Raw genomic sequence first — 144179 nt, forward strand, 5'->3', positions numbered from 1 at the left:
CATATTCCTCCCAGTAGTACAGCTAGCACTAGTATAATGACTGTACGAAGGTAGTTAAGAAGAATCGGGTACAATGATCGACCACCTCCTCAGAAGCCGCACATCTCTGTACTTAGTGCTAAGCGACGCCTGAGATGGCGTAAGGAATGAAGCCATTTCAGAGTGGTGATTCACGCTACCGAAGCAAGGCTAAGGCTCTTGGGTGTATTTGGAGATATTGTTTAGCAGCAACAAGCGAGGATGTGGTGGTGACGTTACAGTATGGGGCTGTTTAACGTGGCTTAAAAAATATTATGGGCGGAAGGATGTGCAAATATCTGACAGCACTGTGTACTGCACACAGTAGAGAAGCAGCTCGTGGACCATCATTGTTTTCAGAAGCATGACAACGCACATTGTTATAAAGCAGCATCTTTGGGGCAATGGTTTGTGGACAATAAGATTCCTGAAACGTACTGGGCTGCCAAGAGTCCCCACTTGTACCCAATGGAACACCTTTGCGATGCTTTAGAACGTCGACTTGGCTGCAAACCCACGATTCCGACACCACTCTCTCTTCTGGTTTCGACTCCTGACGAAGAATGACGTTCACAATTGTTAAGGTGTTCATGGCCACTTGTTGATGGTGAAACCCTGGGACACATCGTGTATTGAAAACCTACAGACACAGACCGATAATTGCAGAGTTCCAAGTCACCACTCGAGCCAGAAAAGAGGCACGACTAATACGCCAGTAACGCGAGCAAGACGAATAGACGAGCCGCAGCGTCTCTGACGCGAGTTGCATTACCTGGGAAGCGTTCTGAGGAGTGATGAGTACATGGATTCTCCACCAATTACGAGTACATAAGAAGTGTCACAGAATCAACACTCAGCGAAGCGACACATTGGAGAAAGAAAAGTCGAGTATGGCCTTTCTGCCACATATTTGCAGAGTGACGGACATAATAGGGTGAATACTGCGGAAACACGGCGTAAAGTCTATTTATAAACCGACAAAGAAAAGTAAAGAGTTTCTCATATCGTCAAAGGAGGAAAGGGACACATTTAAATTGTAGGGAATATACCGCATAGAGCGGAAAAGTCTGTGTTTATACGACTGGTCGATCAATCAACGGCATAATCACAGAACATAAGAGGCACTGCAGGTTGCGGAAGATGGAGAAATAGGCCGTGGCCGATCACTCGCTGTAGAGGACGGAATACATAGTAAAATTCGCCGACACGGAAGTAGAGAAGATCTGTCACACTCGCTTGTTGAGAGAAGTTATAAAAATACACAAACATGACAATAGGTTCAAGAAGAGAGGAGGAAGCCTCAAGGTAAACGGATCCTGAATTTCCATGCTGCAGCGAACGACCGTTGCAGGTAGTAAGGTGAGAACTGCAGCTGAAATGACCACGGAAAAGCCCTTCGGCGTTGGCGAGCCAATTACACATAATCTGCTGCCGCAAACTCGACTGTAGTCCAATACCGGCAGTGAAGGGTGTAGCTTTGACAGTGCCAGTCACCGGTGCTGGCGAAAAGTCAAAAAAATCATCAAACAAACGTTGGCCGAAGAGCTCGCGGCAAAAGCCTGCAAGGTACTCGTAGTTTGTCAAGAATGGAGTTCGACTCGTCCACAGATACTCAAACGCATCACCGAAAGTGTCCCCAGCTGATTTCAAGCAGCAATAAAGGGCAAGAGTGAGAGTGTATTCTGTCGTTGATTGATGGACCAGTCATTGAAACACAGACTTTTCCGCATGTACATGCTATGCGGTGTGTACCATATTAATTGACCACTAATAGATGTCCGCATATTTTGCATGAGGTAGTGCATTCCTTGGTACACCAGGATGTATCCTAACAACCAATCCCTCCTTTAATGCAAGTTGTACCATAAATTTGTTTCATCTCTCTGAAAAGGTGAAACGGTGTTCCCACCTGTGTAACTTGGATAGAGGCACCTTACTCCCTGCCATGAAGATGAGTGAAGCGTCTCCTACTACAGAGGTGACGTGACATTGTCTTCACAAGTCACAGAGAAGTAGATTATGTGTGATGATAGCTTAAGGACAGGGATGGATAGCCGGCCTAGGTGGCCGAGCGGTTCTAGGCGCTACAGTCTGGAACAGAGCGACCGCTACGGTCGCAGGTTCGAATCCTGCCTCGTGCATGGATCTATGTGATGTCCTTAGGTTAGTTAGGTTTAAGTAGTTCTAAGTTCTAGGGGACTGATGACCTCAGAAATTAAGTCCCATAGTGCTCAGAGCCATTTGAAAAATTTGAACCAATGTGGATAGCACAACTCTACCTAAATAAAGGTCGACAACATACTCTATCAAATATGTATGATTTGATAAAGACCCAAAGAAATTTAATTAACAATGAAGGTCGCACGACTGAACAAGACAAAAACGTACTGAAATAACTGGCAGAACTACCTTGACAGGATATATTCTTTTGTGGACTGGGAGACAAATCTAAGTCAATCAAGAATCAGTAATCAGAGGACACAAACTGAAGAATGAAAATGAGAAATTGGGAGTGAGCGAGAGACGTACTGCTTATTGATGGCACGTGGCCAGAGAAGTGACAGATTAGCTTAGCGGAATCGTAGAGACGCCGGTGATCCGGCTGCAATCGTTAATTACTATTTCTTATCGTGTTTACGAAAGATCTGATTGTCACAACTAGCGAGCAACAAGATCTTATAACTTTTCTTCCCACTAAATGGCCATCTCTTACCGATCTTCTGGTGCCTGCAGCACAGTAAAGGTGTCTCAACATGGAACCTTGACGGTAGACCATGTTGTCTGGATATAATCCGTACCAGCCACGGAAATACATCTTGACAGTCGAAGAACTCGGATCTCAGTGAGACAGAGCTGTTGCTGTAGTAGTTATATTATACCTCTCGTACTCATGCGTGAAGCAATGGTTAAGCATTCAAGCTTGGCAAGAAGGTATCTTTTAGAACGGTAAATGACACCTGACGAAGATTAATAACTTCTTAAGTAATTGCAATTACGAACAGCAAACGTTATGGACAACATCTCTATACCAATACATTGTTAACGTCTATTTGGTATCTGTCCTTGACTTTCGCAATACAAATTAAAACGAATGCTAAGTTTCAGCCAAAATGAATTAATATAATTGCTGTCCTCAAAGGTTTGTTAATCTTCAGTTAACCTGATTCTGATGTTTCTATAACATTTTACCACCCATAGATAGTATGGCATCAAATCTGTAACTCATTCGGTACCTTCTCATTAGCGTTCATATCTACCGACCTGATATTCAGAACTGTGTTGTAGCACCATATTTGATAAGGTTTTATTTTTTATTATCTGATCTGTTTATCGTTCACTCTTCACTGCCATACAAGGCCACAGTCCACACAAATGCCTTCCGGTAAAATTGCAGGAAATTGCAGATAGCAGAAAATATACTTTAACTGATAAGCAGAAGAAGGTAATATGAACATATCTGATAAAAGAAAGGATTACAGCAACACGAATCAGATGTGTAACCAAGAAGAAGTGCGATGAGTTAAATGGACGCACGAAAAACGTAAACAAATCGAAAAGCAAATGATTGTGAAAGAGGCTTGTCTTCTGTCTGTCTGTCTGTCTCTCTCTCTCTCTCTCTCTCTCTCACTCACTCTATCTATCTATCTGTCCCTCTCTAATTTGAAGTCACTTGTTCACGTCTATTTGTAAATACCGGCTAACCTCTGGAGCTGTTGTATGGACTTCCATCCGTTTTTGACTAATTCATACCACTGATTCACGAGGAAGGTTTTTGTACGCAAGTAATACACATTTCGTACAAGTCGTCTGAATTATGACTAGTTTAAGTTAAGCTGTGGAAACAATGCCATTGGCGTCTAGCAAACTGTCGCCGTAGCCTGAGAGAGCAGCAGCGCCTCGAGAATGCAGCAAGGATTCACATGTAGTGTGGTGGTCTAGGGGAAGAGTGTCTGAGAACATAGCATAGCGAAAAAAGTTGCAAATGCAAACATCTTGTGTTTTACTTTTTATTCTACGCGTAAAATGTTTTCCGAAAAGCTCTCCGGTTACTTTGCTTCGTTTACACACGGTACGTTCGTTCAGCAGACCAGCAAGTCAGCAGCATGGACTATCAGCTCGGAGACCATGGCTGCGTTTGCCCTTGACGCTGCATCACAGACAGGAGCGCCTGCGATGGTATACTCAACGACGAACTTGGGTGCAAGAATGGCAAAACATTTTTTCCGATGAATCCAGGTTCTGTTTACAGCATCATGATGGTCGCATCCGTGTTTGGCGGCGTCTCTGTGAAAGCACATTGGAAGCGTGTATTCGTCATCGCCATACTGGCGTATCACCCGGCGTGATGGTATGGGAGTGCCATTGGTTACACGTCTCGGTCACCTCTTGTTCGCATTGACGGCATTTTGAACAGTGGACGTTACATATCACATGTGTTACGACCCGTGGCTCTACCCTTCACTTGCCGGCCGGAGTGGCCGTGCGGTTCTAGGCGCTGCAGTCTAGAGCCGACCGACTGCTACAGTCGCAGGTTCGAATCCTGCCTCGGTCATGGATGTATGTGATGTCCTTAGGTTAGTTAGGTTTAATTACTTCTAAGTTCTAGGTGACTGATGACTTCAGAAGTTAAGTCGCACAGCGCTCAGAGCCATTTGAACCATTTATTTCTAACCCTTCATTCGATCCCTGCGAATCCCTACATTTCAGCAGAATAATGCACGAACGCATGTTGCAGGGCCTGTACGGGCCTTTCTGAATACAGAAAATGTTCGACTGCTCCCATGGCCAGGACATTCTCCAGATCTCTCACCAATTGAAAACGTCTGGTCAATGGTGGCCGAGCAACTGGCTCGTCACAATACGCCAATCACTACTCTTGATGAACTGTGGTATTGTGTTGAAGCTGCATGGGCAGCTGTACATGTACACGCCATCCAAGCTCTGTTTGACTCAATGCACAGGCGTATTAACGCCGTTATTACGGCCAGAGGTGGTTGTTATGGGTACTGATTTCTGAGGACATATGCATCCAAATTGCGTGAAAATGTAATCACATGTCAATTATAGTATAATATATTTGTCCAATGAATACCCATTTATCATCTGCATTTCTTCTTGGTGTAGCAATTTTAAATGCCAGTAGTGTAACTCGACACCGTGTTGTCTCCAGTGCATTGGAGCTAGCGCACGCGTAACAAGGATGCCACAGTAAATGAGCCAAGGAAATCAAATACTCTTTTGGCAGTGGCGGGGCCTGAGGATGGCTGTAATGAGCCGCCGAAACTAGTCATGTAATGGAATAAAGACATTCTCAGGATACAGCTATGGTGGTTCTTTTTATCATAAACATTTACATTGATTGTGAACATGTAATCACATCACGATATGCTCCCAACATCCCCACGAGACTTCACTCGAAACACCAATTTAAATAGGAATGCATAACATTCATGCCCCTGGACAACTTCCCTAATGAGCGATTCTTACATCACGTAAGTTATATGAACTTGATTATATTCCGTTATTTAACGTCGCTCTCTGAAATTTATTATTAACTCTACGCAGTAGTGTGCAAACAAACTACGCTACGCCACACAGGTAGTCGTTCCGTCGATACTTAATACTACCCATGCGAAGCTAGCAGGATCGGTACTTCAGCACACAGAAAATTCAAATTAAGTTACGAATAATTTAAAGGCAAAGGGGTCAACATAAAGAGCGCGCAAGAAATTCCACTGTTAAAGGCAGAGGGGAGAGCGGGTCGCTAGAAAGAGTGCATTGACGGATACAACAAAGAAGAGCGACTGTCTTATAGCCTGATACAGGATGAAGTGGGAGTGGAATTGGTGGAAGCCGGGAGTTTAGTGTTAGTGACAATTTGGCAGATCTCTAGAAAGCTTTAAATCAAGCGAAGCACATGGGATAGATGACACCCCCGCGTGATTTCTGAAATCATTGTAGGAAGTGTTAATCAAGTGAGTAATTAATGTGCAGAATATATTAAACTGGAAGCAGGCCATCGTAGATTCGGATGAGCATCCACAAAATCCAGAAGACAGCTAGGTCAGATAAATAGTAGTCTAGAATAACACACATAAGACTGGAAAAAAACTTGAGACGGTGTTACATAACGATCACATGAGCTTTGGGCACCAAAGAGGTAGCGGTAACGTTGCATTTAATAATGCAAGCAAGGGTATACCGAGCGAGGAAAAAGCTCGAAAATGTAAAGACTGGAAAAATATCTGAAACTCTTTCAGAAATTGGCATACGGGGAGAGTGACGGGTAATATAAAATATATAGTAGAACCAAAGGGAACAATAAGAAAGAAATACAGGCGAGAAATTAGAGAATTAAAAGGTTCCAAGGCAAAGAAATATTGTTTCTTGTCTACTGTGGAATTTGTTCGTGAAGAAGCAATGGAGCACATAAAAGAAAGATTCAGAACTCGTAATTATAAAAGAAATGCACTAAATTGTCGATGTTCTATAATATTAATTTATTTTATTAATAGAATTAGGGCGTTTTTTAGCTAAAGTTATATATCTACATCTACAAAGATAGGCCTACTCCCCAAGCCATTTTATTTCCCTATTTCATTACCTACTATGGCGGTGGTAGTATCGTTTTGCATTCATCTCCAGATGCCGGATGTGTAAACTTCCTGCATAGTGTTTAGCGGAAAGAACGTCGCCTTCTATTTCCTCCAAGGATTTCCATCGAGTTCACGAGACACATCTGCAATACTCGCGTGTTGATCGAACCTACCAGAAACAAATGTAGCAGCACGCCTCTGAATTGTTTAGGTGTCTTCTTTTAATCCGGCCTTCTGTAGATATCAGATATTCGAGAAGTACTCAAGAATGGTTTGCACAGCTGCTGCATGCTCGGTATCCTTTGTAGATGAGCTACAGTTTCCACAAACTATCTCACTAAAACGAAGTCCACCTTTCACCGTATCTACTACCGCCGTTACTCGTTCCACTTCCTGTCACTTTGCAAGGTTACTTTCGGATATTTAATCAATATGGTTGTGTCGAGTAGCACATCGCCAATATTCGAATTATGGGGTTGTTTTTCCTAAGCATCTGCATTATCTTGCTTTTTTTTACATTTAGAGCAAACTGCAGTGCATCACACGAAATGGAAAATCTATATCTTCGTGCATCGCTCTACGATCAGTCGACGACGTCATTTTCCCGTGTACGACAGCGTCATCAGCAAACTGTCTCAGGCTGCTGCTCGCCCTATTCGTAAAACTAGTTATGTACATAAAGAACAACTGCGGCCCTGTCATACTTCCATGTGGCACAGACGATACCCATGTCTCTTATGAACACTCGCAACCGAGGACAACATACCGCGTTCTATTAGCTAGAAAGTCTTCGACAACTCACATCCTGGAACCAATTTTGTATGTTCGGACTTCATTAACAGCCTGCAGTTGAACGCCATATCGAACGCTTTCCGGACATTTTGGGATATGGAATCTGCCTGTTGGCCTTCACAATGTTGTGCGAGAAAAGGGTTAGATGAACTTCGCACGAGTGATACTTTCCAAATCCGACCTCATTTGTGAACAGAGCGTTTTCTGCCCCAAGGAAGTCCGTTATTTTTCTGCTAACTATTATTTATGTTTCCTCTTGGTACAGTTTGAAAGTTACGGTACATCATTGTGGGTCTCGTCACGCAGGTAATATATGTTTAACATTGTTTAATTCAAGCAACATTTTTTTTGTAAATAAGAGTCTATCGTGCATTAAGAAATAAAAACAACGTTAAACGTGCAAAGAAACATTCTGTAATCTAAGCCAGAGGTACGTGAGGTATTGATTAGTGAACATTTCTGTTATTACCGCAGTGGTAACACTGTTTCCCGTCAAAGCACTGACGTTAAGCGCTGTGGGCGTGGCAACACTTGAATGGGTACCTGCTGTCTGCCGATCGCTGTTGGCAAGCTGGGTGTACTCAGCACTTGGTGAGGTCAATTCAGGAGACACTTGACTGAGAAACTGCCCTTCGGTCACGAAAACTAACAACGGCCGGGAGAGCAACGTATTGACCACATGGCCGTCCGTATCAGCAATCCAGTGATACCTATTGGGTGAGGATGACATGGCGGCCGGTCGGTAACGTTGGTGCTTCTGAGGTCGATTCGAATGGAGTTTAGTATTATAGTAGAAAGGTGGAGTAAGAAGGTTAATCATATGTACAAGATTCCTTGAAATTCATTGGCAGTGAGTTAAATACGTACACTATTAGAATTCCGAGAGGTGATTCGGCATTTGCTGAGTCACGTCCCTCTGCGAACGCATCTCTCGCATTCCAGACAGCGACCTTGCCTGCGGGATGAGTTTTGCAGCAGCCGAGTGACTAATGGGGAGCTAAAGGTCAGTACTGACGCCCCTGTCTCGTGATCGGCTTGCCGGCGCTCTTTCATAACAAGAAACTGAAAACAGAAAAATCAGAGAAAATATCTAGTCGCTGATAGTATCGATGATAGAACTATTAACTATAACTGAAACAACAGGTTCAAAATGTTCGTCCGTATTTATAATCTTTGAACTTCAATAAGGATACGGTGGAGGGTACCGATTGTAAGTAGACTGTTTAGGTTTTTATGTTGGTAACGCCACGTAGCGCTCTGTATGAAAATCACTGACTGTGCTGTGTGCATTTTGTGGCTGATTTACGGTGTTGGAATATTTGCTATTGTAGTGTTGGGCAGTTGGATGTGAACAGCGCGTAGCGTTGAGCAGTTGGAGGTGAGCCGCCTGCGTTGGTAGATGCGGGCAGAGAGATGGCAAAATTTTGAGAGCCGGCGATCTGGACGTGTATCCATCAGAAAAACGAAATTTTTAAGACCAGATGTCATGAACTGATTATATATGTGGCTTTTGAATACTATTAAGGTAAGTACTTTGTTTGTTGTCTACCAAAATCTTTCATTTGCTAACTATGCCTGTCAGTAGTTAGTGCCTTCAGTAGTTTTAATATTTTATTTAGATGGCAGTAGTGATGCTCGCTGTATTGCAGTAGTCCGAGTAACGAAGATTTTTGTGAGGTAAGTGATTCATGGAAGGTATAGATTATTGTTAGACAGGGTCATTCTTTTGTGGGGATTATTGAAAGTCAGATTCCGTTGCGCTGAAAATATTGTGTGTCACTTAAGAACTCAGGTAATATCGAACTTAGCCCCCGAATGAATGCTGCCGATGAAATGTTTAAACCAAATAGAAGTTTCCGAAATTGATAACAAACGCCGAAACACAGAAAAGCTGTGTATTTCCTACATTCTGGATGAAGCTCGATCTGATAAAAGCTGAATCTGATATCAATAGATTTAATTTAGCTTAAGAGGGATAGGCTATATAAGCGAATGAGTTGTGATGAATTAGAAGAAATGCATTAAGAAGCTATAAAAAAAGTTTGAAAAAAAGTAGTGTACAATGAAGAATAATTATTTTGAAAGAGGATATGAACAAAACAGTAGGGTTTCGGGACAACAGGTATAGATAGGACGTTTTGGGAATAATGATGAACTAAGGAAGATCTCCAAGAAGAAAAGAAAGTTTTGTTTGCAAATCGAATACGATAAATACTGCAGTAAAACAAACCCTGTCCTTTCCTTTTGTGTTATCCCGCTATGTGTTTGTGTACTCTTGTGTATTTGTGTTCTTCCTGTCTTTATATTTTTATCTGGTAAGAGCTATGTTGTAGAATTTTTCTAAAACTATTTTATTTACTTTGTAAAGGTGTTTTAACATTATTTAATCTGCTCTGTTTTAATGCTCGTGTGTGAAGCTAATGTTTCGAAAACTCTTTTCATGTTTTTATTTTTTTACTTGTATCATAATTCCTGTAACAATGTTGTATATATTTATTTCTATTCTTTTGTAAAGCCTGTATTACTGCAAATGATATCTGTACTATTATTTTCTTTATTGATGTATTTTGTACCTTTGTAATTGTATTATCATGTTGTAAATTTATAATTTTATAGACACCAGTTCTTCAGATTAAGAATTTCCATGTCACTGCACACATTTCTGTTGGTCATAGTATATGCACAATATGTGAAAAAAGGGACTGTTAGTGCTTGCACGTGTGTTGATAATTCAGCAAGCGACTGGTCAACAGCTCTGCTGGTTCTAATGACATTCCAAAAAGTTTGTGAGTGCACAAGTGGTGGTTTATGGACTTGCTATATTATCCACAAAACTCTTCGATGGTGATTGTGCAACCGCACAGTCGCAACACATGGTTGCTGGCCATCTCTACAAGGACTACAGTGGGTCTACACCTTTGATGGCCCACCATACCATACTCTCTACAAGGACTACAGTGGGTCTGCACCTGTCGTGGCCCATCAGTACCATTATATCTACAAGAAATACTGTGGGTCTGCTATGTGATGACCTACCCACCAATATTCTTCAAAACTTCGACTGGATCTGCTGTAGGTTTGCTCTGTTGTGGCCCATTACCTGCCTGCATGTCAAGAGTCAGCACCGTCTTTCCGCTGGGAGGACAACACTCCTTCTTCAAGACTGCATGGAAATCCACTACTTCCGTGTTCATTTTCTTTTACTGATCACACTTTGCGCAATGTAATTACTACTGTAATGAATGATCAGGACTGTATTTATGGACAGTGGACAATTATTGCTTTTGACCAACATTGTATCGATAAGTGTGTGCATTTGATATATTTGTTATTGTAATTATGAAAAATCCTATCAAATTATTATTGACCACTGCCCAAAACAATTTGTAAAATTTTTTTGCGGGCAGCGTGGGGGCTATGTAAGTAGGCTGTTTAGGTTTTTATGTTGGTAACGCCACATAGGGCTCTGTATGAAAATCACTGACTGTGCTCTGGGCAGTCTGTGGCTGATTTGCATTGCTGGAACATTTGCTATTGTAGTGTTGGGCAGTTGCATGTGAACAGTGCATACCGTTGCGCAGTTGGAGGTGAGCCGCCTGCGGTGATGGATGTGGGAGAGAGATGTCAGAATTTTGAGAGCGGACGATCTGGACGTGTGTCCGTCAGAAAAACGAAATTTGTAAGACTGGATGTCATGAACTTATATATAGTGACTTTTGAACACAATTAAGGTAAATGCTATGTTTGTTCTCTACCAAAATCTTTCATTTCCTAACTATGTCTATCAGTAGTTAGTGCCCTCAGTAGTTAGAATCTTTTATTTAGCTGACATTGTTGGCGCTCGCTGTATTGCAGCATTTCGAGTGATTCATTAAAGGTATAGATTATTGTTAGTCAGGGCCATTCTTTTGTGGGGATTATTGAAAGTCAGATTGCGTTGCGCTAAAAATATTGTGTGTCAGTTTAGTGTTGATCAGTTTTGCTCAGCTGTTTGAAGATCAAGTAACGTAAGAGGTTTCATCAACACAGCCATTAATAATTTTCCAAAGGGGACGTTGCACAATTTGTGACGAACATTCTTCAAATTTGTGAGTTTAAATCTCACGTGAGATGTGTCTTGATAAAGCCTAAGGAATCTTCTGAAAAATTTTAAAGTATTTAGTATTTTTCTATGTGGCATATTACTTCTCTATCAAAAATCGAAGTATCGCTTTTCAGAGTCACAGAGTGGAACATTATCAACGTCTCTCATATAGTATTTGTTGGCCAAAGGACAGGAAGTCTTCACGTCAGCATACGCTGATTAGGTATGCCTTTTGATTGTATGTGTAAGAATGTCTGCACTTCGCGTTTCACGCGGAATACCATGGCTCTATAAACGAGAGTTGTCTGCGGGTAGTGTTACTAGGAAGGTTACGATTTTGTTCAGTCTTTACTAAATCGTAGTACATATTTGATGGGTAGTAAATGCTGGTCTAGTACCATACACTTCTCAAGCATGTAAGATAACGCTACATTCGAACTTACAACAGCCTAAAAAATACCATACAAGTGCGTCATACCAGAAATCTACCCGTACTGCGTCTGTAGTCTCGCCAATAACACTTGTACTTTCGTGACAAGACATAACCGACGTGTGGTCGTGGTATCGCTGCATCTGACACGCGATATATACTTTTACAGCCGAGTGAAAAATTTGCAGAAGAGAAAACAATGCATTCACCATTTTGTATTGCCAGATAGAAATGCCATGTCGAGAAGACTGCTTTACAATATACTCCCTGATACTGCATAGTTAACAGCTTCGCTCTTCCTACCTATTTTGAAATATGCGCGGTTTCCATAAAAACTACATCTCAACGATCATTCTTTGTAATGAGCTGTGTTTTGCGCTATCATTACTAAAAATCAGAAAGCGTCATTCAGGAAATGTGCCAGGTTCATGTCTGTTGACGGCTGGCGCTCTCGTGTGATATCCAACAGCCCGGTAAAAGTCTGAACCTCAATTTCTAGAAAATGATATAGACGATAGTCGCACTAGAGAAACATTTGTTACATCGAAGTATGTTGTGGAAACCGTGGCGAAGATGAGCAAAAGCGGCGACTCCTTGGTTGTACGCTTCTTTTGTTACAGAGTTTTGGACACTGAGTGTTATATTGTTTCAGATTCGTTGTGAACAGTAGCAATCCCTGCTTAATTTCTTGAAATGTGTTAGTTGCTTGTAGTCAGTGGCAGTCTAGGATGACGCATGTGGCATTGCCGGACAAGACGTCGTCGAACAGTCTCGTATGAGAGCAGATAGTCCATAACCATGTACAGTAATTGTTAAACGACATCGATACATTACCCATAAATATTCATCTGTCTCTATCTCTATATATGTACTCTGCAAATCATCGAATGTTGTGTGGTCGAGTGTGCATAGAAGCATCGATCTATAGTTCGGTTCTGAAGGATTGACAGTTCGTTAACTGCTCCACCACCCTTCCCCGAACCTCTCCCAAAATTCAATAACTTGCCGCCGCCGTCACTTTTAACAATCCACAAATGACTAAGATTATAAAACAAATACAAATATATTATTATTATTCTATTAAAACATTCTATATAATTTGTGTACATTAGTGCTCAGTACAGCTCTTCAGCATGACTTTCATGAAATTGTCGTCTTTTCTTTTGCCCTTTGTCCAGCATCAGGTCGGGTTCGGACATTCATGGTACTTCACCATCTTTCCATCAGTCTTCCTCTACAATTATTTTGTTCTGGCCCAGGGCCCTTCTTAAACCGATCTTTACTGAGTCAGTCCATCTTGATATAGGCCTCCCTCTTGCGCTCAAACCTAGCATTCATGCTTTATCCTCAGATTCTCTTTATACGTCCAAACCATTTAAACCTGATATTCTCAGCTCCCTTAGTAGGTTTCTCCAGTCCAGTTTCGTTCCTGATTTCTCACTCTTTCTCATTTTGTCTTACTTCTTATGAATTTCATTTTACTGGCTTGGATTCTACTCTCCTCTTTTCTTGTCATTATACGTCTCCGATGCATTTGTCAGCATGAGATTAAAGCACCACTTGAACAGCACTTACCTACCCTTCATTCGCACCTCCATTTCCCAGGCTAACCCCTCCCCCTCTACACCACACGCATTGGTAAAACGCATTGTCCTGTTGTTCCCTTTTGCAAACTTCTGCCTCCAGTTTTGCATTATCCATTATCATACTTCTTAGTTATTTAAAGTTATCCATAATTTCAATGTCCTGTAATTTAATGTTGATTTGACTCTAGCTTTCCCTGTCTCCTCTGTTAAGCACTGCAGTCTTGCTTTCCTCCACCAGAATTTCATTCCATATATCTAGAACTCCATTTTTCGATTTAAGATGTCCGTTTGTTCCTGTACCTCCTTATTGTTGGTTTCCCGCACTAGAATAACATCGTTAAATAGCAATAACTTCATCTTCGTCGCTCTGTGAACTTCTTCAGTCCCGTAAAATTCCCAAATCAATCAATTCTTCCTGTCTGGGTCTGAACACAGATGAATCTTTTGTCATATATCGCTTGAAGAATTTCAGTTGTTGGTTTCCAACTCCCTATTTCGCCAAGGTTTCACATACATTTTATCTGCGGACACTGTCGTAAGGTTTTGCTAAGTCAAGAAGTGTCATCACTAGACCTTTATCTTCGAATAAACGCATCGTGTGTCAGCACTTGCACAAAAAAGTGTGTGCGCTATGCGATTGTTTTCAGAACTGTGATAGTAACTAAATTTCGCAATATTGACAGCTTCATAACCTATTCGGTACGATATCGAGGCTACAGGACAACTGCATGGCTGTAGAAACATGGACTTCTAGGAGAGAGATAACATACCGCCTTCAGTAATATTGAAGAGAAATTTACAGAAGGGGAAGAAACTATATGACTGTCAAGAACACAGGTGGAAACCAGCGCTAAGCAGAGCAGAAAAGTTGAAACGTGTAAGAAGTTATATAGGGTCGATATAAGGCAATCTTATATTATTATAGAAAGAGAAGAGGAAGTACATGAGGGTGGGAGATGATATGAGAGAAGAACTAGGCAGAGCAGTGAAAGACCTAAATGGAAACAAGGTCCGTGGAGTGGATGACATACACTCAGAAATAATGAGATTATTGCGAGGCCCAGCAATGACAAAACTATTCCATGTGATGAGCGAGTTATAGGGGACACGCGAAATACCCTTCGATTTCAGGCAGAATCTAATAACTCGAATTCCAAAGACGGCAGATGCTGATAGATGCGAATATTATAGAACCATCACTTGAATAAATCATGGTCGCAAAATACTGGCAGGAATTATTTACAGATGAAACGAAAAAATGGTACAATCTGGTCTTGGGTAGGATCAATTGGGATTCCGGAGAAATGTAGGAACACGCCAGGCAATACCGAACCCACATCTTATACTAGAAGTTAGGTTGCAGAAAGATAAATCTGCATTTATAGCATTTGACAATGTTGACAACTCTGACTGGAATACACTCTTTTAAATACTGTAGGCAGCAGGGACAAAATACAGAGAGCGAAATATTATTTATCACTTTTATAGAAACATGAGGGCTGTTATAAGATTCAAGGATTTAGAAGGAAGCGAGACACGGTTTTAGCCCATCTCAGGCGTTATTCAGTCTGTACAATGAACAAGCAGTAAAGGAAACCGAATAATAATAATAATATGGCGTAGGAATTAGAGTTCACGGTGACGAAATAAAAGCTTCCAGCTTTTGGAGTCACACTGTAATTCTGTCAGACACAGCAAAGGACTTGGAACGAGATTTCTGAAAAAGAGGTATTTTTTAACATGTAATATTGATTTAAGCATTGGGGAGACGTTGCTAAGATAACTGTCTTGTGTGTAGCCTTGTACAGAGGCGAAATGTGGACGATAAGCAGCTGAAATATGAATAGAACATAAAATTTTGAAATATGATGCTACAGAACAATACTAAAGATTAGATGGGTAGATCAAATAAATAATGAAGAGGTACTCCATCGAACTGGGGAGAAAAGAAATTTGTGACAGGATTTGACTAAATGAAGGGATTGGTTGACAGGACACACCCTGAGTCACCACAGAAAATGTGGGTTGTAAAAATTATAGACGGAGACCTATACATGAATACATTAAATTATTTCAAATATATGTAGGTTGCAGTAGTTGTGCAGAGATGAAAAGACTTGAATACAATAGAGTATCATGGAGAGCCTCTTGAATCCAGTCTTCGGACAGAATACCACAGGAACACCAATGATAACAACAAAATCAAAGTGTGTGCTCATCATTATCAGTATTTCACTTCGCTCTAAGATTATAAACACACTTACTTTCAGGAAAGTCAATCTTTCTCTTATTTTTTCGTAATGGATAATCTTTCCTTTTGTGCCAGGTCTTTCCTCAACTTCACATGGCTTGTCGATTCCACATGCAGACTAACGAAGCCTGCGAGATTTGTTGCTGGCAGCAAGGATAGTCAACCTGTCAATGGGTTCTTTCTCTTGGTGCAATGTTCTTCACATCCTGTTAGGCTGCAAACATGCGCACATGTCCTAACAAACACTTAGGAACGCAACTTAAACGTACATTTATATCTACGTGATTACTCTGCTATTCACAATAAAGTGCCTGGCAGAGGGTTCAATGAAACACCTTCAAGCTGTCTTTCTACCACTCCACTCTCGAACGGCACGCGGGAAAAGGACCACTTAAATTTTTCTGTTCTAGCCCCGATTCTCTTATTTTATCGTGATGATCATTTCTTCCTATGTAGGTGGGTGCCAACAGCAGGTTTTTGCAATCGGAGGAGAAAACTGGTAATTGAAATTTCATGAGAAGATCCCGTCGCAACGAAAAACACCTTTGTTTTAATGATTGTCACTCCAATTCACGTATCATGTCTGTGACACTATCTAACCTATTCCACGATGATACAAAACGAGCTGCCCTTCTTTGTACATTATCGATGTTATCCGTCGGTCCCACCTGATGCGGATCCGTCACCGCACAACAATACTCCAGAATAGGGCGGACAAGCGTGGTGTAAGCAGTCTCTTTAGTAGACCTCTTGCACCTTCTAAGTGTTCTGCCAATGAATCGCAGTCTTTGGTTTGCTCTACCCACAATATTATCTATGTGATCGTTCCAATTTAGGTTATTTGTAATTGTAATCCCTAAGTATTTAGTTGAATTTACAGCCTTCAGATTTGTGTGACTTATCGCGTAATCGAAATTTAGCTGATTTCTTTTAGTACTCATGTGAATAATTTCACACTTTTCCTTATTCAGGGTGAATTGCCACTTTTCGCTCAATACAGATATCTTATCTAAATCATTTTGCAAGTCTTTTTTATCATCTGACGACTACAAGACGGTAAATGACAGCACCATCTGCAAACAATCTAAGACGGCTACTAGGATTGTCTCCTATGTCGTTAATATAGATCAGGAACAATAGAGGGCGTATAACACGGCCTTGGGGAACGCCGGATATTACTTCTGTTTTACTCGATGACTTTCCGTCTATTACTACCAACTGTGACGTTTCTGACAGGAAATCACGAATACAATCGCAAAATTTGGGCTATACTCCGGAGGCACGCAGTTTGGTTAGAAGACGCATGTGAGGAACGGTGTCGAAAGCATTCTGGAAATCTAAAAATATGGAATGAATTTGACATCCCGTGTCGATAGCACTTATTACTTCATGAGTATAAAGAGCCATTTGTCTTTGACAAGAACGATATTTTCTGAAATCGTGCTGACTATGGGTCCATAAATCGTTTCCTTCGAGGTACTTCACAATGTTCGAATACAGTATCCTGTGTTAAATCAAACTTGTAATTTCTTTAGAAATCCTTGGCATTTTCGAGATTCTTTGTGTTGTGTCGGCTACTGTGGGAGTCAATACGGACACAAATGAGGAAGGAAGGAAACTGCGATGTGCAGTGGCAAGAATACAAAATCATCTGTACAAAACACTTTCTGATTAATAGAAAACTTAATTTCTAAAAATAAGAGGACCTTAACTACCTTTATATCTATGCTTCCTGTGCCTCCGACATACAAATACTTTATTCTCTATCACCTCTAGCAGTACGTAGGCTAAATACCGTCCTCCTATTGCTCACCACTGATGCCCTTGAAGACTGCGACCGAACTGGGCCGACCAGCGATGGGCGGCTGTTTAAATCAGTACAGAAAGGGGTCGCTGAACTCCGTCTTCCTGGATGTGTGGCACTGTCCGCTCTGTCCATTGGCGCGTGGGTCACCGCCTTCTTGATGCAGTTTCGCAGCGCTGCGACGGTTGGCGTGAAGCTAATGCTTTAGGGCTGTGCACTTTGCCCTCAAGATACTGTATAATCGAAAAGTTAGGTACTTAATTTGTAACTTAATAGGCAGGGGCTTCAGAGAGTAGGCTACACATGCCGTTCCACATCAAGACTATCGTACAAGAAGACTGCCGCCTTGTGAGAAGAGAGTAAATGTTCCTGGTTTCCTGCAGACTCAATTCTGCTGCGGTATAGATAACAGGTGCATCACAAGAAGAAGCCAACGAAATAACGCAGCAATTGGACTGGACCCCACAGTTCCTGTATGCGAGGCAGTAGTATTCTCGTGAGAAAAACGTCTAAACTGAAGACATATATAGAAATTCTGCCGATATATGGATTAAATGCAACATCGCTTCCACCCGTAATGATATGATGTCAAAATTTCAAAAACTAGGCATAGACTTGAGTGATGTGGGTCGGTAATCCCAGACCTTACAACATGTATCGGCTAGTTGAAAGAACGTCTAGGGAGAAAGAGAGTTTGCAGCGACGGTAAGGTTCACACAGCATTTCTTGAATGGCTCCCTAGCCACAGAATAAGAAGTTAAATGAATGCAGGAACATTCCGAACGTTTTTAAAAAACTTCGCGATTGTTGAAAAATACTGCCATCTATCTGTGTCATTTTGAAGTGTAGTGCGGAGTTCTATAAAAGCAGTTGCCCCGTTTTAATACCATGAACTTCCTTTTAGCAGTTGTCTCGTTATGTAAAAGTATAAAAGCTATTAGCACACGATTTAAGTCTACCACGAAGTTTCAAAACAGCCTACACTTCGCTGCAAAGTATTCTGGCACCTGGAATGGCACTTGTTGTGCGCGATTCATAAACTTTAAGCGTGGAATGGATTGCAAAGCACTCTGCTTCTTCCTCTGGTTTGAACACTTCTTCATTAATATTCGATTTGTAAATAAAAATCGCCTTTTTCTAGCTGCAATATATTTCATAGATTCTAGATGCATTTCGGTTTCAAATTTAAGGCAACTTCAGTGAAATCCAAAACGATACAGTTTTGTTTTTGATAAGTGATATGTAGAGGTTACAAAACAGTTCCCGTTCTGTTTTTTACTTAAATAAGTATTCTTCCCTTTCAAAACTGTGGAATTAGACAAACAAAAAAGGTGGTGTATAACAAACACTGAAGTACGAAAACATTGCAGCACACAAAGAATGCACAGAATAAAGCATAAGTCAAACCACTTGTCGAGGAAGAACCTAGCATAGAAAGATGAGTAAGATTATTCAGGTACGGCACATACGTACATGGAAGATTAACATAGTTTTTAATAATCATAGTAATGGGTTTGTATACAGATCGGTAAAAATTAGAAATGAAGGGACTAGTAGGAAAGAGACAAAAAAGCGGGGAGATACAGAGATGAAGTGAAACGTAAGAAAATGTTTAATTTCACACTGTAACAAGAATAGACGACATTGTAGCTATATCAATAGAATTTCGTTGTAAAACTAGTTTAAGTGTTACATTACAGTTGTCTAACATGTTATCTGTGCCAAAACGGAACCGCCGATTCCAGAAAGGCCCATGCAGAGCAACTAACTGAAATTTTTACAATATATTCCTAAGGTCCCGATCTTGAAAAAAACTGAAAATGTTCTTAATACCTTCATCCGTTTCCGAAGTACAGAGATCAAAGTTATCCCATTTGTACTCATAAAATATGCACATAAAATACGGTGTGAGGCGGAAACGTAGCTTGGCTTCAGCTATGAAATGTAGATGGGACTTGTGTCTCAGAAAGCTCTAAATGATCCACAATTACTGTCTGGCGAACTGCTACAAGTTCAGAATGGTCGCACTGTGGCTTGACTATAGTCAGTAGAAAAGAACAAGTTCGTAGTCACTTACTGACGCAGTTCTGACAGCGTTTGCGCGTAGGCACAATTACAATAGACAGAAGTCCGTTCACTCCTCGCCGGGTGACAGGGCCTGTGTCACGGCGAGCAGGCAGCGCAACGACGTTTCTCTGACAGGGACTTCCTGGAAGTGGGCAGGGTCCACCTCAAACAGGACTGCCCCCTAGCCTCTAGCGATCCCATTTCAGGGCAGGGGCGCGGTGGATGCACTTCTGAACTACGGGACGCACGGCTTCCTCTTGGCATCTCACTGGCGCAACGTGATACCACTTTGCTGTGCAGTACGCGCCGCTTTCAATACTCGACGACTCCACAACTGAAGCACATGCAAAATTTTTGTGCACGTAAATCCAGTCTGAGGTTTAAAAACAATTTTGCGTTATTTCAATATCAATTATGTAAACTTTTAACATTTTACTGATCCATAAAGCTTTTTTCACATGAGTGACGTCCCCTGCTGTAGCGGGAAATTGAAGGGAACCGTCGGAAAAACGCTAATGTACTCTAAGATTTCTTTAAATCTATGGGTATTCACGCTTGTTACAACACTAACAGTCTCTATTAATTAATTAAGTAGTTTTCTACATCTGAAAGTAAATCGCCACACTGTGAACTCGCGAATGTGACGCTTGCCAGAAAATGAAAATGTGATATGTACCTCCATCGCCTGCGGATGGTAGTTAATTATGCACTCTTTCAGAATCTTTGTACATGATGGTAGTAGCTATGTCAGGTGTGACAGAAATGTTATCGTCGTACTAGTTCATATACGAGTTTCGACCCAAATGCTACGAGTTCCTTCTCACCAACTTATACACAAAGCAAGACGCGGAAGTACATTATCACCGCAGAGTGGTTCATGTACCAGCGAGATGGCGCAACTATTGCACTTTACCGCCGGCAGATGTACTGTAATTTCGACCTCACGACTTTCATGCTGCCGATAACTTCGCACGTCACCGTCCACGCGCACATCGGCCACGCCACAATGCTCTCCCTCAATGAACACTCAGAAGGGACATGAAATCATTTTAAATGTTAATTGTTTTCTTTTTGTAACAAACATCACTCAGTATTGGTTTTTCTTAGAATAAACGTAGTTTTGTACTACGTAAATTCAGATTTTCATCTCCTCATCCTTTACATACTATTATTTCTCTGAAGCCATAAGTTTTTGAAATACTGTTTCTCTGCCATAACTGTTTGCTAACTCTGTCCTTTTTATGTTGGTAACTATAGCATGTTTATTTTACGATTCTTTTGTGGGAATGTGCTTCACCTTGTGCATGTGTGTGTAAGTGCAGTGATTCTCCTGAGTAGTTTCACAGATTTTTATGTTGTATTTGGTAAATTGCTTGATCTGTCGCGTCGGCCATTAATTCAGATGCTCCAACCAATAGGAATAAAAGAGGTTATTTCGCATTGGTTCAAGGTATAAACAAAGTGGGGACTTCAAATTTAACAGCTGTACGACTACAGAAACTATGTAAGAGTAGTTCAGATGTTCAAATGTTTGAGAATTCCTAAAGGACCAAACTACTTAGGTCATCGGTCCCAAGACTTACACACTATTCTTAAAGTAATTTATGCTAAGAACAGCACACACATCCATGCCCGAGGAAGGACTCGAACAAGCGTACTCTTCAGCTGTTATTGCCACAGTCAATAAAATTTTCCTGGGTCTGTGTCCGTATTGTCAATTTGTAAGACTTCCGACGTTTTGGACACTGTCTGAGGAAGGCCACTTGCAGTAGTAGCCGAAACGTCGGAAGTTTTACACATTGACAATACGGACCCAGACCCAGGAAAGTTCATTGACTGTGCAGGAGCTATGTTTACGTTGTGAAACTTGTCATATTTCATCAGTCGCAAGGTCATGATGATCTTACTAGCTTTTGTAGGCCCCATTGAGCGATATTTCGACCTGCCTAGAGGCATTTACGGGATTATACTTTTTTTTAAATTTACAGTCCTTAGCATTTTTTAGTACAAATAATCCTGTCGGAGAAACATCTGCAACTAAGAATTATACCAGAGGATGAAAATACTGCTACTGTTGCAAGGTTCTTTTATCTATAACACCGGTGTCGGGCTCTTAAACGCCTATGTTCAGGTGTCGTACTGAAAATAGCAAGAGACGGTAGATAATTTTCACACGCAACAATACACACAAATAACAATAAAAATTACCATAAAAACTCTAAAAGCCACCGGTCAGGCTACCCCTTGTAAAACCTAAGTCAATCCCAAAATGACACCAGACGGTACTGAATACGACTGCCTACGTAAAGAAAATTGCAAAGAATACAAGGACGTTTACACTTGGTACTGTGACCCCGGGTCCTTTTAGTGCTATTGCTGTTAGCTATTAGTTGGCATAATAGTTTTTGACAGTGTTGACTGTAAGGTTTTACTGCTTTGCACTTTGGTCAGTAGCGAGATGCCTGTAAATAGGAGTGGCACATGTGTGTGTTCTTTTAGCGGATATTCAAAAAATGGCTCTAAGCCCTATGGATCTTAACATCTGAGGTCATCAGTCCCCTGGACTTAGAACTACGTAAACCTAACCAACCTAAGGATATCACAGACATCCATGCCCGAGGAGCCATTAGAACCCGCGACCGTAGCAGCCGCACGGATAACTGCGATCCGTTGTTCCACATTGCCACTTACACATCGCTACTAAATTAAAAACTTGCCTGCCACTCGTGTAAAGGGAAAAATTGCGTCTTACGGTTCATACATAAATCTCATATCACCACCTTCCACTCAGTTTCACTACAGTTCTGTACTACCCTATTCAACATATTCCTTTACTACTCATAGAACACTTTTAACGTTTTTGATGTAACTTTCTATATAATTTTTTTCATTTTTCATTTTAAATGTAAATCACTAATTGAAACTGTGAACGGCCGGGATAGTGACCCCGCGTTCTCCTTCCCGTTTTGCCACTCTGGTTTACCAGTTTGCTTCCTCCTTCGCGTTCGCTACTCCGCGCTTTCCGCTCGCTGGTAGCACACCACGTCGTTCACTGGTCCACTGCGTTGCTCGGGAACACAGCACTAAGTGTAAGTGTCCTGGTATTTATTGCATTTTTCCTTACCCAGGTAGTCGCCAGTAGTAATGTCTTGTGGCACTTTGGCATTGACTTCGGTATTACAACACCTAGCTCGACACGTGGCTTTTAAATTGTATGGTAATTTCTGTTTTGTTTTTGTGTATTGCTGTCTAAAGCGCGACACCTGAAGATGGGCATGTAAGAGTCCGAAATCATCGTGTTCTAAATAAAAGAATCTTACGACTGTACCGGTATTTTCAACCAACCGCATTTTGCTAGTAAATTGGAATGTTGCACTTTGCCTTTTTCCTTTGATAGGGTTCAAATGGTTCAAATGGCTCTAAGCACTATGGGACTTAACATCTGAAGTCATCAGTCTCCTAAAATAACAACTACTTAAACCTAACTAACCTAAGGCATCACACGGATCCATGCCCGCGGCAGGAGTCGAACCTGCCACTGTAGCACCAGCGCGGCTCCTTACTGAAGCACCGAGAACCGCTCGGCCACAGCCTTTGATTGGGAAACATCTTTCGAGTATAGGATCATTAAACTTAACTTCATTATGGTTTTGGGTTAAATATTTAGATAAATTCACGGTCGAAGTTCAATATATAAATCTCTCCGTAGTCGATTTCTTTACATGGTCTCGTAATTGCAACTTTTGCGTAACTGGCAACCATAGCAGAATCTCGTAGCCTATGCAGCCGTCGCCTCGCTTTGGGGTGGTGTCGCAGTGGTGTTTCCGGGTGGTGCGTCACTCGCTGGGGGGATGGGGGGGGGGGGGGGGGGGGAATACCGGGAGTGCAGTCGGGTCTGCCGCCGCCGCGCGCCCGCTGTCGTGTGTGCGGAGCGCGTTATCGCCGGGTTTCGCTCTCCTTGGCCTTCTGCCTTTAGGCCGCTTTCATTAGCGGCCCGCGGCCAACTGCCGTGTTTGTTCCGTCCGGCTCCGCTCTGCTGTGTTCTCCGGAACGCGCCCGCACAGTGCGTCAGCCCGGCGTGCTACTGGGAGAAAACCTGCGGTCGCTGGGAAGTTCTGAACATATGCAAACACTCCACTGCAAACAAAACACCCAACCAACTTCCATAAAGCTCCTTCGTTTACGAAGCGAGTTGTAACGATTTAAGTACGTTACACGCTTAAAAAATCATCTGATACGAGACAAAGATAATCGAAAGATCTGACAGGGAGAACTTATTTGAAAGGAGAGTGACACGTGGTTTTTACCTATGCGTAAGATGTACAGTGTGATTATAATTAAAGTGAAACTTTCAAACCGCTGTAGAAATAACACCACTGGTCAGAATGACCTCAAATTGCTACGGAATATTGTTGGAGAAGAGCAAAATGTAGAAGAAAAATAGTCACAAGTTGTAGGAATAGATAGTACTGAAAGCATCATAATTTAGTTGTGGTCGACTACAAATGACAAATGGTTCAAATGGCTCTGAGTACTATGGGACTTAAGATCTTAGGTCATCAGTCCCCTAGAACTTAGAACTACTTAAACCTAACCAACCTAAGGACATCACACACATCCATGCCCGAGGCAGGATTCGAATCTGCGAACGTAGCAGTCCCGCGGTTCCGGACTGCAGCGCCTAGAACCGCACGGCCACCAAGGCCGGCACAAATGACAAGTGAATCATACAACAATGTCTAAGGCTTTGCAAAAACAGACATCATCTCTGATGGGATAGCCGCAATCAGTGGTACTTATAATCCATCTTGATTGCAAAACAATTATTCATATGACCGGTTTCGATTCCTCTAGAACCATCTTCAGTTCTGATATTTCAGTTACAGGAGTATCCCGTCCACACAGACCAACCTTCACATGCTGCGTCACGTGTGAAGGCTAATGTGTGTGGCGGGTTATTCCTGTAACCTAAATATCAGAACTGAAGATGGTTCTAAAGGAACCGAAACCGGTCATATGAATAAACATTTTGCAATCAAGACGGATTATCAATAAAATTGTAATGCCTGAGGCGTCAGTTTGACGTTAAACAAACTGTATTGCTCAGTGTGCTGCGTGTACACGTGTGAAACTGTTAGTTATCTAAACCCGTCGACGACGACGAGGTCATATCACATTGGATGGGAAAAATTTTAGTTGTACCGAGGCCAAAAACCGCATAAAAAGCATCTACTAAAATCAAATAGGATTATTAATTTCCGTGCGATTGATGCAAAACATGTTCAGTATGCAATACGTTGGCCGGCCGCTGTGGCCGAGCGGTTCTAGGCGCTTCAGTCTGAAACAGCGCAACCGTTACGGTCGCAGGTTCGAATCCTGACTCGGGCATGGATGTTTGTGATCCCATTAGGTTAGATATGTTTAAGCAGTTTTAAGTTCTAGGGGACTGATGACCTCAGATGATAAGTACCATAGTGCTCAGAGCCATTTGATCCTTTTTTTGCAACAAGTTGAAATTGAGAAACAGCATGTTCCACGACTGATCGAAGTGTTTCCGGGATCACGTTCAGAATGTCTTGCGCAATGCGTGCCTTCAGTCGGAACACTGAACACATCTTTCAGATAGCGACGCAGCCAGAAGTCACACGGCGATCGAGAGGGCCAGGCTATACGGAAACGGCGGTTGATAATTCTAGCATTTCCGAAATGGCACTTCAGTAGCTACTTAACTGGATTTCGTATGTACGGAGGTGCTCCGTCCTGCTTAAAAATGATCCCATCCACACATCCACGCAGGTGGAGACCTGGAATGACGTGGTTGCGCGAAAGACACTCGCAGCGCTTACCAGTGACAGTACAGGTAACAGGACCGGAAGTACCTGCCTCTTCGAAAAACACATGGCCCTATAATAAATGATGCCGTAAATCCGCACCACACTGTGACCTTCTTAGAATGAAGTGGTACTAGTTGATTTGCCTGTTGATTTTCTGTTGCCCATATTCGGCCGTATGCAATACGTTGGCCGGCCGGTGTGGCCGAGCGGTTCTAGACTCTTCAGTCCGGAACCCCGCGACTGCTACGGTCGAAGGTTCGAATGCTGCCTCGGGCATGGATGTGTGTGGTGTCCTTAGGTTACTTAGGTTTAAGTAGTTCTAAGTTCTAGGGGACTCATGACCTCAGATGTTTAGTGCTCAGAGCCATTTGAATAACTTTTTGAACCCATATTCGACAATTCTGTGTATTGATATATCCTGTCATACGAAAGCGGGCTTCGTCTGTCCACAAAATGTTCCACTGCCTATCATTCTAAAGCAAAGGTCTCTCTCTCTGGCAGATCAACAGGAAGCAACTCGTGCAGATGGGTAGTTTTGAATGGGTAGGAAGCAAGGCTGTTGCGTAAGATTTTACGCACTGTGCTCACGGATATGTCCAATGTTCGGGCAATTCTCCGTCCACAACGCGTTTGCACACCACGTCTCCTCCTGCATTAATGTGGCCAATGCTTCCACTGACGTCAGATCAGTTCGTTTATTCCCTCTCGCAGGTTACACACCGAAAGAATCCTTCTTTCGAATTTACGAATCATTCTTTCCAGACCCACGGCAGTCATCGGACCAACGGCTTTTTTCAAACCCTTCAGTGTCCGGAACTTCTGCAGAGGGACGTGTGAGCAGCCATCATTCTTGTACACTCCTGGAAATGGAAAAAAGAACGCATTGACACCGGTGTGTCAGACCCACCATACTTGCTCCGGACACTGCGAAAGGGCTGTACAAGCAATGATCACACGCACGGCACAGCCGACACACCAGGAACCGCGGTGTTGGCCGTCGAATGGCGCTAGCTGCACAGCATTTGTGCACCGCCGCCGTCAGTGTCAGCCAGTTTGCGGTGGCATACGGAGCTCCATCGCAGTCTTTACCACTGGTAGCATGCCGCGACAGCGTGGACGTGAACCGTAGGTGCAGTTGACGGACTTTGAGCGAGGGCGTATAGTGGGCATGCGGGAGGCCGGGTGGACGTACCGCCGAATTGCTCAACACGTGGGGCGTGAGGTCTCCACAGTACATTGATGTTCTCGCCAGTGGTCGCCGGAAGGTGCATGTGCCCGTCGACCTGGGACCGGACCGCAGCGACGCACGGATGCACGCCAAGACCGTAGGATCCTACGCAGTGCCGTAGGGGACCGCACCGCCACTTCCCAGCAAATTAGGGACACTGTTACTCCTGGGGTATCGGCAAGGACCATTCGCAACCGTCTTCATGAAGCTGGGCTACGGTCCCGCACACCGTTAGGCCGTCTTCCACTCACGCCCCAACATCGTGCAGCCCGCCTCCAGTGGTGTCGCGACAGGCGTGAATGAAGGGACGAATGGAGACGTGTCGTCTTCAGCGATGAGAGTCGCTTCTGCCTTGGTGCCAATGATGGTCGTATGCGTGTTTGGCGCCGTGCAGGTGAGCGCCACAATCAGGACTGCATACGACCGAGGCACAAAAGGCCAACACCCGGCGTCATGGTGTGGGGAGCGATCTCCTACACTGGCCGTACACCTGTGGTGATCGTCGAGAGGACACTGAATAGTGCACGGTACATCCAAACCGTCATCGAACCCATAGTTCTACCATTCCTAGACCGGAAAGGGAACTTGCTGTTCCAACAGGACAACGCACGTCCGCATGTGTCCCGTGCCACCCAACGTGCTCTAGAAGGTGTAAGTCAACTACCCTGGCCAGCAAGATCTCCGGATCTGTCCCCCATTGAGCATGTTTGGGACTGGATGAAGCGTCGTCTCACGCGGTTTGCACGTCCAGCACGAACGCTGGTCCAACTGAGGCGCCAGGTGGAAATGGCATGGCAAGCCGTTCCACAGGACAACATCCAGCATCTCTACGATCGTCTCCATGGGAGAATAACAGCCTGCATTGCTGCGAAAGGTGGATATACACTGTACTAGTGCCGACATTGTGCATGCTCTGTTGCCTGTGTGCCGGCCGCGGTGGTCTCGCGGTTCTAGGCGCGCAGTCCGGAACCGTGCGACTGCTACGGTCGCAGGTTCGAATCCTGCCTCGGGCATGGATGTGTGTGATGTCCTTAGGTTAGTTAGGTTTAAGTAGTTCTAAGTTCTAGGGGACTAATGACCACAGCAGTTGAGTCCCATAGTGCTCAGAGCCATTTTTTTGTTGCCTGTGTCTATGTGCCTGTGGTTCTGTCAGTGTGATCATGTGATGTATCTGACCCCAGGAATGTGTCAATAAAGTTTCCCCTTCCTGGGACAATGAATTCACGGTGTTCTTATTTCAATTTCCAGGAGTTTATTGTTGTTGTTGTGGTCTTCAGTCCTGAGACTGGTTTGATGCAGCTCTCCATGCTACTCTATCCTGTACAAGCCTCTCCATCTCCTAGTACCTACCGCAACCTACATCCTTCTGAATCTGCTTAGTGTATTCATCTCTTGGTCTCCCTCTACGATTTTTACCCTCCACGCAGCCCTCCAATACTAAATTGGTGATCCCTTGATGTCTCAGAACATGTCCTATCAACCGATCCCTTCTTCATTCTTGTAATACAGCTTTAAAAGCAGAGCGCGATCCTGCATTGAGACAACTATGGCGAACGTCGCAGACGCGAAAGGAGGAAAAACCGTGTACCTGGCGTGTTTATTCCAACTTCAATGGATCGTACGCATGACACGTTACGTGTTCTGATACTTACAGCGCCATCTAGATCATTTATCATACTATTTTCTTTCTTCTGCCATACGTTTCCCCCCTTCTCCGATAATATTCCGTTTCAATTTGACGTCATTCTGACCAGTGGTGTTATTTGTACTGCGTTTTGAAGGTTTAATTACAATCATCCTGTACATTGGGTAAGCAGTAAAGGAAACCAATGACCTGTTGAAAATGAAGCTAGAATTTAGAGGGTGCAGCGCAGAAGTTTAGAAAGAAAGGAAATTTCGCATGATATTTCACTGCCAAGCAACATTGTTCGATGGAAGTTTGACCATAATCGAAAGAACATGTGCAGCATCGCAGAGAAGGTAAGAGAAAGCAGTACGCAATAAGACGATCAGAAATGGCTCTTTTATTGAAAGCCAATAATTACGCTGAGGTCAGGGCGATTCACTATGGTGTCCTGAGCATTACAAAACATCGCTCGCAATAGGGTGTACGATAAGAAGGGAAGGCTACGCATGCTATCTAGCATGCTCCTATGCTCACTACAGCGACGGTAAGGATTTCTTGTCGTAGGGTGTTCCATCCCTTCACCAGAGCGGTTGACAACAGCAGCACGTGGCCCTGCAGCAATACGTCTGCCCCGATGAGATTGGAACCCGAGATCTCCTACTTACATGGCTGACGCTCTATCCATTGTTTTTATTTCATTTTGCTCTCTATTGTTAGTTGAATTTGTTCGGAGCGGACGTCCGATGACACCCGTTTAGATTCTTCGTTGATCCATTCACTGAGTTCTTTGTTACAGAGGGTAGATAAGCCACTGACCGAACACGCTGAGCTGCTGTGCCAGCTATCCATCTGAGCCACCGAGGGCACAGAGGATAGTGCGACTGCAGGGATCTATCCCTTGCACGCTCTCAGTGAGACCCACGTTCCCAACTTAATGTCCACACACTACATTCGTAGTGCCCCTGCCCATTACTCTCTTTACTCACGGCAGACAATCTTACCGATTCCCGTAAGATTTCGGGCAATGCTTGTGCATCCGTACAAAAGAAGGTCAATGGCAGCCTAGCCTTAGCTATATGACGATGGTATCTATTTTTTAGGACATGTCTGAAAGAACAGATACCATCGGTGACCGTGCAGCTCTCTAGAATTAAATGATAATTACATCAAGGACCTACGCTGCCGACAGGCGTTGATATACATCAACGGAGACAGTTGAAAATGCGCAGCTTAGGTCCTTGATGTGATTGTCATTTCATTCTAGAGAGCTGCACGATCACCGATGGCGTCTGTTCTTTCGGACATGTCCGAAAGAACAGATACCATCCTCACATACATAAAAATGAAGTGGGAGCCGAATGCACTCCTCAAAAGACACATATTGTGGAGCCGTACACTGTCACAGTAACTTTGGTCGGTGAGCGTACTGTGCTCAATGATTTGGAGGCCAGTGAACCCACGCAATACTGTGTCTACCCATGCCATAACAGCCGTACCACAAAACAATTATTTTCGACTGTCATCCTGGGTGCGTTACGTGTTCCCTCCTCCGGAAATGTGAGGGTGGGGCCAGCGTTGTCCTCAAGTGATCTGAGCTCCTGTAACGAGACTATAGTCGGTGCAAGGACTGACCTACCCGTTTCCCGAGCTTAAATCTCAGCGAGTACACGAGGCATACATAGGGGAGACATGGCAACACGTCCACGTCCATCGACGACCATCCAGCACTTGCCAGCGCTGCTGGAAGAGTGGAACGCCGTATCACGAGAAATTCTTACCAGTCCTGTGTCCAGTGTGGGAGCACGTTACAGGGCATGCACTGCCGTTCGTGGTGGTCACACGCCCAATTAAGAATCATGTCCCTTCATCTTTAATGTCCTTTAAGACTTCAACGGAATCGATAGTATTTTGAAAAGCGGTTATAAGATGAATATCAACAAAAGTGAAATAACACGAGTGATTGAATGGAGTCGAATTAAATCAGATAATCTGAAGAAATTAGATTAGCAAAGAGACTCTAAAAGGGGTGGACAAGTTTTCGTATTTGAGCAGAAAAATAACTGACGGAGGCCGAAGCACAGCGTAGAAGACAGGAAACAGCAAGAAAAGCGCTTCTGAAAAGCAGCAATATTTTAACATCTTGTACAAGTTTAAACGTTAAGGAGTCATGCATGAATGTATTTTTCTGGAGTGTCGCCTTTTACGGAAGTGAAACTTCGGTGATAACCAGTTAAGATGAAAACAAAATAGACACCTTGAAATGTGATTTATCGTTAAGCATGTTACATGCTGATTGGTCGTATTCAAGAAGTTACTAATCCTTTCGTTAGAAATGCGAAATATTGAAAGTGGCGATCTACATCCTGATGCATAATTAAGGCCGAGACGTAAAGAAGGAAGAAAGATTAGGGGTTAACGTCCAGTCGACATCGACTTCATTAGAGACGCAGCACAAGCTCGAACTGTTTCAAGGATCGGGAAGGAAATCGTCCGTGACGTTTCAAAGGAACCATCCCAGCATTTGCCTGGAGCGATTTAGGAAAATCTCTGAAACCCCAAATCACGACGGCTGGACGCGGATTTGAACCGTTTTCTTCCCGAATGCGAGTCCAGTGCGGTAACCACTGCGCTACCTTGCTCGGTAAGTCCGAGATGTAGTCTACGTTGACAGATGGTTTATTTCCCATGTGCAGACGACGTATATTTGTTCTAAATTATATTAGACACATAATTGTTTCCAGGATTCGGCGTAAGGGTGAAAGTGACGTGCGAGTGATAAGGCTACAAAATTCTGGTGCAACTTTTATGTTTCTGTATTTAACTTGCGACGTATTTTTATTCTTTGCAGAGCAATAAATTCGTGCTCGAAACACATAATTTAAATGGGTAATTAATCGAAAAGTTTACACATCAAATACATTTTACTGTTGTTGTAGTCTTCAGTCCGAAGGCTGACTTGATGCAGATCTTCATACTAGTCTATCCCGTGCAAACCTCTTTAATCTCGGAAGACCCACTTCAACCTACATCCATTTCAACCTGCTTCCCGTATTCACCCCTTGGGCTCACTCCATAATTTTTATCCGCCACACTTCCCTTCGTTACCAAATTGGCAACGGTTCTATGCCTCTGGATGTGTCTTATCCACCCACCCCGTCTTTTAGTTAAGCTGTGATGCAAATTTATTCTCTCGGCATTTCGATCCATTACGTCTTTAATAGTTATCTGGTCTTCCCACTCAGCATTCTTCTACAGCACCACATTTCAAAAGTTTCTATTCTTCTATTCTGTTCTTACCCGAACGGTTTACTTTCCACGTTTGACTTCCGCAAAAGGCTAAATTCCATACAAACGCCTTCATAAATAATTTTCTAACACTTAAATTTATAGGCCGATTTGCTATTATGCTGTCCCACCATATTAATGTGACCACCTGACAGAAACCTGAATAACGTCGACTGTTTTTAAATCTGTGGAGTTTGGTGGTTAGGGGAATACGGTAAACGCATCCTGGTGCTCTTTGAACCTCTCACGTACAATGCGAGCTTTGAGACACGCTGTACTGTGCTGCGGGTACTTTTCCCTCCCGCGGAGAAGAAAACAAGCTGCGTGTGGGGGTGAACGTGGTTCCCAAGGATAGATTCATACATGTCTTGTCCCACTGAGTTCATCCATGTTCACTGATCTGGCCTTTTAATATTAATCAGCACGAATTTGCTGCGTTTCTACTTCTAGCACTCGAAATTAAGGAGAAACTACAGCCGTTACATTTCGCAAGGACATCCAGCTCTGTTACACGAAGAGCAGAAATCGGAAACGCTGTAAGTGCCATTTGTTTCACAAAACGTCCTCTCGGTGCTACTGTGTTCTAGGTAGTCAGTTGTATGTTCCTTAGACTTGATCCAGGTCCAAACCATAGTGGAAGTCTTTCAAACATACGTTTGTACTTGCCGCATGTTCTTTTCTGTAGTCTGGAGTTTCATAATTTCAATGATTTGAAAAGTGTTTTTTGCTGACTACAATTCTACTAGTTAACAACCTCATGCATTTTTTAACTTGTATTATCAATAATAAAACTAGTGTTTCAGTACTGATTGAACATGGAACAAGAAGGCTACAAAAACTTGGTCACATGCTTTCCGATGGGGTATCTGAAAACCGCTCACAGGCAGAGGCTCAAAACATCTCCCTCGACTACTCCTCGACCAACTTTGTAAGGTGACTTGCAGGATATAGGTGAACATGTAGGCTTACGTCCACAATATCTCTGCGCGTATTGGTAGACGCAGCAGTTTATAGTAACATAGGCTAAGTATGAAAAGTTTTTATAGTGTAAGTTACTTGTTCTAGTGAATTTTAGTGTATTAAACTCGAGTATCATAATAAAGAGCCGTATTATCCACAGTTTCTTACAATTAACACTCAAAATTATAGGTAGCGATTGTGATGAAACTATCAAAAGTCACAGTAGGCTGGGAGTGGCCTACAGTCAGCGGGCAATAGGATGTTATCGTTCCCTGGCCTCTTCCCCCTCTCTACTGCTAGTCAACGGTGCTAGTAGTAAGTGACGTACAATTTTTATGCTAAAGTACACAGAAACCTCACGACGTGTGTGGTGGACTGTGCAGTTTGGATTCCAGGCAGCAGGTCAACGTGCCGAGTACAATAAACCATATTTTCTGCCTACAGACAAAAGCAGCTGGCGCCTGGAAGAGTAGGAGAGGAGGGTGGGGACATAATGTGATAATTGCTCTGTGTAGGTCGACACCAGGCTGGAGGCGCCTCTCGTACACAGTACCCTGCCTGCCTATACGGCGTTCTTGAACTTGCGCTCTCCAGCAGGTTAGCGCCCAGAGCGGACACACCCCTCGCATTTTTTAGTCACTAATTAACAGGAACGGCGTCCTTTGTTTTCTGTATTGTGTTTGATGCCAAATTCTGCAGCGAACAAAGGCACAGAGGTTTCTCATCTCACTTTTGCCGTGGGACACAATTTCAGTTGTTCTACTCAAACCATCTTCCAGTGTTCAGTGTGGTGTAAGGAAGCTATCTCAACATATGGTTCGTTAGCTGATGACTTTTAAGGGAGGTGCCTCGTTATAGATTATAAATAGCAATGTAATATAGAGCTACTGTGCTACTTATTGTTTTCCAAGAGAAATATGAACACCCGAAGACATAAAAGCTGAGTTATGTCTCCCGAAAAATGAGAATGGAAATCATTTTTTTCCATTCACGTCATTAAAAATCTTTTGGAAAAAACTATGCAGTTTTCTCTTCTCTACGCGTAGGTGACAAAGTCATCGGATAACGATACGCACATAAATACAAATGGCGGTAGTGTCACAAACACAACGTATAAAAGAGGACTGCATTGTCGGATCTGTCATTTGTGCTCAGGCGATTCGTGCGGTAATGTTTCCGACGTGATTATGGTCGTACGACGGGAATTAACACACTATGAACGCGGACTGGAAGTTGGAGCTAGGCCAATGGGACATTCTGTTTCGGAAATCGTTAGGGAAGTCAGTACTCCTATATCTACAGTGCAAAGGGTGTGCCGAGACTGCCAGATTTATAGCATTACCTTATTACCTCTCACGACGGACAACGAAGTAGCTGATGGTCTTCACTTAACGTCTGACAGCAGCGGCATTAGCATAGGATTGTCAGTACTAACAGACAAGCAAAGCTGCGTGAAATAATCATAGAAATCAATGTGGGACGTACGGCGAACTTATCCGTTAGGACAGCAGCGCGAAATCTGGCGTTAGTGGTCTGTGTCAGCAGACGACGCACGCGAATGCCTTTGCTAACAGCACGACACCGCCTGCAGTGCCTCACCTGGGCCTGTGATCATATCGGTCGGACGACTGGGAAACCACAGCCTGGTCAAATGAGTTCCGACTGTTCCTGGTAGGAGCTGACGGTAGCGTTCGGGTGTGGTGCAGACCCCACGCAGCCATGGACCCAGTTTGTCAACAAGACACTGTGCAAGATGGTGGTTGCTCCATATTGGTGTGCTCAGTTTTTACATGGAATGGACTGGGCATTCTGGTGAAACCGAACTGATCATTGATGGAAAATGGTTGTGTTCGGCTATATGGAGACTATTTGCAGCCATTCATATCTCCCAGCAACGATGGCATTTTTATCGATCACAATGCACCGTGTCACGGGGCAACAACTGTTCGCCACTGGTTTGAAGAACATTCTGTACACTTCGAGCGAATGATTTGGTTACCGAGATCGCCCTACATGAATACCATCAAACATTTATGGGACATAATCAAGAGATCAACTTGTGCACAACATCGAGCGCTGGTAACACATTCGCAGATGTAAACGGCTATACAGGCAGTATAGCCCAATATTTTTGCAAGAACTTCCAGTGACTGCTTGATTACATCACACGTCGATTTGAAGCACTAGTCGTGGAAAAGGAGGTCCGGCACGATATTTGGTGGTATCCCATCATTTTTGACGCCTTGGTATAAATGATCAAGAGTAACCCTGTTTTCAAGTTTTTTCCTTGATCAGACCAATGTTTATAACAACAGTGCTAGAATTTCTTCTTAATTACTCCTGATACTAATAAAACGAAACTGATCCTCACCTTCTCTAGTTTTGATTTTCCCTTCCATTCCTCTGTGAAGCACTCCAACAGGTTTTTGATGCGTGTGATATTATACTGTGAAGCAATTTTCAATTTTGTCTGTTGTTGACGTAACTGGAAGGGCAATGACTGTAATCTTTTCAAAATTTGATTGAACGTTAACTAGTTACGGAAATTTAACTCCTAAGAATAATCCCTGCTTTGACCAAAGAAGTCCCCCATCTATTTCATTGACACAGGGTTTTTTTCTAGTGAGTTCAAGCTAAGCTTTATGAAATTTAGGTAAAACTATTGGATCTACCTTGTCACCAATTTTTTCAGTTGAACCGCACCCCTCTAGGGTACCATGAAGTTTCTCTTAGACTGTCTACAACTTCTTTCACTTTTTCTATTTTCATGAGCCAATTACATTTTTTATCACTAACCATTATGTTTCTTGCCCTGTGCTCCCAAAAGTGACAATGAGGCTATGTACAGCATCATCTTATCTTTTTCGATTTTGTATTGATCTCATGACATGTCAAAATATCAATTTTTCTTTTGTCATGTGTTCACCCAAGCCTGTACGAGGTTTTGTTTCCTTCGGATTCAAAGGCTAGAGATGGATTTTCATTAATGCAAATTTAAGTCCACCATTAAATCTCTTGCCAGTTTCTCTGTTCATTATTCTTCCGAGTTCTGCCCAGTATTATTTGACCCAGTATGGAAAATTCTGAGGCTCCACTCCTGATTCCTAAATTGTGAGGCTGTATCATTCCTATTTTTCGCATTAGATTTTCTACACCGAAAGCCTGAAGTCAGGGCGTACGACAAGAGACGAAGGCGTTCGATTCTCAAACTCCTCATGTTAACGTCGAACCGACGACCACTGGTTCCAGAAATCAACTATAAAACTGTATGATGTATGACATGCAATAAGAGACTACCATTAACACAGTTTTGAATTATCACGGCCTATATCGCCCTCTCATCATACCTGAGAGCAAATATTAAAACAGAAAGTGGTTTTTGCGATTATGCGACCAAGTAACACCGTCAGATGCATGTTCTTCCCAGCAACACTCCGCATATAGACCTTCGGCGTTTAATATTCATGAGGTTCTGTCTAGATGAACGTGTTTCGATATGAATGTTAATGAATTCAGATGAATCGTGGCATGCGAAGAGAATGTCGGAGAGTGTGATATTTCACGAACATGAAAAATCACCGAGCCAGTAGGGTAGGAGTGCGGAAAATTTCACTTCCACTCAAGGGGGTTCTTCATCTGCCAGCAGATGTTAAGCAGAACGGTTCTCGAGATGCTGTGAACTGGGACACATTGTTTTATTAACCGGTTCTGTTATGTAGTGATGGAGAACAACAACAGACAAGTTTCTGTACACAAAAAAATTACTAACTGGAAATTCAGGCGTTTTTCAAGAGACGTACTTGTGTTTTGCGTCAGTCTGAATGATTTGCCCAGACATGAGAATCAGTGAGTTCTAAATACAGAATTCGAATATTGTGGTTCACAGGATGTGATGTTAAACCATTACACTTTTTTATGAAGACGGTTGTGCAAAACGCGGGAACACTCTTAAATCCATTCATTTCATTCGACGCTGTTATTTCGATTCACAACTTGACTTTGGTTACATGACTCATATTTAACTCTCCTAATGATACATGCCATTGATATCTTCTGACCATAAGAAGTTGAATGTGACGCCTTGCCAATAGACAGACCCCACTCCTTTGAATCTGACTATGCAGGCGTAGACCACATATTGTATAAATTCGAAAAGTAGTATCGACCACAATTGAGAGATATACACCGAATAAATTAATAAGAGACGGTATCGATCCCCCATGTTATACAAAACACAATACTGTTGCCAGATTGACAATATACTACAAAGGCAGAATGCGTAAAATTACACCACTTAATTGCACTGGCCAACGAAAATCAGTCAGAGGTAGCCTGGAGCAAAATTCCATGTACTGGCAACATTTCAGATAACCTTGCAAAAAAGATAAAATCTCCCCCCTACATACCTGCATTTTATAATACCAGCGGCATATCAAAACTCTAATTCAACGCTCAAGACAAATTGCAAGACATAGCACACAGTGGGGTTTATGAAATCACATGAAAACAGCGTGAGAAATTATTTTTATTCGTCAGTAGGCAGAGTTGTGACGATTATGTTACCTCAAGATGAGGGAAGCTGGAGGTTATGGAAGTAATATTTAACTGTTGCTAATCATATTTTAACAGAAAACCATTCATATGATCTAGAATGTGGGGGTTTACATTTTCTTAAGAAAAGTAGAAAGCTGACCCAACTGGAAATAATGAAAATCAACAAACAAATGACAGAAAGCAAGCATAGTGATACATTATCAGGCTTTATTTCCTTTTTCCCCTTCGTTAAATTAAATTTGAGTTACTACAACTAGATTCATATTGTAAATTTGTGTTATTTCTCATCACATGTTAAATGTATCTGCACATAAAAACCTTGTTTCCTCCCTTTTTTCGTTAACGTAATTATTTAAATAATCCTGAGCAAATAGGGAGCATCATGACGACTACAGGGATTAGTGACCACAAGGTCATTGCGGCAAGGCTGAACACCGTGACATCCAAAGCCGCAATAAACAAGTGCAAAATATATCTATTTATAAAATAAGACAGAAATTGGCTTGACACCTTCCTAATAGACAGACCCCACTCCTTTCAATCTGTCTGTGTAGGCGTAGGCCAGATGTGATTTAAATTCAAAAAGTAGTATCCAAGAAAATTGAAAGACATACGACAAATAAATTAATAAGACACGGTACTGATCCCCATGTTATACAAAACATAACACAACACTGTTGCAGAAGCAAATAAATAAATAAATTCATGCCAAATGTAAAAGATTCCAAAATCCCCCAGATTGGCGTAGTTTTACAGAGTCTCGAAATTTAGCCTGTCCTTCAATGTGATATGATTTTTATAGTTTTCACAGTGAAACTAATTCTAGAAATTAGACAAAACCGAAAGAGATTCTGGTCGTACGCAAAGTACATTAGTGGCAAGACGCAGTCAACGCGTTCACTATATGAGACCAATGGTGATGTTATGGTGACAGTGTCACTAAAGCAAATTTATTAAACAGGATGTTTCGTAATTCCTTTACCAAAAAAGAAGAAGTAAGTATTCCATTATTCTAGTCAAGACCAATAACCAAGATGAATAACTTGGTAGTAGATACCCTTGGCGTACTGAAGCCGCTTAAATCACTCAGTAAATTGTAGACCTCCAGTCATGGCAGTTAGATTCCTTTCAGAATATGCTGATCCAACAGCTACATACGTAGCAATCATTTGCAACTGCTCGCTCGTCGAATGACCCGAACTTAAGAAAATAGGACTAACTCGCTGAATTACATCGATTTGCGGTAGGATTTTGAAGGATATGTTGTGTTCGACCATTATGAATTACTTCAAAGAAAACGATTCATACGGTTTGTTGAGAAATAGCGAACATGGGTTTAGAAAATACTGTACTCGTGAAATTTTCGCAAATTAATGACTACTATCGTCAGGGCATATAAAACTGATTCCTCATTTTTAGATTTCCAGAAGGCTTTTGACACCGATCCTCACAAGCGACTTTTAATCAATTTACGTGCCTACAGAGTATCGTTTCACTTGCGCGCGACTGGATTCGTAACTTTCTGTCAGTTCGTATTAACTGACCGAGTATCATCGCGTAAAACAGAAGTAATATCTGGTGCTCCACAAGGAAGTTGAAACGTCCCCTTTAGAAAAATTGTGCACGACTGTGCTTAAGCTGACACACAGTATTTTTAGCGCAACGCAATCTGACTTCCAAAAATCCCTACGAAAGAATGGCCCTGACTAATATTAACCTATACGTTTCACAAATCACTTACCTCACAAAAATCTTCGTTACTCAAGCTACTGCAATACAGCGAGCGCCACTACTGCCAGCTAAAAAAAAGATTCAAACTACTGAAGGCACTAACTACTGATAGGCATAGTTAGCAAATAAAAGATTTTAATAGAGAACAAACAATGTATTTACCACACTAGTCATAATATATATAGCAGTTCATGACACCAATTCTTACAAATATCAAAACTCCGCCATCTCTCTCCCCACGTCCATCACTGCTGGCGGCTCACCTCCAACTGGCCAACGCTACGCGCTGTTAACATCCATCTGCCGCTGCCCAACACTACAATGGCAGACAACAATGCGAACTAGCCACAGACTGCGCACAGCACAGCCAGTGATTTTTCATACAGAGCGCTATGTGGCGTTACCAATAAGAAAACCTAAACAGCCTACTTACATAGCCCCCATGCTCCCCACAAAAAAAAAAATTACAAATTGTTTTGGGCAGTGGCCAATACAGATTTGAAATTTTTTTTCATAGTTACAATAACAAAGAAATGAGATGCACACACTTGTTGATACAAAGTTGGTCAAAAGCTAAAATTTTCTCACAGTCCATAAAGACAGTCCTGATCGTTCATCACAGTAAAATTGCACTGTTTTTCTCAAAGTCTGAGCAATAAAAGAAATTGCACTTCGAAGTAGTGGATTTCTATGCAGTCTTGAAGTATTGTTGTTCTTCCAATGGAAAGATAGTGCTGACTCTTGACATGCAGACAGGTAATGGGCCACAACAGAGCAAACCCACAGCAGAGTCAGTCGAAGTTTTGAAGAATATTGGTAGGTAGGTCAACACAGAGTAGACCCATTGTAGTCCTAGTAGAGATTATGGTATTGGTGGGCCAATAACATGTTATTAATGCATATTATATTTGAGGATAACAGTATTTCTCATCATAGTGAATGTAGCTTAGTATTAGAAGAGAAAAAATTCTATGAAACAGTACGCAGAGACAGGAAGAAAATAAATACACAAGGGTACACAAACACATAGTGGGATACAGAAAAGGGAAGGACAGGGTTTGTTTTCAGGGTAACATTTGGTACTGCAGTCCAACCCAAAACTTCATTCCATAGATCGTTCCTCTTATTTCAACATTTGCTCCAACAAAAAAAAAAAAAAAAAAAAAAAAAATCCTATCCAAGCATGCTTTCTGTATTCTGATCACATCCTCTTTCAAAAATAGTTTTTCTCCACTGTACACTACTTTTTTTGGGCCAAACCATTTTCTTATACCTTCTCAATGCTTTTATTTCAATTCATCATAGTTAGTTTCTTATATAGTCTACCCCCTCCTAAGCTAACTTAAACCTACTGAGCTCAGATGCTAAACTGAGGGACGACGCAATGCAGCAGCACAAAACAACACATACAGCAATGACAAAAAAATGCAAATTGGCAGAAAAAAGGCAGCAATATAGGACTTGGCAAATGCAATATTACAACTAATATGAAGCAATAAGCAGCAACAAGAAAAATAAATCAGTAGTAAAACTGGCTTAACAGAGTAATACAAAGTGAAATTCAGTAACACTATGCCTGGCAAACAGCTTCAGCAAGTGCAATAACTTTTACCTAAACATGACAAAGCTCAGGCAGAAAAAATATTACAGTAAAGACAACAATGCAGTATAGGGAAATGTCTATTCACATGTTAATATCTATGTCATTAAAGTGGTGCACCACAAAACTAATTCTACAAAAGATATTACCAAGTAGTTGAAAAGAAAATTAAGTATGCAGTAACTGTTATTAATCCCTTCTTATTGTTCTTTCCTTTCCAAGTGCTCCTTTTTCGAAGAACGTCGATGATAAATGATTATTTAATAGATCTGTTGACAGAAAGTGTCCACATTAGCAAATGCATTTAATTTTATTTTATAAAGCCAATGCTGCAACACAGCTGGAAACTATATATCAAATGAAATAAGCAACTATGAAAAGCAAAGTACAAAAATATCATTCAATAGTCAAATGACATTTCATAAGTTAGTAGAAATTCTCTCAACTCTCGTAGAAAGACGCTTGTCATAATGAAGTGTGCAGATGTAAGTATCTTTTCAAGTAATGAGCGTGTCGTATTTGCGATGCTTTCTACAGAGGACTGTCAATAGCGAGGATAATGGCCTCTTTTTTTTCACCTAAGGGCTTTCTTTTGTCAGGTGGCTGTCGCGCAGCTGGGTGCCCACAACGCATTACGTGCAGGTGGTCACTTAACTGTGTTACCGAAATATTTACGACATCAGTTTCCGCTACAGCGGCAGTCTCATATAAAAAATTTCACAGGTCAAGAATTTGCGTTACACATCTGTAGAAACAAAATGCTATTGATATAACAGTGTCCAAAAAATTTTCGTCGGCATTGTAATACATTCACACATTTACATAGATTTCATAACTCTTAAAGTACGATTCTTGGTTTCTAACAAACTTTTTCACAAACCAGAGTCCCTAACCACTACTCATTATTCCTTGCTTTATTCGTCGATACTTCTTCAATATTTCATCATAATAAATACGTAGCATAATCAAATTTCTCATTTAGCATCAGCTTATTGATCGTTAACATACCTCAGCAGCATAATACACATCGTCGTCGTAAAAATAACATCATAACACCTCAGTCAACTCTCAAAATCGTCGTAGTTTCCTCCAATAATTTCAAAACCTAAAAAAAAATTCTCTGATCATGTCAAAAGTGTCATCTGCCTCAAACGTACTTTAAAAATCATGATCCCATACCAAATACGTCATTCAGAGCTCTCATAGTATCACAATTGTTCTGAAAAAATATAAACAGTTCACAAAGAACACACAAAATACAATTTCGTAAGTGTGAAGTTATCCAACTGTGTAATTGCGTAAACATCTGTCATTGATGTAGTAAAAAAAGGTGTTTGTCTCTCTCAGTTAAATGATCAGATAGCTGTGTAATTATGTGTTAGAGAAATATGGTATCGACGTGTAAAGTTGTATAAGCAAATACCATATTAGCTAGGGTTCCTTGTGCTTGCCAAACACATGGTACACAAAGTAAGCGTGTACCCCGCTGAGGATTAATGTAATTATGTCCTCAGGTGTTACAGATTACAGCAATGGAATGAAATGTATCACGGAAAACCTTTATATCATTGTACTTCAAATATCATTAAAAATAAATGTTTTAAGTACAAAATTAATCACTCAAATACATGTACTGTAGCGCTAAACTGTGCGTCTTGTTGTAAGATAATCTCTGTGGAAGTGTCGTAGTTATCGTCCTCCGAAAGCTGAGTTCTGCAGAAGTCAATGTACTTCCCTCATGATAAACAAAAGTGAAATGCTTTGCGTATAGATATCGTAGTTACTACGCTTATTGCTGCGATGAAGTAAGTACTGTACTGTAACGTATTGTTGTGCTACAGAAAAGACTGTCTCATTGTAGCTATACCACAAAGTTACTACTAAAACATGTTTTCCTTTCCAGAATAATTCAGAAAAACACTGCAGATATAAAACAGAGACACCGCAAAAGCACAATGTAAATTGTGTCACACATTAGTAGCGTCGTGATATAATCGTGTAGCTATCAAAGAAACCAAACGCTAAGTCAACTTTAATCTCACAGAAAGTACTTCAAATAAAGAATGTCTTTTCAACTGAACCAAAATGTTGCATTAAAACCTCATTAACAGTATATGTTCTAAGTATGTAAGCCTTATAGTCGTTACGTAATCGCGCAACTAACAAGCAAGAATGTACAAATAACAACACTGTGTCGTCTGTTCACTATAACAATGCATTCGTAATTTCCGTTTAAAAATGTTCCCTAGGTTCTAGACTGTATAGTTAACTTCAAAACATTGTTGCATGTTAACAGTTTCTCAGTGTGACAAAGCATACTAGAAATGTGAAGTGAAATGTTTTATGGGAAAGACAAAGTTAAAGCAGATTATCTTTCAATAAACGGTTATACATGTGAAATGTGGTGCAATCTATTACTCTTCCTAGTGCGCAGAGTTTCAGTCTCAACGCAATTATCATGTGGTTACGTCGGTAAGGAACACTGGAATTTTGCTCTAGGTTATCTTATGTTATTTTTCTCTGAGCCAGCCGGCGCACGCGGCTGCCTGCGGTGCGAGTCATTGTCTATCTCTTTGTTGGCGCTCGTCGTTATTGGGATTAGGAGACCTAACTTCTACAAATTCACCTTGCCGAGAGGGCCCTGCTCTGTTTGAATCACGCCAGTTCTGATGCAATTCAGGTCTGTCGTTACGATCATATCGTCTGTCGTCATGTCGGTAATTTCTGTAATTAATTTCTTGTCGGTCACGTGGTGGAGAATTTCTCTCTGAATCGTAACTGCGCGCTAGACCGTTGCGTCTTAAGTTATTCTGTCTCCCATGATAATAATTATTTTGGTTCCCATATTGTCTGTTTCTCTGATTGTTTCTGTGATAGTCACTACTGCGGAGAGGTGATCTTTCCCTGTAATTATTACTATTCTGCCAACGGTTGTCATACGGGTGGTGTCTGTTTTGGTCACGATTTGTGTTGTGAGAATAGCCTTGTCGTGTCCAGTTATTATTTCTTTCATAGGGGAATTGCGACGGATGTGACCTGTAATTGTTGTGTTCCTGATTTCGCGTTTCGCGATTGTCAGTGTCAATTTCTAATTCTTGTAAGAGTCCCTGAAAACCTTCAATGTCGTCTTTGCAACGTCCTGCCAAAATAATATGCCGTAAATGTTCCGGTAATTTGATTAAGCAAATGCGGATGAGTTCTGAGGGGCTGTATGGGTTTGACAGGTACTGATTCTTGTGCATCATGTTTTCAAAATATTTCACAAGACTGGAAAATTCAGATTGTTCGAAATTTTTCATCATTATGATGCCATGTTTTACTCGGTCTTGTATGGCTTGAGACCAATATGCTGAGAGGAAGGCGTGGTAAAATTCTCCGTCACTGTGGCAATCGTGAATGACCGATCGCATTCTTACAGCTGGTTCATTCTCTAAATAGAAACACATAAATTCTAATCTGTGCTCTAATGACCAGTTGGGGGGAAAACAATGAGAGAATTGATGAAGCCACGCTTGTGGATGAATGTCTTTGCCAGAATTCCTGAATGTTTTGAATTTACGTGTAGTAATGAACAGCTTATAGTCAAAATCATCGTGTCGGCGGGTTGCATGTCGGTCATTGTTACGTCGTTTCGGCGGTTCCATCTCAATATTTGGCGTACTCTGCCAATTTCTTTCATAATCTCCAAAGTGCCCTGTGTTATTATTTTGTGGTGGTTCCGTATTTTTATGTCCCTCTTCCCGTATTGGTGTGCGAGTGTCCTCTGAAATACGTAATTCTTGTATTACCTGTGTCAGCTGATTTTGTACTTCCCGGATTTCTCTTTGGTGTTGCGTATTAATTTGATTTTGATTTTGTTTGAATTTCCTAATTTGTTCGAACTCTTCTGTGTCTTTAAAGACTACCTGTTTTGTGTCATTCCGATTATCATCTACCTTCGTAGATAAATTATTTAGCTGATCTGAAAGTTCAACTACTTTCTCTGATAATGAACTAATGTCCTCCATGTGTCTTTCTGAACCAATTTTCAGAGTATCTACTGTGTCCTTTAAGTTTTCTTGAGTTTTTGCAAGTTGCGTAACCGAATCGGTAGATGCAACTGAGTCAGTTTTAGCTTGCAAGGTCTCATGATTTTCATGAACAATTGTTTGCAGTTCTTTTATGGCTCCTTCGTGATTCTGTAATGCGTTTTCATGCCGAAAAAAATAGGTTGGAAATTCTCACAAATTTATGTTTTTACGTCATTACAGACTTTTTGACATTTCGATTCGATGTTATGTAATTCATTAGTTAAATCTTCACGTGTTTGTTCAAGTGTGATGTCTAACTTTTGAAGCTTTTGTTCCATTGTGTCTTACTTTTGAAGATTTTGTTCCATTGTGTCTAACTTTTGAAGATTTTGTTCCATTGTGTCTCATTTTTGCTGTGTTTGTCTCTGATTTTGTTTCATTTACTGCATTAATTGCAATAATAATGTATTAGTGTCTGGAATCTGTTCCTCTATGCTTTTCGGCAGTGCATTTGCAGTGGCAACATTCACATTTTGACAAGCAGAAAATGTGTCTTGACTTATTTGAGAAAACGGGGAGGATGCAAAAACCAGAATGTACAGTATTTCCTAGATTGTGTCCTGTCGTTTCGGATTCCTGACGCGAGCTGTTGCCGACCGATCGATCGATAATGCTTCCCTCTTCACTAATTGTTTCACTGTCTACACCATTGTTTGCAGCCCGCTCCATTTCCCTATACACTATTACCAAATTACTACTTTGAACATTAGTTAATTCATTACATTGTGGCGCTAACGTACTGCTTTCGACTTCACTGTCATTTCTCAGTTTACTTTGGAGCCTAGTACTACGTTTTTCACACGTCATTATTGTCACAATATTTCACACGACAACACAGAAAAACACAATTTGAAGAGCAAAAATAAGAGAACACATTAACATAGCACTGAAAATAATATCTAGTTAATTGCAAAGCGCAGCTGCGAAATACTTGGTGCAAATCTACATGCATGCCACAACTATTTTACTGTACAACAATGAAAGACTGCAACTACAAAGGAGATTCTCTCTACAATTACGCGCTAGCAATAAACAAAGTCTACACTTATTACACAAACTACAAGAAAAAATCAGAACATTCCAGTGAGGTATCCTAGGCTAAGGGTCGACATATGAAACATCCCGTTAGAAAAATTATACACGACTGTGCTTAAGCTGACACACAGTATTTTTAGCGCAACGCAGTCTGACTTCCAAAAATCCCTACGAAAGAATGGCCCTGACTAACATTAACCTATACGTTTCACAAATCACTTACCTCACAAAAATCTTCGTTACCCAAGCTACTGCAGTACAGCGAGCGCCACTACTGCCAGCTAAATAAAAGATTCAAACTACGGAAGGCACTAACTACTGATAGGCATAGTTAGCAAATGAAAGATTTTAATAGAGAACAAACAATGTATTTACCTCACTAGTCATAATATATATAGCAGTTCATGACACAAATTCTTACAAATTTCAAAACTCCGCCATCTCTCTCCCCACGTCCATCACTGCTGGCGGCTCACCTCCAACTGCCCAACGCTACGCGCTGTTAACATCCAGCTGCCGCTGCCCAACACTACAATGGCAGACAACAATGCAAACTAGCCACAGACTGCGCACAGTACAGCCAGTGATTTTTCATACAGAGCGCTATGTGGCGTTACTAATAAGAAAACCTAAACAGCCTACTTACAAAGTGTTATAGGCCCTATGCTGTTCCCGATGTAGATAAATGATGTAGGGGACAAACCGAGCAGCCTTCTTAGACTGTTTACAAATGATGGTTTCACTTACCACCTTTTGAAGTGATCTGAAGATTAAAACAATTTGCAAAATTATTTTGACGAGATATCTGTATAGTTCGAAAAATGGCAACTGGCTCTAAGAAAATGAAAAGTGTGAAGTCATCCATGCTAGTACTAAAAAGAACCGGCTAGATTTCGGTTATACGACAAATCAACTGTCAGTTCAACTAAACTCTTAGGGATTCCCATTACGAATAACTTAATTTGGAACGATTGTTTAGATAATGTTGTGGGGACAGCAAACCAAAGACGGCGATTTATTGCCATAACACTTACACGGCTTACACTACGCTTGTTCGCTCTCTCCCCGGGTATTTCTGTGCGATGCACAATGTGTGTCAGATAGGATTCACGCAGGATACTGAAAAAGTTCAAAGAAGGGCAGCTCGTTTTATATTATTGCGTAATAATGGAGAGACTGCCTTGGGTATGTTATGCGAATTGGGGTGCCAATCATTACAAGAAAGGCTTTTTTTTTTTTTTTTTTTTTTTTTTTTTTTTTTTTTTTTTTTTTGCCCAAGGAGCTTCTCACATAATTCAAAGAGCTCACATGGATAGTTTTGAGTGTTCGTTTTTCCCACTAACTGTTCGAGAGTGGAACAGTTTGAAGATGGTTAGATGAATTCTTTGCAGAGTAGTCACGTAGTTGTAGATGTAGGTTGCATTCCTATTTAAAGATTCTACGTCATCTTTGTACCTTCTGTGCAAACAATATTTGTATAAAACCTCGAACATCATTTTAACTGTCTCTGGGTCATTCAGCTGTCGAAGATGGCCTAAGAAGCTGAAAAACGGTTAGTGACAAAATAAATGTACTTTCGCAGACACTGGGAAGAGTTGTCGTATTAGATAATACACTAACAGGAAAAAAATCGCAACACCAAGAAGGAGTTCTGCAACGTAAATGAAAGTTGGTGGGGGTGTTTTTGTACCTGAAAGACGATGTCTGCTCAAATTTCGCGCCAGTCGCATAAGAATGGCTCCAGTAGCGCCACTGTAAGGACGCAAATCACGTCACATGCTGTAACGGTCCTGAGTGGTAGTTGCGTTTGAGATTAGACGCGATGAGGTGATATTAGCAATAATGCCTTTAGGGCAACAAAGATGTCATTATCAACGCCTCACTGAGTTTGAACGAGGTCGCGTTTTAGGGCTACGAGAAGTTGGATGTTCCTTTCGCGCTACTGCACGAAAACTTGGCAGGAATGTAGCCACTGTACATCATTGCTGTCAGCGGTGGTCACGTGAATAATACGCTCACGAGAAGACCAGGCTCCGGACGTCCACGTGGCACTACCGAGAAGAAAGACAATCGTGACCGACCTATGGTTCTGGCGCATCGCATAGCGTCTGGAGATGGAATCTGAGTAGCGGTTGGCACGACAGTGACATAAAGAACTGTTGTAAGTCGGTTACTGCAAAGACATCTTCGAGCCAGAAGCCCTGAAGCGCGCACTCCACTGACCACAAATCACCGCCATTTGCAACTTCAGTGGCGTCAAGAAAGAGCTCACTGGCGGGCAGGGTTGAGGTCTGCCGTGCTTTCTGAAGAAAGCTGGTTCTGACTCGGTACCAGTGACGGTCGTGTGTTGGTTGCGATGGCACCAATTGAGGGCATGCAATGAACCTTTCTGTGCGCTAAGACACACTGGAGATATACCTGGAATTCTCGCCTGGGGTGAGATTTCTGTGACAGTAGGATCACTCTCGTGATTGTCCCACGCACACTGGCTGCAAATTTGTTCGTTACTCTGGTGTTTCGGCCTATTGTGATGCCATTCATGAACAGCTTTCCAGGGGGTATTTACCAAGAGGATAACGCTCGCCCACATACCACTGTTGTAACCCAACACACTCTACAGAGTGTCGCCATGTTGCATTGGCCTGCTCTATCACCATGTCTGTCTTCAGTCGAGCACATATGCCATATCATAAGAAGACGACTCCAGCGTCACCAAAAAGCTGCATTAACCGTCCCTGTATTGCAAGTGGCCACGCGGTTTGAGGCGTCATGTTACGGACTGCGCGGCCCCTCCCGCCGGAGGTTCGAGTTCTTCCTCCGGCATGGCTGTGTGTGTTGTTCTTAGGATAAGTTAGTTTAAGTAATGTGTAACTCTAGGGACCGATGACCTAAGCAGTTTGCTCCCTTAGGAATCCACACACATTTCCTCCCTGTATTGACTGACCAAGAGCAACAGGCACGAAACTCCATGCCACAAGCCGATATCCGGTTACTGTACAATAATATGCATGCACGTCTGCATGCTTACATTCAACATGGTTATTAATGCACCATCATTTCGCATTTGAATGGCTTATCTCGCACTTACATAAACCTGTGATCTTTCAGTGTCAATCTCTGAAATATGTTACCCGGACAAATATATTTCCGAAATTTCATTACTCTAGATTAATTATGTTTTGGTATTGCGATTTTTTTGGGTCAGTGTATTATCATTTTATGCTAAGCACCGATGGAAATTCAGTTAATTCAAAATGTTTTTGATGTCCTTGTGGTGATTAGAATCAGCACCATCCGAAATTTGATGCTTCTTTCGACAGAGGAATGCTTCACCAAATCGTAAATACGCGATTAAATGTTGACTGAAGATGATTACAGTGGAGTCGAAACCCTTTGTAGATCAGGAGTACTGGCACATATCACTAGACCAGAAGCTCCGTTCTGGGGGGTCGACCGCCGTGCCATCATCTTCCGCCAGTGGCGCTATAGAGATGCAGTATGGAGGGGCGCGGGCCTAGCACGGTGCTGTTAGGTGAGCAGATCTCACGTCACTGCCTCTCATTCTCTCTCATATCAGATTACGAGACTGTCTGCAACACGTTCCAGTCCTCCCACTCAGGAAAAATCCCAGGTGGTACCGGAAATCGAACCTGGTGCTCTGCATGGCAGTCAACAGTGCTGACCATTAACGTAAGGAGACTGACATTTGGACATTCCCCCAACCTCAGCTGAAGTGTGATTCACGTAAAATGCTGTCGTAACGTTATTATTTTTTGAATTCTTTTCGGTATACAGCAGTTAACTACAAACGATGAATTACACTCCTGGAAATGAAAAAAAGAACACATTGACACCGGTGTGTCAGACCTGCGAGAGGGCTGTACAAGCAATGACCACACGCACGGCACAGCGGACACACCAGGAACCGCGGTGTTCGCCGTCGAATGGCGCTAGCTGCGCAGCATTTGTGCACCGCCGCCGTCAGTGTGAGCCAGTTTGCCGTGGCATACGGAGCTCCATCGCAGTCTTTAACACTGGTAGCATTCCGCGACAGCGTGGACGTGAACCGTAAGTGCAGTTGACGGACTTTGAGCGAGGGCGTATAGTGGGCATGCGGGAGGCCGGGTGGACGTACCGCCGAATTGCTCAACACGTGGGGCGTGAGGTCTCCACAGTACATCGATGTTGTCGTCAGTGATCGGCGGAAGGTGCACGTGCCCGTCGACCTGGGACCGGACCGCAGCGACGCACGGATGCACGCCAAGACCGTAGGATCCTACGCAGTGCCGTAGGGGACCGCACCGCCACTTCCCAGCAAATTAGGGACACTGTTGCTCCTGGGGTATCGACGAGGACCATTCGCAACCGTCTCCATGAAGCTGGGCTACGGTCCCGCACACCGTTAGGCCGTCTTCCACTCACGCCCCAACATCGTGCAGCCCACCTCCAGTGGTGTCGCGACAGGCGTGAATGGATGGACGAAATGAGACGTGTCGTCTTAAGCGATGAGAGTCGCTTCTACCTTGGTGCCAATGATGGTCGTATGCGTGTTTGGCGCCGTGCAGGTGAGCGCCACAATCAGGACTGCATACGACCGAGGCACACAGTGCCAACACCCGGCGTCATGGTGTGGGGAGCGATCTCCTACACTGGCCGTACACCTCTGGTGATCGTCGAGGGGACACTGAATAGTGCACGGTACATCCAAACCGTCATCGAACCCATCGTTCTACCATTCCTAGACCGGCAAGGGAACTTGCTGTTCCAACAGGACAATGCACGTCCGCATGTATCCCGTGCCACCCAACGTGCTCTAGAAGGTGTAAGTCAACTACCCTGGCCAGCAAGATCTCCGGATCTGTCCCCCATTGAGCATGTTTGGGACTGGTGAAGCGTCGTCTCACGCGGTCTGTACGTCCAGCACGAACGCTGGTCCAACTCAGGCGCCAGGTGGAAATGGCATGGCAAGCCGTTCCACAGGACTACATCCAGCATCTCTACAATCGTCTCCATGGGAGAATAGCATCCTGCATTGCTGCGAAAGGTGGATATACAGTGTACTAGTGCCGACATTATGCATGCTCTGTTGCCTGTGTCTATGTGCCTGTGGTTCTGTCAGTGTGATCATGTGATGTATCTGACCCCAGGAATGTGTCAATAAAGTTTCCCCTTCCTGGGACAATGAATTCACGGTGTTCTTATATCAATTTCCAGGAGTGTAGGTGACAGTATATTAATTTGCGAAGAATGCATAAAGAACAGCACAGTGGATCTGTAACTACTCTTCTGGAACTAAACAATTGCACAGTTTAACTTCTCTTATGTCACGTACGTCTGGAGCCTCTCACTGATGATCAGTTCCCATAAAGCTATGAAATCGGGATAATGTTGATTGCACCATTTCACCCACAGTTAAAAATAGTGCCAGACCGTTTCTGTGGGATAGAGATGAAATTATTTGGCATGTCGGTTGCAACAGATTGCCAGTGTGTTCGTAAAATGGAAACTTTCATGTGCAACACTGTGAACCAGGATGTTGTGACCATGGAAGACAAGAGTGTCCAGATGGTACTGTAGGCGGAAGGGGTAGAAGGTACTGTATTAAAACTTGTCTGAGCTTTCCGAGAGATTTATTGTTTCCAAATACAGCGCCAGATTCCCCTCGGGCTGCGTCACCTGGTTCCGCAATGCTGAGGACACAACTTTGCTGTCTGCGAAACGCCTTGGCTTGGAATGGCTGCCTCAGTAAACCGTGCAGCACCCTGTGGTGTGTCAGCCTTGTACGACCGCGACGACTGGATGCGCTGACAGTCGACTCAGCAGTCTTCGCCCCTACTGTCTCAGCACCGCTCGCCGTAGTCACATGCTTCTTCGCCATTGTGGTTCAGATCGCGGGCGACAACAGGTGCCTGTGAACCGAAGCGCGAATCTGTGGCTCTCACCTCGAGATGCCTTCAGAGTGTGTTGGGTGCCAGTAAGTCTGCCAGCAGTAGCCAGCCGTGGAATGGACCACCGGTGGCTGGCTACGGGCCATGCGTCGGCTTCAGAGGGTCAAACCAACTACCCATCATGGACAGAAAAGCTGGCGTCCCATCTGCTGCTGTGTATAGCCGGTGTTTTGCTAACATGCCACTCTGAGTGACGTTCTCACAATACCGAGGTTGCGCCAGTGGGCCCCATCTGCCTGTAACAGTACTACACCATGGAGATGTACACTGTCGAAAAAAAAAATGCAGCGCCTTCAATAATTGTGTTCGGTGGCACATGAGTATATGTGAATATTGATGGGTTTTAGTGTTAGTGATTCTTTTGACAGAGTCATCGGCGATTAGAAGGAGCTCTGGAGGCTTGTCCGTGCGTCCTCTATTTATTTTCTGCAGGCAGGAACTGTACTGACTGCAACATTCATTCTACGATACACCCAAGCCCCACTGAGGATTATCTACACCTGTTGAACAACTTTGGCCATTTGAGCGCCGGGACGCTGGATGCACCCATCGGCGGATTGCTGTACATGTCGGGCACAGTGCAACTGTGGTGTTTTGCTGTTTTCAGCAGTGGTCTGTGGAACATCCCCACACCTGTAGACCAGGTTCTGAACATCGCTTAGTACAGATGCACTTATACATCGATGCAGTAATCGAGCAGTGGTGGCTGACCGAACATCATCCAGGGATGAAATGTGGGCATCTGCTGTGTTACTGAGGACCATTGGGAAACACCTGCTTTCAGCGGGAGTGGGATCACGTGATTCTCTGGCCGCGCAGCCACCGACGCCACGACACCACCAGGCATGGCTACTCTGATGTCATGAAAGACTTGACTGGTTAGTCGAATGGCGCTCTATTGTGTTCATTGAATAGTTTAGGTATGCGGGTGATGGACTTACACGTGGCGAGCGACCTATTTCAGAATGCCTGCGCCCACTACACACAGGTTCCATCCCACGCCTTCTGGTGTGGGAAGCCGTTAGTTACAACATCTGGGTGCAGTATCGGAGACTATCCGGTCGGTCACACTTGCAAAAACACCCGCCGCCACTTACGCCGCCGCTTTTGCTACAGCCGCCACCACGGCACGAGAGCGCTATCACGTGCGATTATGCTGCTGCCAATGAAATGCAAGTTTCTCCTCTCTGGTGCTCCAGCCCTGGGTGCATTTAAATTCGAATATTTATGCACTGATCTCATTTTTGTGTGTTTGCCAGTGGAATAACATACACAGTCTTCCATGGTGGCCAGGGCTCGATGTCTTCTGAACAGATGCTGTATTGAAGAGTGACAGATTTATAAATGTTTTGTATCTCTATATATTTCTACATTCAATTCTACAGCTAGCAACTGACGATGCAACTATGGAAATAAAGTTAGGTATTGTTTTTACTAATTGATATTACGTGTACAGTAAATTAATATCTGAACTCTCTCTTGATGAACAGCATCAGTTCCTCGCTCCTTTGTCCACTAAAGAACCACACTGCGTGCAAAGGAAGACATAACAGCGATCACATTTGGAGTTTCGGCAAGGTAAAGTAACCACTACCACAAAAATTACCTAGGTTGATATCCCCGTGCTATTTCCGTTTCTTCGAGAGGGAAGTGTTGCGCTTTCGCTTCAGGCGGCTGTAACGAAAATTTCTCTTCGTGCTGTACAACTGAGGAGGTCAAGAATAGCACAGGTATCTCACCAATTGAAGACGTATGAAACTTTATGAACCGCGAACTTGACCACTCTCCGGAATATGCAAGAACCGTTGCCGAATTACAACAAAAGGTTCCAGATGCTTGGGACAATTTGCTGCAGGATGTCATTCGGTACCTTTATGATTCTTCATGATGAGTAAATCCACTCAAGTTGTACTAGAAAAATTCTTTATTTAAACAAAGTCGTACACACGACCAGGGTTTTAGGACCTAAATCTCATCTTCGGGCTCTTTATTGCGTACGCAGTCAAGCGCCTGAAGATGGGATTTACGTACTGAAAGCCGGGTCGCGTGTACAATTTTATCTAAATAAAGGATTTTTCTTGTACAACTGGAGCGGATTTATTCATCACGAAAAGTTTTAGCAACAGTTGTGGATCTCTCGCGAAGAGTGTACTACACCTTTATGGTAGTTTGCGTTCAAGAATATTTGCCGCCAAGGGGGATACACGGTGTACTGATGTGACTTTTGGGCGCTACTTATTGTCACATTTGCGTCTCCTTTTATCTGGATTTATCATGTTCTCCTACGTTGATGGACTACCCGCCACATCACATCACCTTGCCTTTACGGCTGCTGCATTTTCTGCAGTAATGTTTAAGAAAAGACATTAATTTTGAAATAAATGTCGTGGGCCGGCCGCGGTGGTCTAGCGGTTTTAGGTGCTTCAGTCTGGAACAGTGTGACCGCTACGGTCGCAGGTTCGAATCCTGCCTCTGGCAAGGATGTGTGTGATGTCCTTAGGTTTGTTAGGTTTAAGTAGTTCTAAGTTCTAGGGGACTGATGACCACAGATGTTAAGTCCCATATTGCTCAGAGCCATTTGAACCATTTTTTTAGACGTCGTGGTTCATGATCACGGTAGCCTTAATGAGTGGGCTCAAATGATGGTAAGAGGAAAAACACCTCCAACCCGAACTACAGATTCTGCAAATTACTATGTAAACGCCTGGTTGGTCATCTAGTGCACTTGACGTCTAGTGATATTTGAAAATGCTCAAAATTGCGACTCGTCGGATCACGCTAATCATTTCCACTCATCTACTGTCAAGTTGTGTGTTGTTTGGTCCATTGTAGACGTGCAGCTGTATGTGCCACCATAGCCTTCAGCCAGATACCAGATTCCACATGTGCACTGTATGCAGCTCTCTTTCCAACGTGCATCTTCATATTCTCCCACCGCAATGACTGTTCAATAAAATTTCCGGCGTGCAGCCGCATAAATTTCACTTTTTCTTCTAATATTTCTGCTTTATACCGTCCACCCATATTCAGAGTGAGTCGAGGTGACTGAAGCTCCAGCACTTGCACCGTTCTTTTAAACTCACGGACCGCACCACTGCGCATCCGGTCGAAGATACACAAGGCTCCAGATACGTTGGTCGGTGCAAAGAGGTATAACATATGCATTAAATTAGATCTATGGCTGCGTGATCGATCCATATGGTTATATCGATGTGTTACTGAGAGCTTCACTGTCGCAACGTCTTGCAATGTTTGCTTCAACGTGGTTGAGAAGGACCTTCATACGCTGACATTACACGGCTTTTCTTGTAGGTACTTTGGACAGTCTGCGTTGATACATCAACAGACCGAGCAACTTCATTCAAGGTGTTGAAATGGTTGATATGGCTCTAAGTGCTATGGGACTTAATATCTGAGGTCATCAGTCCCCTAAATTTAGAACTAGTTGAACCAAACTAACCTAAGGACATCACACACATCCATGCTCGAGGCAGGATTCGAACCTGCGACCGTTGCAGTCGCTCGGTTCCGGACTGATGCGCCTAGAACCGCTCAGCCACAACGGCCGGCCATTCAAGGTGTGATCATGGGGAAGTCCACACATGAGAGTTCTTTTTGCCCCTCTGTCACGGCTCGTTGTCGACGAATTTTATTGCGCTGACTCCGTACTTGATCCCACACCACTCCACTGGCACATCTCACGTCAGTGGTGGGTAGTCACTTGATCGCCTGGTACCACTTCTGCACCATTTACAGCACTCCATGGTGACTAGTTTTCTCCAATAGGGAGCTGACTAATATTTTGTGCGGTGTGCTTACGTCCAATGTTGCAGTAACAGGCTGAAAGTCACTGGCTGACGTGAGCTGTTCACGTGGCCTAGGTGAGTATGCTCATATTCAGTTACGCCGTCTCAGGCTACTGGTTCACGATGCAGCCGTACGTGACTCGCAGTTGACCAGTGACTCAATTTCCGCATCGTTAAACTGGAAGCCATTAACGCACGCGTAAGAATCTCGAGGTAACGAGCTATTCAACAGCATCTTAACAATCCTGTCGTGCTCGAAATCTTTCGTTCGCTTGTAATGCATTCTGTGTTTGCATCGAGGCAGGGAATGAATGGAAATGTGCTTTCACAATGTCGCCATTCCCCATTCATTAACAGTGTCTCCCGAGTTCACTGAGACAGTTCAGAGGCTATTAAGGTAAGGTGCCCTACTTTTGGGCAACGTCTGTATACATGGATATTTGCTACCTGGACTGGGCTGCCAGTGAGAACTAGCAGGACTCCTGGTGCTTCCGTCATTTTTGTGTCCTGATTACAGCCATGCGTTTCAGTCGCGTTCCGTGTTCGCATTTCATTTTTTCTTAATGCGTTTGAATGTAACATTTTGTAGACGCAACATAATCATCACAGCTGTATAGTAAGTAGTTAGTTATTTTACTTGTTGATTATTACCGATATATCATATTTAATGAAATTAGTGGGTAGTGTTCAAATGCTATGATTCATTACATGTATGGGGAGGTCAGTCACGTTTGTCAAGTAGTGTAGTGCCTCACTTCGGATACATAAATGCATAAATTCGACCCTACGAAGACTGAGCCCGTTTGAAGATCTCATTTTTTAATTTCTTTTCAGGAAATGTCTAGGAAGAAAAGAAAGTGTTGGCGGAGGAAAATATCAAGAAGGCAGTGGGAGACTTTAGAAATGAAGAAATTGGTATCTTGAAGGTGTTCAAAGTTTTTCAAGTGCCGTAATTTACACTTCTAGATTAAGTAAGGACAGGACACTTGGAGTACAAACTGGGCTCTAGGATAGGTAGAAAATTGAAATGTGAGTTATCATCTAATGGTGATTCTGAAAGTTCTGTTTCCCTTGTCTCGACGGATGATGAAGATAGTACAGACGATGAATGCACGTATTGCACTGTCCTACAGTAGGAAGATGAATCTGGAGAAGATTGCATGAGGTGTTTGAGATGTTCGCGTTAGGCACATGAATTGTCTGCTGAGACTGACAAAAATGGCTGGAAGACGTACAAATGTGGAAACTGCAAATAGCGAACACAATCGAGTGTATCATTATATGAAAAGATGTATACCCTCAGCTGATGAGCATAGGCAGCAGGTGGAGCAAAAACTGTGTCCAAAGGCACCAAAGTCGATTGCTGGATAGTGTAGTACTGTATGGGTTAGACAGGAAACGCTCCGCACAACGCCTGGTGCATGACACCAGCAGCAACCAATGATGTTAAATGCAAAGTAAAACGTGGCAAACATATTAGAATTATAAATCTTGGGATAAAAGAACAGAAATGATACATTGAGTTACATCAACATTATTTGCTATTAGCAGTAGCTAAGCTGTAAAACAACGATAAAAAGTAATACAGAAACCAATAACAATCGGTTATGGGAACGATAACTGTCCTGTGTGGGCAGTACTTAGAAGTACAAAACAAATCATAGGAATAAGACTGCAGTAGAGATGATTCAGTGTGACGATATTGGTTTTCATAGTGACAGAGTGAAGAGTATCGATGTGGTACGTCCACAATGAGAAGGTAAAAAGTTATTGACATGGAAACAGTACTAATCTAACATTCGAATGCCCCAGCAAAGACTGGATAGTTTAGGTACATGGGATAAAACCATTATCTACGAACAGTTTATGGGAAGACAAGTCCACAGTGGATGCACAGTAACTGCCTGAACCACCAGAAGAGTGCAAAAGTACTATATGAAAGTAACATCACTGATCGATTCGTGAAAAAGGCTTCAGTCATTTGAGAAAATCATATAATCATATGACTTACACAATATAATCGACCCCAACAACGTGCCTACCAATGCACAGTAATTCTCATACTTTGCTAACACAAGTTGAGTTTTTTACTATATTCAACGCTCAGAGGTGTGAAAAAGGCCGTGATCTGCTGCAAACAGCGACACAGTAGCTGTAGATTTCTAGAACAGGGATCCACCTCACCCCCTGACGCTAACCACTCTTCCGTGCCCCCAAATCAAGTGTCATTCCGCGTGTCCAGTCGAAGTGTTATCTGCCAGCACAAAGTTCTGTCTCCTTTCCCGATTCTTGCACAGTCCCGTGTGCCAACGGAAAAGGCTCTGTAAATTGCTGGCCAATGATATCTTTGCTATCGAGACAGTCAACATCCTCCTACAAGTCTGTATTTCTCGGTTTGTCTTTTTTGTTTCAAAGATTAACCAGTGAGGAGCTCTCTTACCACTTTTTTGTCAAGGGATTGTTCAGTTTGCTCAAGGCGCCACCAGAAGGTCGGACGATCATTTTACAAAGAGAGAAGAATTCCTGACCACAATGTAGTTCTGTCGCTTTTCACTGAACACAGAGATCTCTGTCTATTACTGACTTCCCCATGCACAGCGTACTCATGAGATGACGCAGTGGCAGAAAACAAAGTTCCTTCGAAATTTGTTTTGGCCGCATGGCACTGCTTGTAAAAACCAAGATTCTTCACGATTGCAGGTGTGCTTCACACGACGTTTCATGACATGTAAATGCAGGTCTGGACCCCATGTAGCACATGGCGCATTACGTGAAAAACTGCAAATATGTGACACCCAGAGGTCTGGTCCGAACAATGCTTGGCTTATGGCGTATATCAGCCACTAGTGGGCACGTCCTTCCATCCCACACTCTTCCTTCTCTGAAGGCCAAACCGGAACTACCAGGGGGCACGACACGACGCCGAATCACTGCCCTGGGCCTCTCTCGCGACCCTGGCTTATCGTGGTCGCAGCTAAACCTCAGAAGGGATAACATTGAAAACAGTGCCTAGGAGAGAAGTAATTAAGCCTTGAAGTGTACGCCAAAGTCACTCTGACAAATGGCTCTGAGCACTATGGGACTTAATATCTGAGGTCATCAGTCCCCTGGAACCTAACTAACCAAAGGACATCACATACATCCATGCCCGTGGCAGGATTCTAACCTGCGACAGTAGCAGCAGCGCGGTTTCAGACTGAAGCGCTTAGAACCGCTCGGCCACAACGGCCGGCTAGTCGCTCTGACGCTGGAGTTTTTGTTTGTTGCTGTGCATGCGCTGGTGTGCACACGCAGGCCGCTGCCACCAATGTAAATTTAGCATTGAATGAGATCTAGCAGCGGGCGGTTGTTCGAAGTTGTGAGACAGTGCCGTTTAATTAATTTGAAAAAAGAAAGTTTTTGAGGGTCACAGTGAACCTGAAGTACACACTGTATAACTGTTCTGTTGTTGAGTGTGAAGTCCATTTATGTGAAAATCGCATGCAGGATTTACAATTTACTAACGGAAGGTGCTATGAGTGAAGCATTGTGCATGATGGAGGTGATTCTGAAGCTGATACTCCTGCAGCAGTTACGGACAACGGCGAAACTACTCAGTCTATCGAACGTTCAGACAGCGGTCAAGAAAATACACTACTGGTCATAAAAATTGCTACACCACTAAGATGATGTGCTACAGACATAAAATTTAACCGACAGGAAGAAGGTGCTCTGATATGCAATTGATTAGCTTTTCAGAGCATTCACACAAGGATGGCGCCGGTGGCTACACCTACAACATGCTGACATGAGAAAAGTTTCCAACCGATTTCTCGTACACAAACAGCAGTTGACTGGCGTTGCCTGGTGAAACGTTGTTGTGATGCCTCGTGTAAGGAGGAGAAATGCGTACCATCACGTTTCCGATTTTCATAAAGGTCGGATTGTTGCCTATCGCGATTGCTGTTTACCGTATCGCGACATTGGTCGAGATCCAATTACTGTTAGCAGAACATGGAATCGGTCGGTTCAGGAGGGTAATACGGAACGCCATGCTGGATCCCAACGGCCTCGTTTCACTGGCAGTCGAGATGACTGGCATCTTATCCACATGGCTGTAACGGGTCGTGCAGCCACGTCTCGATCCCTGAGTCAACAGATGGGGACGTTTGAAAGACAACAACCATCTGCACGAACAGTTCCATGGCGTTTGCAGCAGCATGGACTATCAGCTCGGAGACCATGGCTGCAGTAACCCTTGACGCTGTATCAGAGACAGGAGCGCCTGCGATGGTGTACTCAACGACGAACATGTGTGCACGAATGGTAAAACGTCATTTTTTCGGATGAATCCAGGTTCTGTTTACAGCACCATGATGGTCGCATCCGTGTTTGGCGACATTGCGGTGAACGCATATCGGAAGCGTATCACCCGGCGTGATGGTATGGGGTGCCATTGGTTATACGCTCGGTTACCTCTTGTTCGCATTGGCGGCACTTTGAACAGTAGATGTTAACTTTCAGATGTGTTACTACCCGTGGATCTACCCTTCATTCGATCCCTGCGAAACCCTACATTTCAGCAGGATAATGCACGGCCACATGTTGCAGGTCCTGTACGGGCCTTTCTGAATACAGAATTCTCCATATCTCTCACCAATTTAAAAACGTCTCGTCAATGGTGGCCGCGCAACTGGCTCGTCACAATACGCCAGTCACTACTCTTGGTGAACTGTGGTATCGTGTTGAAGCTGCATGGGTAGCTGTACCGGTACACGCTATCCAAGCTCTGTTTGACCCTATCCCCATCCGCGTCAAGGCCGTTATAACGGCCACAGGTGGTTGTTTTGGGTAATGATTTCTCAGGATCTATGCACCCAAATTGGGTGAAAATGTAATCACATTTCAGTTGTAGTATAATACATTTGTCCAATGAATACCGATTTATCATCTGCATTTCTTCTTGGTGTAGCAATTTTGATGGCCAGTAGTATACGATCGTCCACGGTAAGACCGTAAGAGTGGTTATCGTTGGAAAACAGCTGTCCCTGATAGTCCAAGCCTGCCAGCCGCCTAAAACATTCGAATCCATATTCCCAAGAATGTGGAAATAATGAAAGAACGGATTTATGAATAACTGAGAACACCTCAAGACATTCGTGTAATATATGCATATGAATAGCATCTTCATTAATTAAATTGCAGAGAATGTCTTAAGACCCGGATCAATTTAAGGTTTCTTTACTGAAAAGTTTTCATGACTGCTTTTGCTTAGTCTCGCATGTTTGATTTATTAATATTACCATTGATTGATTAAGTACATGTGAGAGGCGAAGTAAAATGAATTTAGGATGAAGAGCACAAATTTCGTTGTAATATATTACATTTTCAGGCAGTTTCTCAAGCACATAATTGAGGATCAATAAGAAAATTTTAGAGTTTTTTGTTGGACCATCTCACATTAAGGTAGCTCATATCTCAGAAACTCTGTAATCCTCGTAAGACAGTCGGTATAAGAAGGATTGTTTTATCTGGGACTTGAATATGGGACACTGTTGTCCCGAAATACGTTATGGAAATAATCTCACTGCTGACGAATGGGCTGAATATCTCTATTTTGCTTCAATAACGGTTGGATAATGGCTTCACATCAGTTATCAGAGGTGTACACTACTAAGGTTAACATAACGGTAGATGCCTTAATTCTGGCACTCAGTAACATTACTGGCTACAAACGTTAAACAGTAATAATGACTTTAAATCAACTATGAATGGCACCAGTCCCAGCAATGGAATGGACTGATACATATCAATAACTCCCGTCAAATAATTTTAATATATTAGACAGAACATAAATTGTAGAATTATTAATATCTGAAAATGCTGCACAAATCAGAATTTCATGTCTAAAATAACAAAAACAGTAGAAAATGCCATAAACTGCTTATGGCAGTCTCTAGTGTGCGTTTCTACATGTGATTCTAACATCGGTCACTAACTTGACAAAACGATAAGAAAATGTCATGTGTTCCTAGGAACACAAACCTCCAGGTACAACACTCTCCTCTACTTTCTCATATCTTCTGTGAGAAACTTACGATTACTTTTTTAGTTCGATGATCTTGCACTATCGTGTATGTTCCATTTCAGAACTTTGTTTTGCGTCTTAATAGTTAAGGTTCCTCTGCTGTTTGTCTAAGTACCTTTGTTAAATAACTGCAATTCCTTGTAAGTAACACAATGATTTACGGGTGAAAAGCAACCAAATGCGTTTTCTTCCGCTGCTACCATCACTTTTTTTTTTACTGACCATGGTCCAATAACCCAAAAACCGATTAGTAATAAGCAAATATTAGTATAAGTCAAAGCAGTTCGTTTCAATTCCACCCGTAATATTAAATTTTTCATCACGAAATGGCAAAAGAATTAATTAAGATGATTTACAAAAAATTCAGCAACGTACGAAAAATCTTTCTGCAACTGTCTGAAATAAAATGTGTTGTGAACACGGTGAACTAAACTGCTACGGTACGTCCACGTGTTAAGAGTTAATCTGACATTTTGGAAGATCGTATAATAATCTACCACACGGTGCACTTTTTATTTTTAAACGGGTATATTCACAGAACGTTTCATTCTACGCCAGAAAACGTCACTACAGCAACTCTTTAAGCAAATGTGTTTTGTACTACAAGCGATTAGTGTGTCAAATGGAATAAAGAGCTGTCATACGACAGTTATTGAAAATACTGCTCACTTCTTAAATCTAATGAAACACTAAATTAGGATCGGACATCCTGGTAAAGTTTAAAAATGTTTCTGTAGTTGGCTGCTGAGTAATACCTATAGTAATATATTTGTGTGTAAGTCATAAATCTTGAAAAATTATTCTGAAAATGATTTCGGCAGTGGACATCTCTGCACGCCGAAAGAGTCGTTACTTGATTCCTGTCCCGCACTCACGAGAATGTCTTCGTGCGTGCTCAAAAATTTATACTATCGTATAATGGCATGCAGATTATTCAGAACTGAAAAATACCTCGTAATTCGGTTTTATTGATGCAAATGTCCTTGTGGCAGACATATTTCAGTGTTATTCATTCCAACGAAGAATTAAGGAATGGTTTGGTATATGGATCCGATGTATTAGAAACATTTGTTTGTTCATTTCAAATACTTATAAATGCAGCAGCCTCGTTAATGTGTATATCTGGGGCTGATAGTTACGGCAGCTACAACCCTACAGATTCAACGAAGATCATTATTTACAGTGTTTCTTATCGCTATCTTGATAAGCTGTCTTATGAGTGTCACAACTGTTGCTTAACGTTATCATAAATCAGCACTTTCAGATGCATGTGTTAAATATTTCTCTTTCATTTTTAGTGCTCAACTTCACTGATCTTGGAGATATTTGCGCGGTTTGATCAATACACAGATCCTGTGCGGTCTCTTAATTTTTGATTCTTTATTTTTGTTGTAGATAGGCAGATCAAACCTGTACTACTGTTAAAATGACACTGACATCTGAGCAGCGATCGTAGATAACAGCTTAGTTTTCTGGGAATATGTGTTTACAAGCTAGGAGCGACCATTCCCGAAAGAAAAGAACAGGAAAATGATATATTTTTCAATGATTAGGACCACAAATAAATCAGTAGGAGTGAATGAGAAAGAGACCTACTGAAATAAGCTGTAGGTGCACGAAACTGAAGGATATTTTATCTGGAATTCAGAATGTATAAAATAAAGAACGTACCGCATAACTTCCCAGAATAGAATTATCACATTCCGTACTGAAGAATTAATCAGATGTAGGTTCTGATATAAATCGAAGATCATCCAAGCACTTCGAGCTTGTAAATTTCTGCCAACGACATACAGTGTAGTGGAAGGGACATTTGATGACGTGTTTGAGATAGACTAGTTTGGTTTAAAAATTGTACGTAATGTAGAAGCAATTTTTAGCTGTGTGTTTAGTAATGGAAAGGAAACAACATGAAAATACCCCAGCAGTATTTGTAAACCTTTTTGCAGAAGTTAAAAGTGCAAATATAGAATCGAAATACTAAGTTATTGGAACAGCAACACAAACAGAAAAAATAATTCTGATGTCGGAAGAAAATAGAAATTACAGAAATAAAAGTCAAATATCTACAAAGACAAGCTATCTACAATATTATTCACTTTATAACGACAGAAAATGTGAAAGAACTGTACGATCAAGGACTAAGGGCTACGCACGGAGGTTGAAGCGTGACAATAGATTGGCCAAGAACTCTGCTTGAAGCAAATCTTGATAAAGAATCCCCGAAGAAGTTGTTGAAACTCTAAATGTGAAATACAGCATTCTAAGAAAGTGAAATGTGAACATTGAGGAAACTAGAGGCGAAGAAACTGGTTCTACAAAAGGATGCTAACTAAAAGCTTTTTCGAAAGATCCAAAGAAGAAGTAAATGCGAAAAAATGAGAAGGAGGGCAGGTATGTGGACATATGTTACGGGATTCAGGAGTAAACTTCGCAATAGAAAAATCACGATATAAGTAACATGTTTGGGAGACTTACAAAGTTCATACATTGGCAAAACAAGTAAATGAGGCCGTTTTCTTTAGCAGATGGATAGTTACTAATTTGAAGCAAAGAGTTGCGGAATCTTTTCATTTGTGTTTGTAGAGCACAAAAACAAATGTAGGTTTCTTCTTCCCTCCTTAGCGTAATGAGGTAAGTGTTCATGTAAGTTGTGTGAATGAGCGCGTCGACTACCAGTTTCCGTCATGATCGCGTTTTTGTTTTCACAATTTACTTTGAAAATGAAAGGATGGCACTCTACTCTTTTCGAATATCTAGAGGACGACGTCAAACTAAATGACGGCGGGTCTCCACTGGCACGGCCACACGCTCTACCTCTTACGTTACTGTGTTGAAATCTGAAATTACGAGCAGTACAGCGGGGATCTCAATGTTCCCAAATTTCTTTCCAGTGTGGGCCAAAAACTGGTAAATTTTTTTTCCACCACCAAGAATAAACCCCGCTACCTCTGAATCGAACAGTGTAAGCGAGCGTAATATATGCACAAATATGATCATTTTGTAGAAGAACAGATCAAATTCAGGTGTAATAATCTTGAGTAAAATAAAATGAGGGTGTGAAAGGAAACATCAGATAGTGTGTCATGTTACTTTTGCACTTCAGACAAACAAATTTTGATATTGCGAAAGCAGCTATCTGAAATACAACGCATAATCTATCACCGCCAAACACTTATTTGCTCCGAGCTCTTCCAGGTAAGACCGCTTGTATCCACTGAATTCAGATATGGGGTACAACTCTAAGCTATGATTTACGAGAAGGGCGTTACAAAACTGGAAACGCTGATGAAAATGTCTGCAAATCTAACACTATGGAATGTGTGATCGACAGTTGAAGCTGCAGGGAATAAATGACACCACAGACGTATTAAAAGAAAACGTACGGTACATTCAACGTGAAGCTTTAGGCACTTGAACCTTTGTGCAAGGATTGTGTCTCTTTTCTTGAACGCTGACCGTAAGCGGATAACACCAACACCGCTCCGTCTTCAGACCGCAAGTGGCCCATCGGGACCATCCGACCGCCGTATCATCCTCAGTTGAGGATGCGGATAGGAGAAACGTGTGGTCAGCACACCACTCTCCCGGTCGTTATGACGGTTTTCTTCGACCGGAGCCGCTACTATTCGGACGAATATCTCCTCAATTGGCATCACGAGGCTGAGTACACCCCGAAAATGGTAACAGCGCATGGCGGCTGGATGGTCACCCATCCAAGTGCCGACCACGCCCGACAGCGCTTACCTTCGGAATCTCACGGGAACCGGTGTATCCACTGCGGCAAGGCCGTTGCCGTAAGCGGATAGGAGAACGTATTTTTCAACAGGTGAAAAATAATCGAACAACATCGCGAGCCGATTTGCTACTGTGGTTGAGAAGATGCCCACGACTTCACGACAGAAACTCAACAGAAATTAAAGAATGATTGGCACTCTATGTTGCTGGATGAAGAAAAGTGTAGTCGATTTCAACCACCGAAAAGATTGTGGGCAATGTTTCCTGACATCATCAGGCTCAGCAGCATTGTAAGACGGTTTTTTTTTTTTGTGATGCTGCTACCTACAGGATTGGTACCCTTTGAACGATCGCTGGGAAATGCGAAAAGGCTTGGACAAAATTTCCGCTTGGCCTAATCAGTCGCAGCTACGTTAACTGTCGATAAATTCGAGGTAATTCCCACAGCAAAGAACAAGGATTAACAGTATCCGATTTAAATGGTTAGTGGTGAATACTTGGGAATGTCGCATAGTACTATTGCTTAGTGATAATACTAAGTAGCGATATGAAATAGGACGATCGCATAAGCTCAGTATTAGAGAAGTCAAATGGAAGACTTAAATCTGTTGGAATAGATGTTGGAAAATACAGCGTATTTGTAAAGAAAATCTCATACAAGACGCTAGTGGCGTCAATACTACAGCACTGGTCCTGCATTTGGAGCCCTTACCAAGTTCACACAACAACAGGAGTCGAACGAATTCAGAGAGGCGCTGCTAGGATCAGGTCAGTACACCAAAGTAAGACACAAATACTCAGCAGATCTTAAATGGGAATACCTGGAAGAAAGACGAAGGGTGTCTCGCCAAAAACTGTTCCCTAAATTTAGAGAACCTGTAGTCCAAGAGGATTGCGCAACGATTCTACTACTACCAATAATATCTCGCTTAGGAAAACATGGCGACCGGAGTGGACGAGCGGTTCTAGGCGCTTCGGTCTGGAACCGCGCGACAGCTACGGTCGCAGGTTCGAATCCTGCCTCGGGCATGGATGTGTGTGATGTCCTTAGGTTAGTTAGGTTTAAGTAGTTCTAAGTTCTAGGGAACTGATGTCCTCAGATGTCAAGTCCCATAGTGCTCAGAGCCATGAGGAAAACATGAGTGAAGTAAGGGGGATCAGGGCACATGTAGAGACAAACAGACAGTCACTTTTCGATCTCTCGTTACTTGAATGGAATAGGAAAAAAATAATATTACACAGCATGGGAAGTATTTATGTTGATGAATGGACGATTCCTGTAATTGGTTACACTGCAATTTGTTAAACAATAAAAGACAATGTAAACCATGGTGGCTTTTGTCAAAAGAACGTAATGCCAATGGGGAAACCGAGCGATCTGGAATACTTTGTTGCTTAGAACGACCGCCCTATCTCCCCCCTGACTTCCATCTTTCACTACAGCAAAAGAAATTTGACGCTGGATGACATTTCTCCCCAACGAAGAGTTACCGCACTACACTGCGTTTAAAATTTACAGCGAGCAGAGTGACGGGGACCACTCATATGGTTTTCTCGAGCGCCATGTGCTTGCGATGCTGCCTGTTTGAATGTGCATGCAGTACAGGTGACCGTTATTGCTGAAACAATCGGTTTTCGGTTATATCGGTTTGTTCCTGACTCTTAACACCGCTCAAAGTAACCGGTTTTTGAAACAAGCGATTCTCGGTTTTGTTATTCCTGTTATAACCTGCAATAAACGTAGACATCGAACAAAGATTTTAAAAAATTGAGTCTCTCAAAGACACGTAGATCAAAGTGTTAAATTAAATAGGTAAATAATAGAAAATCCAGGCAATCCGTGCATTATGAATAGTGAGTACTGACGTTGAAAGCCGGCCGGAGTGGCCGAGCGGTTCTAGGCACTACAGTCTGGATCCGCGCGACCGCTACGGTCGCAGGTTGGAATCCTTCCTCAGGCATGGATGTGTGTGTTGTCCTTAGGTTAGTTAGGTTTAAGTAGTTCTAAGTTCTAGGGGACTGATGACATCAGAAGTTAAGTCCCATAGTGCTCAGAGCCATTTGAACCAACACAATATGTAGTCAATGTTATTATCGTGAAGGTTAAGTAAAAACCCACTGGAAAGCACTTTGATGACGTAGTGAAAGACGGCACTCATATGCTTGGCTATTCCATTCAACTAATAAATGTCTTTGCACTTCAAAAGTATTGTAGCTACACTAATCCATGGACATTACCATATAAAGAACATTCCATGCCTTAATTCTCAAGTTGTGTTTAAAGTACAAAAGCCATTGCTTGAGGCTAACGCCTGATATACAACTTCTGTGAGCATATTCCATCATGAGTAGCACTGACGTACGATGATGCCTGCGCTTGTACTGAATACCCAAAATTACCGTACGTTAACACAATACATTTATGCAGTACTTTTGCAACATTTTGTAGAACTAATTTAGTGAACAAAATCGTACATGATAAAAAATATTTGCAGAACATAAAAAGTACGACATATACACAATGTTGGAATTAATCAATGTTGAGTAACAGGAAGGAAATAAGGATATTTCAGTTCAAATAAATTGCAAGTCGGTATGTCAAACAAGACGCTGACCGCTCAGATTTTGCATGCTGTGAATATGAGAACTATGAATGCACACAACCGATGCGAAGATCAAAAGCACGAACCACTTATCAATTAAATTTGTACTACGCTATAGGAAAACGGAGCTGGCTGCGGAAAGTTGGTTGTATTTCACATAAAGAGATAAAACAAACTCCTGGAACATAATAAAACGGCAGATAAAATTAAAAACAAGAGTGAAGCAAATCCTGCCTAACATATTAAAGACACGGTAAAGAACCTTTATTGTTGACACAAAATGCAAAAAGACTAAAGATATAAATTCAACAAATAAAATATTCCTAATTTGTTATAAACCGAGACAGTGAGCTAAATGGTAGCAGTAGCGACCAAAGCCTCCCCCCATGAACCATGGACCTTGCCGTTGGTGGGGAGGCTTGCGTGCCTCAACGATACAGATAGCCATACCGCAGGTGCAACCACAACGGAGGGGTATCTGTTGAGAGGCCAGGCAAACGTTTGGTTCCTGAAGAGGGGCAGCAGCCTTTTCAGTAGTTGCAAGGGCAACAGTCTAGATGATTGACAGGTCTGGCCTTGTTACAATAACCAAAACGGGCTGGCTGTGCTGGTACTGCGAACGGCTGAAAGCAAGGGGAAACTACGGCAGTAATTTTTCCCGAGGGCATGCAGCATTACTTTATGATTAAATGATGATGGCGTCCTCTTGGGTAAAATATTCCGGAGGTAAAATAGTCCTCCATTCGGATCTCCGGGCGGGGACTACTCAAGAGGACGTCGTTATCTGGAGAAAGAAAACTGGTGTTCTACGGATCGGAGCGGGGAATGTCAGATACCTTAATCGGGCAGATAGGTTAGAAAATTTAAAAAGGGAAATGGATAAGTTAAAGTTAGATATAGTGGGAATTAGTGAAGTTCGATGGCAGGATGAACAAGACTTCTGGTCAGGTGACTACAGGGTTATAAACACAAAATCAAATTGGGGTAATGCAGGAGTAGGTTTAATAATGAATAAGAAACTACTACAAACAGGAATGCGGGTAAGCTACTACAAACAGCATAGTGAACGCGTTATTGTGGTGAAGATAATTATGAAGCCCACAGGTACTACAGTGGTAACGATTATATGCCAACTAGCTCTGCAGATGACGAAGAAATTGAAGAAATCTAGGATGAAATAAAAGAAATTATTCAGGTAGTGAAAGGTGACGAAAATTTAATAGTCATGGGTGACTAAAATTCGGTAGTAGGAAAAGGGAGAGAAGGAAGTTTAGTATGTGAATATGGATTGGGGGTTAGAAATAAAAAAGGAAGCCGTCTGGTAGAATTTTGCACAGAGCATAACTTAATCATAGCTAACACTTGGTTCAAGAATCATAAAAGAAGGCTGTATACATGGAAGAAGCCTGGAGATACTGACAGCTTTCAGATAGATTATATAATGGTCAGACAGAGATTTAGGAACCAGGTTTTAAATTGTAAGACATTTCTAGGGGCAGATGTGGACTCTGACCACAATCTATTGGTTATGGCCTGTAGATTAAAACTGAAGAAACTGCAAAATGGTTGGAATTTAAGGAGATGGGATCTGGATAAACTGACTAAACCAGAGGTTGTACAGAGCTTCAGGGAGAGCATAAGGGAACAATTGACAGGAATGAGGGAAAGAAATACAGTGGAAGAAGAATGGGTAGCTCTGAGGGATGAAGTAGTGAAGGCAGCAGAGGATCAAGTAGTTAAAAAGACGAGGGCTAGTAGAAATCCTTCGGTAACAGAAGAAATATTGAATTTCATTGATGAAAGGAGAAAATATAAAAATGCAGTAAATGAAGCAGGCAAAAAGGAATACAAACGTCTCAAAAATGCGATCGACAGGAAGTGCAAAATGGGTAAGCAGGGATGCTTAGAGGACAAATGTAAGGATGTAGAGGCTTATCCCACTAGGGGTAAGATAGATACTGCCTACAGGAAAATATAAGGACCTTTGGAGATAAGAGAACCACTTGTATGAACATCAAGAGCTCAGATGGAAACCCAGTTCTAAGCAAAGAAGGGAAAGCAGAAAGATGGAAGGAGTATATAGAGGGTCTATACAAGGGCGATGTACTTGAGGACAATATTATGGAAATGGATGAGGATGTAGATGAAGATGAAATGGGAGACACGATACTGCGTGAAGAGTCTGACAGAGCACTGAAAGACCTGAGTCGAAACAAGGCCCTGGGAGTAGACAACATTCCATTGGAACTACTGACGGCATTGGAAGAGCCAGTCCTGACAAAACTCTACCATCTGGTGAGCAAGATGTATGAGACAGGCGAAATACCCTAGACTTCAAGAACATAACAAATACAATCCCAAAGATGTGAAAATTGCCGAACTATTTAACAGCTGCAAAATACTAACGCGAATTGTTTACAGATTAATGGAAAAACTGGTAGAAGCCGACCTCGGGGAAGATCAGTTTGGATTCCGTAGAAATGTTGGAACACGTAGGCAATACTGACCCTACGACTTATCTTAGAAGAAAGATTAAGGAAAGGCAAACCTACGTTTCTAGCTTTTGTAGACTTCGAGAAAGCTTTTGACAGTGTTGACTGGAATACTGTCTGTCAAATTCTGAAGGTGGCACGGGTAAAATAGAGAGAGCGAAAGGCTATTTACAATTTGTACAGAAACCAGATGGCAGTTATAAGAGTCGAGGGACATGAAAGGGAAGCAGTGGTTGGGAAGGGAGTGAGACCGGTTGTACTCTCCCCGATGTTATACAATCTGTATATTGAGCAAGCAGTGAAGGAAACAAAAGAAAAATTCGGAGTACGTATTAAATTCCATGGAGAAGAAATAAAAACTTTGAGGTTCGCCGATGACATTGTAATTCAGTCAGGGACAGCAAAGGACTTGGAAGAGCAGTTGAACGGAATGGATAGGATCTTGAAAGGAGGATATAAGATGAACATCAACAAAAGCAAAACGAGGGTAATGGAATGTAGTCGAATTAAGTCGGGTGATGCTGAGAGAATTAGATTAGGAAATGAGTCACTTAAAGTAGTAAAGGAGATTTGCTATTTGGGGGACAAAAAACTGATGATGGTTGAAGTAGAGAGGATATAAAATGTAGACATGGCAATGGCAAGGAAAGCGTTTCTGAAGAAGAGAAATTTGTTAACATTGAGTATAGATTTTAGTGTGAGGAAGTCGTTTCTGAAAGTATTTGTATGGATCGTAGCCATGTATGGAAGTGAAACATAGACGATAAATAGTTTGGACAGTAAGAGAATGGAAGCTTTAGAAATGTGGTACTAGAGAAGAATGCTGAAGATTACATGGGTAGATCACAAGACTAATGAGGAGGTATTGAATAGAATTGCGGAGAAGATGAGTTTGTGGTACAACATGACAAGAAGAAGTGACCGGTTGGTAGGACATGTTCTGAGGCATCAAGGGATCACAAATTTAGCATTGGAGGGGCAGCGTGGAGGGTAAAAATCGTAGAGTGAGACCAAGAGGTGAATACAGTAAGCAGATTCAGAAGGATGTAGGTTGCAGTAGGTACTGGGAGATGAAGAAGCTTGCACAGGATAGAGTAGCATGGAGAGCTGCATCAAACCAGTCTCAGGACTGAAGGCCCCAACAACAACAACAGCGACCAAAGATAAAAGTAAGCTGCACTCAACCACAGGCCGGCTGTGTTTCTATGATTGCGAACTTTTGATTCTTAGGTACGAGTAACAAGAAAAATATGTAACCCTGAGTTTACGTAATTTTGAAAACACATCGCGCTTGTGGTATATTACTCCTTGCTTTTATCTTTAGTCGCTACTGTCATCATTCATCGCACCGCCTCTGACTTTTATCGGCAAGTTTATATTTTTTGTTTTTTCCGTTTCTACGTCAACAATAAAGGTCATGTACTTGTTGTTTATTCTCCATCAATATCCCTCATGTCAGGTAATGCAGCCGTGGATGGGTGACGTTATTGTCGGGGGCCATTGGCGTGGCAGCACGTTCATATCGAATGGAAGAACTCTAGTGGGAAAAAGGTCCCTGCACCTTAATGGGAGGTCTACGCGGTCTGCGACCGTGACTAAACACTCAAAGGCGTCGGTGCCGCATCGGCGAGCAGGACTGCGCACGACCGTGGCGAGTTCTTGTTTCTGACAGCAGATGACAGTAGCCGGGCGCGCTAATCGATCGGTTCGTGGAATCGACTGCTGAATACCGTCGGCTTATATGTACCATGAAAATACCGGCCACTGCTCTGACTTCTATGCAGCCTTGCAAGTCATCGTACAAATTTGGTTATACAGTCCGGTACAGCCTCGGTCTACGGTAATTGGTTCATTCGTTTTCAAACCTCTGTATTTTCCAAAGTATTACATTTATAACCACGACTGGTGCGTGAACAAGGCTTTAAATTCAGCAAGTTTGCTCTTATCACTCTACTACCGAAATAAAATCTTCTTCCTGAGGTATTAGTAAAGTATCACAAGAACAATGAGCCAACCGTCTTCCAGGCGATTCCAGCTTCCACTCGTCTCTCCGCGTAAAAATAGAGTTTTATCATTGAAAATACAGTTTTCTCATTGTCGAAACACTATCCCTGTCATCTTCGAAGGTTCTCCTCGTCCCATAACAACAGAAACTCTTCTTCTTGTTTCCTCAAACTAACTAATTTTTTTAGACATGTTTATTCCACATTCGCGCCTGGCTATGTTGACACATTCCAGTCATACGGCACACGTCGAAGCAGTAGTCGCGCTCGCCCATACCTTATATAGCGACAACCCGTCAATGGCCATCACAGCAAGATTGCTCCATCACAGCAGGATTGCTGTGTTCACTGAGCTGTTCAAATGTTCTTGTCAGTGGTGGTACGTAAATATGATCCTTAATGTACACTCACGACAAAAAGTCGCAGGGCGACCTGGGGTGGGGGAGGGGGGGGGGCGTGAAGGGAACAGATCCACGTCATCTTTCCCACTACGTCCACTCCAGCGATGCGTTAAGTTGGGCGTTCAGGTTCCGACGAACATCGATGCTTCAATGAAGGGGGTCTCCTCTCTTGTCGTAAGATGAAACTACTGGGACCAGCATTCAGTCGTGGGAACAGCAATAGTTGCAAACATTGTTAGGTAACAGCTACGCGTTATTTTCTCCTCACAGAAGAGAAACTGCCCCTAGAGCTGCATCTGTGACACTGCACTGAAAACATTAACCTTCGGCGAATATCGTTCATGCGCTACAATTTTCAGCTCCCATACTTTCACACTGTTGTGATGAACCTTCCCAGGTAAATGGAAGGTCGCATAATATCAGCTTGAAGACGAAATGTTCATTCTCTTGCTCTGTCGCCATTTTGTCATGGTCCTGCTCTAGCAACGCCGAAAGGTGAGCACAAAGCAAACTCTGTGAGTTTATGATTCTGTTCATGCTTCAGTCATATTTGTACATATGATATTTTAGAAAATTTAGTAGCCATGAACATTTATAGCCAACTGCATCTTTATTACAAACGTATTCTCGAATTTAGGAAACATTCAAGTACTATCAAATACTGGTTACGTAAGATGTGTTATTTTATACATTTGATGATAATTTTTGAAATGTTAACTGCCCTTTTGTATAACGCTATTAGGTAATGGTAGATGATGGTCTTACAATTATTTCTCAATAAACCTTGCCGGGTAGCACATTTTACTGACTATCACCTTTCTCCATGGTGTAATCGTTTCCACTAGGACACTACCCCGCATCCTGTTCTGACTGGCCAGATTAGGACTGACACCCTTTTAGTTTACTGAGGTGCATTATATTTTTCTTATATCTGCTGTTTTTTTCCGAAAATATTACTAATTTTTTGTATATGTGTATCACTATCACACTTTATACCACAGCTATCACATTTTTAGCATTTGACGTGTTTTGTACAGAGAGAGGTAGCACACTCGTTAGCACACTGGACTCTTCTTCTGGTGGACGACAGTTGAAACTCACGTCCGGCCATCCTCATTTAGGTTTTCGGTGATTTCCCTAAATCGTTTTAGGCAAATGCAGGGATGGTTCCTTTGAAAGGGCAAGGCCGACTTCCTTCCCAATCCTTCCCTAATCCGATGGGTCTGATGAACTCACTGCTTGGTCCCCTTCCCCAAATGAATCAACCAACTTGTTTTGTTGAATCATTGTTTAACGGTAATTTTAGTCAGAGTTTAAAATTCACAAATGTAAGCCTCGGTTTTAGTATTATGCTGATATTTTCATTTTGTTTATTAACTGCTATCTGCAGGACATTTTCTCTCCTAGAAATCAGAGTAGCGTAGCCAAAATAAAAAGGTATTTTTAATACTGACATATCGTATAGCTGGACCCTAGAGTTTATTTTAAAACTCAGTGTATGAATAGCTTTATCGATGTAGAAATTATGATAGGTAGGGGATCCTTACCTAACTCCTACGTTTTATTTATTAAAAGTAAGTCTACAGCTACATCTACATGGATATTGTGCAAATCACATTTAAGTGCCTGGCAGAAGGTTCATCGAACCACCCTCATTTTAGAGTACGAGAGACTGTTATTCCTCGATACAATTTTCAGATTTTTCCCTCAAGCCAGCACTGTAACAGAAATTAAATAAATCCTCTTATTCAGTTTTGTAATGATGGCGTGCAGTTTTTATGTACTGCGGTCTTCTTCTGAAATTCCAAAAATTGTTCAGAAAAATTAAGGTTTTTTCGAATTTTAAAACATGTTCCAAGTTGCAGCATGGTTATGTACTTTGGAACAAATATTCGATTGGAATTTAAAGGCCTATTGTATTTATTAGTCAGTCTACACTAGTACTCTACTGCACATCAGTCTGCAGTAAGCGAAATCAAACTAAGACCAGTTATAAGTTACAAATATTTCAAAACAGAAGTTAATGGAAACTAACACGAAATTCCATTTTCAAGACGGGTAAAATTGTTAAGACGTTAAGGAAACTCATTTCATTTGGAAGTTTTGTATGTTCCATTGTAAGAGACCTTCTTGTTCTTCAAGGTACAAGATGGTAACTGACCGATATAGCATGACTCTACTGTCAACATGTTGTATAAACAGAACAACGATAGACTCCAAATAGGCTCAATACATCATAAAGCACTTAATGTGTAGAACACTACATATTTACAAATGCTGCGAAAACACTTTCGCATGTCTAAAAACAACAAAGCCCGCATCTCCGGGTTCGATTCCCGGCGGGATCAGGGATTTTCTCTGCCTCGTGATGTCTGGGTGTTGTGTGATGTCCTTAGGTTAGTTAGGTCTAAGTAGTTCTAAGTTCTACGGGACTGATGACCATAGATGTTAAGTCCCATAGTGCTCAGAGCCATTTGAACCATTCTTTTTAAAATAACAAACAGAACAACCATAGAAAATTTCTGAAACTGCTAATGGCGGTCTCTAGAGCGCCTTTCTTAATGTGATTGTGAAGTTAGTCACTAGGATGAAGTACCTACCAAAAACCATCGTGTATCACTAGATAAAGTACCCTCTAGGTACAACACTCTCCCCTAACGCGCAATGCGATTGCCCATCACCGTGAAAAGGCACAGAAATCTTTCTAGCAAATTTGGTAGCAGGTTTTTCCAAGGCATGTTTGCAATGGCCTTGCTGCAGTGGTACCACCGGTTTCCGTCAGATGACCGAAGTTAAGCGCTGTCGGGCTGGGCTAGCACTTGGATGCCTGACCATCCGGTCTGCCGAGTGCTGTTGCAAGCGGGGTTCACTCAGCCGTTGTGAGGAAAACTTAGGAGATGCTTGGTTGAGAATTAGCGGCTCCGGTCTCGTAAACTGACATAAGGCCGGGAGAGCGGTGTGCTTACCACATGTCCATGTCCATCCACTGACGCCTGTAGGCTGAGGATGGTAAGGCGGCCGGTCGGTACCCGTGACGTCTTCATGGCCTTTTCGGGTGGAGTTATGTTTGTATGGAAAGAATGTGGATTCTTGCTGCCCCAGTGGACTATACGACTGACGTATGGCATCAAAATACCTTTGCAGGCAAAGTTAATCCCAAAATGTTATTTACTAAATGACATGGATTACACGAAATGAAGTAGTCACAAAATCATCGTGAGCAAACGACGCGTTTCTTATAGTTGAAATCCAAATTCTGATTGTCATCAAAGTAGGTACCCAGTGTTTTGATTGAAATATGGCATGGTTCCAGTGAAAGAGTTTAGTGATTTCTTGAATATTAATACGTTTCTCCCCTGATACGTAGGTAACTTCACGTTTTCATCAATTATAGAAATAAGCTGGATTCAGAAGTACGTATCACATGCAAGTCATCATCGAATTTCTAAAACAGAACGACAGTATTAATCTCCAGTTCGTCTGGGGTTCATAGAAAGTCTTGACTTAGGGGAGACTGGAGTTAGTCAGCATAAAGGGCTAGCTGGCACATGGCTTCTGTTTCTTGCCGCTGTGTACCTAGAGGGCTTTAATCATGATGGTGTGGAGAGATACGTCCAGGCAGACTGAGGTCGCGGTAGACGTTAAAGTGTCCCATCCACAGTAACCTCAGTCTACTTGGATGCGTCTCAAAGGAGGACTTCCGTTTCGTCGGTTTTCTAGCTGGTGAGTAAATTTTTCGATAATCATTGCTTCCGAAATAGTGGTTAATTATAATTCAATGTGTGTATCACAATCGTTTCTTTCTCACATATTGTAATGTGTGGTATCAATTTCGATTTTTATATTCCTTTGGCGTTGGTTGCCATAGATAGGTATGACAGTCTGTTGGTTAGCATTACCGAGAGGTCACATGGAACAAGACGAAGAAGGAATGCAGCACAATCTCAAGGACCTTGTGACACCCGTGATTATTACGTATATGACACTGTGTTGATGAAGCACCACGCCTGTTAACACTCTGAGAAGATTGTGGAAATCTATACAAAGCGATTCAAAGGTCACTATGGTGAAGAAGAGCAGACACTGGAGATGGCCAGAAAAGGATTATTCAGTTCGGTACGAACAAATTGAAATTGTGGGAAAATTGCATCCGCCTATTGATATTAACAAGCGCTGAACTCTTACATTTGTGGTTGATTTTAAATAGGGCTGATTATGGCGTTCCAAACGTATCAAGAGCCAGGTTTGTGGGTTGGACACGGGATGCGTGAAGCCCGAAGTTAGGCCTGTCTCGGCTTTGCTCGGTCCTTCTCGAAAGTATTGGATACAGAGCGACAGTACATTTAAAATTGCGGTGTGGTACCATTCTAGGCACGACCCTTGACTTAAGGAGTGTACTTTTCAGTATTATATACATATAGAGTCTCCACATCCTTCGTTCAATTCCGTCGAAAACTGTTGCAACTGGCTGTTAAATAACGCGTATGACTTCAGAAATAATATTGTCTGTACCACCAATTTATTCATTTTCTCCATGCTTCCGAATTTAGTACAAAGTGCTTGTTGCAAAGTTCGTTGGTTAAGTTAAGGGGTATGCCTGGAACTATAAAAACGAAACTAAACTCTGCCCAAACATGCCATGAAGGCCCAACTGTACCTACCGTCCGCCGTGTCATCCTCAGCCCACAGGTGTCACTGTACATGGATATGGAGGGGCACTTGGTCGACACACAGCTCTCCCGGCCGTATGTCAGATTACGAGACTGGTGCCGCTACTTCTTGGTGAAGTACCTTCTCCGTTTGCCTCACAAGGGCACCCCACTTGCCTACTGCGCTCAGCAGACCGGATGGTCAGACATCCTACTCCTAGCCCTGTCCAACAGCGCTTAACTTCTGTGATGTGATTGCAATCGGTGTTACCACTGCGGCAAGGCCTTTGGCTGCTTGGAACAATGCCACACCACAATGGTTGGTTAGTTGGTGTGGGGGAGGGGGGGGGGGAGGGTTCCGAATATCGAGGTCATCAGTCTCGTATGATTAGGAAAGAATGGGGCATGAAGTCGGCAGGGCCCTTTTAAAGTATCCACCCCAGCATGAGTGTGGCCAGAGCTCCCAGTTGTTGCACATCGACAGCACAGAAAGATACGAAGATACGTATATAGCTTCTTTTCGTAGATTCTTACTTAAATTGCGTGTGAGTTTCGTAAAGGAGGTGTAATTTCGAGTTTTAGTTGCTGTAATCGTAAAGGCAGGCAGATTGTAGCGCAGTCGTTAGGCATTTGTACAGGTTAGTTTATACATTCTTTGCGTTTTTCCCTTGCGTTATCTAGGCATGGACTCGTGTTTCAGTAACTGTTGTTCAACATCTATTAGATAGGACAGGGACTATGATTGCTGAGTTCAGATGAGGGCTGAGTTGGCATCCTTTCGCTCACAGCTGCAGGCAGCGCTGACTTCGGTCACGCAGCTTAATGCTGTTTCCAATGGGCACCACTGTGGGGAGCCAGACTTGGGTATCACGAGGATGTCAACCTCGTCCCGTCTGTCCCCAGATCGGTCTGCCGCTATTGTTGCCTGACTGCTGCCCACAGTGGGGCTGAGCCCTCACCTGTGGTTGATTGGGAGGTCGTTCCAAAACATGGCAGGTAGCGAAAGACGTCCCCAGAGGCTGATCAGAAAGCCTCCCCAGTGCGTCTGACAAACAGGTCTCAGGTACTGTCTCTGGCTGAGCCAGATGCAGCTGCCTGCCATGTTTCAGAGGATGATTCTTAGCCTTCAAGGTCCGGGCAGTCGCAGAGGGTCAGCTTATTGGTAGTTGGGAGCTCCAATGTTAGGTGCGTAATGGAGCCCCTTAGCGATATGGCGGATAAGGAGGGGAAGAAATCCAGTGTGCACTCCGTGTGCATACCGGGTGGAGTCATTCCTGGTGTGTAAAGGGTCCTTCCGGATGCCATGAAGAGCACAGGGTGCAGCCAGCTGCAGGTGGTGGCACATGTCGGCACTAATGACGTGTGTCGCTTTGGATCGGAGGAAATTCTCTCTGGATTCCAGCGGCTATCTGATTTGGTGAAGGCTACCGGTCAGGCTTACGAGATGAAGGCAGAGCTCACAATCTGCAGCATCGTTGACAGAACCGACTGCGGACCTTTGGTGCACAGCCGGGTGGAGGGTCTGATCAGAGGCTCAGACGGTTCTGCGACCGTGTTGGCTGCAGATTCCTTGATTTGCGCCATAGGGTGGTGGGATTTCAGGTTCCGCTGAATAGGTCAGGAGTTCATTACACTCAGCTGGCGGCTACACGGGTAGCGGAGGCTGTGTGGCTTGGACTGGGCGGTTTTTTAGGTTAGAAGGCCTCGGGAAAATATGGTGGTGGGCTGCAATCTCAAAGGGTGCATTGCAAATACAGGACGTGCTTGGATCAAGGAACAGAAATTTTTACGAAGTCTCAGACGGTGTTCAGGTAAGGTAGATTAGGCAGAATTGGTGGTGGAGTGTTTGTGTCTGTCAGTAGTGGTTTATCTTGTAGTGAAGTCGAAGTAACTCATTGCGAATTGGTATAGGTGGAGGGTATACTTAACAGCCGAACTAAGTTAATAATTGGCTCCTTCTACCGACCCCCAGACTCCGATGATATAGTTGCTCAACAGTTCAGAGAAAATTCTAGTCTCGTAACAAATGAATACCCCACTCATACGCTTATAGTTGGTGGGGACTTCAACCTTCCCTCGATATGTTGGCAAAAATACTTGTTCAAAACCGGTGGTAGGCAGAAAACATCTTCCGAGATTGTCCTAAATGCTTTCTCTGAAAATTATTTCGAGCAGTTAGTCCACGAACCCTCGCGAATTGTAAATGGTTGCGAAAACACATTTGACCTCTTAGCCACAAACAGTCCGGTGCTAATGGAGAGTATCATGACTGATACAGGTATTAGTGATCACAAGGTCGTTGTAGCTAGGATCAATACAGTTTCTTCCAAATCCACCAGAAACACACGCAAAATAATTTTATTTAAAAAGCGGATAAAGTGTCACTAGAACCCTTCCTAAGAGACAATCTCCATTCCTTCCGAACTGACTATGCAAATGTAGACGAGATGTGGCTCAAATTCAAAGATATATTAGCAACAGCAATTGAGAGATTCATACCTCATAAATTGGTAGGAGATGGAACTGATCCCCCACGGTACACAAAACATGTCCGACCGCTGTTGCAGAGGCAAAGGAAAAAGCATGCAAAGTTCAGAAGAACGCGAAATCCCGAAGATTGGCTACAATTTACAGACGCGAGGAAATTTGGCACGGACTTCAATGCAAGTTCTCCTTAATAAGTTCCACAAGGAAACATTATCTCGAAATTTGGTAGAAATTCCGAAGAAATTCTGATCGTATGTGAAGTACTTAATCGGCAAGACGCAGTCAATACCTTCGCTGCGCAGTGCCGATGGTACTGTTACCGACGACTGTGCCGCTAAAGCGGAGTTATTGAACGCAGTTTTCCGAAATTCCTTCACCAGGGAAGACGAATGGAATATTCCAGAATTTGAAACACTAACATCTGCTAGCATGAGTTTCTTAGAAGTAGATACCTTAGGGGTTGCGAAGCAACTCAAATCGCTTGATATGGGCAAGTTTTCAGGTCCAGATTGTATACCGATTAGGTTCCTTTCAGATTACGCTGATACAATAGCTCCCTACTTAGCAATCGTATACAACCGCTCGCTCACCGATAGATCTTACCTACAGATTGGAAAATTGCGCAGGTCGCACCAGTGTTCAAGAAGGGTAGTAGGAGCAATCCATCGAATTACAGACCTATATCATTGACGTCGGTTTGCAGTAGGGTTTTGGAGCATTTACTGTATTCAAACATTATGAATCACCTCGAAGGGAACGATCTATTGATACGTAATCAGCATGGATTCAGAAAACATCGTTCCTGTGCAACGCAGCTAGCTCTTTATTCGCACGAAGTAATGGCCGCTATCGACAGGGGATCTCAAGTTGATTCCGTATTTCTAGACTTTCGGAAAGCTTTTGACACCGTTCCTCACAAGTGACTTCTAATCAAGCTACGGGCCTATGGGGTATCATCTCAGTTGTGCGACTGGATTCGTGATTTCCTGTCAGGAAGGTCGCAGTTCGTAGTAATAGACGGCAAATCATCGAGTAAAACTGAAGTGATATCAGGTGTTCCCCAAGGAAGCGTTCTGGGACCTCTACTGCTCCTGATCTATATAAATGACCTGAGTGACAATCTGAGCAGTTCTCTCAGGTTGTTCGCAAATGATGCTGTAATTTACCGTCTGGTAAGGTCATCTGAAGACCAGTATCAGATGCAAAGCGATTTAGAATAGATTGCTGTATGGTGTGGCAGGTGTCAGTTGACGCTAAATAACGAAAAGTGTGAGGTGATCCATGTGAGTTCCAAAAGAAATCCGTTCGAATTCGATTACTCGATAAATAGTACGATTCTCAAGGCTGTCAATTCAATATAGTGGGGAAGGCGAGCCAAAGGGTGCGTTTCATTGGCAGGACACTTAGAAGATGGAACAAGTTCACTAAAGAGACAGCTTACACTACACTCGTTCGTCCTCTGTTAGAATATTGCTGCGCGGTGTGCGATCTTTACCAGGTGGGATTGACGGAGGACATCGAAAGGGTGCGAAAAAGAGCAGCTCGTTTTGTATTATCACGTAATAGGGGAGAGAGTGTGGCAGAATTGATACGCGAGTTGGGATGGAAGTAATTAAAGAAAAGACGTTTTTCGTCGCGGTGAGATTTATTTACGAAATTTCAGTCACCAACTTCCTCTTCCGAATGCGAAAATATTTTGTTGAGCCCAACCTACATAGGTAGGAATGATCGTCAAAATAAAATAAGAGAAATCAGAGCTCGAACAGAAAGGTTTAGGTGCTCGTTTTTCCCGCGCGCTGTTCGGGAGTGGAATGATAGAGAGATAGTATGATTGTGGTTCGATGAACCCTCTGCCAAGCACTTAAATGTGAATTGCAGAATAATCATGTAGATGTAGATGCCTGAAGCTATTTAGGAAAATCACGGAAAACCTAAATCAGGATGGCCGGACGCGGGTTTGAACCGTAGTCCTCCCGAATGCGAGTCCAGTGTGCTAACAGCTGCGCCACCTCGCTCGCTCACACCACAGTGCTAAATGAAATGACGGGCTGCACAGGGTACTTCTTGAAGAACAGAGCGCAGCCGAGAAGGATGAGAATGATTCGATTTCTCAGTATCAGTTACGCTGTCTCGTAATTGACGCGCACTGCAAATTTGGAATAAACTGATATAACGTGCAGAAAGAAGTAAAAGATGACGATGGCTAGAAGGGCTTCGTTGATCTGTACAGTAAGAGGTATCTTGTGTTAAATTTGGAGGCATGTAGTACGTGAAGTCATTGGTGATAAGAATAGTACAATTTCTGAAGTCCACGCACTATTCCACTGTCAATTACAGCACTTTTCGATGGTACTGGACGAAGGATATGGAGACTTCGACTATATACCCGCGAACATTATCCAACGACCCTACAGAGCGTCAAAGTTATAGATGGTGGTGAAGGATAAATGTATTAATTTGAGGTAAGGTTCCCTGTACCGGATACGAACGAGTCGAAAGATATAGGCGAAAACCGTTTCGTTACCTCTGACAGTGGAATACGTGTATTGGTAGTGTTGTTACTAAGACCGTAGAGGAGGTAGTATGGACCAAAATAAGGAAAAACATGCAGTGAACATGGGCTCTGAAATGCGTACCAGAGGAGCTACGGGCGCTTGTTTATCTTCGCTACTCAGAAACACATCTGTTCTATACGCCTTGACTAAATCAACGTACTTTGTAGTATTATATACAGGGTAAATCACCTAAAACTTGTACCACAAATGGTAAGTGCTATTGATGTGCGATTCTCATAGAATGGAATGGTAGTCAAGGGCTCGTATTGTTTGCCAACCAAAAGATTGTAACAATTTATAGAAAATGTATTCTTTGTGCAAACATACGCTTTTTTAACACTAGAGAGACCGAGAGGCCAAATTGGCCCCTTTCCGAATTTTCATTTGTTTTCTGAGCAAGCTGTAAACTGGACTGACTTGACATTTTGTGACATTTCAGCAATTATATGAAATGTTAAACACCGTTTTTAGACGTTTCCTATTTTCATTAGATTGTAAAATGTGAAGCTTACTTCCTAGAACTACCTTGAAGCTGCAGTGGATGGGCACCACTGTAGGGGGCTGGCCGTGGGGATCCAACAGATGTCCAGCACGTCTGAGTCCTCCAGTCGCTCTTCACCAGTGGCCAGTCCAGTTACTCTCAAACTGTGGTCGAGTGGGCGCTCACCTCAGGGTGTGGCTTGTGGTGAAAGCCTTCCCAGGGGCTGCATGTAAGGCCTCCCTGGTTAGTCTGACAAACAGATTCCAGGTACCTGCCGTCTGTGGCTGACACTGTTGCTCACCAGATGCAGTCGCCTATCCTGTTTCAGAGGAAACCTCTCAGCGTGCAAGATCTGGGCAATCACACAGGCTGGGATTATTGACACTTGGGAGCTCCAACGTTAGGCGCGTTATGTGGCTCTTTAGAGACATGGCTGCCTAGAAGGGGAAGAAAGCCAATGTGTACTTCGTGTGCAAACCAGGTGGAGTAATTCCAGAAGTGGAACAGGTCTTTCCAGAAGCCATGAAGAACACAGGACGCATCCAGCTCCAAGTAGTGGCTCACGACAATACCAATGCCATGTGTCACTTTGGATCAGAAGAGATTCTCTCTGGTTTTAAGCAGCTAACAGAAGTGGTAAAGGCTGCAGTCTTACTTGTGAGATGAAATCAGAGCTAACCATTTGCACTGTAGTTGACAGGACTGATTACGGACCTCTGGTACAGAGCCAAGTGGAGGGTCTGAATCAGAGGCTCAGACTGTTCTGCGATCGTGTAGGCTGCAGATTCCTCGACTTACGCCTTAGGCTGTTTGGGTTTCGGATTTCGCTGAATAGGTTAGAGGGTCTCGGGAAAACAAAAAAGGGCTTTAGTCACAGAAGGTGCAGGCCAAACACAGGAAGAATGTAGATATAGGAATCATCGGTATAACAGTTGTACCTTGTCGTAGCTGTATTGGGAAAGTACCAGAGCTCGAAGTGATGACAGAAAGCACTGGTGCTCAAATGGTTATAAGCACTGAAAACTGGCTAAAGCCGGAGATCAGTTCAATTGAAATTTTTTGTGAAAAACCGTCGGTGTTCCAAACGGAGAGGAAAAACACAGCAGTGGCGTGTTTGTTGCTGTTAGAAGTAGTTTACCTAGTCCTGAAATTGAAGTAGATTATTCCTGTAAGTTAGTATGGGCAGAGGTCTTTCTTCGAAACCGGAATAAACTAATAATTTGATTCTTTTACCGACTTCCCAACCCACATGATACAGTTGCTGAAAGAGAACTTGAGTTTGATTTCAAGCACACACCCTTCTCATACAGTTACAGATGTTGGTGACTTTAAGTTACTCTCGATATATTGGCAAAAATACATGTTTAATTGCGGAGATACGCATAAAACCTCATCTGAAATTGTGCTAAATGCATTGTCTGGAAAGTATTTCGAGCGGTTAGTTATGAGCCTCCAGGAATAGTAAACGGATGTGAAAACTCACTTGACCTCTTAGCAACAAATAATATTGAGCTAATAATGAGCATCAAAACGGATACAGGTATTAGTGAACACAGGGTAGTCGTAGCGAGATTGAATACTGTAACCTCCAAATCCTCCAGAAACATACCTATTCAAAAGAAAGCAGACAAAAATCCGCTCGACGCCCTCCTGTGTGACTATCTCCACTTCTTCAAAATTAACAAGTTAAATGTAGACCAGAAGTGGGTTGAATTCAAAGAAATAATATCGGCAGCAACTGAGAGATTTATACCAAATAAATTAACAAACGACGGAGCTGATCCACCTTGTTTCACAAAACGGGTAGAACACTGTTGCAGAAGCAATGAAAAAAAAACATTCCAAATTTAAACGGACACAAAATCTCCAAGATTGGCGATCTTTTACAGAAGCTCGGAATTTAGCGCGGACTTCAATGCGAAATGCTTATAATAGTTTCCACAACGCTGTCGTTTATCGATTAGTAAATTCATCAGAAGATCAAAACAAATTGCAAAACAATTTAGAAAAGAATCTGTGTGATGTGAAAATTGACAATTTACCGTAAATAACGAAAAGTGTGAGGTCATCCACACGAGTGCTAAAGGGAATCCTTCAAATTTCGGCTAAACGATAAATCAGTCAAATCTAAAGGGCGCAAATTCTATTAAATACCTATGAACTACAATTGCGAACAACGTAAATTGGAATTAACGCATAGAAAATGTTGTCGGGAAGGCTAACCAAAGACTACGTTTTATTGGTAGGACACTTAGAAAATGTAAGAGATCTACTAAAGACACTTCTGCGCGATGAGGAATCCTTGATTGATGGAGTACATCGAAAAAGTTCAAAGAAGGCAGCACATTTTGTATTATCGCGAAATAGGGGAGAGAGTGTCACTAAAATTATACAGGATTTTGGGTTGACATCATTAAAATAAGAGGGATTTTTGTTACGGTGGAATCTTCTTACGAAATTTCAGTCACTAACTTTCTCCACCGAATACTGAAATATTTTGTTGATGCGGATGTACATAGGGAGAAACGATCACCGTAATAAAGTAGGGAAAATCAGAGCTCACACGCAACGATATAGAAGTTAATTTTTTCCGCGCGCTAAATGAGATTGGAATAGTAGAGAATTGTGAAGGTGGTTCGATGAAACCGCTGCCAGGTAGTTAAATGTGATTTGCAGAGCATCCACGTAGATGTAGATGTAGATGTAGATGTATTGTAACAGCGCCTGAGCGTGCCTGATGCATAGGGGTTAGCGGCAGTGTGGGACAGGGCGGTGCCCTTGCTGCTGGCGTACTGGTTGATCTTCGTGTTTTACTGCCCTGTTAACGAATATTGTACTACACTAATTTCGGTCTGCTTTATCGAATGGACAATTAAAATCCCGCTTGAAATATAATTTTGTTTGTAACAGAAAGCAAACCTATGATTTAGATCGCCAATGGGCGTCACATGAAAAACGTGTCAAGCAACATTTCTTTGGGTGGACCCAAGAGCACATACAAAAAACTAAATTGCAAATATCTGCCGAAACACCAGAGAAAAGGCTCTTAGGAGGGCACCGTAAATACGTCTGCAGAACTACAGTGTTTAGAGAAAATAAGGACATACACTTTTATGTGACACAGATTGAAACATTTGAGTTTGAAATATGATTGAAATTACGTAACTGACAGTAATCTGAAACATAACTGTTAGCGTGTATTTTATCTCTTCGTTTATGCGCTTTGCCATGTACTGAACCTTTATGACTGCGAGAATGTAACAATAACTCAGTTGCGAGATCGTAAACTGTCAATAACCTTAAACCAAACGAAATCTGTATGAATTTAAGTGAGACAAAAACTGAATCTGAAAACACTATTGATTTGAAATTAGCCCTGGTAGTAAAACTACACTTGAACAACTTGAAAATAATAGTCCCTGTGCTTAATGAATGCTTTCTCTGAAATAATAAAAAAAATTACCTTTACATGCGCAATGCTCTTTGTTAGTACTTTAAATTGTAAAGTCAGCAAACAGCTATTTTGCAAGTCCGTCGCTTAGCATACATTTTAATTAAAGCTAACATGACAGACAAAAGCGTTTTAAGAAAAATAGTTAATCAAAAACGACAATGATCTGGAAACTCATATTGACTTGGGGTAAGTAACAATATGGCACTAAGTTTATAAAGTGTATTTTGACTCTTTGAAAATTAATAATCCTCACAATTAACACACTAAATAAACTGATTATACATTACCAATTATCTTTACAAAACCATTGGTTGTGAGTGCTATTCTTTGTCTCAATCATCACTTATGAAATCTCGCATTGCATTAGTTGAAAACAACTTTCTTTAGCTTCATTATTCCGACTCCTGTTGAAATTCCTTTTATGGGTATCAAACATCATAGCATCTTGCAAATACAAAAAATCATTACTGCACCTACCGAGTAATAAGCATATATCCAGCACACATCAGATACAACACGTCTTTACTCATGAGAGTTCACCATACATCTCTCGATCGAAAGATGCTCTAACACATTACCCACAACACACTGAATAAGCGATCGCTGTTGAGCAGCGACGCTACTTCATGATCGATACTATATTTGACCATGTCTGGTTCAAAATAATATTTTCTTACAAAACTCGAATTAATGTACACTGTGTATATATCTTTCAAGATTTCACAGGTGCGCTGTTTTTCCGAAAGGTTCCATGAAGCTTTCAACGTGAATCATATTAAGAGACGGTGCCGAGTGAGGAATATTGTTTTGGAGATGTTGTTAACGTCGTCCGCTTACATTAATGCGTAATTGGCACTTGCGACCTAATTATTGTCTAACCCGCTCGAAACAACCAGCCTTTTCCCGAGTGATGGCTGCAGCGTCACTGAGGAGGAAAGTCAGCTCTTCGGGATTTCTCTCGCGGTACTCCCCACCCCCACCCCTTCCCTGTCATTCCAATAAAGAGGAATCCATAGAAGGTCATCAACATCTCTAATACAATGTCCATCTCAAAATACTTCGAAATTTTGTACAGACATTTTTTCACTCCCTGTATATGTCATTGTGGATACACAATAAAAGCAAAGGGCACATGTGAAATCGTGCCTGTGGTGTCCAATGGACGCGAACCTTTGCTTCACGTGGAAGTTCCGCACTCCAAGAGAGCGGAGGCCGACAATTCAATTATTCCTTTACGATTTTGTCTTCCCGCTTAGACTTTATTTACTGCCGCAATTAGTATAATGAATTACTACACACTGTATACTCTCCTATTGTACTGGACATTGCATTATTACTAGCGAATAACGAATATTTACAGGCGAAAGCCAAGTAAAAATAAATGTTACTGAGAGCGAGGTATTTCTGTTTAGTCTCACGTGGCCTTCCGCATGCGGCAGACGATTTGCACATTGCTGGGAGACGGCTCAATAAGACGCAAGCCCTTACGTCTTGGTGACTCCCAAGGCCGTTAACCTCTTAATTGCCGCGCGTGCATAATGCGCCTCCACGGCCGTGTGTCTCTGTGCTCGCCGCCGTAACTTACTTACTTACCTCTCTCGAGACTACGCCTCCAGCCGAGCTGCTCCGTGTGGGCGTGGCCAGCGGTTTTGTTTCGCTGTGCTAACATACCTGCTTCTAGAACATTGCTTGTTCTTGAAGGACGGAGGGAATATTAGGATCCAATGCGTCGCTATTGATGTCATTAGGGCCGGAGTAAGAGTTCGGATTGTTTCAAGGAGGCGGAAAAAATCGGCCGTGCCCTTTGAAAGGAACCACCCCGTCATTTGCCTGGGGCTATTTAGGGAAATCATGGATAACCTAAATCTGGATGGCCGGACGCGGATTTGAACTTTCGTTCGCTCGAATGTGAGTCCAGTGTGCTAATAACTGCGCTACCTTGCTCGATTTACCTGTTCTCAGTATTCGTTGGTGCGAAGAAGGACATGAACTAAAAGTTGTGAGTGGCTTCATAGTTATTAAAGATTTGAACTAACTAGAACTAGCCTGGAAAAGCTATGTTCCGGTTGTTTCAAACTGAATATCAAGGTTTTAAGGCTTTTTAACATTTAATAAGGTCAACTTAGAATTATAAATAATATATCAAATGGAAAAGCAACTGAGACAGTTTCTCGAATGAGTGTTCAACGTGAGCACCATTCGTCACACGGCACACATCGAGCCGATATGCCAACTCTTTCTAAACCTTGATCCGCGTGTCTGGAGTAATTTTTGCGACAGCTTCAGTCCTTACGTCAGGTAGATCAACTGGTAGAGGAGGCATATACACATGGTCCTTTAAGAAACCCAGAAGATAAAAATCGAACGGAACCAGGACGGCGCAACATGGAGGCCATGAGAAACAATCTCTCTCATTTGGCTTCCTGCGGTGAATCCAGCGGTCGTTTACAACGTCGTTTAATCGGTGCGTACAGAACTACGGAAGCGAGGCGGTGCACCAACTTGTTGCCAAATAAAGCTTTACGATTCGGCTTCTTCCAGTGCAGAGAAGAGCAGTAGTTCCAGCGCATACGAATTCCCAGCTGCAATTGCTTCACTGAAAATGAAACGCCAATAAATTTTAGCCCGGAATATGGTACCAAAAAAATTCAAAGCAGGCGAGTATCGCTGCAACTGTACCATCTCGTTGGGATTTGCTGACCCGCAGATGTGCACATTACGTGTGTTCACATTTCCACGTAGATGAAATTTCAATTTAGCACTGATGACGACACGATCCAGAAAATCTTCATCGTCATGGAACTACATTTTCTTTGCAAAGTTGCCTCATAAACCGTAGTCTATAGGCCTAGTTGTAAACGACTCCTTAAAAGTCTGAACAGAGACGTCACTGCAGTTGCTAATTCGCTACTAACCTTCCGAAATGATTTCTTGGGCTACGCGAGAATTATTCTCTCACTTGTTAAACACATTCTTCAGGCAGTACTGGTCGTCCCGTATTCCTCTCTTTGCAAAGAGAGTCAGTGTCTTCAAACTGATATATCAGCTACAGATGTTATTACCACTTGGAGAATTACAACTTAATGCCGAAGGCATGTTGCACTGTAGCCACATATTCAGTTCTTCCGAACTGTAAGACACAAAAGGCTTTGTGCTAACTAGTCACCATTTTTTCTGCTAGCGTTTTCTAACGGAAGACGCAAGAATTCAAATAGCACGGGGACTACCAATGTCCCCACTATGCCGTCTGAGCTTTAATCAAGAGAAAAACAAACTCAGAACTGGAAGGTCATTCGAAAAGCTATACGTTTCACCCTCGTGAACGTTTATATTACTAATTTAGTTTTTGGTGCATTGAAGATTTATCACAAACACGTCTCTCTTAGTACGACTTCTTGATATCTAAATGTCAACTGACAACTTCTGGCATTAAAGGCCCTGAGGAGACTCTAACATGAACGATAATACCGGGTGGCCATAATTAAACTTTCCCCATGTGACACGTTATAACACCACGGGACGCACAACGTCGTGTTGATTTCGCTGTCCACTTCCTCGCAAGGATTGAAGTTGGCGAGGGCTGGCCTGCATCATCCTATGGACAGACGAAGCTCATTTTCCTCAGACGGATGAGGTGAACACAAGGAATTGCAGAGTATGGGAATCTTCACCTCCAGTCACTGATGCATGTACCTCCTCTGTATAGTGAACGTGACACCGTCTGGTGTGGCTTCATGTCTAGGTTCATTATTGTCGCATTCCTTTTTGTACAGGTTGGCCCTCAAAGGCCAAAGACTTGCACTGTGACTGGTCTGCGTTACTGCGATATGCTTCGCCAGCATGTCATACCCACTCTACAGGAGAGAGACGCATTGAACTGAATAGTTTTTCATGCAAGATGGGGTCCCACCACACATCGCAAGTGAAGTGCACCTGCTTCTCCGAGACACATTTGGAAACGATCGAGTTGTCAGCTGATTGTTTTCAAATGCTTGGCCGGCGCGATCACCTGATCTCACCCACTGTGATATCTGGTTGTGGGGCTACCTGAAGGACAGGATTTACCAGGGGAACATTCACACGTGTGCCGATCTCAAGCGCAGAATATCAAGAGAGGTAGCCAGCATAACTACGGTCATGCTTCGTTCTGCTGTGCAGAACGCAATCCTGCGCTTTCAGACTCTTCTGGCCACTGAAGGGGCCATATTGAGCCCCTTTTGTACCAGTAATGGTGCCGGTATGTAATGGTATGATGTACTGTAACTAACATTAAAAGTGTTTGAATTGAATTGATTCTGCATTATTACCCTTCCCCATGCCCTTGAAATTAATGATACAAACTTTGGTACTCGTACGGTAATTAGTTTCCGTAATATAATGTGCTATAAAGGGAAAGTTTAATTATAGCAAGCCGGTATTAGTAATAGTAACCTGTTGTTTTAATGTGACAGTGCGGTAGGGGGCGTCTAGTTACAGACAGAGAAGGAAATGGTTTCGCTTCCTGGTGTATGTTTGTATTTTTCTCATTTTCGCATTTGTAACAGCTTTTGGGACCATCAATAAAACCTGTTTCACCAACTGCGACATAACCGCGTACACAAACAGTGATCCAATACTATCAAATGTTCTTTATTCCAGTCTCTGATCACAATATCAGTTCTTTAGACGATGATCGGTTTCAGTCCGTAATGATTATCCTCAGTTTTTTTACACCACATCCTAAAGTGATAAGGCCATAATGACATTGTCAAAACATATAAATATAATCAGCACAGAATCGTCACTTGGATCTAAAATAAGGTGCAGAATAGGCCACATCATCCACGTAGTGATTATTCCACTATGTGGACGATGTGGCCTATTCTGCACCTTATTTTAGATCCAAGTGACGATGCTGCGCTAATTATATTTATATGTTTTGACAATGCCATTATGGCCTTATCACTTTGGAACATGGTGTAAAAAAAAGTGAGGATCGTCATTACGGACTGAAACCGGTCATCGTCTAAAGAATTGATATTGTGATCAGAGACTGGAATAAAAAACATTTGAATAATATCTGTGTTCTTCCTTGCCACAAATAATCGGTCGTTTTCTCCAAGTACGTCGTCAATTCCGTTGCTGTGTACCTTAATTAAAGGCATACTTGGGCCATAAAAACTGCACATTGCCGAAAACGTATACCGACAATGTTATCCATCAACACTGCAGCCTCACAACAACACTAACGGCCACAGTGGCCCAGCAGTATCTGCGGTAATACAGCGCTGAGCCTGAAGCGTTTGTAAGGGCACACACTACTTCCAAAAAGTAGACGAACCAGAGTTAGTGAAAGTCGACGCGGCTATGCAACTTTAACATACACAAGGAATAAAATATAAAGAACAATAGATATAGGGCTTCGTGGTTGCGTTCCTCTTTAACTAAGAGGAGTGCTTCAGAAAATGTAATTAGTGCACTGATGCTGGATACATACCTGTTCCAGAATTTCACCACCTCGGCAACGAAGTTTTTTCGAGGACATTGAAAACCGATAAAAATATAGGAGAGTGTACACTAGTTACAACCTGAATGGCTTTCACCTTGCGGTTTTTAGCTGCTAGTGATTCTCACGGAAGCTACATGTAACTGTTCGAAGTTCGCTATTCATCAATAGCCTCGTATACCAGAAGTAAGAAAGGCTCTGGCAGAACGACTGAAAGATTTCATGAAGGGAGGTCTGAAATAAGAGAACAATTCTTATTGTTTTGTTTTAGTTTATCATTAGAAGCCACTTTTTACACTACCAATTCCTGTTTCAGGCATATCTCGAGATAGTATAAAACTCATGGTATCAAATACAAACTATGTGTATCAACAGCCACCTGCTCTTCCACTCTGCCTATGCAACTTTTTTGTCTCGCAATTGGCACAGGTATGCTTAATCAGTCGTCATTTCGAACTCATGGGTAACAGCTTGGGAAAGGCTTTTATAGACTGCGAACTTCGTATACGTTAACTTCGGCATCCAGTAGCTCTGATTGTAGTTGAATTGAATTTACAGAATTAATAGTCTCCTCATTTTTCCACTTCTGCCTTGCCGCAGACAAACAGCTGCAAAACATGTGCCTATATCTGGGTGTAGCTATATTGTTTTCGCTCAGACACGCGACCGTCGCGCTCTTAGTGCAAGAAATAGGAAAAAAGAGGTGTGTGTGACAAAGAGCCGTTTACAAACAAGAAGAGAAGTGCATACATCCCTGCAGTATTATCCACCCTTGGTCGACAATGCCAGTGATAGGTCGACAAAATTCTCCAATTTAAGCGATATTGTCCTGTCATACCGCAGAATTGCCGTCTACTGCAGTTACGTTACAGCGATGTTGACGGCAACGTCATTGCAGCCAAATTTTGCCGTAAAATACGGCCTATCTAAACAAAAGTACAACTAAAATTTCTGCGACTGAAACGAGCAGCAACGACGTTTATATTTCTCACTTGTCAATAATACTTGTGTGTTAACTTCCGAATTTGTTACAATTTTAGAGGGGGTAGTTATATAGGAACCTAAGAGCACAGCTTGAACTGAATTTGCGGCGAGCTTCAAACAGGCAACAAAAAAGCGAGGTATACAAGGCACGTGTAACACAGATTACAAATGTACCATAAACCTGCACGCCAGTAAAACACTGTGCTTCCCGTCTGGCCTTCCAGGCCTGACTTTTACGTTAGCTCGCTTGGTTACAGCTCAGGCAGCGTGATGGGGATACTGCTAGATTCTCGTTATACTTGATACGAAAGACATAGGAATCAGTGCGGGTGAACTAACACATGTACAGAAGCAAGACTGTTAGAGTTATTCTTCAGTTGACATATGATTTATAATTGTAAACTGAACGTAATAAATGCTATAACGAAATAAAAGCCCGATGTACGGTTTGAAACAGCCGATATTAAAGGCTCAACAAAAAAGCACTGCTGTTGTTGTTATTGTGGTTTTCAGTCCTGAGACTGGTTTGATGCGGCTCTCCATGCTACTCTATCCTGTGCAAGCTTCTTCAGCTCCCAGTACTTACTGCAACCTACAACCTTCTGAAACTGTGTATTCATCTCTTGGTCTCCCTCTACGATTTTTACCCTCCACGCTGCCTCTCCAATGCTAAATTTGTGATCCCTTGATACCTCAGAACATGTCCTACCAACCGGTCCCTTCTTCTTGTCAAGTTGTACCACAAACTCATCTTCTCCGCAATTCTATTCAATACCTCCTCATTAGTCAAGTGATCTACCCATGTAATCTTCAGCATTCTTCTGTAGCACCACATTTCGAAAGCTTATATCCTCTTCTTGTCTAAACTATTTATCGTCCATGTTTCACTTCCATACATGGCTACACTCCATACACATACTTTCAGAAACAACTTCCTGTCACTTAAACCTATACTCAATGTTAACAAATTTCTCGTCTTCAGAAACGCTTTCCTTGTCATTGCCAGTCTACGTTTTATATCCTCTCTACTTCGACCATCATCAGTTTTTTGCTCCCCAAATAGCAAACAACCTTTACTACTTTAAGTGTCTCATTTCCTAATCTAATTCCCTCAGCATCACCCGACTTAATTTGACTACATTCTATTATCCTAGCTTTGATTTTGCTGATGTTCATCTTGTATTCTACTTTCAAGACACTGTCGATTCCGTTCAACTGCTCTTCCAAGTCCTTTGCTGTCTGACAGAATTACAATATCATTGGCGAACTTCAAAGTTTTTATTTCTTGTCCATGGCTTTTAATACCTACTCCGAACTTTTCTTTTGTTTCCTTCACTGCTTGCTCAATATACAGATTGAATATCATCGGGGAGAGGCTACAATCCTGTCTCACTCCCTTCCCAACCACTGCTTCCCTTTCATGTCCCTCGACTCATAACTGCCGTCTGCAGTCTGCACAAGTCGTAAATAGCCTTTCGGTCCCTGTATGTTACCGCTGCCACCTTCAGAATTTGAAAGAGAGTATTCCAGTCAACACGGTCAAAAGCTTTCTGTAAGTCTACAAATGCTAGAAACGTAGGTTTGCCTTTCCTTAATCTTTCTTCTACAATAAGTCGTAGGGTCAGTATTGCCTCACGTGTTCCAACATTTCTACGGAATCCAAACTGATCTTCCCCGAGGTCGGCTTCTACCAGTTTTTCCATTCGTCTGTAAACAATTCGCGTTAGTATTTTGCAGCTGTTAAATAGTTCGGCAATTTTCACATCTGTCAACACGTGCTTTCTTTGGGATTGGAACTGTTATATTCTTCTTGAAGTCTAGGGTATTTCGCCTGTCTCATACATCTTGCTCACCAGATGGTAGAGTTTTGTCAGGACTGGCTCTCCCAAGGCCGTCAGTACTTCCAATGGAATGTTGTCTACTCTGGGAGCCTTGTTTCGACTCAGGTCTTTCATTGCTCTGTCAAACTCTTCACGCAGTATAGTATCTCCCATTTCATCTTCATCTACATCCTCTTCCATTTCCACAATACTGTCCTCAAGTGCATCGCCCTTGTATAGGCCCTCTATATACTCCTTCCACCTTTCTGCTTTCCCTTCGTTGCTTAGAACTGGGTTTCCATCTGAGATCTTGATATTCATACAAGTGGCTCTCTTTTCTCCAAAGGTCTCTTTAATTTTCCTGTAGGCAGTATCTATCTTGCCCCTAATGAGGTAAGCCTCTACGTCTTTACATTTGCCCTCTAGCCATCCCTGCTTACCCATTTTGCACTTCCTGTCGATCTCATTTTTGAGACGTTTGTATTCCTTTTATATTTTCTTCTTTCATCAATTAAATTCAATATTTCTTCTGTTATCTAAGGATTTCTACTAGCCCTCGTCTTTCTACCTACTTGATATTCTGCTGCCTTCACTACTACATACCTCAGAGCTACCCATTCTTCTTTTACTGTATTTCTTTCTGCCATTCTTGTCAATTGTTCCCTTATGCTCTCCACGAAGTTCTATACAGCTTTTGGTATAGTCAGTTTAGTCAGTTTATCCAGGTCCCATCTCCTTAAATTGACACCTTTTTGCAGATACTTCAGTGTTAAACTACAGTTTATAACCAATAGATTGGGGTCAGAGTCCACATTTGCCCCTGGAAATGTCTTATAATTTAAAACCTGGTTCCTAAATCTCTTTCTTACCATTATATAATCTATCTGATACCTTCTAGTATCTCCAGGGCTCTTCCATGTATACAACCTTCTTTTATGATTCTTGAACCAAGTGTTAGCTGACATTAAGTTCTGCACTGTGCAAAATTCTACCACACGGCTTCCTCTTTCATTTCTTACCTCCAGTTCATATTCAACTACTATGTTTCCTTCTCTCCCTTTTCATTCTCTCAAATTCCTGTCACCCATGACAAATTAAGTATTTGTCTCCCTTCACTACCTCAAATTTTCTTTTATCTCTTCATACATTTCATCAGTTTCATCATCTGCAGAGCTAGTTGGCATTCCGGAGATCGGAATGGGGGACTGTTTTACGTTAGAAATATTTTACCCAAGAGGACGCTGTCGTGATTTAACCATACAGTAAAGCTGCATGCCCTCGGGAAAAATAGCGGCTGTAGTTTCCCCTTGCATTCAGCCGCTCGTAGTACCAGCACAGCAAGGCCGTTTTTGTTAGTGTTACAAGGCCAGATCAGTCAATCATCCACACTGTTGCTCCTGCAACTACCGCTATCCCTCTTCAGGAACCACAATTGGTTGTCTGGCCTCTCAACAGAAACTCTCCGTTGTGGTTGCACCTACGGTACGGCCATCTGTATCGCGAGGCACGCAAGCCTCCCCACCAACGGGAACGGGAAGGTCCATGGTTCACGGGATGGGGGGGGGGGGGGGGGGGGCAAAAAGCACAAAAGACCAAAATTACTAAAATACCGAACACAAGTACTGCACACTGCCTCCGTCATTCACTGTACATAGTCCAGTTCCACTGGACGTCACATTTCGCTCTCCCCATCCCTTCGCCACCTCACCTCCACCTAGCAGCCACTGCAGCAGATCAATGGCGCATGCAATTTACACTTCTTGATGCTTTTGCTAGTTTTAGGCTAATAAAATAATAAAAATACTTTTCGTCTACATTACGCTTTATCTTTCTCTCTTTCAGTTTGCTTCTCGCAAGTAAAGATGGAGAAGAAAACCTCCATATGACCCGAAATTTCTCTTATTTTCCTCTCGAGTGTGTTTCGCGAAATATGTGTGAGAGGAAGTAATATGTTGCCCAACTGTTCTTGGTACAAACAATGGTTCAAATGGCTATGAGAACTATGGGACTTAACTTCTGAGGTCATCAGTCCCCTAGAACTACTTAAACCTAACTAACCTAAGGACATCACACACATCTATGCCCGAGGCAAATGCGAACCTGCGACCGCTTCTTGGATCATTCGCTCTCGAAATTTCAACAGTAACCTCCTCGTAATACACAACGCGCTCTTGTAACACCACACATCTGGAGATTATTGAGTACCTTTCTATTTTTTATCACGCTAGACGATGTACAGATATGCTAGAGATGCGTATAACTGTGTTGGATTAAACAAAAACCAAGTACGTTGTGACTGACAACAATCTAGCACAAATACATTGAAGCGCCAAAGAAACTGGTATAGGCGTGGGTATTCAAATACAGAGATATGTAAACAGGCAGAACACGGCGCTGCGATCGGCAACGCCTATATAAGACAAGTGTCTGGCGCAGTTGTTAGATCCGAAACTGCTGCTACAATGGCAGGTCATCAAGATTTAAGTGTGTCTGAACGTCGTGCTGTAGTCCGCGGACGAGCGATGGGACACGGCATTCACGATCTAGTGATGAAGTGGGGATTTTCCCGTACGAACATTTTAAGAGCGTACCGTGAATATCAGGGATCCGGTAAAACATCAAATCTCCGACATTGCTGCGGCCGAAAAAACATCCTACAAGAACGGGACCAACGAAGAGAAACGTTCAACGTGACAGAAGTGCAACCTTTCAACTAATTGCTGCATATTTCAATGCTGGGCCATCAATAAATGTAAGCGTGCGAACCATCTAACGAGACGTCATCGTTATGGTGTTAGGGAGCCGATGGGCAATCCGTGTACTCTTGGTGATAGCACAACACAAAGCTTTACGCCTCCTCTCGTCCCGTCGACACCGACACTGGACCGATGATTGTTGCCTGGTCGGACCAGTCTCGTTTCAGATTGTAACCAGTGGATGGACGTGTCCGGATATGGAGACAACCTCATGAATACAAGGACCCTGCTGTCGCCATAAGTCTCTTCAAGCTGATGGAAGCTCTATAATGGTGTGGCGCGTGTGCAGTTGGAGTGATATGGAACCCCTCATACGTCTGGATACGACTCTGACGGGTGCCAAGTACGTAAGCATCCTGTCTGATCACCTCCATCCATTCATTTGTATCTTTTATGATCTCTTGATCCAATAAAATACTATTCAGTCCTGCAGTAGTAATTATTATTGAACTAATTTTCCTATTTCGTTCATCAACTTGTGTGATTTTTACTCGTAGATATTCGTACTCTTCAGGTATGTATAAGTGTTACAATCCGTCTTTCCAGTGTCAAATCTTGATTAGTCCTTCCTGTCACCATGTGGTTCGTTTTACTGATGTTGACCTCAAGGTCCATTTTTTATTCTTCACTGTAACTTCCTGGAAATGCGTTTAGTATCTTCTTCATACTCTGACAAAATTAGCTTGTCATACGTAAAACGTAATGAATATATAGTACTATCATTTATTGTGATTCCCTTTTGTTACATTTTAACTACTCACATTTTAATTAGTTACGCTTTAGATGTCTCGGAACAAGAAGCGGAATCTTCCCAGTACTTGTCAAAAGCAATACGAAAAGGACCATAAAGGGAAGAAAAATAAAGTAGAGTAGCTGGTATTACAGTTACATTATTTCAGTTCACACATACACAAACATCCAAACCCTAAAGCACATGATGGGGAACATTAGTAGTTAGCGCCTGCAATATTATCGTATTTTTCTTGATAGAAACAAAAACACGAAATAGTTAAAAATATAGGATGGAACTGCCCAGGTCCGTCGGAATGCACAATGGTCATGGATGGATGCATGTGATCAGACAGGATGCTTACGTACGTGTCATCTGTCGGAGTCGTATCTAGACGATCAGGAGTCCCATATCACTCCAGTTGCACACTCCCCACAACATTACAGAGCCTCCACAAACTTGAAGAGTCCTATGCTGACATGAAGGATCAATGGAAACATGATATTGTCTCCACAGCCGTACACGTCCAATTTGAAACGAGACCCGTCCGACCAGGCAACATGTTTCCAATCAACAACATTCCAGTTTCGGTGTTGATGGGCCAGGGGAGGTGTAAAGTTTTATGTTTTGCAGTCATCAGGGGTACACGAGTGCCTGCACGCATCATATCGGACTGGACTGTTTTTCTCCATGCTGTATACGCCGGTCTGCTGGTGGAGTAGTGAGCAGCACTCTTGCTGCTGAGTTGCCACTTGAAAGAAAGCGAGGACTGGGAAAGCGAAATTCGCAACAGAGAAGAGTCAGCGTGGTTTCTCTAGCAGGCGACCAACATCCGGCCAGCCGACCGGCAGCGTGGTCCGTGTGTGGCGTGTTAGAGGGCGCCCACTTAGCAGAGCGACTAATTAAAAGCGTGCAGGCGCAGAGGCCCCCTGGCCTCGCGGCAATTTGACCGCCGCCGCTGACTGCTGCCGCCTTGGCCCGGGACGCTGGCCGGCCACCCCCTTCCGGATACCAGCGCCAACCAGCCGGGCAGGGTCGCTGCACGCAGCACAACACACTGTTAGCACTCTGCCCTGGCTGTAACAAGCGCTGCCGACGGAGTGTCGTCACGTCGTCCAATCGACGGTGGAATACCGCGAGGGTCAGTGCTTGCTCCATTCCTGTCAGCTAGGAGTGTTCAATGAAAAAAGCAACACATTTCTTTTTCTGAAAGTAGGTTGATGATATTCACTATTCCAATACACCACATTATTCCCCACTCTCTTGGCTACAAAGCCCTGTTTTTCAACATAATCTCCGTTCGATGCGACGGCCTTACGCCAAATTATTGGGAGGGTCTGTACGCCGGCATTGTACCACTGTACAACTTTTTGCTGCATCAATAAACCCCCAGTCAGCCACGTACTGTTTCACTCGGAGCGCATCCTTCATTGGGACAAACAGATGGATGTCGGAAGGTGCGAAATTGGGACAGTAGGTTGGATGGAAAAGAAAAGTCTGGTGATGTTTTGTAAGCTCCTCGCAGGTGCGCAGCATGGCGAGAGGCCTAGCGTTGTCATAGGGAAACAGAAATTTGTTTGTATGTTTGTGGTAACAAACATATTCCGAGATCACCTCGAATAAGAGTGTCCGCACGTTCCAACGTTGCAGAAGTCACAGCTGCGTGCAGCCGGACGGCACGCTGGAGATCGGACAGATTTGCGCGACCTTGCTGTGATGGTGACAGACGCCTCGTACGACGACTCATCGTGCTTTCGTTCACTGCCAGGTCTTCGTAGACATTCTACAAGCGCCTCTCGTATCCCGCCAGAAGGAACTGAATGACAGCTCTCTGCTTGGCCTGCACCTACATAACACGCCATTTTGAAGGTTACGTAATGTGGCGCCATCTACCGGAATTTCATGAAACTATTGGGACCGAAACGGGAATATTCCAACAAATTACGCATTTTACAACCGAAACTGCCCAAGAAAAAAAAAATAATTGCTTCATTTAGTGGACCATAGTACGTTACTAAAATGCTGCCTCGCCAACTAAAACTTGGTACAATTTGCCAGTGTAGATGCAACAAAAATACGATTTTCAATATTTCGTGCAGCTATTGACCGAATTTCAAAATTTTAAATGTTGTCATAATATACTTCTTAGGTGGTGTAATCTTATGTGTAAAGTTTAGCGCAGCAAGACAAGTATTGCAGTTAGAAGCTGGGCGTTTCTCATGGAGCAACAAAGCTGATAGAGCGCGAAACCCAGACCTCATTCTTCCAGTATGTGACATGAAGGCACTTAACGAGTTCCAACAAAGTTTACATACAATTTCAAACCTTCACGAAACCTTTTCTCGCTAACATCTCCCACAAAAATATAAAAGAAATATGTTATCAGTTGCTATATTTTCGCTCTTCATGTAGGCAAACTTCATCAACTCACACAATGTTTTCATTTAATGCTTTCTTATTACTAACTCTTTCCCTAAAAGAATTTGCACACGGTATCCACATACATCACTGCAAAATTATATCGTTCTACGACACATAGTCATAAACATTAAGGTGCGTGAAATACTAGTTTTTGCTTAAAATTGAATGCCTATTACGTAGTTCATATTCATCCAGTGTTTCATAATTAGAGTATTAAGCGGCTGCCAGCAACTATTAAATCTACTTTCAAACCTTTCGCAAAAATTTTCGTCGCTTGCACGCTTAAAAGCAAATGTTTAACACACTAACATTCCTAAAGTAACGACACATGCGAAGCTGTTTTAATACGGAAGTTCAATCCTTTAAAGAATTGTGGCCTAACTTGCATACGTTACCGGATCGAAAGTATCCGGACACCTATTAATGGACATTAATGTGTGGTGTGTCGGCCCATTCGCCCTTATGACAGCTTGACCTCAGTTGGTGAAACTTTCAGTACGGTGTCTGGATGCCTATGGAGGAAAGCGAGCCGATCCTCTCTCAGAAGGTAGTGAAGTAGGACGCTGGAATTTGTAGCGAAGTTGATGTTCTGACACATCCCAGACGCGTTCTGTAAGATTCAGGATGGGACTTTGGGGAGGCTAGTCCATTTCATTAATGTTATTGTAGACAAACCACTCATTGGCAGTCATCCACTGATGAATGTCGTCACCTTCCACTACGCCTCAAACATTGGTTAGCCTTGTGTATGTGTCTCTCATGAGGAGCTGAACGACCATCCCGTTCTTTTCAAATACCGACGCAAACTCAACGTGCTGGCTGGCCTTCACATAGCACTCTGCAACTCAAGAGTGATTTCTTTCGCTTTTTTCAAGCAATGTTTTATTATCACCCTCCGCAATGCTCGACGGCTACTTTCCGTCACTACATGACAACTGCCTGACCTTGGGTTCAATAGCGCTTGTCCGTCTGCGTTTGCATCTCACAATAGCGTCACCAACGGTCGACCTGGGTAACTTCAGAAGGGCTGGAACGTGCCTCATCGTTTTGTCACCCAGGTGATGTAACAGAACATTAAAAATGTGGAAAACAAATGCAGAGCTTCCCTAAGTATAAGATACTACGAGCATCAAAACATTATATTCTCTGTAATACAAGGGTCGTCCACAAAGTAAGTTCAATTTGGTTATATAAATCAAACGTGTATAGATACAGAAAAAATATTTATTGTACAAAAATCTACAACTGTTAAACTACTTTTCTACATACCTTCCGAAATTTTGTAGGCACTTGTCATGGCGTGGCACATGTTTTTGTATGCCTTCTTCACAGAAGATTGCCGCCCGTGCATTCAACTATGTGGTAACATGTTCTTTCAGATCGTCAACATCGTTAAAGTGTTGACTACCAAGAACAGATTTTAGGTGTACGAAGAGATTAAATTCGCTAGGAGCGACGTCCGGGCTGTACGGAAGATGATCAAACGCGTCCCAGTGAAATTGCCGTAAAAGTTGTTCGGTCACATTCGCCGCGTGAGGTCGGGCATTATCGTGGAAATTTCAGTTTTTTACTAACAATTTCATGGATTAGTGATCGTGAGATTCACGGAACTTCCATAGCAAGGGCACTAAGTGTAAACCTACGGTTGTGATTAATCTTTTCTTCAATTGTGTGAACCATTTCTTCAGTAACCACAGGCGGTCATCCGCTTCGTTCTTCATCATGCACTTGATCACGTCCTTCACTGAACACTCTGACCCATCTTCTAACCACTGAATCACTCGTAGCATTTTGTACGTAAGCCTTGCAGATTTGCCGATGAATTTCCTTTGGTTTAACTTTCTTTGCATTTAGAAAACGAATCACAGATCTGATTTCACACGCGGATGACACTATAAAGAGGCACTACAAAGCACACGTCGGCAGCAGCGATCTGAAAACGGTGTTCGTGTCTCCTCCTCCAGAGCATGCTCGGAACTGCGATCGTAGCGCTGCCGTGCATAGAAACAAAAACGGAACTTATTTTGTGGACGACCCTCGTATTTGCGTTATGTTTCTGTCTGAAAGTTTCACTTGTCTGGAAACTTCACTTGTCTGAAAACTTCTCTTCTCTCTTAGCGCCAAATCTGTCTGCACGGGTAGCAATGGGCTGCAAAGAACGACGTTGGTGTTACTAATGCAGAGATGCTATTTATCGGCGGTCATTACTGCGGCCTCAAATGCATACTGCATGCCGGCGAGTGGCCGTGCGGTTTAGGCGCTACAGTCTGGAACCGCGTGACCGCTGCGGTCGCAGGTTCGAATCCTGCCTCGGGCATGGATGTGTGTGTTATCCTTAGGTTAGTTAGGTTTAAGTAGTTCTAAGTTCTAGGGGACTGATGACCACAGCAGTTGAGTCCCATAGTGCTCAGAGCCATTTGAACCATTTTTTGCATACTTCATGATCAATAAAACAACATGCAGCTTTTCAGAACTTGGTTTTCGAAGTCCGATCCATCTGAAGAAGTGTTGCTGTTCTAAGCTAATACCTGCGTCACAATACCTGCATTAGTTTCCATGGTCAAGCATCCATTTATTAGTAGCGGACCAGCAATTGGAGATTGTGCAGATGCTGAAAAAATTCGTCTCCGTCATTAAAATAACTTCTTCCCGCCTCCTTTCTTGCTACTCATATGTAACACACAACAATTATTCGTTTACTAAAGAGGGAAGAGGAATTGCAGTGACATCCAGTGAGTAGTCCACTTCCAAGTTACTGAGCTCTCCTGAACGACTTGTTCAGCTGTCTGTCAAGATGCTGAAAAAATTCGTCTCCGTCATTAAAATAACTTCTTCCCGCCTCCTTTCTTGCTACTCCCATCCAAAAAAAATTTTTCAAATGGCTCTGAGCACTATGGGACTTACCATCAGTAACCTAGAACTTAGAACTACTTAAACCTAACTAACATAAGGACATCACACACATCCGTGCCCGAGGCAGGATTCGAACCTGTGACCGTAGCAGTCACGTGGTTCCGGACTGAAGCGCCTAGAGACGCTCGGGCACCGCGGCCGGCTGATTCCCGTCCCTTTTTACACTGACGTGGCCGCCTCGCCTGACATATAGTGGTCAGTTCTGCATTACACTGGAGAATCTGAATACCTTTTATCACATAACGTACGTTGTCTGCGACAGACACCCTCTTAATACCATCCGTGAAGCTGCCCTCGTACGCTGATGACATGGTCTTGTGTACCAACGGCGTTATGGCGCAGATAATGGAACGACGACATCAGATGGTGATAATTTAGCGGCTACTTTCAACCCAAACAGTACACAGGCCATCATCATTATGAAGAGAATGGTACCAGCAATTGTACCACACGTCAGTGCTAGGCAATCAGTCGTAATCTTTACACTAGGTGTTCGATACTTTGGGATCACGCTGGACGTGCACCTAACGTGCTGCCAACACTAAGAAATAGTAGGGACACTTGACCGACTCAAGGGCCTGAATCTTGCTCTCAATCCACACTCTGCACTGCAGAACTTCCCGTCTACTAGTGGCTAATGCAACCTCTCCCCGAGCATGCGACTGTTGCATGAAGCAACGCTGCCACCAACCATATCCGACGATTGCAGATAATCCAGGTCAGGACTCTGAGACCGGCTCCATAACTTTAGTGGGAGTATACAACGGGAGAACAACGCCTGTTGGCTGATATGCTGCTATTCAAAGAACAATATCGAGAAAATAGAAAATTTTACCAACAGGCTGCTCACTCTCAAAAACACATAGGCAACAAGTGCTCGGTCTATGATGAGCACCACATCTTCGGGACTAATGTGATGAGATTATGACCACAAAAAAAATCCGTCAATTAGAGAGTAGCAGTAGGTTTCACCAGTTTTGCAAGACATGACAGTCATATGGAAGGAAAAAAAGTAAAACCACGCAAGAAAGGGTACATTGGAAGTTAAAATTTTCCTGTGCTACAACTCATAGCAGCACATATACTGCAACACGCAGGCCAGGTCCGACATTGGGAATGGAGAGCTGGAGTACGATTCCTTAGGCTCGAATTGTACTCGTCACTTCAGTTTCGTCCCACCTTGTGCTCCATCTCTAATGACACCTATGTCGGCGGGACTTAAAACCCTAATCTTTCTTTCTCCCTTCTTGTAAAAGTCTACTTCCACGAAAAGCTGCAGGACTTCGACACGCCAAACAACACAGAAAGTATATAGTAGTTGACTGAAGGTGTGTAGTCTGGTTTGACGAGTTGGGATTTTGTGTCTTCTCAAACGATTCAAGGGTCGGTCGAACCGAGGACCTAGAAACGTATTTTAACACGCGTTGTGTGGATGATGTAATTCAGACCGAAGGTCGTTATGTGTGATTTTGGGGGCGTTTTTCGTATCATGACTTCTATCGACACGTTCGAGTTATTGTGAACGAGGACTTTGATTTCTATCCATACGCTATAGATGACCAACTGTTGCTCTTTCTTCTAAACGTTCGTGAAGAATATGGACATTCAAGACTTCTAAAATGCTAACAGCCGTTTTGACAGGGCTGCGCGAATACTTCTCTTCCTGGCAAAAACTCAAACATTCAGTCGCACTTGGAGAAGCCCACAAAATTACTTAGTTGTAACTCTGGCAATACGAAGATAGGAGGGATTACTTAATGCTCAAATTTTGAAAATTTTGTAATCGAGCAAATTAGTTTATACTCCAAAAGTATCAAAAAAGTATTTATTGTTTGTAATGAATTCTTCTACCAGGTGCCATAAATGTTTAAATTTTCCATTTAAACTTAACCGAAAAACTTAAGTTCTAATAGTAGATGTCATTTTGAACAACAGACCTAATATTCCATATATTCAGATTAGGACTCTACTTTCACAACAATGTCTCTTTAAAATACACTTCCGATATCTACAGGGTGTTACAAAAAGGTACAGCCAAACTTCCAGGAAACATTCCACACACACAAATAGAGAAAAGATGTCATGTGGACATGTGTCCGGAAACGCTTAATTTCCATGCTAGAGCTCATTTTGGTTTCGTCAGTATGTACTGTACTTCCTCGATTCACCACCAGATGGCCCCATTGAAGGAAGGTAATGTTGACCTCGCTGCTTGTGTTGACATGCGACTCATTGCTCTACAGTACTAGCATCAAGCACATCAGCACGTAGCATCAACAGGTTAGTGTTCATCACGAACGTGGTTTTGCAGTCAGTGCAATGTTTACAAATGCGGATTTGGCAGATGCCCATTTGATGTATGGATTAGCACAGGGCAATAACCGTGGCGCGGTACGTTTGTATCGAGACATATTCCAGAACGAAGGTGTCCCGACAAGAAGACGTTCGAAGCAATTGATCGGCGTCTTAGGGAGCACGGAACATTTCCGCCTATGACTACGTCACTGTATGGAGAGTGCTACGGGAGAACCAGTTGTTTCCGTAGGTTGTACAGCGTGTGCAGGCACTGTCAGCAGCTGATTGGCCTCCACGGGTACACTTCTGCGAATGGTTCATCCAACAATGTGTCAATGCTCATTTCAGTGCAAATGTTCTCTTTACGGGTGAGGCTTCATTCCAACGTGATCAAATTGTAAATTTTCACAATCAACATGTGTGGGCTGACGAGAATCCGCACGCATTTGTGCAATCACGTCATCAACACAGATTTTCTGTGAACGTTTGGGCAGGTATTGTTGGTGATGCCTTGATTGGGCCCCCTGTTCTTCCACCTACGCTCAATGGAGCACGTTATCATGATTTCTTAGGGGTTGCTCTGTCTGTGCTACTGGAACATGTGTCTTTACAAGTACGACACAACATGTGTTTCATGCACGATGGAGCTCGTGCACATTTCAGTCGAAGTGTTCGCACTCTTCTCAACAACAGATTCGGTGACCGATGGATTGGTGGAGGCGGACCAATTCCATAGCCTCGAAGCTCTCCTGACCTCAACCCTCTTGACTTTCATTTATGGAGGCATTTGAAAGCTCTTGTCTACGCAACCCCGGTACCAAATGTAGAGACTCTTCGTGCTCGTATTGTGGACGGTTGTGATACAATACGCCGTTCTCCAAAGCTGCCTCAGCGCATGAGGGATTCCATGCAACGGAGGGTGGATGCATGTATCCTCGCTAACAGAGGACATTTTGAACATTCCCTGTAACAAAGTGTTTGAAGTCACGCTGGTACGTTCTGTTGCTGTGTGTTTCCATTCCATGATTAATGTGATTTGAAGAGAATTAATAAAATGAGCTGTAACATAGAAAGTAAGCGTTTCCGGACACATGTCCACATAACATATTTTCTTTCTTTGTGTGTGAGGAATGTTTCCTGAAAGTTTGGCCGTACCTTTTTGTAACACCCTGTATACTACTATGAACATTGAATAAATTATCATCTGCCAAGAAAGCTGAAATCATTTATTCGTATAGATGACCGGGTTCGGCAATTCTCTGTTGCTTTGTTCGAATGTGCAAAAGATGGGACCAAAAATGCTAGGATACATCTACTGGCATAACAGCATACATAATTATATCCAAAATTAACAGTGTATGAAATAGCAACATACCTACATAATTACATAAACCGCTCAGTCAGTATAGTAACTGGTGCTATACAATGTTGTCCATTTTGTTATAGTGAGCTACCCTAGAAGTCGGCAAGTCAATTCTGAAATAACAGGTATGAACACACATAGTACTGCGCCGATTACAAGTCCTCACACTTATCACCACTTTAGAACTGACAGATCCGAGCGTAAACATTCTTAATGATGTATATTAAATGACACAGCGGTAGCACAAATCGATACTACCGTATCAGTTTAAAACATGGGTATACTATTCCACATAATTACGTTGCCTAAATTATTATCAGAACATGTAGCAAAGTGAGTATTCTCCATTCTTAATAAACTAACTCTAAAACAATGAGCAGCATTCATGAAATGTAATTTATACATAAACCTCTTTGTATTATTTTAGGAAATTTCTAAAAACATTTTATATGCATTCTCAATAATTACGACAACTTATAATCGCTTAAAAACTCAGTTAAGTGAAGCTAGTGGTATCACATGTAAGTTGATATTAGTACATCCAGGGATAGCTCGATTTCTTCAGACACAGATATGATATTTCATCAAGAATACATTCAAAGTATCTGTACCAGCAATGGAGCTATTTCATGTTTGTGCGTTTCTTGTTGTCAGTTGCGATGTTTACGTGAGCTCATCCAAGACAACACATTACTCGAGGTTGAAGTGGAATCTCGATACCTGATGCTTATGTACAATCTGATCACCTGATATCTAGGTGAAAACCCTTTGATAGTTTAATATAACCAATGTACAATTATTACAACATGTGGAATTCAATAGCTCGTAAACTGAGCCCATGATCTAGTGTTACCAACTCACTTTTACATATGCCAGTGTTAGAACAACAAGCATATTTGAATCCTAGCATTTTCAGTCTCATCTTTTACAGATTCGAAGATAGCAGCAGAGAATTGGCGAAACCGGTCACCATATGAATAAATGATTTTAGCGATCTTTGAGAATTTGTTCAAAAATGGTTCAAAAAGCTCGGAGCACTACGGGACTTAACATCTGAGCTCATCAGTCCCCTAGACTTAGAACTACTTAAACCTAACTGACCTAAGGACATTACACACATCCATGACCGAGGCAGGATTCGAACCTGCGACCGTAGCAGCAGCGCGGTTCCAGATTGAAGCGCCTAGAATCGCTCGGCCACCTCGGCCAGCGAGAATTTATTCCGTGTGCATGGGTTTAAAAAGTATGTTGCGAGTAAAAGTAATAAACATTAAAGATACGGTTAGGTATGTAGTGTTCCCTGCCTCAGTCTGTAAAAACAGATTCCTAATAGACTCGCTTTCTTTTCGTCTGTCGATCTGTCTTTCTGTTAAGAATCTTTTTTCTCAGGAATGTGTAGACGTATGCAGCTCAAGTCATACATTAAGTTCCACAGTTACTTGGAAGAGTAAAAATTGTAAACTTTTAAGTGACTGCAATCAAAAGATATGATCATACATCTTAAATATTCTGAAACTTGCAAACTCGCTCATCGAAACCTATGGGGTGCTTCCCGTTGACTTAGAATCATGAAGTACGGAAAGGGGCAAGGTTTCACGGTAACAGCAAATCCCAAAATTGCTAATTTGTAATTATATCATTGAAAAAATGTTTTGTCATGCTTTTTATCCATCTGCCTGTCTGTTTGTCTCATAATATAATTTTTCTGTACTATAACGTGGCGTATAAAGTTCAAATTTATGTTACATACTGAGGTCGTCGGTCTCTCGGCGAATTGTACGTCAATGCAATCAACTCAAAACCTATAGTGTACTTTGCACTGACCTAGAATCATGAAATTTAACAAGAAAAAAGGTTTCACAGCTCTAGTATACTAAAAGAATCTGAAACTTGTTAAACTGTAATTATGGCACGTAAAAATATCTTCTACCATTTGAACATACATAGCATTCATCATCCTTCAAAAGCATAATAGACGAGCATTACTGTACGCAAACATATCATGCAAGTTGAAGTCATGTATTACTAAGTTAACAAAAATTATTTCATTTTATCTTCTCTCTTTACCGATATAAGCTCAACTAACCTGATCGCTCCTTTTTCAATGTCCGAGGTAGTCTGAGGAACTGCTGTAAAAATTTTGATGCAGTCTCGGAATTCCCTGGACCAATACCCTATTGACAACGCTAACAGGCAAAACTCGTAGAGATTCTCCATTATCATAAAAATAAGGCCGCACAGACTATATATATATAAAGTCCTACTTGAACTTGGCCATTTATTTTTCTTCTTTTGTTATGGTCATAGACTGTCAATACACGTTATTGGAAATGGGTTGTTATTGCTACGGTTAACCCGTAGGAAGTATCGGGGACAGCGAGTGAATCGTAACAATCAACACCCCAACGATGTGTAAGCTCTGTGGGATATAACAATCAATGAATGGCCTATTCTGGTTATAACACACCAGGAAAAACTTGAGCACTCGCTTTCGATCGGAATTGAGGTCTTTGAAGTTCCGTCTGCAGCAAATATATCCGCTCGTGTTAAGTGCGTGATGGTGGCCCATATACTATACTATAGAGGCGCCTTGCACATGTACTGTAACACCAGCTATCGTTCTAAGCACCAAGTGATGAGTGTAAAGCGACTCATCAGTTCTTAGAAGGAGAAGAAGAAGAAACCGACCTAAATACAGGTTAGTGCAGGCGTCACGTCTAAAAGAGGACGAGCCGGTGGCCTTGCAGCTCCGTATATGATCGCCGTGACACTGCCTAACCACTCTCAGTCACGTCACGCTTCAAGGCCGCACGTCTTCTTCTTCTTCCACCCGTAGCGGTGTTTAGCACTGTCCGCCCGGCCGTCGAGCGTGCTGAATGAATCTTCCACTGCTTGTAACCAGGCAACAGTCTCCTTGAACGCCAAGCAGTTCAGATCGGATATACTGATCGTGACTCTTTCGAGTACTGTGTCTGCAGTAACACATGACGAGTATATCGTTTTGTGCCTGACTAATCTATCAGGCGCGCCATTCGCGGTGTTTCTCATACGGCCTCCTGCTTTAGTTAGTATGGCAAGTTTTTTACATAGGAAACTATGTTCCAGTTTCGGTTATAATTCTGTAATTTTTTTTACACCTCTTTGTTATTTGTTTCTTAAACCACGTCTAAAGATCCTAACTACGGCTACAGTGCAGTCGGCCTAACATGATCGCCGGCAGATGCCACCGCTTTTTCCAGCTTCCAAAAAAATGATTCAAATGGCTCTGAGCACTATGGGACTTAACCGCTGAGGTCATCAGTCCCCTAGAACATAGAGCTACTTAAACATAACTAACCTAAAGCCATCACACACATCCATGCCCGAGGCAGGATTCGAACCTGCGACCGTAGCGGTCGCGCGGTTTCAGACTGTAGCGCCTAGAACCGCTCGGCCACCTAGCCCGGCTTCCAACTTCCAGCAGCGAAGAGGAAACGGCTGCTGCCGACAACAGTATTAGTCTACAGAGGTGCGACAGAACTGAGGCCTAACCACGGAGACGAGTACAGAACTGTGTCACGCAACTGGTCGAAGTAGACGTGCGAAGCAGCTGCGTCAAGTCCATTATAACTGTTACGGATCTTCTCTCACCAATTGTGCAATACACTGAGGTAACAACAGTCATGGGACATCTGCTAAAAATGTGTCGGACTTCCTTTTTCCGGCTTAGTGAAGGAAGTACAAGGTGTATAACTTTGCTTCCGTCGTTTTTCCCCAACATTTGAGGCTTTAATGAAACAAATTTGTTACACACGTATCATTCAAAGTATTTTCCATCGTTGGCCACTACCACTAATTTCTCCAATTTATTTTATTTATTTATTTATTGTTCCGTGGGACCAAATTAAGCAGAAGTCTCCATGGTCATGGAACGAGTCAATACATGAAATTATAACACGATATTAGAAACAGATAAAATGAAATATAAAAGAAAACATATTCAGGTGACAAGTCATAAGTTTAAATAAAGAAAATCAACAATGTAACACTGGAATTTGCTTAATTTTTTAGCTCTTCCAGGAGCCCCTTGACAGAACAGAAGGAGTGAGCCATGATGAGTAAACTCTTCAGTGTAGACTTAAAAGAGTTTGGGCTACTGCTAAGATTTTTGAGTCCTTGTGGTAGCTTATTGAAAATGGATGCAGCAGTACTGCACTCCTTTCTGCACAAGAGTCAAGGAAGTGCATTCCACGTGCAGGTTGGATTTCTGCCTAGTATTAACTGAATGAAAGCTGCAAACTCTTGGGAATAGGCTAATATTGCTAACAACAAACGACATTAAAGAAAATATATACTGTGAGGGAAACGTCAGAATTCCCAGACTATTGAATAGGGGTCGACAAGAGGTTCTCGACTTACACCACATATAGCTCGAACAGCCCGTTTTTGAGCCAAAAATACCCATCTTTCGGGCAGTGTACGAACCCCTCGACGAAACGAATCAATCCAATTTCTGACGTCTTCATGAGATCGGAAGTGTTGGTCAGCGAGACCATGCGCCATTGATAGTCAGACGGCGCAATGTCTGCAGAATACGGTGGGTGGGGTAGGACTTCCCATTTTAACGTTTCCAAGTACGTTTAAGACCTTTTTTGGAACGTGGGGTCGAGCGTTGTCGTGCTGCAAAATCACTTTATCGTGCCTTTCGCTGTATTGCAGCAGTTTGTCCTTTAATGCTCTGCTCAAACGCATTAATTGCGTTCGATAAGGAGAACCAGTGATTGTTTCACTTGGTTTTAACACCTCATACTACACGACGCCAAGCTGGTCCTAAAAAATGCAGAGCATGATCTTGGAGCCGTGAATATTTCATTTGGCCGTCGACGTGGAAGCATGGTCGGGATATCTCCATGATTTTTGCGCTTAGGAGTATCGTAATGAACCCAATTCTCGTCCCCGGTCACAATGCGATGCAGGAATCCCTTCCGTTTTTGCCTCTGAGACAACTGGTCACAAACACACAAACGCTGTTGAACGTCTCTTGGTTCCAGCTCACACAGGACCCAACTTCCTTCTTTCTGAATCATGCCCGTAGCTTTGAGAAGTTTTGAAATGGCTTGCTGTGTCACTTCCACTAATCGTGACAATTCTTCATGAGTTTGAAGCGAGTCTTCACTCAACAATGTCTCCAATGCTGCATCTTCCAAAACATTCTCTCTTCCACCACTACGCAGGTCTACGCACCGTTCTTGAAGCGCTGAAACCACTCACGACACGATCTTTCACTAACAGCGTCCTTACCATACGTACTGGAGACCATTTGATGAGACTCAGCAGCTGTCTTCTTCATATTGAAACAAAACAGTAACACCTCCCACAAATGTCGAGAATAGGCTCGTAAACTGATATTTTCAATCAAGAACAACTTTATGATGCAGACACAAATCGACCAAAGTTTGAATGAGGTTATATTGACCGAGGTCCGAGCTAACCGCCTGACGTCAGCGATCTGTTTCTTTCGACAACTACTTGCCGCTTTCGCCACCTATCGCCAAATGGCGGAAGCAAAGTTGTACACCTTTTAGATGTGGCATGGACTTGACAAGTCGTTGGAACTCCCATGTAGAATCATTGGGCCATGCTGCGTCTGTTGTCGTCCATAACTGCGAAAGTGTTGCCGGTATAGGATTTTTTTCCACTAACTGACCTCTCGATTATGTCCCATATACTGTATGTTCGTTGGAATTCATGTCCAACCGAATCACTCGCTCGAATTCTGCCAAACTCAATCGTCGAGGATTGTGCCCCGGTGCATGGCGCAATGTCATCCATAAAAATTCCATCATTGTTTGGGAAAATTTAGTCAATGAATGGCTGCGAATGGTCTCAGCTGTTTCATCTGGCAAGTCCAATCCATGTAAACACAGCCCACACCATTACGGAGCCACCAACGGCTTGCACAGTGCCTTGTTGACAGCTTGGGTCCATGGCTTTTTGCGGTGTACGCCACACTCGAACCCTCCCATCAGCTCTTACCAACTGAAATAGAGACTCATCTGACCAGATCGTGGTTTTTGCAGTCGTCTAGGGTCCAATCAATATTGTGACAAGCCCAGAAGAGGCGCTGCCGGCGATGTCATGTTGCTAGCAAAGGCACTCGCGTCTGCTAGCGTAGTCCATTAACAGCAAATTTCACCGCACTGTCCTAAGGGATACACCAGTTGTATGCCCCGCATGGATTTGTGTGCTCATTTAACGCAGTGTTGCTCGCCTGTCAGCAGTGATAACTCCGGCAAACGCCGCTGCTCTCTCTCGTTAAGTCAGTTTCGTCGGCAACTGCTTTCTCTGTGGTGAGAGGAAATACCTGAATTCAGTGTTCTAGGTACACTCTTGACACTATGGATTTCGGAATATTGAATTCCCCAACGATTTCAGAAATGGAATGTCCCATGCGTCTAGCCCCAACTACCATTCCGCATTCTGAGTCTACTAATTCCCGACGTGCGCTAATAATCGCGTCGGATGCCTTTCCACATGAATTACCTGAGCATAAACGGTAGCTCCGTCAATGCACCGTCGTTTTGTACCTCGAGTACGCGATTCTTCCGCCATCTGCGTATGTGCACATCCCTATCCCAAGACTTCCGTCACATCTGTATAGGTGGCTTTGAGAAACGACACTCGCCGCTAGTTTCCTCACTGAAACGAGTTGTCTGGGTACAATAGAGGGAAAACACTGGCTTTACGGCTCATGAGCCGCTGACGAGCTGCTAATTCACGCAGAATACTCTAAAAAAATTACTATTCAAGGATCACAATAAAGGAAAGAAAGGTAAAAATAAAAAGGACACCTATAATCTCTACCAACGACATAATAACAGAGGCTTCAACGAATGAACCAAACACCATCAATTTCAAGCCATTATTCAACCAATAATGATGGGAGACTGTCAGCAAGATGCTACAAGTATTACACAACACACAGATGGAAAGAAAATCTCAATACCAAGAAGGAATTGTGCGACATAAACGAAAGTTGGTAGGCGTGTTTCTATACCTGAAAGATGATGTCTGTTAAAATTTAGCGCCCATCGAATGAGAGTGACGCTAGCGGCGCCGCTATGACCGCGCAGTCCACGTTTGCTTCAAATGTACTCTGTAACTGTCATGAGCATTAGTTACCTTTGAGATTGGGCGTCGTGAGTTGCTGTTAGTCAAGAATGACTTTAACACGCCAAAGATGCGGACATCAAGACCTCACTGTGTTTCAACGGGGTGGTATAATAGTCCTACGAGAAGCAGGATGTTCCTTCCGCAATACTGCAGAAAGACTTGGCAACCGCTCGGAAGAATACCGGGCTCCGGACGGCCACTACCGAGATGGGAGATCATCGTGTTCGGGGTGTGGCTCTGGCCCACCGTACTGCATCTGCAGCAGCAATTTGAGCAGCAGTTGGTACCACAGTGATACAACGAACTGGTACAAATCGGTTACTTCATTCCACTGATCCTAATTCACCGCCATTTGCGATTCCAGTGGTGTCAAGCGAGAGCTCATTGGAGAGAAGGGTGGAAATCTCATGAAAACTACACTACTGGCCATTAACATTGCTACACCACGAAGATGACGTGCTACAGACGCGACATTTAACCGACAGGAAGAACATGCTGTCATATGCAAATGATTAGCTTTTCAGAGCATTCACACAAGGTTTACGCCGGTGGCGACACCTACAACGTGCTGACATGAGGAAAGTTTCCAACCGATTTCTCGTACACAAAAAGCAGTTGACCGTCATTGCCTGGTGAAACGTTGTTGTGATGCCTCGTGTAAGGAGGAGAAATGCGTACCATCACGTTTCCGACTTTGATAAAGGTCGGATTGTAGAGTATCGCGATTGCGGTTTGTCGTATCGCGACATTGCTGCTCGCGTTGGAGCTATGATCTGTGTTGCGAAGTCGTATGTTAGCAGGAGCAGTCACTGGGTTATCTCACTTAAACTGATTGAAAATCTGTTACCAGCACATGGCGTGATCGTTGGGTTCAATAGGGTAATACGGAGCGCCGTGCTGGATCCCAATGACCTCGTGTCACCAGCAGTCGAGATGACAGGCATCGTATCCGCATGGCTGCAACGGATCGTGCAGCCACGTCTCGATCCCTGAGTCAACTGATGGGAACTTTTGTAAGACAACAACCATCCGCACGAACAGTTCGACGACGTTTGCAGCAGCATGGACTATCAGCTCGGAGACTGTGGCTGCGGTTACCCTTGACGCTGCACCACAGACAGGAGCGCCTGCGATGGTGTACTCAACGACGAACCTGAGTGCACGAATGGCAAAACGTCATTTTTTCGGATGAATCCAGGTTCTGTTTACAGCATCATGATGGTCGCATCCGAGTTTGGCGACATCGCGGTGAACGCACATTTGAAGGGTGTATTCGTCATCGCCATACTGGCGTATCACCCGGCGTGATGGTATGGGGTGCCATTAGTTACACGTCTCGGTCACCTCTTGTTCTCATTGACGGCACTTTGAACAGTGGACGTTACATTTCAGTTGTGCTACGATCCGTGGCTCTACCAATCATTCGATCCCTGCGAAACCCTACATTTCAGCAGGATAATGCACGAGCGCATGTTGCAGGTCCAGTACGGGCCTTTCTGGATACAGAAAATGTTCGACTGCTGCCCTGGCCGGAACATTCTCCAGATCTCTCACCAATTGAAAATGTTTGGCCAATTGTGGCCGAGCCACTGGCTTGTCACAATACGCCAGTCACTACTCTTGATGAACTGTGGAATTGTGTATGGGCAGCTGTACCTGTACACGCCATCCAATCTCTGTCTGACTCAATGCCCAGGCGTATCAAGGCCGTTATTATGGCCAGAGGTGGTTGTTCTGGGTACTGATTTCTCAGGATCTACGCACCCAAATTGCGTGAAAAGGTAATCACATGTCTGTTTTAGCATAATATATGTGTCCAATGAATACCCGTTTGTCATCTGCATTTCTCCTTGGTGTAGCAATTTTAATGGCCAGTAGTGTAGTTCTGCCTCGATGCCAGTGGTGGCTGTGGTGGTTAGAGGGCAGCCAGTTGAGGGCCTGCAAACATACTGGATCTATACCTGGAGCTATGATCTGTGTTACGAAGTCGTATGTCAGCAGGAGCAGTCACTGGCTTATCTCACTTAAACTCATTGAAAATCTGTGTTTGTCGGCTGATACGACCTGTTGTGCTGCCATTCACGAACAGCATAACAGGGCGTGTTTTTCAACAGGTAACAGCTCGCCCACAAATTCTATTTAATCGAAACATGCTCTGCAGAGTGTCAACACGTTGCCTTGGCGTTGTCGATCACCAGATCTGTCTGAAATCGATCACATACGGAGCGTTATCGGACGACAACTCCAGCGTCATCCACAAACGGCATTAACAGCCTACTTATTGACAAACTAAGTGCAACAGACATGGGACACCATCCCACAAACTGACATCCGGCAGCTGTACAAACAATGCATGCACGTTTGCACGCTTATATTCAACGTTCTGGCTGTTACACCAGTTATTAATGTACTAGCATTTCACACTTGCGATAGCTTCTCCCGAGCTTACATTAACCTGTGATCTTTCAAAACTCCAGCGTCATCCACAAACGGCATTAACAGCCTACTTATTGACAAACTAAGTGCAACAGACATGGGACACCATCCCACAAACTGACATCCGGCAGCTTTACAAACAATGCATGCACGTTTGCACGCTTATATTCTACGTTCTGGCTGTTACACCAGTTATTAATGTACTAGCATTTCACACTTGCGATAGCTTCTCCCGAGCTTACATTAACCTGTGATCTTTCAATGCTTATCACTTAAATACGTTATCTAGACAATGTATTCCCGGAATTTCATTACTCGCGACAAGAGTCGTGTTTTTCAAAAACTCTGTGCTCTTCATTGTTTTCTTAACATGCTTTATATTTTCCATCAGTTTCTTAGTCACTGGACTCTTTTTGCATGTCAAACACTTATCGCTCTACATAACTGTAATAGAAAATCCGATACACTTAGCACTTTTGTTGGACGTATGCATAACTCCAAATAATTCGTCGTCTCCTGTACTTCAGCCACACATTTGTAGAACAACGCACCAAGTCATCTGTGTCTGACCTAAAATCGTGCACCGTCCAAGAGAAACAGGGGCTCTCTCCGTTCAACATTCCCCCGCCCTTCCTCATCCCTAGCTGTTTCTTTTTCCTTCGATGTCGATTTCGTTTCCTTCAAGTACCTCTCTTCAAAATTTTTCTTTGTATTCTGTCCCTCCCCAGTGACTTCATCAAATACACTTTATTTTTGGGTTGCGTTAGCACAGCTTTCACTTAAACAGAAATGTTCTATTATGAGAATCGTTCTTATTGCAATTTAAATAATACTAATGATGTGTTTGGCAACATTCCACTTTTCCTTACAAATGTAATAATTAGAAAATAGTGATAGTAGTTATAGTACATACAGCCTAACGGAAGAGCTGGAGCGGAGAGGGGTTGGGGGTGGGGGATGGGGGAGAGGCGTAAGCGTGAGGCACCTCCCATCTCCTGTAATCTGGGTAAAGAGTTCTTATTCATTTGTCGCAACGGTTATCAGCATCTCAACTAAACTGCAGGTTTAACATTGCTGAGCCCGACAAGAAATTCAGACTGTCCCTTATCAAAAATCGAGTTTCAAAACGCTGTAGGAAGGGAACTACTGCTCAGAATAACATTAAACTTGCACATTGTATTGCTGAAGCATGGGGGAAAATTTATGAAAACATCACCAACAGATAACGCTTAAGTGACACAATACGTACAGCAGCAGGCGCGCGGCATACCGCTGTTTCTCAGGAACATGACTGTCTCCATGAAAGGTCGCACGCTGCTGGCAAAGCTCTTCTAGAAGAACGGTGACTATGCGACAGTATCCCTGCAGAAGTTCCGCGCACTCAAGGGTATGAAGGGGACATGGAATGGTATTTTCGATGAAAATAGCGAAATGTTTTTATTGTCTTAAAATATTTTACGGGACTTCCTCATTAAAATGGTGTGTTGCACGTTGTTGTACTCCAGTAAATAAAATGTCGTGTGACTAGGGCCTCCCGTAGGGTAAACCATTCGCCGGGTGCAAGTATTTCGATTTGACGCTACTTCGGCGACTTGCATGTCGATGGGGATGAAATGATGATGATCAGGACAACACAACATCCAGTACCTGGACGGAGGAAATCTCCGATCCAACTGCGAATCGAACCCGTGCCCTTAGGACTGACATTCTGTCGCGCTTACCACTCAGCTGCTGGGGGCAGATTGTACTCCAGTCATAACCATATTAATTTAACAGTTTTCCGAAGTGGTGAGCTCAGTTTTTCTCCTTTCATGGCCGACTGGAGATGTGTCAGTCTTTCATTGTGATTTGAAGACTGCTATCTTCCAATGATTACTCTGTCTTGTGTGACATATTTGCAGTTTCACTGTTTGCCAGCTTGGAAAAGATGCTCCCTTGTTGTCTGCTTATATCTTGGACTTCAGTTTTTGTTTACGTGTGATGAATACACGAAGAAAATTCTCGTGTATTGTTTGTATTTTTGCATGAATATGGCAATGATTAGTAGAAAAGTGTTCAAAAAACGTGTGAATTTTCAGAAGAAAGTGAAGCATAGGTTACACTCAATAGGAAACATTGTTTCAATGTCTTAAACAGTGGAAGAACCAAAATGTGCCTACGCAACTGATCCACAGAACCCCAGACAATGTTGTGACCTTTCTCTGCTCCTAGTGAGCCCAGTATGAAACTCAAAGATGCTGAAAATGTGTATAAAATACTTGAAAAGAGCGAGGAAGTTTTTGATATTATCGACATCAGTAAATTGTCTCAAACTCTTGAAGAATCTGTGTTGGTAAAATTATTACGAGGGAAACATTTCTCTACATGTTTCACGCCATATGGATCGGGCTGCTAAACTTATTCTAGTCTCCAGTGAATCTAATGACAGTTGCAAGTTTTCCGGTTCTGATTCAATGAAAATCATTGACGTTGATGTTTATAATGTGGATATTAAATTAGAAAATAAGTTTTGAACTATGGGTAAAGGAAGAGCAGTAGGAGCTTTGCCACCTTCAACATTTGACATGTACAACCATGCAGTAAGCTTTGCAGCTGAGGATGTAGCCAACAAAAGTATGCGTGAAACTATAGAAGTAGCAGTCAAAGAAAATGAATATACCCGTGACCTCACAGTAGCTTTCAGTGCACATAGCAGAAACGGGGTCATACTACCAACAATGGTGTTGTTACAGCTACAAGTTTGACACTGGAAAGGCGATTGATGTGGGTAATGTGTCAAAATACTGTCTTTGTGCTAATAAACTGAATAATGTATATAGCGATAAGTGTATAGCAAATTACTCAGGCAACAGTTGCGGCATTGAGGTTGCTGGAGTAAAGACAATATTTGGTCACTCTTCTCAGTGTTATAATGCACGTCATTTATATTATTTTTAGGGATTGTGATTCAAAATCATTCAAACATCTTAAGGAAAGCAAACGATAAGGAAACAATGTTGAGATACAGAATCTCGAGTGTGTGGGACACGTTCGGAAAAGAATGGGAGATAGACTGAGACGTGTTGACAATGAAAGGAAAAATACTAAGTGACAAAAAAATTGATGGTAAAGGCAGGCTAACTAATGCTGCAATAATCAGAACTGTTATGATCTAGCAATCAGACAAAATACAAATGATGTGCAAGGTATGAGGAAAGCTGTATGGACACTGTTTTTCCACTTGCCTCTACAAATGAGCACCCTAGTCACAGGTTGCGTCCTAATGATCAGAACAGTTGGTGTAAATACAGTAGGGGAAAAAACAGGAAAAAATTACACTTATAACCACAGTTTATCAGCAGCTGTAATGGAGGAAATTAAACGAGTCTTTAGGGCTCTGTCTGATGTAAACCTTCCAAAGAAATGTGTTCACGGGAGAACCGAATGAAAGTGTGAACAGTGTAATATGTCATCGTCTCCAAGAAACGTGTTTGTTGGTATTAACACGCTTCATTTTGGTGCATATGATGCGGTGACATCATTTAACCAAGGAATTCCTGATGGCTACTAGATGGTGAGCGTCATGTTGGCCTTAGATCAGACTAGGATACGAGATGCAGACACCTCCCAAAAGTTTACAAAACAAAGAATGGAAGATATAAAGACTTCGGGATGCGTTAGAAGATGAATACTGTAGCTATCCATCAGGGCTGTTTCTACTTCGAAGCCAATTTTCCGAAAGTTTCAGTTTTCCATTTTTAATGTAGGCCTATCTTTTCTCAGCTTTTACCTAAACTAGAACAATCATATCTTTTATGAGTGATTAGACAGCTAATGTGTATGCACTGAAGCAGTATTATGTCCATCACTTGCAAAACAAAACAAAAATAGTGGCAATAATATAATGAAATTTTTGAACAGGGTAGTTGATAGAGAAAAAAAATTAATATTCGAATCTTCGAAAAATATTTCGTAATATATTTATTTCAACATTGACTGCATACATGTGAGCACAAACTGTAAAAAAATTAACACTCTAGCTTATATAGTTTCTCAGGAAAGGTACCTTATATCGCATACAATTTTACATTGCGCAGCTGTCTATTCCACAACCCCTGAAAAAAGACATTAGGTCGACGTCTGCGAAGGGTCTGGAGGAAACGATTATCAAATTCGAAAATAGGGGTTGTTTTGAAGTGCAATGTGACAGTGGGAGGAAAGCAGTTGATCTGGCACCCGTGGAATATGTGGCTATAGAGCGGCACGAGGGATCGAGCAAACATGCAGTGCATGTGGAATTGCCCGAATAAAATCCTTGGAAACATCCTGAATTGCTATCCGTACAAAATCACCCATGTTACGAGTTGCTTCGTGCTGACCTGCCAACAAGACAAACGTTCTTTCTGGAATTTCTTGCTCGGATGGAAGTGGGCAATGTATGAACTTGGAACATTCTGGGGACAGACGAAGCCCGTTCCATATCCAGGAACACGTCAGTACGCATAATGGCAGATCATGGACAACGAAAAATCTACACGCACATCAACCGGTACCATTTCTTTCTGCAAAGGTCACTGTATGATGCGGCCTGACGGCATCCTTTATCGCAAGACGGTATTTTTTCGGCTCCTCTTACCTGTATCGTCGCTGGTAAACGTCATGACAATCTTTTCCGCACCAACATCATTCCTACGTTTCAACACCGTCGCTGTGTGGGAAGGATCATTTTTATGCATACTGCACACCCAATGAAGCGGCTGTTGCAGTCGCAGTTCGGGAAAGCCATCATTTTTCTACGGCCTGGCCGTTCACATTATGTGATATTAATCTGGGTGATTTCTGAGTTTGGGGTTATCTGAAAGATGTTGAACTCAGGGCGCCAGTCACGAATGTACGTGAACTGAAGGCGCGTATTACGCAATGCATTCTCAACGTGACCCCCGAGACACTGCTGTCTGTTGTGGAACATACAACTTCTAGCAGCAAACAACTGACAGCAAATTGAACATGTTTGTACTAGCCACAAAACAGAAACGGACGTCATTTTGATTTTTTAAGCGGTTTTTGGCCCCTGATCAATGAAAAATCAATATCTCTTGGCTTTTTATGTGACTTTCCGCCACAGGACAATTAAAAACAGGTTTCTTTCCTTTCTGTGTGGTGCAACCTTGTGGTGGCGAATGGGCTTAGCTAGCTACAAAAAATTGTTGAGATGGCTCTGAGCACTGTGGGACTTAACATCTGAGGTCATCAGTCCCCTAGAACTTAGAACTACTTAAACCTAACCAACCTAAGGACATCACACACATCCATGCCCGAGGCAGGATTCGAACCTGCGACCGTGGCAGCAGCGTGGTTGCTGACTGAAGCACCTAGAACCGCTCGGCCACCACGGCCGCCCTGGCTGGAAGTGCAACAGCTGCTAACTGCCGAACTTGTCCAGTCACGCACATTGAACAGTGCAGATGATGTAACGTGCAACTCGGACCATCGGTCCTATTGCTATTCATGTACTTTGTAGCTGACCCCATTTACGTCTTGACGCTTACGGTGCCGCCTAGTAGTAAACTTTCTGTGGTTATTTTTTGTTCAATGAGGTTCCCCAGCACCAACATTATGCTGTTTAAATTTGACACCATTCTGAGCAGTGGTTCTCTTTCTACAGAGTTTTAAAACTGGAACATTAATTAAAGGAAACCTTGGCCTTTGACTTGGCAAAACACGAAAGCTATTGGATTCTTTTTAGTTGTAGTAATCTTCACGGGAAATTAAACCGATTCCTGAACGCAGTTGCCATTTCGATGTAGTTCTGCACTCAAGAAAACATGAGGATTGTAAGTAGCCTGTTTGTATGTTGGCAGCACTATAGACTGTGCTAATATCGCTGACAGCGCTCTGCGCCCTCGGCAAGAGATTCTGTGGTTCGACGGACCAGCAGTTAGCGAGTGGATAGAGAAGTGTGTGGACATGACATTCTCAGTGGAGACTTTGTGTTGGCAGGGCATGCATTGTAAACTGAGATGAAATGATGAGTTTACAAGAAAATACGCATTAAAGTCTCGGATGGAGAGGGAGAACTATACTGGCGACCCTGAAAGGAGATGATTTCTGTGCTGTATACATTGTAATAGTTTTATTTTTTCTGTTACATGCGGGCACTGGACTCTGTAAAACGCAAGAAAATCTAGAAGGAAAAGAACAAGAGTTACAAATTTATTATCATTATGAGTATTGGTGCATACAGCACCTGATAAAGAGAACAAAATAATTTAATGGTTTTTAATTCAGTAAATCCTTTTCAGTCGAAATACATTTCCCCTCACTTGAGACATGATGGTTTTTTTCCATGTAGTTAGATTTTTAAATTTTTTGTAACTTAAAATTACGGTCTCTAGAAGTTCCCCAGTATGGTGGATAATTGTAGTTAAGCGCACGCTACTGATTAGTATGATTGGCATCTGTTACCAAAGATAAATTTTACCAGGTGCATTAACAAGCAGCAGTCATTACCTCTGTAATAGTTTTAGTTGTATTACGTAAACGAGATAATATGTTACCATCTGTTGTAATGGTGTAAACTCGCCAGTAATTGCTGAAAATGGTGCAGGCTAATAGTGTAAATGACAATATTCAAACGGTTAACGATGAGTCCTCCGGCGTAAACGCTGCTGTTGGATCACTGTGGTGAGTAGTGTTACGTCCTCTAATGAAACTGACACGTATACAGAAGCTAACATTATTACCTCTATTTCTATTGTTGAACTTAATAGTATGAATTTTAACCCAATAACTGATTCAGCTGTAATGATTTCTAACCGCATTATCGGAGTAAATATTGTAACATGAGCCCTCACGACTGAATCTGTTGCTATAGCACAAGATTCTCCTGCACTTATTTTACTAAAATTAGAAAGCGTGTCTATTGACTTTCCAACGCTAAAACAACAACAGGAAACCATTAATAGTAAGATTTTCTCTATGCATCATGAGAAAGACACCACGTCTAATAACTTTTCTACTTCGTAACACCAAGTGGAGCAAATCAGTGAACAAGTTATGAATTAAACCAAAGAGTTGAAAGCAGAAGTGCCTAAGAGCCTAAATCAGGCATTAAGATCCGATATGGACCAGATAAATATCAAAATATCAGGTTTGCAGGAAACCATTAAGGCGTTTCCTGGAAAGGTAAAAGATTTGTCCGAAATTTTTGACATTTTGCAACTAGATGAAAATAGTCTGAACAGTGATGCAAGTAGGATCAAGCATAGGAAACCTGTCTACTGAGCCCAAAAGTAAAGTAGTGGAATTTATAAAAGAAAAGGGCAATTAAACTACTGAGAAATTAGAAATAGAGCTAAGGAAAGAGCGAACTTAGCTTCAGGAGGAAATTCTCGACTTACGGCCCGCCCAAATTGCAGCAAGAGATTCAAGATTAATTAACTGGTCAAGTTAATGGTGTGAAACGGGAAATAAATACTGTAAAATGTCAAACCGGTGATGACACATCACATATAGCTCAAGTAGATAAAGACAGTGACCACTACCACAGTCCGATATCGGAAGATAATATACGGATTGATGAAGTATGCTCAGGTAGACAATTGCTATAAAATAATATCATTAGGAGTTTAGTGGAAAGTCCCACCCTTACATCTGTCTTGTTGGAGAAAAGTCTCCTAAAACGAGGGCAATTTAAGTGATTATTACAGAAAGGGGACTGTGAATTCAATTACTTTCACTAGGCTTTTTAAAAATATTTTGCTTAAAACGCGGTCTGACCCACAAACCATTCAGTTCATCAGAGGCTTTGTCTACGATGAAGCTGCCATGTGGACTTCCGTGACTGCAGAACTTTGTCATTCGTACGAACAGATCGAAATTTCGTTTTTGGCAAAGTACTGGTCAAAAAGCGCCCAAGAAAACTTGAGAAAAGAACTCTTTAGTCCAGAATTATCCAAGCGCAGACAAGAAATTCTAAGAAAGTATTTTCCGAAATATTTGAGCAAGACTCGGTTCTGGGATGAACCTATATCAGCTGAAGATGTGTTACATATCTTAAAGTGCAAGTTGTCTATTCACGTTAGATAAAATCTAGTATAAGTACCTGAATCTAATAGGGAATATCTTTTATATGTACTCTGACTCACCGATTTAATAAATGAGGATGCAAGGACTACTAATAACGGTAATAATCATAGGAATGGGGACGAAATGAATCAGGAAACGCGGCTGCCTCTTCAGTACGACAACAATCGCGATAGTTCGGCTGCCAATGGCCAAAATAATGAAGTAGGCCTCTGGAATAATCACAATAACCGTAAGCAATGGTCTCCCTATGCTCAAAACATACTACAATTCAGTACAGCACAAAGTAATTCAAACAACCAGTGGCATTTCGACGAGCAGAATCAAATACCTTTTAATGGAAACGTTAGTACCTGCCAGCAACAGAATCCCGAAGTAAGTCGTGATGTTGACACTGGTTGGCGAAAGAAAAATCCCACAGTGAATACTGCTGTCGTCACAAATGAGACTCGTCTTGTAGTGGCTAGTTCAACAATCTACTGTCGGTCGCATTTAACCTCCCAATGTTGACCATAGGATGGAGTGGGACGTTAAGGGTAATTTTGGCATGTAAAGGTGTTAAAAAACTATAATTCTGTGATAGGTAGTAGTACTCATCAAAACAAGAAAAGTAACACCAATAAACATGGATCCGGAAATGCATATTTTCTGAGATAAGTCCTATAAACAATGATCTGGAAATGCATACTTTCTGCAATAAACACGTGTTTTCAGGAGGTGTTCAACGTGGCGTCCATTCATGATAGTGCACCCTATGCCCTCCTCAGTAAGGAGTGACGCACCCTCTGAGGTTTATCCGATTATTGTTGTACCTGTTAGCACACATTAAAGATGCAACCCTGTAGTGTCTGCGCATCGTTGATTGGCGCTGCGTAGACCAATTCCTTCAAGTGTCCCCATAACCGAAAGTCTATGACATTTGGGTCTGGGGAACGAGCAAGCCAAGTTATGCCCCTCCTTCCCGCCTCATCCCCAACCCCGAGCAATCCAGCGGTCCTGAAAAGTCAGATTTTCGCCGCGCACATTGTGACGAAAGAGTGCTGTTGCGCAATCATGCATTTGCACTCGTTGCTGTAATGGCACAACCTCCAGCAAGGTAGGCAATACACTAACGAGACAGTCCAGATAATGCAACCTTCGTGGCAACACATATGGCCCAATTAATCTTCCGCCAAGAACACCTGCCCATACATTGACTGAGACTCGGTACTGATGTCCTCTTTCCTGAATGGCTTGGGGATTTACATCTGCCCATACTTGCTGGTTATGAAAGCTGACACCACCATCTCTTGTCGACCCTGCCCCATCGGTAAATAAAATCTTGGATGTGAACAGTGGATGTGCAGCGCAATTTTGCTACAGCCATTTACTGAACCGCCGTCTGCTACAACGATCATGTGGCCTTATGGCCTGAACGCGCTGTAGATGATACGGGTACAGCAACAGTTCACGAAGTATCTATCAGATAAGAGAGTGATACATGCTATCTGCTGCTGCTAATCGTCGCACACTGGTCCCAGGGGTTTCTTCCACCGAACGTAGCCCACAATCCTCGATGTCAGACATACGGACTGTGCACGGCATTCTATTGTCAGTCTTACGAGGCGTAGGGGTACCTGTGCCCCTGAGACACTGGAAAAGTCTGCCGAACATGTTATCAGATGGCACTCAGCACAGTGGATATTTTTCAGCGTAGAGGGTACAGGCTCTCAGAACACAGCCATTCAATAACCCAGAGCAGAATGCCATATTCGCCATTTCACTTGTCAAGTAGTAGGCTTCCGTTGCTGACGAGCGGTGGGAGAGATAAATGTAAATATACTACACCATTTGCACGTAAAATCAGCGCAATAACACTAAACACGTAAGTGAATCCGCATTTGGAAGAATGTAAAACACCATGACACGTACCCAAGGTTGACAGTACTGTTGTAAGTAGGCTGTTTAGGTTTTTTATTGGTAACGCCGCCGCCACGTAGCGCTCTGTATAAAAATCACTGACTGTGCCGTGTGCAGTCTGTGGCTGGTTTGCATTGTTGTCTGCCATTGTAGTGTTGGGCGGCGGCAGCTGGATGCTAACAGCGCGTAGCGTTGCGCAGTTGGAGGTGAGCCGCCAGCAGTGGTGGCCGTGGGGAGAGAGATGGCGGAGTTTTATAATTTGTAAGACTGGATGTCATGAACTATCATATATATTTTGACTATTAAGGTAAATACACTGTTTGTTCTCTATTAAAATCTTTCATTTGCGAACTATACCTATCAGTAGTTAGTGCCTTCCGTAGTTTGAATCTTTTATTTAGCTGGCAGTAGTGATGCTCGCTGTATTGCAGTAGTTCGAGTAACGAAGATTTTTGGTTAGGTAAGTGATTTGTTAAAGTTATATGTTCATGTTAGTCAGGGCCATTCTTTTGTAGGGATTTTTGAAAGTCAGATTGCGTTGCGCTAAAAATACTGTGTGTCAGTTTAAGCACAGTCGTGTATAAATTGTTCTAAGGGGACGTTTCACTGTATAATAACGCACATAAACATGATGAGAACTAAAGTAGCCTATAACTCAACTCGAACCACACAACTGACTGTAGACCACCGAATGGTAGCTTGAGTACTGTGAGTAAGGCATCATTGTACCCTGCCGACACATCTGGCAGACCGCCAATGCACCGACTGTTCTAATATCTGCGACCAAGCGTCGCTCAGCCCTCCCTATGAACACGTGTTTATCTCGGAAAGTATGCGTTTGCGAAACCATGTTTACTGGACTTTCTTTCTATTGAGCACCCTGTATAAACAGTGGCCTACCCGACTACAAGGAAAATTTAAGATCTGTGCCTTCATCATGATTTGAAGAAGTATTTACAATAACTTAATGCATGTATAAGCAAAAAATAAGTTGAGCATAGGCTTCAGTAATTATGCTAATTACAATGAGTATAATTTTTGGTCAGTTAATAATGTTAAGAAATTGCGAACGTAAATTATGACGATTCATTAAGTTCTCGTTTTTCCTGAGGAAATGTCTTGGCTGCAAGTACGTCATATTGTATATTTAATCCTTACACATATATTATTGGTGTAGTAACACGAGTTATGACATAGACAACTAGTCTCCTATTTAAGGGAGAACAAGGCACTTGATGTATCAGAAATGAATGTTTGCGTAGTATGGCCACTGTGATATTAAGAGTCAATGGCACGACCGTTTAGAACGTAAGTGAAAGCTGTTTGGTCGTATGTCTATCAGTGAGGAAGACATTAAAAATTGAATTCTCTCTACAAGGTATGAAAGTGTTTTGTATATTATGTGAACGAGTGTATGTAAGAACATCACACGCAACAACCAAATGCTCTGTTCTATGCTATATTCTTACAATACCATCTACAAAAGTACTAGATGTTAGTAACAAGAAAGTTGAGGCAAAATATTACATTACAATCCTATTTGCCATTTGTAGCTGTGATCTAATGTAAATGTGTTAGCCTATAATTTAAGGATTTTATTTAACTATCATGTATCTGAATATGGGTGAATGAGTGCTCTGTCTCCATTGTAGAATAAGTTTTCTGCCATGTGATTCTATGTCTGTTGAACAAAATTGCGCTAAGCGTTGTATGATGTCGAATTGTACGTGATCAATAAATAAACACAAATGAGCCTAGACAGTGAACGTTTCTAATGACAGAATGACTGTTATCAGAGTAAATATCGAAGGAATGTTTTTGTAATGGACGATGATGAGATAATTTCATTTACTTGGTTACGTGAAATTAATGTAGTAAAGACTTTTACAGCCACAAGATGATCAAATAATTAGGGGATAGTGCACTACATAAATGATTTAACTAACTTTTCGCTGTGTCGGAAATTTAGTAAAATTTATTAAGAACCTGGTGAGTGAGTGCATGAATAAACTCTACTGTACCACCAGTAAATGTAGAACGGAGAATATCAATCAAACGTTAGAGAAACAATGTAACGACGTGAATGAATTTTCTTTCATTTGTCTTATGAATTGCCAAGTTTATGTATTTTTGTATGTGTATATATGTATATGTAGGAGCAGTGAGTTTTGTCACGCACAGCAGCAATCAGCTATCTCATAAAACGAAAGCAAAGAAAGAAACGAAAGTAATGTCTTACAGCAAGCACTCTAGCAATATTTCGATGCATGCATTACGTATAACAAATTGTGCTATTGCGTCCAGAGTCTATGACTAATCTAAAACAAGTCTCAAACTCATGGATCTTTACTTTTACTTTGCCAAAGGCTTTACGCGAATAGTGATTTTACTGCATCCCTTCGATGATGAGACTTATTTCTTTCACAAGTTTGGTGCTATTTCTAGCATGACTAAAGTGGTGGTGACGGGATGGTCAGTGATGCTAAACGTTATTCAATGATTCTGTTCTGTTACGAGCAATTGAAGGTACACTATCTGTAAAAAACAAAAATGAAATATGCAGGCGATACGTAAGCGTGCAGATTGTTGTTAGGAAAAGTTAAGGCGTCAGATACGCTAGTAACCGTATTCTAATACGATTTCTCGTGTGAGAGGCGTGGAAACGTATACGTAAAACAGTATGCAAATAGGCAAGGAGGAGAAGAATTACAGTGGTGATAATTTTCAAGAATCCAGCACTAAAATGGACTTGAAAAGCTATCAGTCAGTGTAACTGGTACAGGAGTAGACTGCGGTAAATAAGAGTAATGCACACTTGCTTACCTGAAATACGTTCTGGCGATCTTGAGATGATTCCTCGTCGTCCACTCGGAATGCTATTCCATCCAACAGACAATTGATGTTATAGTGAAAGATGCAGCTATAAAGTGAATACACAATACTCCACGATTGTTTCACGCAATCCGGGCGCTAGTACTGACTAGCAACCCGCAGGCGTTTAATTCCAATTTTTGGCCGTCTCTTAGACATGGAGTCTATGTTCTCGAAGTTTAGATGAATGAATAAAGATACCTTTGTAACCTACTAATCGATGCATAAAAGCAATGTCACCTATAGAATCTTTCTGCTATTTTCTATTTAGCTGCTATTAGTGAATGAACTATTTCAAGAGCTACGTACTGCACTTTGTAAACAATACATATGTACAGTGCGAGACCACAACAATCTCGTAGTTGTAACACGGGCTCTGCTACACTCACGAAAATGACGTGCAAATCAATCCCATATATGAAAAATAAAGCTTTATACCAACCGTGATTAAAGAACAAAACAATACTCACTAGGGGTGTGTGTTATGTTGCACGTGCAAGTAACTCGCTTGTGTAGTCACTATATTACCATTTCTACCTCTTTTCTATGTAAACCGCCAGTTATGAACGTCGATGCGACTGCCTGAGTTCCTACACAAAGCAGCCTAGAAGTAAATAACCTGGTTGTCCTGACAAACTTACCTGGAGGTGCCTGGTTCCGACGACGGGTCCTTGATTGTTTCGTCACTGTACCAGCGACTCATTGTTCCTGATTTCAAACCAACCACAAGCATCAGTACAAACCAGTATAAATGAACTACATTGTACCTCAAATAAATGATAAAGTGACTATTTCTCAGTTTTTTTCCTCTTTCCAGAAAAATATTCGCGGTCATTTTTTTGTAACTTTCTATAAGATATTAAGTGAACAGATTAAAATCGAGTGAAATACGTGAAGCTTATGTGTAATGAGCATAAAAGTGACTTTAAGTATTAAATACATGTTCTCCATATACCCTCCTAGCAGTGGAAAGGACATCCGACTTCACCGAATAATTTTACACAAAAAATTCATTACCTCAATCAGGGGAGGCAATGTAACCATACATCGACTTCTTTTCCTACGTACACCAGTGATTGCTACAAAAATCAACAAAATTTTACCTCTGAACTTTTGTAAATTGTTCATAACATTTCCCATACAACATATTCTGCTTTCTTCTACTTCAGCTAGCCTGTTCTCGGTTGCTATGGATATTGCCCATGTAAGAATTTGTATTTCTAAATTAGTAATAACTGCATTAACTCGCAATGGTGTACATATGTTTATTTCAAGGATAATAATCATCAGATCTTGCAGTCTCGTTAAGCGCTTGTTGCCGACGAACCACTATCAATCATTTTCTACATCTCTTTCAGATCGCTAGTAACGGTTGCAAAGTTTTTCAGAGACTGAATCTGTTATTTCACTGAGAAGTTCCATATCCAAACGCAAATAAAAGTGGTGCATCTGTAATAATTAATATTCATACAGTCTGGAATTATAAATTGCGAGCCTGGTACCCTGGCAGCTAAGTATGGGCCTACATGTCTTCGTTCTCAAATAATTTACGTTACCTTTTTAGCTCTCCTTCGTGATCGGAGAGCTATAGAATCTGGACTTAAATTCGACAGGATGGGACTTCAAATCCGCGTCCTGATATCCAGATTTAGATTTCAGTCGTATTCTTAAATAGCTTCATACAAATTCGGTGTCTGTTCATTTGGAAAAAAAAAAACTGATTTACTTGTGCACTCATATACAATCCAAGCTTGCACTCCTTGTTTAACGACCGTACATTCGACGGCGCTATCCCCTGACCTTTATTTCTTCCTTCCTCTCCTCCATCTAGATAGCATGTAAGTCGTATCTTATTAACTGATACAGCAACAAGATCTGTGTACGACAACTGGCTGAATTAATTTGTTGCCGTTATTTGGAGGGACATTCAATAACTGAAGAGGCAAATTGATGTATTAGAGAGATGAAACGTTTCCAGGGGAAGTTTTTTGCTTTCATGACTTTAGCTTGGCCTCACTGGGATAGGTTGAGGACAGCTGATGAATAAAAACTGTTTTGTTTGTAACTTCAATACTGTATTTAATGATGGCGTGTCCGCTTAAAGTTTCCGTATTAGTCGATCAACGTTCAGCGTTTCGTTTATTGCGTTCTCAAAGTGAAAAACCGGTCAAAAACTTTTTTGGAATTATTTTGCAGTATGGTTAACGTTGCATAAAGTGCGGAAATTTTTATAAGTGGTTCAGTAATTCAAAAACGGTCGAATATCAGTGACTGATGAGCAATGTGCAGCAGGTCAGCTGAAGTGTCAGCTGCTTTTCTTGAAACATGTGTTGACGACATTATTCGTGAAGACAGACGTGTCCTAATTGCTCACATAGAAGAAACAGCTGCAGTAGGTGTTCGCACAGTTCATAACAAGCTCAAACACAGAAAAAAATGTTGCATGATTGGTCCTGAAAGAGATAACGCAACAACACAAGGAAACAAGACACAGAGTGTTGACTGACTTGAAAGAGCTCTATGAAAGGGAAGGTGATCCATTAACAAACAAGATTTTTAACTTATGATGAAGTTTGGGTTCACCATTTTGAACAAAGGACCTAAAGAGAAAGCATGGAATGTAAGCAAGGCAGCTCATCTGTCCGAAATAATTCAGAAGTGTGAGTTGGAAAAGTCATGTTGACGGTATCTGGAATGTTCAAGACATCTTCTTTTTGGATTGGAATATAAGCGTACAATAGACAGTGCCTGCTACTCCGAATTGCAAGTGAGCGAAGAAAAGCCAGCACTGAGAGAAAAACATGGCAGATGTCAAAGAAACGGCATGATATTGCTACACGAGAAGGCTCGCCCTCACACCGTCCAGCTGACCCAAGAAACCACCCTCCCTGCGGGACAGATTTAGCTCCCTCGGATTTTCACTTCGTCACATCACCGAAGTTAAATGCTACCGGGCTGGGCTAGCACTTGGATGCGTGACCATCCGGTCTATTGGCAAGCGGGCTGCACTCGCCCTTGTGAGGCAAACTGAGGAGCTCCTTGATTGAGAAATAGCGGCTCCGGTCTCGGAAACTGATATACGGCTGGGAGAGCGGTGTGCTGACCACATGCCCCTTCATATCCGCAGCCAGTGACGCCTGTTGACTGAGGATGACACGGTGGCCAGTCGGTACCTTTGGCCTTCATGGCCTGTGAGGGAGGATTTTCTTTTGTCTGGTCCACTCAAGGAGGCATTACTTGGAAAAAGTTCAGCAACAACGAGCAGACCAAACAATTTGTGTGAAAGTGGCTCGAACAATAGGACAAAGACTCCTTTGTTTCATGCGTTCAAAAATCTACTTCATCGTTGCGTTGCGTCAAGTGTGTTAATACTGGTGGGGATTAATTTGGAAATAGTAAAAATCTCATTTTATAAAAATATATTCTTTTCTACATCAGTTTGTCTCTTTAAGTAATCGAATACTATATTCTGACGAACTGAACCGCAGAGAGAGGACAGAATAAATGAGGCTCCAGCGTACGTCTGTCCTGTCTGCAACCGTCCTGGTAGATCCTGTCTGGCCCTGTACCGAATTTCAATGCGTCAAGAGATTTATTTCCACCACGGAGTGTAGGGTTCATTGAGAGAATTTCCCTGACATGAAATCTGTAGTTCGCTTCAGCAGAGATCGGCTCTATCGACTTTAAACTAGCTCGAATGATTAAAACCCCTGTCAGATGAATCAGAGGTGCGACATCCTGCCTTCTGTGTCAGAAGTCACATCTAACAGCAGAGCTGTGTGCGGCGTCGGCTACTGACATTTAGCGAACACCACCACGGAAGCTACGCCAAGGGCGCTGCTTGCTGATTGTCTTAGTGGTCGCAGCTATTTGACGCCTGTTAGCGTCTCATTGTTAGGGGACGTCCGAAGCGCGTTACATCTTCAGAATGGCCTCGCCGTTCGGCGCCCGGACCACGAACCTTGGCCTTTAGTGCACGTCTTCCGCATTGTTGTGGTCAGCCACGGACGGACTCTCCGTACGAAAACGATCGTTACATTTGTAGTGATTCCAAGAAATAACATTGTTATTTCGGAATTAATTTATGAGACTGATGAGGTCCATATGGTGGTGTAGCATGCGCACTGCCACCCATTTGACTCTCAAAAAGTCCTGTATTTCTATCCATCAGCTAGCGTAATTAAAACAAACAAGGTTTCGTGCTTTGAGTCCTAGTTTTATCTTACGAGACATATTCATCACAACCTAGATAAGCACATCGCAACGATTTAAGTCGCTCCCTGGGGACATCACGCGAATACCATGTTACATAAGCTCCAGCCTTGATAGTGGACTCATTTCGAAGAGACAGACAATCCACAAGTTCTTCAGGTATGCCTTATCTATATGACATAATTTTTTATTTAGCTGTCCCGAACGCAAAGTTTTTTGAACAGAATTGCAGGTTTCGGCTATACAACAGCTATCTCCACTACCTAATCAGAATATTTGAGGATCTATAACATGTCCTCTTTTCCATTTTCTTCCTTTATAATACTAATTCTAGAGCCATCAACATGTATTTAGTTTTAGAATGACATCTCTGACCATTTTTATTTATGAATGTTTTGTTCAATTTTTATCAGCCTTAAATTGTCGGAAGACAAAAATACTATTCAGAATTTTATATATTGCTTACTTATATATAACGGTGAATACTGTACCCTTATATAAACTTTCTTTTAATTACTTTGCATAATTACCTGTGCTTTGCATCCTTTATACAGGGAGATCAGAAACAGCCTAAAAAGCTTATGAAGGTGATGTAGGGTAGCTTATTCTGAGAAATAATTGTTAAGAAAAGAATTCTATTCATTGTCCCGTTTCCGATTTAATTAGCGCTGCACTTAGCCACTCAGGCCGTTGCACGCAAATCATAGAGGCACGCCAGATACAATTAGTGTCAGTTGTTCTCTTAGCGTAGATGATAGTGCACTCACTCTTTGGCTGTGGTACGAACCTTATTACAGTACCATATTCAATTTTTATACAGCTCTCCTGTTCGCATTTAGAAAACCAAATGAAGAACACATTTGGTTACACCGTCTTTGGCGCGCCGCTTGAAATTAGGGGAAGCTAGCGTTTAACTGGGGAATCCACAGCACGATGTAACTCGACATTTTTCACATTGACAAACATTGCCAGACGATAAAACTGGTGACAGGATATCGAAGAGTAGTCTTTGGTATCCATAGCCTACCACTTTATCAGTGAGCCACCAAAACACGGAGCCTCTTCTTAAATAACATTTAAGATGGGTTTTAATTTTGAAAATGGGAAATAACTGAAGTAATACTTTACAATGTAGTCTCACCGACAGCCACAGATTCATGCATGAAACTTCTCAGAAACTTCAGACACTAGAACGCATACGGCTAGTCAGTTCGTCAGCATTTGAATCTAGTCCATGTAAATTAACAACTTCGTTTCTTTATACTCTACAAAATTTCAGTTATATTTCTCGTAGTTAATGCATCCAGGGCTTGTCGAAAATCGCTTTGTACTACCGTCCGTTTGTATGAAAATATATCTTATTCGTTACCAGTTTCAACTGATACTAATCATCATCAGCCCCAAGAAGATAGTCAACTGGAGTGTCTGTACAGATACGTACATGACGTTCCGTTTCACTCTACAGAACGAGAAAATACGAGCTGGGTAACACAAATTAATGCACAGAATTTAAACACTGTTGAGACGATCCGAACATCTCAAACTTCTGTACAATGTTGAAATTCCATGTACTGAGCTGCATTTCCCAATTCAATCTATTTTTGTTATGAAAAACCGGGTAAACCGTCACGTCCAGAGTTGTTTGTGATAGCGTCAGCTTCCGAAATTACACTCCTGGAAATTGAAATAAGAACACCGTGAATTCATTGTCCCAGGAAGGGGATAACTTCATTGACACATTCCTGGGGTCAGATACATCACATGATCACACTGACAGAACCACAGGCACATAGACACAGGCAACAGAGCATGCACAATGTCGGCACTAGTACAGTGTATATCCACCTTTCGCAGCAATGCAGGCTGCTATTCTCCCATGCAGACGATCGTAGAGATGCTGGATGTAGTCCTGTGGAACGGCTTGCGATGCCATTTCCACCTGGCGCCTCCGTTGGACCAGCGTTCGTGCTGGACGTGCAGACCGCGTGAGACGACGCTTCATCCAGTCCCAAACATACTCAACGGGGGACAGATCCTGAGATGTTGCTGGCCAGGGTAGTTGACTTACTCCTTCTAGAGCACGTTGGGTGGCACGGGGTACATGCGGACGTGCATTGTCCTGTTGGAACAGCAAGTTCCCTTGCCGGTCTAGGAATGATAGAACGATGGGTTCGATGACGGTTTGGATGTACCGTGCACTATTCAGTGTCCCCTCGACGATCACCAGAGGTGTACGGCCAGTGTAGGAGATCGCTCCCCACGCCATGATGCCGGGTGTTGGCCCTGTGTGCCTCGATCGTATGCAGTCCTGATTGTGGCGCTCACCTGCACGGCGCCAAACACGCATACGACCATCATTGGCACCAAGGCAGCAGCGACTCTCATCGCTGAAGACGACACGTCTCCATTCGTCCCTCCATTCACGCCTGTCGCGACACCACTGGAGGCGGGCTGCACGATGTTGGGGCGTGAGCGGAAGGCGGCGTAACGGTGTGCGGGACCGTAGCCCAGCTTCATGGAGACGGTTGCGAATGGTCCTCGCCGATACCCCAGGAGCAACAGTGTCCCTAATTTGCTGGGAAGTGGCGGTGCGGTCCCCTACAGCACTGCGTTGGATCCTACGGTCTTGGCGTGCATCCGTGAGTCGCTGCGGTCCGGTCCCAGGTCGAGGGGCACGTGCACCTTCCGCCGACCACTGGCGACAACATCGTTGTACTGTGGAGACCTCACGAGTTGAGCAATTCGGCGGTACGTCCACCCGGCCTCCCGCATGCCCACTATACACCCTCGCTCAGAGTCCGTCAACTGCACATACGGTTCACGTCCACGCTGTCGCGGCATGCTACCAATGTTAAAGCCTGCGATGGAGCTCCGTATGCCACGGCAAAACTGGCTGACACTGACGGCGGCGGTGCACAAATGCTGCGCAGCTAGCGCATTTCGACGGCCAACACCGCTGTTCCTGGTGTGTCCGCTGTGCCGTGCGTGTGTTCATTGCTTGTACAGCCCTCTCGCAGTGTCTGGAGCAAGTATGGTGGGTCTGACACACCGGTGTCAATGTGTTCTTTTTTCCATTTCCAGGAGTGTAGATACCTTATGGGTTCCGAAGCAACTCCAATCGCTTGATACAGGCAAGTCTTCAGGTCCAGATTGTGTACCGATTAGGTTCCTTTCAGATTGCGCTGATACAATAGCTTCCAACTTAGCAATCATATACAACCGCTCGCTCACCAATAGATCTGTACGTACAGTTTGGAAAGTTGCGCAGGTCGCACCAGTGTTTAAGAAGGGTAGTAGGAGTAATCCATCCAACTACAGACCTATATCATTGACGTCGGTTTGCTGTAGGGTTTCGGAGCATACACTGTATTCAAACATTATGAATCAGCTCGAAGGGAACGATCTATTGATACGTAATCAGCACGGTTTCAGAAAACATCATTATTGTGTAACGCAGCTAGCTCTTTATTCGCACCAAGTAATGGCCGCTATCGACAGGGGATCTCAGGTTGATTCCATATTTCTGGATTTCACAAAAAGCTTTTGACACAGTTCTTCACAAGAGACTTCTAATCAAGCTGCGTGCCTATGGGGTATCGTCTCAGTTGTGCGACTGGATTCGTGATTTCCTGTCAGAAAGGTCGAAGTTCGTAGTAATAGATGGCAAATCATCGAGTAAAACTGAAGTGATATCAGGTGTTCCCCAGGGAATCGTCCTGGGACCTCTACTATTCCTGATCTATATAAATGACGTGGGTGACAATCTGAGCAGTTCTCTTAGGTTGTTCGCAGATGATGCTGTAATTTACCGTCTAGTAAGGTCATCCGAAGACCAGTGTCAGTTGCAAAGCGATTTAGAGAAGATTGCTGTATGGTGTGGCAGGTGTCAGTTGACACTAAATAACGAAAAGTGTAAGGTGATCCACATGAGGTACAAAAGAAATCCGTTGGAATTCGATTCATCGATAAATAGTACAATTCTCAAGGTTGTCAATTTAACTAAGTACCTGGGTGTTAAAATTACGAACAACTTCGTTTGGAAAGACCACATAGATAATATTGTGGGGAAGGCGAGCCAAAGTTTGCGTTTCATTGGCAGGACACTTAGAAAATGCAACAAGTCCACTAAAGAGACAGCTTACACTACACTCGTTAGTCCTCTGTTAGAATATTTCTGCGCGGTGTGGGATCCTTACCAGGTGGGACTGACGGAGGACAGCGAAAGGGTGCGAAAAAGGGCAGCTCGTTTTGTATTATCACGTAAAAGGGGAGAGACTGTGGCAGATATGATATGCGAGTTGGGATGGAAGTCATTAAAGCAAAGACGTTTTTCATCGTGGCGAGATCTATTTACGAAATTCAAGTCACCAACTTTCTCTTCCGAATGCGAAAATATTTTGTTTAGCCCAACCTACATAGGTAGGAATGATCATGAAAATAAAATGAGAGAAATCAAAGCTCGAACAGAAGGTTTAGGTGTTCGTTTTTCCCGCGCGCTGTTCGGGATTAGAATGGTTGAGAGATAGTATGATTGTGGTTCGATGAACCCTCTGCCAAACACTTAAATGTGAATTGGAGAGTAATCATGTGGATGTAGATGTAAATTTCCCTTCCTCTTCTTGCTAATAATCAAATCCAGTCAGCATGTAATACGTAGTTGAAGCACTCCGTCTTCAGGCCACGAGTGGCCTACCGGGACCACCCGACCGCCGTGTCATCCTCAGTGGAGTATGCGCATAGGAGGGGCGTGGGGTCAGCACACCGATCTCCCGGTCGTTATGGTGGTATTCTTGACCGAAGCCGCTACTATTCGGACGAGTAGCTCCCCAATTGACATCACGAGGTTGAGTGCACCCCGAAAAATGGCAACAGCGCATGGCGGCCTGGATGGTCACCCGTCTAAGTGCCGACCACGCCCGACAGCGCTTATCTTCGGCGATCTCACGGGAACCGGTGTATTCACTGCGGCAAGGCCGTTGCCTATGTAGTTGAAGAGAAAGAGGAATTGTAGTTCCCCTAGTAAAACTTTACTGCAACTATTTATTAACTTCAAGTGAGTGCAGATTGCACTAGTTACGCAGAGATGAGACTTGCATAGGATAGACTATCGCGGGCAGGTCATTCATATCTGTCTTCGAACTGAAGACATTAGTGAGAAAGACAACAACACTTTGTCACAGTTCCTGAGGTACTGCATCCAGAAAGGTTTATCACTGCGGTCCCTATCACAAATAAACCTGGTGCACAGTATTTACCTTAAAAGTAAGGTACTTTAATTCCGGAACCACCACCACTTGAGGAACATCACCTTTTATTGAGCAGATAACCCGGAGAGAACAAAAACTTGATTTTCAGCATTTAATTTAATTATTGACCAAATTTAAAAAAGTCAAAGTGCTCTGGTAATCATTTTATTAAGAGGTATAACCGTATGTTAAAGGTTTAACACACTAAGGCAAGTATTACAGTTAGAAACTGTATGTGCCTGGAGACAGCGAACTCAAGGCGCGGAGTTTATCCATACTATATTCATCCAGCATTTGAGAATTAGAGCACTTCACGACTTTCAACGTTCTTTACATAATTTCATGTATTATCTAAACTTTTCCTCGTTTACAGGATTAAAGTCAAATGTTTAGCATATCAATTGATTTTAAAGCAGTCACACGTTTTATACATGTGACTTCGACTGTTTAAAGAGTCGAGAAGCGGAGTTTCACTGATAAAACGTAAATGAGTATGAGCGGACTGATAATTGACCCTCACTTCATCACATTGTAAGTCTTCTACCTGAAACACTGATACTCGATAACTTTGAGTTCTAGGCCTGCCCATACTACTGCACAATGCCTTATAACCTCGATGTTGACAGAATGCTGAATCTTCCTCTTCTTTCTTTTCTCCTGACACTAGGTGCTCATATCGTTACCATAAATCTTCCTACTAGCACAAAGACTTCGTGTTGAACATACATGTGTTCGACGCAATGAAAGATTGATTTTCCCAAAATCCAAAAAATTCACTACAGCAAACTTTGCGCCCTTGATATGTGAGTAATTACTCGCAAGTTCTCATAATAACGTTTAATATCCTTTGGTGTATTCGTAAGTATCCTTTCATGTATTCGTAAGCCCACCACTGAGGCAAACCCACTTTACCTTTAAAACAGAGTTATTACATTAAACTATAGGTGTAACCCTCGTATTTGAATACAAATGTTTTCAGGCGTGCAGCTAGGTTTGTTACTGAAATGTTCGATCATACGTAAGTAACGGAAATGCTACCGAAACTCAAATGTCAGTCCCCGGAAGTAAGAAGACGTTCTTCTCGTTACTGTTAAAGTTTAGAGAAACGGAATTTGCGACAGACGGCAGAACGATCCTGCTGCTACCAACATACATCACAGGCGAGGAGAACGAAGATAAGACGAGGAAAATCGGAGCTCATACGGAAGCATATAGACAGTTACTTTTCGCATTTCTTCGTTTATGCACGGAACAGGAAAGGCATGATAAGTAGTAGTACAAGGTACACTCCGCCATACACAGTACGTGGATTTATATGTCGAAGATAGACTGTATGGATCAGGCAGACAGACGAATGACCCTCACACACAGTTTCTCAAGTGCTCCGTAAACAAGGAACCTCACTCAGCAAGCTCTGTGCCAAAAATACTGAATTGCTGGAAAAGAATTACGAAGACTATCGTAAATGCATATTCACATACCAGCTGCAACTTTTAAAGTCGTACCTCTGATTACAATGCAGACCCTGAATTGATGCTGCAGAGGCCAAGAGGTCTTTGGACAGCTAGTTATAAAAGGTGGCAGATGCTGGTCTCGGAATCTATGTGTTGTGGCTACAATACTGACAACATAGCCCGTCTAACGGGTTCTGTAATTTTCACAGGTACTTGTGACAGGCAGTCGGTTTTGCAATTCATATAAGATCGTCGGTAAATCTTGTTCTTATATCATGAAGGTCAGCAGCGATACTCCATCCTCATTAGAATCTCAGTTTTATGTTGATTTTTTTTTAAAATTGCTGTTAGTGTTTTGCTATATATTATAACTCAGTATACTTCTAATCATTGAGAATATCTGGCGAATACAAACGGAGGCCTACAAGCTGTACTTGGAACCTGACAACTCTTGTCGATGTCACGACGTGCGGGGCACGGTATCGGGAGCACAGTCCATGTACAACGCTTAAGTGCGTAATTTCATAACATTCAATGCCTAAATGGCTTTTGTTGTTGCTATTGTTGTTGTTGTGATCATGAGTCAAAAGACTGGTTTGATATATCTCTTCACGCTATTCCATGCTTTTCATCTCTAAATAACTACTGTAACCTACATCCCTGTGAAACCTCTTACTCCATTCAAGCCTTGATATCCCTCTACAGTTCTTATCGCCGCCCGCCCCTCACCGTCCTCACCCCCACACACGTTTCTTTCGTTATTTCGTTATCAGACTGACTATGTTCAGTCCTCCAATTCCTATAGATGTTAACAAAAGATTTTTCTTCATTTTTCCTGTCTTCATTTGGTATCCTGCATACTTTAGCCGTTATCAGCTAATTTGCTACCCAAATTGAAAATAATATATATGTATCTGTTACTTATAGTACCTCATTTTCTAATCTTTTTCCCTCAGGATCTTTTGATTTAATTCGTCAACATTCCATTACCATTACTTTACTTGTGTTGATATTCATCTAATAATCAATTTTCAACATTCCGTACTTTCCACCTCTCAACCAACGTTTTTAGGTTCTTGTTTCAGTGGGAAGTGATCTTAAAAAAGTTGAAATCAATTGAGAAAATTTGACACAGAGATTTTTCTGAAACGCTACTCGTCCACTGGCGTGAAAATCTTTATGCCTTGCTATAAGTTTCAGTTGATACTAGTCATCATCATACATCAGATGTTTTTCAGTCGCAGTATTTGTGTGTGAGCCAGCTAAGCTTTTGTGTATTGTTCTAAGTACACGGACGTGTGTCTTCAGAAAAATGTCCTAGGTGCCCCTTCTGTAAGAAAGTTTTTTATCCTTTATTGAGTTTCAATTCCCCCGAAGGGGGTGGGCTGGCATCAGCTTAGCACACCGCTCTTCAGGCTACGGAATTGTTAAAACAGAAGGAAGATAATAAATAATAAAAGCAGACAATGGAAACGGCGACTTAAATTGTAAAATTGTGGAAAAATTGTGGAAAATTATGGAAGTTAAAACGTAAAACAAAGGGTTGGCGGTGGTAATAAAATACACAGACACGTAAAATAGTAGACAGACAATTAAAAAAACATAGCGATAGTCTGGTTTCTGTTCGCAAGAGAGAAAAATCACGCCCAGCGACAGTATGATTTCTGTTCGCAACACTTAGGAAAAGACTCACAACACTTAACACTCACTTAAACCACTGCACTAAGAAGTTGGCACAAAGATAATACACCACAGCGTAGGGCAGATGGGGGGGGGGGGGGCGGGACCTGGATAGATAAGGGGGAAACAAGGGGGAAGGAGGAGCCGACTGAGGGAGTGGACTCGTAAGTAGGGGGAAGTGGGCAGAGCAGACGCGAGAGGAAGTGGGGAAAGGCAGAGAAGGGAATTGCGAAAGGCCTCAGGGGGGAGAAGGGAGGCAGGGAGAGTGTAGGCGGGGAAAACAGTATGGAAGGTGGGGGAGAGGGAGCCCAGGAAAAGGACAGAGTAAGGGAGGGGAGGTGAGGATCATATTTGACAGAAGGGATAAATGGAGGGAGAGAGGGCATAATCCGGGAGGGAGAGTCAACAGAAGCAACTGTGGGAAAGGAGGTGAAGGGAGTAGAGGTGGAGGGTAGGGGGGGGGGACACAATGGTGAAGGTGCGGCAGATGGCAGGGGTTGGAGAGGATAGGAGCAACCAGAGGATGAGGGGGATCAGGGCAGTGGGAGGTGTAGAGGACACGAATATGTTTAAGGTAAAGGAGCAGAAGGGGGAAAGGAATCAGGTCGTGGAAGATCCACGTGAGGGACAGGTGGCATATATAGAAGATGAGTTGGAGGATCTGGAGGGAGTTAAAGAATTTGGGATGGGGAGGGGGGTGGATATCTAGTTGGGACTGGAATAACAGAGGATGGGATGGATTAAGGATTTGTTGGTGTGGAGGATGGTAGAGGGGTTCAACCCCCATGTGCGGCCAGAGAGGAGTTGGAGGCAGTTGTGGGCTTTGGATCGGATAGAGCGAAGATGAGAAATCATGGTGAGGTGACGGTCAATGGTGAGGCCCAGGTAGGTGAGGGTGGGGGAGAGCTGGACAGGATGGGCACAGATGGTAAGGGAGAAATCAAGGAGCCGGAATAAGCGAGTGGTACGACGTATGATGATTGGTTGGGTCTTGGAAGGACTGATTTTCAGGAGTCGCTGGTTACACCACGTGGAAAAATGGTCAAGGTGAGTCTGGAGAGGATAGGAGTGAGAGTAAGGAAGGTGGTGTCATCGACATAGTGCAGGAGGTAGAGAAGAGGGAGATACGATGGTTTGACCCAAGAAATGATTTATAACACAGTATGACCACATCTCAAGAAGATATCAAAGAATAGTTAGTTCTTACTTTGCGCAACGAAAAGAACTGTGGAGCCATAGACGAATATTTGAGTAGTTTTATGGCCACAGTTATATCTAGCAGTTTCATAACCTGGTATGGAGAAAGTACAGGGAGTGGAAGAAAATACGGGAACACTGCAATAAATGCATGCTTGAGTATAAATGCAAATGCTAGCGGATTCGGCAGGTGGCGCAGTTGCATTTGACCACGAACGGCAACTGTGCATTCCCTCAATACGTTTCAAGTGTCAGTCATGAATAGAACACTATTGTGTGTAACTGTGAATGCATTAATTTTTTGTGCGGTGGGTGCTCCCATAATCAAGGTAGGCAAAGCGTTTGCTGTAGTAAGGGCCACCACATACAGGGAAAGCCGAAAAACATCATTCGCTAAGTCACAACGCGGACGGAAGAGTGCGATGAGTGAGCGTGACAGACGGTAACTGAAGAGATTGTGACGGAATATAAGAGAACGACAGCTCCAAAAGTCGCTGCAGAATTGAAAGTCGCACTCGCGAAACCTGTCGGCTCAGAAAACAGCACGAAAGAAACTCCAAAGTCCGGAAACTGTAGGGCTAGCTGGAATTCGAAAACCATTCATCAGTGCTGCAAACGCCCGCAACAGAAAAACGTGGTAGCGCGGCCATGAAACTCGAACGATGGAAGAATGTCATTTGGTTGGGTGGTTCCTCTTTCATGCTATTTCCAACTTTTGACCTGGTTTACGTTCCCAGAGTGAAACATGATGGAAGTACGGTGTGATTTGGGCGGTTACATCGTGATATTCCATGGGCCCCATGGTTACTCTGCAAGGTAGCATTGCCGTCAAGAATTCTGTGACCATGTTGGCTATTCTGGTCAGTTCCATGGAGTAATATCTGTCTCCCAGTGGTGGTGCTGCGTTACAAGACGACAATGTCCCTGTTCAGCCAGTTCATATCGTCCAGGATTGGTTTTGTGGT

Source organism: Schistocerca gregaria, chromosome 8, assembly GCF_023897955.1.
Source record: "Schistocerca gregaria isolate iqSchGreg1 chromosome 8, iqSchGreg1.2, whole genome shotgun sequence".
In the NCBI taxonomy this organism is placed as follows: Eukaryota; Metazoa; Arthropoda; class Insecta; order Orthoptera; family Acrididae; genus Schistocerca; species Schistocerca gregaria.